Raw genomic sequence first — 122,888 nt, forward strand, 5'->3', positions numbered from 1 at the left:
GTCAACATTTTGTCGAGTTGCACTTGTTTTGTCCAGAAGGAAATCAACTTTTTTTAATACTTTTGATTAATTTATTAATTTTCGTGTACAAATAATGAACTTGGTGATGAATAAAACTTGAAGAACTTTGTCTCTAAACAGTCACATAGCTATTTCTCTAAATTGAAAAAATGCAGCACTTTTATATAAAGAAACTAAATTAGCATTATTTGATTGCAAATGTTTTGTCCAATACTGTATATATATATATATATATATATATATATATATATATATATATATATATATATATATATATATATATATATATATATATATATATATATATTACATTTTTTATAATAATGAATACAAATTCTTTATTTTTTGTCTGACTGAATAATCAGTATTTGTTTGTACACATTATTATATTATAGAAATTTAATCTGAAATGTATTAATTTCATTTGTTTTATAAAATTATCTACTGGAATGTTTTTAGAATAAAATATTATGATAATTTTACTGAATAAATTGTTTTATTTAGTTGTCTAAAAGAATTCAATAACGATTAACTAAATGATTTTTGTTGGGTCTGATCACCCAGAGGCCGAAAAAACGATGACTGCTTTTACAAATTTAGTTTAATGCCTTAAATTTTAAATGAATTTTTTTTTACTCGGACGGTCATGAAAAATTCCAATTTTTTGATTTTTCTTGACAGGAAGGTGTGTAGAATATTCTCTCCGAAGGGTTTTTCTGGTCTTGAAAATCATTATTTTCAATTCCGGACAAGTATAATCACTATGCTAAAAGAGTAGTGCAACTTCTGCAATTGCAGTGCAATTTCTACGAAAAAATAACAAATACCTTAAAATGTAAAATTATCACGACGCGACAATCGATTTCCCCTTTCTTAACTTTGAAAGCAAAAAAGTTGTATACAACGTTCACATCTTCGATGTGAACGTTGCGCGCTTTAAATATAAAACGGGCTTAGTAATACCAGAATAATTTAAAGAGAATACAGTTTTGTTGTTGAAAGTTAAATCTTTCCCACTTTCGAAAAATGCGCGTTTTTGAGCAAAGAATTAAATAATTGCTTCTTCTCTACTCTTCTCTAAATATATCATAAGAAACAACGAAAAATGCGTCTAAACTCTGGTATTGTTTAGAAACTTGGTCTCAAACATTCAACTGCTTTTACTAAAGCGAACTGTTAACGAGTTTTTTACAAAACTAGTCCAGGTAAACCTGCAAGAAAAAAGAGGCTCATGGGAACCATCACTCTTTATTACGAAAAAAAAGACTCATGGGAACTAAGCACTCTTTAATTAGAAAAAAGGAAAAATACAAGAAAGATTGAAAAATTACTGACCAAGTTCACTACTCTACAATTTTAAATGAAAAATGTGTAACTTTTTTATACGTATAAAACTTTCCTATAAATTATGGATGGACATAAAAAAAACTGGCAAGGAATTACAACTCGAAGATTTATCGAAAAATACAACATCCTAAAAAAAACAGAGCATTTTTTTATTATAAAAAGCAAAATTGATGAAAAAGAAGCTAATAGATGTAAACGAGTTTACTCAACTCTATTTGATAAAATTGACCCACAAAGTTATCTTACTGAACCCAAGTTCGATTACCACTTTTTCAATTAAATTAACAGTTAAGACGTTAAGACTTACATGATTACAATCCAGGTCCTGATAATGATTTATCCATAAATCTTCGCTTAACAAAACACATCCACCACTAAAATACAGATTTAAAAATTGGTAGAAAGTTTAAAAATTTTCAACTTGTGAAAGGATTATCAAATTGTAAATTAAAAAACAAACAACCTTTGATGGACGATTTGTCGCAGGATCGTAAACCTTTTCAACCAATCTTTGACCAAGTTCTTGTCGTAGTTGAGTAAAATATGCCCGAACTTGATCTATACATAAAATACAAAACAAAATTTTCAGAAAAATAAAGCAGCGGACGACCTTTATTTCATGTATATTTTTTATCGATGAGTAACCCCTTCCCCAGAATACACCATTAGTTGTTATTTTTTATCAATGAATAATCCCTTCCCCAGAATTCACCATTTTAATTATTTTTAATCAATAAAAAATCCTTTCACCAGAATTCTGTTAAGTAAAAGCAAAAATTTATAAGAACTTGCATGAAATAGAATATAAAATATGAATAATAACAACAACAAAAACCTTTAATTTTCCAGAAGTCTACTTTTACATTGGGACAATAAAAGGTTAAAAGTGGTTTGTGATTTTAGATAAACATTTTATTTAAGCTTATTTTTCTGAAATCAAACAAGAAATCTATGCAAACAGAAAATTACAACATTTTCTACTCTGTAATTGTTTATGCACTTTTTTTAAAAGAATGTGTCTTGAGTTGTATGTTACTATGCCTCAAAAAGAGCTAGGTTATAGATTCTGACAAATAAAAACTTTGAACCCATTTGGATTATTCTAAGTGTAGAATGGCTTCTACGAAGACTGAGTTAACTGCACAGTGAGGGAAAGATAACCCACTTTCTTCTTCAAATATAAACTTGCTAACTTCTTATTAAAAACACTAAAAGTATTGATAGTTTTTCATATCTAGAAATTCAAATTCAGGCAAATCTATCTAAATTGGTTTATTTACTCCATCCTGGTTATTTGCTTATTTTTTTTTATCTTTGCTTATTTTTTTTTAAGTGACTGAGTCTTTTATCTTTGGTTTTATGGCTCCTCATTACAATTAACTAAATTTCTTTTTCAGTAATACTCTTTTCTCTCATCAAAATCAATATATTAAATATTAAAGCTTTCTTCTCAAAAGTATTGCCTTTCAAATCTTATTCAAACAACTTTTGACACTTGCAGCTTTTAAAGATACTTAGAGCTTTAATACCCTTGTGTATTACTAAGGCTACAAGTATATTTAATGCTATAAAACTAATTATCATAGAAAAAAATTAAAAAAAAATAATTGGTTTTAATGCATAAATATGTGGAGTTACTTTCTAATTTTTATCAAGTTAATCCATTAAGTTTTCTTGCCTTGTTATAGTGCAGGGGTATGAAAATCTTGACTCAATTTCATTTTGACACCTTTTGCATATTTTTTTAAGCCCATGGCATATTAACAGTTCTGAAGTGGATTTTTAACCTATTTTTACTACAACTCATCCTGGAGTAATATTACTATTTGCAGTGTTACTAACATTACATACAAAAAAGTTAGTTTCTAGCCATCAGATGAATGTTTCCTAAAATATCAGATGCCAGTGCTAGTGTGTTCATTAGGTCATAGATAAAATAGATGTTTGCACTAGAAGATCTTGAAAATAAAATTACAGAGAAGATTCTGCTAGCACATTCAGCAACTTGACATATCTCTGAATTAGAAATATGTCAAGTTGCTAGATATATTAGCAGAACCTCTCATACTACCAAAATTTAAAACCTACCAACAAATAATGAAACAAATCATGGAACAAAATTTTAAATGTTTCAAAATCAATTCAGAATTTTATAGGTGCAAATCAACATGATTCAATAGTTAAAAAAATCAATGATACATCATTGCAAATATTTGAAATAGATATCAAAAAAGGATTTTATCCCAAATTATTACATACTACTCTAAAATTTTAAACCATTTTTTTTAATTCAATAGAATATGTTGTAGAACTTATAATTCCTGCTAAACTTGTAATGAGGCAAATCATCCATCTATCCATTCATACATACATACATACTTTATTCTGATAAATACAACCTTATTCTGAATTTAGTAGCAAAATTATACTTTGAAATGATTAATTGGACACAATGTACTGTTACACCTTTGCCACTGTCGACCAATCAATTATACTATCTCATATACCAACTTAATTATGACCAGCAACTTGTACTATTTCATATACTGTGCCATTTACAAGTTGTAGAAAGGGCAATTAAAAACATCCTAAATGTTATATGGACATATAAATAACCCTTGATGAAATGCATGCGGTTTTAAGATACCATCTAAAAATAAGCTTCATAACTTAATTTCATGGAATGACACATAAACTAAGAACCTGATTACCTGATTCATTTTTATCCTGAGGTTTTCCATATAATGCATTTAAAGGAAATTTAGCATCACCAGGGATATCAAAGTTCAAAATTGCTAATGTTGCCATTTCTTTTTTGGCCTCTTCTTTTGTTGCAATCTAAGAAATTTTTGAGTTTTCAGTATGATATAGATAATCATAATCAAAGTATTTTGTAGATTGGTAAATAAATTAAAAATTGATGTTATTAAAAAATGAAAAACCTTTTAAAAAGTAATAATAAATTTAAAAAAATAAAGACTATTCACTTTTTGAAACAGTAGTTTTAATTCTAAAAAAGACATTAAATATATTATTTTTTAAAATGATCTCATTTTGAAACTGTTAAACATTTTATAACCTTTTTCAGAATTTAGAATTATGAAAGTAAGTTAAAAACCATTGTGGCTTAATACCATTCATCAATAAAAACTTATGTATTTATACAAATTTTTTGTAAATAATTTTAATAACACACCTTCTGTAACTTCTTTAGACATTCAGTGACGTACAAGGTAAGGTAGATTAAAATTCGATCAGCAGGTGTCTAAAGACATATAAAACAAATTTATATTCCAAATATACCAGTGTATAAGTCAAGAATTTAAACTACTTAAAATAGGTCAAAGAAGTTAGTAGAAAAGTAGACAAAAATATTAGTATATGGAAAATATACCTCATTGATGTATTTATTGTAAAACATTAAACAACTATTTTTTGATAAAATACAAGATTGACTTACACACTGGGTCAAATTATGCACTGTTTTATAAAGTATGTAATTAAAAAATCCCATATGATGCATATTGCAAAAAACATAACTCTCTCACACCCACACACAACTAATGACACCAACAGGTTCACTAGATAATTACTTTTTTATGAATTTGTCAGTTTAAGTCCACATTAAAAGAAATTACCAGAAAATGTTTTTAAAAGGTGCACAATTTTTTTGATATCAGGTAAACTGTTGAGAAGCTTAGTCACAGTCAAGATTTTTTTTAAAAAAAGATTTTCAGAAGATCTAAAATTTGAAGATCTGAGTCAAAAAACATCATTTATGAAGGATGGCTCTAGGATCAGCAACAAGAAAAGAGCAGTTGTGTCACAAATACTTTGAAAACATTTTAAAAAAACAGGTGACTTCAAACGTCATCCAGGATCTGGTAGATTAAAAAAGTATAGATTGTAAGAACAATATTTTATTTTTTCAACCCAAGGTTAAGTTATTATGAACTAAAACCATAAACATGTGTTTAGAAGCACAATTACAAACATTTTACTCAAGATAAAGATTGTTCTTTATACAGTCATTAGAAAATTAATGATGACAGCTCACAGGATTAAGGTGGTGTAAAGAATGAACTGCTTGGTCTATGTAAAAGTGGAAGCAAGTAATTTTCAGTGAGTATACTAGCTTTAAAATTTTTGTTACAAGATTTAAATCTGAAAACAATATCAACCACTTTGTCATACCAAAAATGAGTGCTGATATTTGGGACTGCTTTAACTCTAATGGATTAGGTTTGTGTTATATCAACACAAGTCTAATCAACCAACAAACTTACAGAGAGACATTAAGAGAACTGTATGGTTCTATCACCAGGTATGCTGATTAATCAAAACAAAGATATGGGTCATATTGGACAAGCAATTTGTCTAAGCAGCCTAAAACAAGAACTAGATACCATTTAGAGAAGAGTTCAAACAGAAACTTATAATAATCTTGTTAAATTAATTCAAAAGAGATTCATAGCTTGCAGAAAGAAAAAAAAGGAATTTTAAATTCTAGTTTTGATATTTATTATTGTTGTGTCAATTTTGATCTTTTTTTTATTGATAATATTAAAAAATACAATTATATATTTAAGTAAAACATTGATGCAAAATTTAAGATTTATTTTTTCTTGAAATCAAAATAAAAATCAGTTCAATATCTACCTTCTATCTAAACATATTTTCAGCTAAACTATTTATGGTAATCTAAAATTACGCATATTCAGCAAAAAAATTGGTAATCTACATTCAAACCTTAATTTCATAGTTTTTGAAGAATACATTTGCTTTGAAGTACTGTAGAGTTTCTTCAATTATGTCTGCAGCTCCATTGCCTAAACAAATTTAGGTAAACAAAACGACACATAGTAGAAGTTGTACATCTTTTATAAACATGTTTTGTAATTGTGTTCATTAAACTTTTGTAAGAATTTAATTTCCAACAGATTATAGATTCCTCTTACTATAAATATAATTTCTTTAATCAAATGTAAAAACTTAATCATATATTGACACAAAAATATTAAGAATTAAATTATTAGCTACTGAAGATTGTTATGTTACAATTATTATTATTTTTCAATACAAATGTTTAGTTATTCTTAGTAAGAATATTTAATTTTGCATTTTAAATAGAAAATCTTTAGTTCTTTTTAACAACCAAGTGACTCTCTTCTTGAAGGCAAAAATCAAACTATTCTTCAAATCATTCTTTGACTAGAAAATTGATTTGAAGAACTGCTTGAAAATATAGGTAAGAATTTACTGTTAACTTTAAGTAGGTAAGAATGCATAAATTTCAAAAATATCTTTAATATCAAAAAATGAAAGTTATATTCTTGGCATGATTAAATAAATATTTTAAGTCAATAACTCTATATAAATAAAATTTAATTTAAATAACTCTATACAAATTTATATAAATAGCAATAACTCTATATAAATAAAATTCAAATTAAGTTACCTGGCGGTGCAGGACCCTTAAACTTAGTATTTAGAGGAAGAAGTGCCATCTTACATATTATTGTAGGAGAATCCAAACTAGAATGATATGCCTAAAAAAAAGGTAAACAAGTGCATTAAAAATATATATTTATTCAATTAAAAATCCTAAGTGTTTAAAAAATAACCCAAATGTTTATTAAGTTAAAGAATTCATGTATAATTTTGGAGCATAATTTTTCCAATACTAACAAACCTTAAAAAATAAACCATAAAAGCCAATCTTTTCAGAAAGTTTTAATATTTGATTAACCAAGAAAGTTGATACTATCAAAAATTGTTCTAGCAAAATAGCATGTTTTTTTATATTACTGAACAAATTTTTAGAATTATCTTTTGAAAAAGAGGGTAGGTTAACTTAAAAATCATTTTAAACTTTTAGAGTTTAAAAAAATTATTTTGTTAGCATAGAATGAGTGTAATAGGGCTAGTTTAGATTAAGAAAGACTCTTTGTGTGTGTGATATGTGTTTTTAAGAAAGAGACAGAGACAGAGACAGAGACAGAGACAGAGAGAGACAGAGAGACAGACAAAAACAGAGACAAAAAATTATGAAACAGTAACAAAACCTAGTGACATCATCAAAAAATAAGAAGCATATCAAATCATATTTAGTCATGATACTGGTGATTAAACTCAAGCTAAGTGCTTAATTTATCAAAATTTTGAAAAATGTGAGAATTTTTTTCAGCTTAAATAATGATTTATTTTATGATATTAAAGTGAAATTGTAACTTCTCAACAGTGATAAAATTAAAATTGAGATGAATTATTCAAATGAAACAATGAGGTATTTTGAGGAAACTCACCGGCATTTTAACAACTTGTTCTCAATTAGCAATCAGTAATTAGTTAAAACTTGACATTAATACTCAATACTTCTTGTAACTATTAGTAACACTCAGGACCAATTCTGATGTCGCCCTTCCTACTCCGCGAAATACCTTTTTAGTCGACTATTTACAAATAAGTTGTAAACCAAGTTGGACGTTTATAACACATTTTTTAAAATCTCTTTAACTTGATTATGTTCACTACCCTTGTTGTTCTTACTGAGAAAATAGAGCAGAAGAATCTTTTAGAAGTAGCAAAGAGTTTAATGTAATTGAAACTTTATTCAATGTCATGCGGAATAACAGTACGATGTATTGAAGATTTTAGGGATTGTTCCCATGTTTCCTCTATTTTTGCATAGAAAATTTCCATTAAAAAGCCAAGGAATTCTCCATATATAAGACGATGACACAATCTCTTCTCGTCATCCTCAGTTTTCTGTTTGTACAGTTTGGGAAGACCATAAGCTAATAATAAAAGGGGCAAATTGACTCTTCTTAATTGGAGCCATATTTTATTTGTTAAAGGTGTAAACATAAACAAACTAACAATTGTTTATAAAAAAATTATAGAGATGTTGAAGGGTTAAAAGCTCTGTGTAAAATCCTTAAAACCATAGATTTTTTCATTTTCTTTTAAAACACTGCTTCTGAATAATTTCTTTTTGACTAAGATATGAAAATCTTTTGATGCGTTGCACTAAGAAGCAAAATTCTAAAAAAAGGTAGCTGAAATTTTTTAGTCATCAAAATTTAAATCAATAAAATGTTAATACATACTTTTAAAATTTGTATTACTTTGTACTGAAGGCATAAAAGTTAAAAAAAAACTTTTCAACTAAAAAAATAAAATAACTAAAACATAAACAAAATTTTTATAACTGTTGAGTAATCAGAAATATACGGGATAATACTATGTACAGTAACTTTGAGAATTACGAATAGCAAAATATTAACAAAAAATTTTCTCATATTATGTAAAATAAATTATTAACTAACTAAAGCGTAAAGGTGTGTTCTTTAAAAATAAGGATAGTTCGTTTTTTTACTAAAAAACTGTCATTTTTTCCAAAAATGATATATTGAATAGGTCACTAACAAAATTTTCGGTCCTTGGTCGCGAAACGTATCCTTTTTTTTATTATTCTGTTAAATGCTTTTAATTAATCATTTGAGTGATTAGCTTTTTTAAATGCAAGTTATGGCTCTATATTTAGTGTACGTTAAAAGTAAAAATAATAAGATAGTAAAAATAATAAAAAAATAATTTCCAAAAAATTCAGCCTCACGGTTTTTTTTTTTTTTTTTTTTATTAAGCAAAAGTCCAAGAGTAAAACATTGCGGGTTTCTCGCGTTGTGAATAATCTGTTTTGATTTACTCTTAAAAACTTGTATTTAAATTTTATGGTCACTCTGTAATAAAATCGTATTATGCCGTTGCTATATACGATATAGCTATGTGGTTAGATATATATACATACATACATACATACATATATATATATATATATATATATATATATATATATATATATATATATATATATATATATATATATATATATATATATATATATATATATATATATATATATATATATATATATATATATATATATATATATATATATAACCACATTATGTTAGCTACGGTATATATAATTTTTTTTTTTGAAATATAGGTATATATAAACTTTTGATTAAGTTAAAAAAATATACAACATAAAATCATGAGACATGGCTGAGTTGATGTTTCCATTTATAAATGAACAAGAAATAAGAGAGAGATTTCCATTACATGTGTGTGTGTGGAATAACTGTACTGATGAGCTTGATAAGTTACTGAAGTCAAAATTGGTGAATTTTTAAAAAATTTTTTCTTTACTTTTATGTTTTACCAATGTGTTTATTTTGCTGTTGTTAACACTTACACTTTTAAATATTATTAGTGAGTTAAGGAAGCATTTATAAATTAGTAAATGTCAATTTAGACATTTCATTAGTTTTAAATTTTTACTTTAATTATGCAATTATAGACCCATAGGTTTTATCTAGCTCTTTTTAAAATGTCAAATTGTTTACATTAACTTCTGTAACCTTAAAGTAACCATATTTGCTTATTAAATTTTACACAAAGTTAGTCATTCATCCTAAGTACATCTTAAAATTCATATCATAGAAACAAAATATAGTACATTATAAGCATATACATCATAGTCATCCTGCACTTTTAGTATTTTACCTTTTGGTACCTTCAGATAAGGTTTTTGTAACTAGTTATGTTTTTTAAAAAAAAGCTTTAGATATTTGTGGTTTAATACATAAAATTAACCCAAAATAATTTTTTAATGCTCAATTTTCTGTATAAAAAATGATTTAAAAAATTGAAAAGTACATCAATTACTCATTTTTCAGTTTTTGTGAAATTTGAGGAAGTTGTGATGAAAATATTTGGGAATGATAGTTGTGCAAGTTTAATCCCCACTATATTGAAAGACAATAAATAATTACTGTTCAATAACTATGCCACCAAACTAAATATATTTGGGACCTTATTTAAAGAAGGTTTTAGCTATCATTAGATTTATGAACTGAATATACACTTTTTTTTTAAATAAGAAACATGTTTATAAGAAAATAATACTAGAAGCCCCAAAATCTTAAGAAACTATTAGTGATAAATTTCTTTTCGATAAGAAACTTTTTTTATAATGAGTTCAAGGACTATTTCCTAATTTGTATTCTGTTCGAGGACAAATCTGGGGATAATATTTTATTAAATGATATTGATGGAATTCAAATAATTTTAGTTGACTAACTGTAAAACATTTTATCTTACTTGTTAACATGTCTTTAAATTGCATTTTATTTACTTTTTCTCTCTTGATAATCTGAAACTTAAGGAACTCTTAAGAAACATTTAGTACTAAAGTTGTAAAAAAGTACCCTTAATATAAGAAACTTTCTAGTACTAGCCCATTTGCTTGGTTTCTTATTTTTAAAAAATGTCTAGTACAAATTGTTAGTAAAAAAATTTTTAGTTATTAAAAAATATTTTTATTAGCTCTAATCTTAACATGGTTTATAATAACATTTTTCCTTTCAATAAAGTTTTTACTCATTTCCTAATATTAATAAACTTTGCAGCACTTTATAATGTTGTGGTTATTATCTTGGTGTTATCTTACTTATTGAATTATTGTCTGTTTGATAATCTTCTATTAAATTGATTTCTTCTGCAAGCTGATATAGCAAGTATTTTTAATTGTTTTAGTTGAATTAAGGGGTACAAATTCAAGAAACATATTGTTACTATTGGAGAAGGAATGTCAGTTTATCAAAGTGAAAAAAAAATTGAACATTCATCAATAATTTTTAGGGTATAAAGAGTTTGAGTTGGTTTTGAAGTGGTGTTGTGTTTCATAATATTACCAGCCAAGTTCAACATGCCATATCATAATTTTTTATTCTTAGTTTTGAAGATTTATGAAATTTGTTGATTGGTTAAGTTTTTTATAACAAGTTTTAGATAACAAATTAATGTATATATATAACATTTTCTTACCAAAAGCATTGCCATTATAAATGCATAATTTGTTAGTATAATATTTGTTTTTAATTGTTAAAAACCAAAAAAATCAAACACTGATGCTAACAGAATACACTTTTTTTTTTTTTTTTTTTTTTTTAATAGTGACTTGATGAAAAATTATTTGGTTTTTCAATTTGTTTTAATGTTGCAGCTAATGGGAAATTGGATGCAACTGTTTTAACCACAAATAAAAGCTTGAAATTTTATGGGATTGATTTAATAAAGAGTGTTCTTTTTTAAATTAATTAATGAACTTCAATTAATAAGAGTTAGCATTGATAATCTCTCTGGATCTGGCCTGATTGTGAGAAAATACTCACTAAATCTTTTTGATTGAGTAGAGATATCTATTTAACTGTTATTGAAACTTTTTTTTACTTTATAGTTTAATGTAATTTCTCTTCTGATTGAAATCATTATTATCTTGAGTCCATAAATGCTCTATTATTATTAAGTTAAGCATAACTTCTTTTAAACAGCTGTCCATTTGGAATTTATAAATTTTTATCTGAACAGTAGCAACTTTTATGCTCGAACCAAACGGTTATTAAGTAACTTTATATAATATGCATTTGTTTTCAATAGCTGTATATGGTTTGTAGTAAATAGTTATAAGATTAGTATCAACTGGTGATATTTGACTTTAGTACATTTGTACTATTTGATTTGATCACTAAATGCACTAAATGGTAAAAGTATTAATAAAAAGGAATTAAGATAAAACACCAAATTTAGGGGGGTTTCTGAAATATTGTGAGAAGCTTTTTATAAATTTTGTGAGTGTCCACCAAAGTTACTGAGGAAATTCCACCAATATATTCAAGGAAGAAACATGCAAGCAAGAAAGATTCAAGCAAGGAACATTCAAGAAAGAAATAATCTTTTTTATCTAGCACAGCAGTAATTCCTTTTGCTCAAAGCTCTGCTTTCCACTTTATCAATGAGGTTATAGCTAATAAACTTATTTTTTTTATTGCACTTTGCTTTGTTTACAGCCCTTTTCACACTTTTAATGTGTTTCTTTATCAGTGTCACAAATTTCTGATGATTCTAAAACTTCTAAAAAATCTGATAATCTGCTTCTAAATGAAGTGAAGAATTCCAAGTGAAGAATTAGTTTCTAAATAATTTCATGCAAGTAACACTTTATGATGTTTCCAGTGGATTTAATACTATGAAAGAAAACCATTGATTTTTAAAAACTTTTGATCGTGCCATCCATAACCCTCTTAAGTGTTAAAAAGAACCTATTTACTACATAAAAAATTTCTCTAGTAAATTTTTTACTTCAATGTTACACAACAAGTACTTGGTATTACTACCTGGTAGATCGATTTTAACAGATTTTTCTGACTCTAATTGAACATTTATTTATTAACTCTGTTTTTTTATTTTTTGAGGGTTTTTTTTTTGGTACGCTGATGTTAGGTAGTTGCATGAAATTTTTTATTTATGGAACAATTATTCAAAACAGTTTTATAGCATAATAAAATAAAGAGAAAGTTCAAATAGTTTGTGCACTTGACTATCAATGAGTTTATATATTGTATATTTAAAAGTGTCTATGTGCAGACTTAAAGCTGATCTTAATGGGCCAAGAAAGCAAACTTTACTTATACACTAAGTCCACTTATACAATAAGCCGACTTAAAAATCCAGTTCACTTTTACATCCAATTTATACAAAGAAACTATATTTTTTAGCATAATCATGAAGCTCCTGACCCACATGGAAGAACACCTCTTTTGCTTGCAATAGCATTAGGGTTTACTGAATCAGTCAAAATTTTACTTAACTATAAATGTGATGCATCTGCTGTTGATAAACAAGGATGGAATGGTAAGATCTTATAACATACGTACTGCTATTTTCATATACAGTTTTCTTTTCATGTACAGTATTATTTTTCTAAATAGTAATTTTTCTTAACTTGAATATAAGCCAATGATTTTTTTAAATACAGCAACTCAAGAAGCTGTTGGAACAGGAGATCCTGAGTTGTTATCTCTCATTATACAACATCGTGAATTTCAGCAGTTTACACATAAGTCAAGTGGAATAAATGATATTCTTGAACTCTTGGAAGAAGTATATTTACTATAATTTGATTTTTAAATTAAGTTTTTTCAGTTGCAAACCATCTTAAAAGTGCATCAACTTTTACAAAGAGTTGGGGGCAATATAGGTCTAGCTTTGGCAGTTAATTTGCTTTTAAGTCTATAAAAATCTATAAACAGAAAAAAGTATGACTGAAATTTTTAAATACCTATCTATACCAAATACCTATCCAAAAAATCACAAATAAATATTAAAAAAAACTGTTTATATGTTCACTCAAATACATGTACACATAATACAGACAGAATCATGTACAGATGTGTTGCTGCAAACCATGTGTGTCAGTTATAGTTTTTACTAACAGGTTATATTTTTACGTTTTCACATAGCAGACATGTTTTATAGCGTGAATAATATTTAAGATCCAATTTTTAATAAAATATTAAAAAAAAAAAAAAACTTTATATTTCTACCAACTGCTTTTTATATATTTCTCCCTAAATTTAAAATTAGCCAAAAAATATGTTTTTAGTGTTATCATCCATTTTGAATTGTAAAATGGCCATCCTGAAACCTTTTTCTTAAAACAGTTTTAATAGCAAAAAAAGGTTCAGTTATTTGTGTTTTCATACCAAAAGTATTTTGTCAAAAAAGATAACCCATCAATCATGCCCAAATTATATCATAGACATACATCACCCCAAACTAGACCCCACCCCCACCCCTCCTATTTATGTTTTAAAACAAAAAATTTATTTAAAAAAAAATTAAAAGATGTTAAGTTATGAATAAAAATCGGTAAGTTACATTGAAATACTGCATCATTTAAATCAATATTTTCATGTTCTTCTTTTCAATGTTTCTTATGACTTTAGGCGGAAGATTTCTATGTTGAAATGAAGTGGGAATTCTCAAGTTGGGGTAAGATTTTTCTATTTTCAGATGCAGTTTTAATGATCAAAATTAAAGTTTGTGATTTTATCTAAATTAGTTTTTTTGTTTTTGTAGTTTAGCATTTCAACTAGTTATGTTTAATTTATTTGGACATATGTTTAATTTATTTGGATATAGCATTTTTAATAATAATTAAGTTATAGAATAGTCTTTTTATATCTGGTATAGGGGATGTTTTATGTAATTTATTCATTTTTAGTTCCATTGATATCAAGGATGTGTCCCAGTGATAGCTATAAGATTTGGAAAAGTGGTTTGTGATTGTTTTCTTTGTTTGGATGTCAAAACACAGATGGAAAGATATTTTAGGCTTTTAAGAGAGATCAATACATAATGATCTGATCTAATCATTACATAATGAGTCAATATTTTCCTAAAATAATCATTACATAATGAGTCTATATTTTCCTAAAATAATCATTACATAATGAGTCTATATTTTCCTAAAATAATCATTACATAATGAGTCTATATTTTCCTAAAATAACTTCTTGCTTAATATTTTGCTCTGGTACTGAGCAAAAAGTTTTGCTCTGGTACTGAGCAAGAAGTTGTTTTAGAGAAATATAGAAAAAGATGAATATTTTTTATAGATTTTAGGAATGCAGTGAAATATATGGTTACCATGGCAATTTATGATTATAAGTGTCTGATGGCAATGAATTTTTTAATATCTTAAAATTATAAAATTATTTATTTGAAAATTAAATGCAGCTTTAATTTAGTTTTTTTAAAACAATTTGTGTGTTAGGAGCATCAGTTCGTGTTGATACAACATTAGTTGGTTTTGATCATATGAGTTGGCAACGTGGAAATAAAAGTTTCATTTTTAAAGGAGGAGGTGGGTGCATACATCTAATTATGCAGTTCCTTTCTCTTTATGTTTTTTATAACTTCTTTAGAAAACGTCTTTTAAGAATGTGAAAAAAAGATTAAGTATTAGTATTGAATTGCTTTTGTTTTTGGTTTTTACGTTCTTATTTAGCTCGTAGCAGTCATTTTTTTGACATTGACCATGATACCAAGTCCTACTGGAAAGAGTCAATAAACATACGGTTATTTTTTTAATTATCAACATTTAAAATGAGTTTTGTCAACTTATGTAAAATGCTTTTAAAAAACATTTTACATAACTTGACTAAATGTTTTAATCAAAATCTTTTCTTTGGGCTTAATTACAAAACTTTTCTTTAGAGATGAATCTATTAAATTATCTTCACTGCACCCCCCTGCATCTGTTATCAGTTCCAGATTAAGTTCAGCAAATGTGACAACTTCTCTTGATCATAACAATATTAGTTTTACAAGGTGAGGGGTTTGTTCTTCATTTAGATTTAAATTGTTTTCTTGACTTAAATTATCCTTTTTATTTATCTGGAGTAATTTCATTTGAAATCAAAACTAAAGAACTTATTACTGGTCTATTAACCAACATGAAAAGTTAAGAAAGACTTCAGACTTAATATAAACATTAGTGTTTATATTTTTAGCTATGCTACTCCACAAAAAAATTAATGCATAATATTTTTTCTCACAGTTTAAAAATAAAAAAAAAGTTAACTAGAAAAAAAGGTTTTTCTATTAACAGCCTTTTAGAAAAACTATTTTAAAAAGGTGTTAATTTTTTATATGTAAATCTCTTGATAATAGTAGGAAGGCTATTGTATGTCAATAAGTTAATTATAACTGAAGAGTGATTTGGTATAAACAGTCATTACAATAAAACAAAATAATCAAAGTAACAATAAAAGTTTAAGTGGTTTTAGCCAAATAGGTTGGTGCAAGTTGAAAATGAGTGAATATTTACAAAAATTTTGAGAATTTTTTCTAAGTGTAAAATGTTTTATATTTTCAAAAAATCAGCCATGTTTGCTTCCTTATGAACCAAACAGAATGCAAATTAATGCTTCTTTGCAATTTTTTTCAAAGTTTAAAAAGCCTAAAAATACTTATGCATCTTGTTGTTTGATGCATAAATTTTTTTAGATTTTTTTTTCAGTTTTTGAGCTCATTTTTTTAGGTGGAATCTTCTTATAGTGGATTTTAAATTCTTCATGTTTTAAAATAACTAATTTTGATATAGTTATCAAAAATGACAGTTAAAATTGAAATTATACTAACTTTTTGATAACTTTTATTTGGGAAACATTTCTTTTAACAATTCTATATTTGGGATGATCAATATTTTCTTAGGATGATATGAAAATGTAGAAAACTTAATTTTCATAAAATGTTGGATGATTTCATCTGAAATTACCTTAAAATCAAGAATAGGGAATTGTATAAGTCATATATATGTTATTATTTATAATGACTCTTTGGTACACTTAACAATTAACATAATAAACTCTGTGTGTAGAAATGTGTGTTGTTCATAATCCTTTCTGATAGTAAAAGAAGAAAAGAATTTTTGTAATACCTTTGGTTAACTATTTAAGGCAGAAAGGTGGTTTTTTGGGCCTGGGAGGTGATAAGGTAGACACCATCAATGGTTATCAAGCCAAAGTTTTCAGTGTATCAGGTGTAGAATTTGTCACTAGAACTCGTTTAGAGCATCTTACACAAGAAGATATAAATAGAATACAAGGTAGTTTAACAAAATCCAATGTTTTTTATACTATGTAGTAGTAAACAACGATTTGACTTTTTAAATGACTATTTTCAGCATTTAATTTTTTTCTATAATATTGTTATATTTATTGTTTGATATATTTATTATTTCTTCTTAACATTTTCACATTTGATTTTACTGTTTTTACCTGATTTTGTAGAAGAGAGACAACAAGCTGAATCACGTGTACCATCTATGTTAAATTTCATTCACAAAACAGAGATCGAGGAGGTGATTTTTTGTTTATCCACCAAACTATAATTTTTGATTAAGATGGTTTTCATAATTGTAAATGATACTTGGAATTAAAATTTCAAAAAATTTCTTCTTCATTTTATTGATTGCTTTTATTAGTTTAATGTTGATATTTACTGTATTTAGTTATTGTAACTATTTATTTATAGTGCATAAATGCGCCTGATGTTAAAGATGCAGAATCAATGAACCCATATCATTTATCAATAGTTGATTATTTTAATCCGAAATGTCACCCAAATAAAGATGTTGGTAGACTACGAAAAATGACTTTAGTTCGTCAGAAATTCTCTGCTACTCTTGCACTCTCTGATACATTTCCTTTATCTTTGCAAGATCAGGTTCTTCCTGTGATCAACTTAATGGCAAGATGACCTTTTTTTATTTCGTTAGATCATCTTACAAAACCTTTCTAAATTGGATCAATAAAATTCTTTGACTTATTTAACAACATTTAAATTTTAACTTATTTAACAACATAGTTGTATGTAAATATTTTACGTTATGTACAACTATAATGTTATATATTTATCATTCAATATTTTTAGGCACACAGCAGCTCTCATTTTGCTAAGCTTCGAGATTTTATTGCTCTTCAGTTGCCTGCAGGTTTTCCTTTAAAAATAGGTAAAAAAAAAAAAAGTTGTTTTAATGTTTGCTATATGAAATAATCTTTTTCTTTATTTTTTAATTTAAATGATACTTTTTTAATATCACTAAGAACTAACAACACTGACATCTGTTTCACTAACAACTGTCTAAAAAAGTCTTTTTAAGTTGTTTTTAAAATCTAGAAATCCCTTTGTTTCGTGTATTAAATGCACGTGTGACTTTCAACAATTTGAATGGTATAGAGAACTGCCCTGAGGGAGTTCTTATGCTAGATGATCAGTCAACTTATTCCATATCCATCAATTCAGATTCTGTATCTAAATCTCAGTGTGTAATTGACAAGTCAATCTTTGAGATTCATGATAGCTATAGAGATATGGGGATTGATACAGTTTTTCGCGGTTAGTTTTTAGTTCATTAAATGTTATATTGATACTTTTATTGCTCTAATTTATGCTGTCATGTTGTCTCTTAGATTCGTCTGCTCGAGAAGAAGATGATGAGTTGTTGCAATTGGCTATTCAACAAAGTCTTATGACTCTAGGAGAACCAGAGACTGATGTCCGATCTGATCAACTTTTATGGAATGAAGATTATCAAGAGGAGGTTTTGCCGAGGTTTCAAATTTTATTACAAATTACTACTAGTTTTAAGTCATAATCTTCAAGTATCCATGTGTTCAAATATACATATTTTTCCAACATTTTTTTTTTGTATTTCTTAGAACTGAGCAAGTAAACTTGGGTGGTACAAATTCTCTAGACTATTCAGCTGATTATATCAACGAAGAAGAGCAGTTGAGAAGAATTCTTGAGATATCGGCCATGGAAGTTAATTTTGCTGACCAAAGAAGAAAAGAGGAAGAAGATGAGCTCCAGCGAATTCTTGCTCTTTCTTTAGTGGAAAAGTAAAATTAGATACTAGGATCGATCGCTCTCGTGCAGTTTTTAATTTTGACAATCAATGTCTTCTGGCGTGTAAATAGTGTAAGCTTTGTGGTTCTCACATGAACGAAATAACAAATAAATGAAATTTTAAATGTTTTTATAACTATCATTAATTTATATTTAATTTATTTCGCTGTAAGTTTTTTACTTGGAAGAGCGTTGTAATCAATTTTTTCACTGTAATTGAAATCTATATAATTGAGCCCAACGATGGGCCTAAACAACTAAGGCCAATAAATGAATTCTCCAGCTATTTTCTTTAAATAGTTCAATAGTTGAAAACTCTGATTGTTCTGACAATAACTTTCATTAACCACACCCCTTCTAAACTAAAATAAAGTTTTGTTTTTGTAACATAAAAGCGGCATAGTAGGTGTTAAACCAGGGCCTTGGAAAAACCATAAAACATAAAATCAAAAATTTCATCTTGCAGTCTTGAATCTTGCAAAACTCATGCTGCTTAATGATAATTAAATGTGAAAAGAAAATGTCGCGCAACAATAAAAATAAAGTTGATAAATGTTAACAAATAATCTATTTAAGGAATAAATCTTTTTTGCTGCACTGTTTTATATCTGGACTCTCTTTGAATACTCTAACAGTAATCTAAAAGGATTTTTATGAGCTGGCCAAAATCAAAAAAGTTAGGAAAAAAACTGTAAAAAATTTTTTTAAATATCAAAAATAAACTCAAAAGAAAAGTGTCAGAGGATTTTTCAAAATTCTGCTAAAGTTTTTTAAAAGTTTTTTCACGCTTAAATATCGGTTGAACACGATGAAATCCAATACCCTCTAATCATAAATTACTTGAAAACTACTTAACAGATTTTTGTAAATTTTTTACACTATGAAACTAAGGTATTTATTTCAACCATTTTCTACATTTTTAGAGGGTATTTATTTCAACCATTTTCTAGACTTTTAGATAGAAACCGAATATTTTTGCGAGTACTTGACATCATCTCCTGGACTTTGCCTTGAGTTATTTTTTTGATGCTGCTATTTACTTTTTCTTAAACTTTTCTTCATCTGAAGCGAATTTCTTGCTTTTTATTAGGATTCCTCTAATAATTGATTGATAACTTTCAATAACTCGCTGCTTAAGACAATTTGGAGGATTAACTTTCTCAGGTATCCAGCTTGACGCCATTTTGTTCATACCATTTCTAGAGACTTTTTGGAGTAGTAGATTGTAGCCAAATAAGGGGCAAATATTTTGGGTATTTCATACTTAATGAATGGCAAAAGGTGTTTCTTTAAGCATTCTTACATATAAAAAGTCTTCTAAATAAAATTCTATATGAAAATCTGAGTTCAAAATCTTACGTATAATTTATGGTGCACTTTTCAAACCACAGGAGCAGAGCGCTTGCCATATAAAGTACTTGAGAGTAAATTTTTCAGTTTGAATTTTTTTAAAATTTTTCACTTGAATTTGTTGGCAACATATCTACTCATAAAAATATTGCTGACCTGGCGATTATGAAAAGTCCTTTTTGTAATAGGTTTCATTGTCTTCAATTATGCACAAAATTTCTCGACTTAAAAGTTTATATAGCTTTTTTGAACCACGATTTTAGTTTTCGAGTAATTAACGATTTAAGGATGCTGAATTTCGTCGTGCTAAACCGATTGGTGACCCCTGTCACTTCTTTATCTCTGCCTTTTATATCTTTTTTTGAAAACTCTGAACTGTGAGGAAGCTAAATCTAATTAACCAAGATGCTATTCATAACAATCAAAACACCCAAAATCAACCATTAATATTTTACACGCTATCTAACGAAAATGAAAAGACGCCAACGCCCAAAAACAAAGCAACAAATTTAAAAACGAGAAACCCGAAGGGAGAAGTGGAAAAAAAGGGGAGAAAAGAGAAGAGGAGAAAAGTGGAGAGAAGAGGAGAAAGAACTTAAGAGATAGGTTACGAGAAGGTTTTGAGAAAGTTACGAAAATTGTTGAAAGTGGGGAAGACAAGTTATAGTATAAGGGATATACGGGTGGGCATTTCGGGTAGGGAGATTTATAGTTGGTTACATGATAAACGACAAAAGAAGGAATAGAAGAATTAGTAAGAAACAGTTTTTTTATATAGTGTAAAGCGGAGAATATATTATTTGTTAATAACAGCATAAAAAGATTTGTTGTTCATAAAGAAAATATGGAAGAAGAATATCGCGCGCCAAGAAAATTACGCGCGTATTATAACACAAGTCAGAGTGCTACCATTACACCGAACCAAGAGGCATCCATACATCTATACACCCTATCCTCCTAAAATACGAACAAATTAAACCCCATTCCTCGTAAAGAAAACCCCGACTCACAAATATAGAATTGATATTTATTTAAAAGACCCGCCTCATAGAACTATCAGAGTTTTCAAAAAAAGAGATCAAAGGTAGAGATAAGGAAGTGACTGGGGTCACAATCGAAAAAAAAGAGAATAGTTGCTTCTTATTCAAGTTGCCAACGATTTTTCTGAGTTTCACCTACTTCTAAAATTTCGTTTCGCACAATCTGATAAAGTTAACCAATTATTTTAAATATAAAACTTAAGAATTTTCAGTATGTTTTGTAAATAAGTTACTTTATCTTCATAAATATCTGAAGATAATCTGAACACAACTTGACTTCTCGCTCTGCAGCATTTCTGGTAACCTCGAAGGTTTTAGCAAACAACTATCTATAAATAGTTCCATCCTTATCAGTTTCTAAAGAGGAAACTTGAGTTGCTTACAATTATGCTCAAATTGATAGAACAATTCGTTTCCCAATAAATGACAAATGCTCTGTGTTCTCTTTGATAGAACAATTCAATTGATAGAACAATTCTCTTCCCAATAAATGACAAATGTTCTGTGTTCTAATGGATGGAAGATTAAGATTTATTGTTTTAAGCTCTGATCCTCCAAAGAGATAAAATTTTGCAGCTTACTTATAATCATCTTAAGAGTCTGTTTTCTTTTTGAGGAAAGAGATATAAATATCTAAGGAACTTTTTTAATAAAACTGAATGGAAATTTCTCTGAGCAAATCTATTCTTTCTCAAAATCTTTAAAATATATATTTAATTTTTATTTCTTTTTTAAATAAAAAGTTCCAAATTGCTCCCAGGATCAGTTCTAAATAATGATGGTAACCAAGTTGCCAGTCATAGAAGAATTAAAAGATGATGGTAATCAAGTTGCCAGTTAAAAGAATTGCCATTGTTTTGCATTCCTCTTGAATAGTTTCATTTTATACCTTTGCATTACAAGGTCTCGTATCAAAACTTGGGCAAAATGTTAACTTTAAGATCCAATTCCTCTAATCCCTCTAAGACTCAAAGAGTTTCTCATCCCAATACCATTCCTCTAATCCCTCTAAGACTCAAAGAGTTTCTCATCCCAATATCAAATAATCTGATTTAATGTAATTTTTAAATTCTGTTATTATTTTCCTTGTCTTCACTTGCTTTCTTGGTCTTGTTATGGTATTTATAAAAATGTTTACACACTTAGGTTTAACACCCCTCCTGCATAAAATGAAAGTAAAATTTTTGAGAGCTAGAAGCTTTATCTGCATCTATTGCTTGTCTGGTTTTTTTAATGTCATCTTTTAAACTGGGAAAACTAATATTAAAACTGCCATCTAATGAAAGTGAAGCTCTGTTCATGTAAATTACCAAAATAAGTAATTTTTAGAATAAGTTAAATATTGAGATAACTTTCATATTTTAATGAGATAACTCAAATAAAATATTTCAAATGAAATATTTCAAATGAAATATTTCATTTGAAATATCTCATTCATAATAAATATCTCAAATATGCCTATCTTCATGGGCCATGACATGGCGTTAATTGTCCACTTTAGAACTTGTTTGGATCAATTTAGTTTTTTACATTTAGACTCACTAATGACGGATTTTTCAAAGAAGTAGGCAGCATTACACGGTTAATTCTTCTTTTTGTACCAACCTCTAATTGTTCTTTTTTTAAGATGGTCACATTTGCTCCTGCATTTCTTCAGGAAAACCTTGTAAAGAGTTCAGGATGATATTGAAAGCTTTTATAAATTTGCAGTAAATTAAATGTTTTGGAGTGTTGGCCTTAATTTCAACTCCATTAGAAGCACAAGTTTTGAACTGAGGGAACTTTGTTAGATGAACCTGGATGTAACTGGATCACTTCCTGATTATTACAATCTTCTTTAAAAATTAGTATTAGAAAAGTGAATAAGCTTCTTTACATTTTATACAAATATTGCAAAAAGAATCACACATAAACATAAAATATCATTTCAAAAAGTAACTATAAAAAAGAAATTCCAAAATTAAATCCTTGTGGAAACACTTGGGCGAGTATGGTCATCCACCAGAGTGAATATAAAACATCTTAGAAAACGACAAAATTCTTAATGGTTAGAGAGTCAGCTATATCACTGTCAATAAAAACCCGTTTTACAAATTATTATTCATCAATTTTTCAGGTCAATTAAATATATATATATATATATATATATATATATATATATATATATATATATATATATATATATATATATATATATATATATATATATATATATATATATATATATATACATATATATATAATATTCATTCTTTTTTTTTTTTTTTACATTTACATTTACAGACATTTTATTTCTAATGCTTTCTAATCCTTTCTAATGCTTGGACGCATTGTTGGTGGTCATGACATTGGTAACAACAAGATTTACTTCTTAAACTTCTAGATTTAATTGAGTAAGTAAAGTAAGTTTAACAAACTTCTGTATCAAACCTCGCATGTTATCCATATTGTAAATTCAGTACGAATCAGTGAAGGTAAAAAGAGTTGGCTTCCAGAAGTTCTATAAACACTTCCAAAAAAATTCAAAAATATATATTTTTTTGAATTCTCGATTAAACATCGTAATCATTAAAAAAATCTGGAAAAAGAGAATTATTGCGCACGGGCTATCTAAAAAAAAAAAAAAAAAAAAATTGAGAGCTGTTCCAAATGAAAACATGAAAAAGAATAACATTCTAGAGCAAACAGTTTTTTACTGTATAAAAACGTCTGATATTATCCAACTAGGCAATTTTTTTCTGATGTTAATATAAAGTTAAGATATAATAAGTGAAGAAAATCAAAAGTGAAATGCTACTGACTGACAGCGACATTCACAGCAAGTCATTAAATTTTAAGTCATCAATTAATAATGTTATAAAAGAAATTGGAGGCATAAAATGTGAGAATTTGCAACACAAATGGAAGATAAATGAGCTTTTATGCGAAGTTGCAGATCTTAAGTGTAGGAACAGTGAACTAGAAAGAATTGTTGCTGAGTACGAAAAACAGCTCAACGAAGCTCAAGGGTTGCAAAGGTCAGGTTTAGTTAGAGGTACACACACACACAGACACACACACACACACACACATTCATACAAACACACACACACACACACACACACACACACACAAACACACACACACACACACACCTTTATAGGATTGTTTGTATTTATTGAAATACTCGTGTTTATAGGGAAGCTCACATAAAGATCGAAAGGCAAGGCGAGGATATTTCACGACTCTCTGCAAAGGTGACTTGTTTTTTTTTTTGTCCATTTTATCAAAAAAGATGGCAAAACATATAGCTAACTGTAAAGCAAATTCCAAAGGATAATCAACATTAAAATCAAAAGGTAAAAACAATAAACTAAACCAAGTACGAAACGTATGAGATTTATAACGAACTAAACCAAGTATAGAGCGCTAAATCTTACGATATTGAAATACCTTTTACTTTTTACGCAGAATCAGGAGGTTTTGTCTTTTTGGCCACTAAAAGTTAGCGGTTCTGAAAGTTTTAAACTTTTACATTAAAATATGGTTACATGTGGTACAATTAATGTTAAAATATGGTTACATGTGGTACAATTAATGTTAAAAAATGGTTACATGTGGTACAATTAATGTTAAAATATGGCTACATGTGGTACAATTATGGTTATTTTAGTGATTTTCAATTTTACTAAAAAGCTTCTTGAAGCTCATTTTTTGATTCTTTGACGATTTCTTAATCTGTGGACCTACCAAATAAAATTCTTTGTTTGCAATGTCGCTTATTCTTTGGAGTTTGCTTTTCAGGTAGCTATATAATTTGCCATCCTTTTTGATGGTATTTGCAAAAATCTCTATCAATCTTGATTTTATACATTAAGGTAGTGAAAATTATTTTTTAGAAACAATTGCTAGTACTAAATAATTTCAATTCACTAAAACAGTGAAATTTCAAGTATTAAAACAGTGAAATAGCATTTTGCTTCAGAAAAATTTCAGTTTTTATTTAGGGCGGACGCTTTGGTTGAAGCTTTTTGCACTCAATTTAAAAGTGAATCATCTAAATACTTAAAAAAAAACTATTCATAATGAGAACTTTTGATGTGTATACCCGAGTATATATATGAAAAATATATCGGAATCATGGTCTATCATAATGAACCAAGAGAATCTTTTAGTAAAAAATTTTTTTAACAATAAATTCTTAGATTTGTTTACGAGTTAAAAAGTTTTATTTTGCTTTTTTTTCAATTAGTATTCAACATTGCGTGCTAAAAAGAAGAAATTGAACAAGCTGGTAAAACAACAGTTGGAAACGAACTCAATCTTAGAGAAAGTACACGGTTTTTGAATCATTTCAGTTTCAATAATAATTTAAACCTAATGTTTTTATACAAACCTTGATTGTTTATACAAGCCTTGATTGCTGTAGGATGTTGAAGCCTATAAAACTTTAAAGAATCAGATAATTTCAAAGGAAGAAGAGAGTTTGCGATTAGCCATTGAAATTGAACGTAAAAATTCTGAAATAGCAGATGAAAAACGGTACACTCAATCAATTGTAAGTTTTATCTTAGCTGATTGCGGCTCAAATTGAAAGCTCGTTTCCTGCTATGCATTAATTAGTGCAAAATAGTTTTGTTAAGTAGCATAAAGTTATTTTAATAATTGGCACAATATTACTTTATTAAATGGAAAATTCTTTGTTTTTAGCAAAGTGTGTTGCTTGATATGGAAAAGCGAAATTTGAAGATGACGGAGCAATTTAAGCAAATTCAAAAAAACCAAGTAAAAACTCAGTTATTCACATTAAATTGTCCTACCAGCAAATTATATTTTTTAACTTACTATGAAATTTAAATATGGTTTTTTATATTTTAGATAATTTTAAACAAATCGCTTTACGATCTGGAAAATGTTAACAAGACAAAAGAGCAACGCATTAAGGAATTTAAGGAACAAATAAAAAACAAACAGTTTGTTTCAAACGTTTTTCATAACTCATTTGTTTATGAAACTTTATACATCCTTTTTTATACTCCCCGTGTTTCTAAATTGTGGAATAAGCTTTGCTTTTGATTGCACCTTTCAATGCAATTTTGGGATGCGACGATTTTAGTTTTCAACGAGATGACATTTCTTTTGGTTTAGAGAAGCTCTGGACAAATCTACAGCAAAGTACAAATCTTTGTTAAAAGGAATCGGTCAAGATCTTGAAATGACTAGGTAACGATTGTTTATTAAATAGTCGTTCTAATTTTAGTTTGCATCCTGACGCATATTCAAACAATTTTTTACTAATTACTTCGCTGAGGTTCATTATCAAACTAGTTCCAGGCTGGGCTGGATTAAAAGTATAGTTTGCCTGGGGTTGTGCATAACATTGGTCTCTAGATCATAAAAATATAGCCGACCTTTTTTTTTTCTACTGTGTTAAAGCGCTACTATGTCATTATTAAAAATGAGCTCGCTCTTCAGATACGAGGAAAGATGACACATAGTAAATAAAGAACACGCTTTTTTTGTGCAAACTCACTTTTACTGCGCTTTTTGTCCGTAGTATCCTAAACATCGTTCTTGACACACAACAGAGACGGATGTGGTGTTTGAGTTACACGCATGCTTGTCGCATGGTCAAGCGTTAATTTGACATCTTTCTAAATCGAAAAAAAAAACATTCACAACTGCAAGTTACAACATTTGAGACACAAGTAGCACAAGTACGTAGCACTATAAAGATATTAGAGAGTGTTTTTATTTTCATTGAAAAACAATTTCTTTGCATCTCGACCTTTAAATTTTGAGATTAACTTAAAATTTGTAGTGAATTATATCGTCAGATGACATTGGTTCCAAAATCATCAGGATAGTATTTTAAGTAGCAGAGTTATGCAGTCTCCCAAGATCTCTCTTTTAAAATTAAATTATCAATGAAATTTTTTTTTCTCTGTTTGATTTTTATGATCTCTCTACCATACAGTTTTGATGCAAATCCCAATCGTCTACGCATGCGCATCAAGTACATCCGTATCAGCTTTAAGATCCAATTTAGAATTTTTCGATGTCTTTTTTCTTTTGTAGAACAGGCAATTTAACTGAAGTGTAGTCCTCCATACTTGATTATGTAGAACCACACTTCAGTTAAATTGCCATGCCCAACTGTTTTATTAAATTGTTAAGAATATCCAATCACAATGTCCCGATACTGCAACTGAGTTTATTTGTTATATCTAAGACGTTAAACTTGATCTAAACAATTTTGTATAAGAAACCTGTTCACTTTTCGTGCTATTGGTGAATAAGAGAGCCAATCTTTGAATCTCTCTGAAAGCTTAACTTTTTTAACAGTTAACTGTTCTTTGTAAAACGAAATAAATTGTAAAACTTAACCCAAAGAAGTCGCTAATGCTTTGAAATCTTCGAACTTGAAAATGTTCTAAAAAGATTAACCTTAATTTCATTTGAAATCCGCATCAATAACAATCAATGACAATCAACGCCATTTACAAAAAACTTAATTCTTCAAAAATAGTCTGGAACATTGCCATTAGAATTAGCAGCATCAATAACAAGAAATAAATTATTCATTTTTTTGGTAGTTATCAAATTTTGCAAAGTGAAAGCTGAGGAAAGTAACTGGAAGCTATTATTCGGAAAATGATTTAAGCCAGTGATTACAACGTCTCCGCAGATCGGTTCACCATCATTGGCCTATACTCCATAAAAAGTTAAAGAAAACAAAAGTAAACAAAAGAAATTAATAGAAAATAAAAGAAAACGATGAAATATTCAATTCACCAGCAAAAAAATGACTGAGAACAAATTACTTGAAAAAATTGGCCAGGACAAGAAAATGTTAAAATAACGCACGTCTTTCAAATTCAGACCAACGAAAATGCGAAATGGCAGGCTTTCTCATGCAACACTGTTATGCAGCATCTTGGCAACTTCTTGTGAAGGAAAACAATCTTTCTTAACAATTTAAAAGGTAAAAAAATTACTCAACATCAACAATTGGTGAAAAGCTAACAAATCTTGCTCTTTTCTGAATTGAACACGATGATAAATATATGAAGTATGATAAATATAAAGATGTAGATCGCATCGTCAATTGTTTTGTAACTGTGAAACTTTAAAAAAAAAGAAAACATTTTTTTTTTTAAATTGATACAAATACACTTGTTAATTTGTTTTTTCTTTTTTAGCAAATTTCTATTTAGAAAAAGTTTGACAATTTTTACAAAAATTGTTTGGAATATAGACATAGTTTTATTGTTAGTGATGTGTTTATGTTGTAGTTGTTTATGTTGATGTTGTTAGTGATGTGTATATGTACAGTTGTAGTTGTTTATATTAATGTTGTTAGTAATGTGTATATGTACAGTTGTAGTTTGTACTTTTATTGTGTACGTAGTTGAAATTAGAAACTATATTGTTTAATTCTTGAAAAGATACGAGTTGGTTGAACGCCGTCGAGAAGTTTTGCAACTTAAACAAGAAAACCTGCTGAAAGATTTTACATTTCAAGAGACCACTCATACGTTGATAAAAATTGGAGTTGGTCTTAAAACAAAAGAGAACGGAGAGGAGAATTCGAGATTATAGAAGCAAAAAGTTTAAACAAATTCTTCTTTTTACAAAGAAATATAAACTTGAAAGAAAGGTTTTAGTTTATAAATTGTTTAGCAGATGTTTAATTTTATCCTTTTTTTGTTATATCATTAAAAAATATCGAGGATAAAAAAAGTTATAAAGGTATTGTTTTAGATGTTTAATGTTTTGCTATTGTTTTCGTTCAACATCAAATTTGTTGGTTAAGTAAAAAAGTTATAAAGTCACAAGGAGTTGATTGGATGCAGCAACTAAATGGCAACAAATAAATAGAAGTGAGCATCGATTACACTTCGTAGCAAATGTTAATGAAATTTTTGTTTGGGTTAATTTTTTAGTGTTTCTAGGTGAAATCGGGCTGGTTTCAAAAATGCAATCAGTTTTAGTGTAGTATTTACAGTTACGCTAGAAAATATGAAAAACGAGTAAAAAGCAAACGTCATTGATGCATCAGCAAAGCCAATATAAATACAAACAAATGAAATAGAAATGAACGCAATGTTTCCTTGACAACCACATCAACTGTATTAAAGATGTAAGAGCTTACTGTTCAACATAACAAATAGAAGTAGAAAATCCATATCAAATCATCAAAAATAGTATGAAACTGTGACTAAAAGTGACTAAAAGTGAAGCGCAGAACGTGGTTTTCTCCTGTAACTAGACCATCGTTATAAAGTAAATTCCATGCACAGCCCCCCATCATCATATCATTCCATCTGCCCTGATAGCGTTTTTCCATTTCTCACATATCTTTGTGAAACTGCTCATTGTGTTCTTCACTAGCTGCACCAAGATTCGACCTAAAGAAATTTAAATTAGAACGCAGTAAGTGTTGCGGTAATCAAATCGTCATAAAACAATTAATGTCCCCCTGGTTAATATGTATAAATAGCGTGATCTTCGAAACCTCGCTCTCTTGAAGTTACAACAACGGACTCGGGCAACTCTTGTACCACTAACTGTGATATACGATCTCTTCTTTGTATTTATCGCCTATTTGTATAACAATACTCATATAATATATTAATAAATTGAACTCGTTTTACAATACGACTCTTACGTAAAACAACAGTTAGTGCATCTTAATCGACATTTTGCATGGAAGCTCTCAGCTCTGTTGTTGCTAAGGAAACCAATATTTTTCCGCAAAGCATTCCAAGCTCTTTTCTCTTGACTAGTTTTAGTATTATACAGTTCACAAAATTCTTATCACGCAATTCTTTAGAGGAGCAAGATGTTTTTATAAAAAATGAGCTCGTACTTAATATTGTATGCTCCAGCTGTAGATTTTATTGCTCGTACTTAATATTGTATGCTCCAGCTGTAGATTTTATTGCAATAGCCATTCTTGTTTGATGAAAAATATTTAATTCAGTCAAATGCAGACAACAAGAATATAATAATCAAAGATATAGTATTATTAAACTAAACATTTATTTCAAACTTAAACATGAAAAACCGTTGAAGAAATTAATAACAGTTTATATTCTATGATAGGTAAATGTGAATTTTTTAAATGACTGGAGGACCCCCTAAACATAAGTAAGTAATATTTCATATTATACCATTTAGGCCCAAAAGGAAACTTTTTTAAATGGGTACAAGGATATTTAAAAACCTTGGGGCGTTTGATGTACCCTATGTATACATGCTCAATAAAAACTAGCAATAAACTCTTCAAATAACACCACGTCACAAAATTTTATTTGGCTGGATATTTCCAGGTTTCTTACAAAATTTGAGGTTGCTTACTTTAGTGGTGTGTTTAGTTTTTTACATGGCTATAATACTTTAATTTTTCGTCATTTGCGGATTATCAGCATTAAGATGTCATTTTAGTCAATCTATTTTTCTATACTTCGGATTTCAGAACTTTTATGTGTAAACTTTTATTTTTATTTTAAAACAAATATTAATTTGACATGTAAAAGTTAGTTATGCCAAGTAGAGTTGAGATTGCAAGTAAGATGGCAAGTTATCACCAGATTAGTTTTTTTATGTTTGTGGCGCCGAAACAAGTGAAGGCAAACTTCACGCCTAATAATTAGTATTTCACGCCTAGTAATTAGTACTTCACTGCCTATAAAGCATACTTTGAAATGAGAATGGGTTATCAAGATAAATCATGGACTCCACATATCGTTTTTAAATGCTTCAGGTCAACACTGGTATTTTATGACAAAGCAAATACTGCAATGATTTCATTACTAAAAGCTTGTGAACGCATCATACAACTGCTAAAGGAAAATGCTAAACTTAGCGCGATACCAAATTAACCCAGGTCAAATGCATCAGTTGTAAGCAGGATAAATGCTATGGAAGCTTCACTATGTGAAACTTTTCCACTCTGGCCAGCTGATGTAGAAAAGCTAATTGCAAATGCTGAAGATACGGCATTTCTCCACTCTATGAAAACTAACAGAACTGCAACTTTTGGATCAAAAGATAACATATTAGTCAAAAAGATTCAACAAAGTAATGTGCAAAAGCAATTGGCACAGAGAAGAGCTGGTAAAGAGAAGCAAAGAGCAGATAAAGAAGGAGAAGAAACAGCAACTCGAAGCCTATTAGATAAAGATATTAGCGATGAAGGTGAATGTGACATGAATTTTGAGACTCTGAAGACAAGTAAAAGATGCCATCACCGTTCCTCACACACTGGGACATTTGCATTTATTCCTCATGATATATTGAAATGTCCCAGACTTGTTGCTTTAGCAACATGCTTGAATATGTCTGCAGCTCAACAAGCAACATTTACAGCAGCTTTGATTGAAGAGTCACAAGGCAACAGTTCTAATGTGTCTACTTCTTATGCTACTGCAGACAGATCACGGAGAAATGTTGTTTAGCAATTGGCAGAAGACCATAAAGTACAATGGGTTGCACCAGACTTGGCAATTCGTCATTGGGACTCAAAATTGATGACTTCTTTAACTGATAAGAACGCGTCTGAAGAATGGCTTTGTGTAGTGGTTGGACACTTGATCTGTTAAATTCCTGGCATTGTACAGAGCCAATTGTCAACATGACATTTGACACAACCGCCTCAAACACAGGACACGTTTCTGCAGCATGTGTGACAATCCAACAAAGATTTGGTAAAGTCTTGCTATGGTCTGGCTGTCGCCATCATATTGGGGAAGTTGTGCTTTCACATGTATTTGAAGATCTTAAAATTGAGACTTCCAGATCACCTGATGTAGTTCTTTTTTCAAAATTCCGAAAGAACTTTTATCTTATAGGAAAAACGTTTAAGAAATCGTCTCTAACACGCTTTGACTCAACGAAGTCTTACAGTCAAGAAGCCAAAACTTTTCTTTCCTCATGCAGCTCTTAAGTCCTAAGGGCTACTCAAGCTGAGCTTAAACTGAGACGTGATGATTACAAGAAGTTTATTTATCTATGCAGAGACAGAGGATACAGAAGACAGTTTTATCGCCTTTAACGAACCGGGTACATTACACAAGAAAAGATAGACGGCCAAACTAATCTATTCTACCAAAATATGCCTGTTGCAATAGCATATTAACGATCTTCCTCGAGGGAGTATTACAACCGCCCACCGAGTGCAAAAAATATATGATTTTATTGTATTTGTGACACATGTCTACAGCACATGGTGGATGACGTGCTCATCAGTTGCAGATGCTCCTTGGAACGATCTTCAGCTCTTTCGCAAACTTTTGCAATATGAAGCAGTAAATGCTAATATTGCAAAGAATGCCATACGTGCATTTCAGCGCCATTTGTGGTATCTAACTGCAGAAATTGTGCCTCTGGCTCTATTTAACCATTTTACACCATGCGCTGAGAAATGTCTGCTGGCTGACCGGTTGCTTGAAATTCAACCAGCCGCACCTGTTACATTCCCAAGAGGTCGATATAGGACAAGTTTTGAAAAACCACAGTTCCCTTCTAAAAAAGTTATCACATTATCAACTAAACTGGCAGATTTTGTTCTATTAGATTCATGGTTTACGTTTTACGCACTAAAACTGCAGCCAAGCTTCTTAAATGAAGACGTTTCTCGCTGGCCTGATTCTGGAGCATATCAACCTTCAATCACTAATATTCATGCAATAAATGTCATTAATGACTGTGCAGAAAGAGGGATTAAGCTTAGCTGCGACGTTTAAATAGATGCCAAGAATGAAGCAGTGTACCAAAACAAATTGCAAGTGATCGAAAAAGATTGTCAAAGGCAACCAGATTTAAGAAAATCAAGCTAAAGTTTATATAAGCAACTAACTATGCACTGTAAACTTTTACTACTGTATTTTTAACTTTACTGACAATAAATAAGCACTAAATAGCGTAATAAAAGCTAATAATATAATGTTTTCCAGCTGTTTTTCTTGTTATAATTGTCGCGTAATACATTATTCGCTATGTTAATCTATATACAAGATTTTGCATTAATGGAGGATCCCTTAAACATTGACTTAGAAAATTGAAAATTCACACAAAAGCTTAAAACAATATTTGGAAAAAAATTAACTTAGGTACAGCCAAAATTTTTAATGTTTACAAAGACATGGGGCGTTTGATGCACCCTAATGTATACCAGAGATTATTATGGTGCATAATATCAGAAGAGATGATTATGGTGCATAATTTTAGAAGAGCAGTGTTAAAACCGAAGTAATAGGACCACCTTTTATGAACTAAAACTTAACGAAGTTCAAATGGAAATAAGATGACGTAAAAGGTTTAAACAGGAAATGCATTTTAAAAAAGCAAGAACGATGAAGTTATGCTAAAATAAAAATTTATGCATCAAAAAAGTACAGAGAAGTTTTGAGGATAATAGCTGGTGGTGGTGGATAGTGGTGGTAGCTTTAGCTAAATTGATTAAGAAAACTGATTTGACAATTCAATTTCTTGAGGTTATCGAGCATGAGTAGTTCTACACAAATGAGGTTTTCAAAAAAAGGATGCATATGCAGGGATTTGGTTAATGTCCCTAATACTTCCTAAAATATCAGTCGCATATTGTTGCATTTTAATACTGATTTACTTTTATATCTAAGTTTGTCGATGCCACATCTGCTAACTGTTTATGGAATGCAAATAAAATTAAACAATAAACCCGTGTCACATGATAGAGCCGAAAATATTTATCCTCGAAAATATCACCGAAATATTTCATAACCGAACAATTTAGAAAGGAAAAGTATACTTTCATTGCAGGAACGAATTACAAAATCCTCCTTGCGCCGAAAGTTTTAGAACCGAATTTTACAACCGAAAAAATTGGGGTCGAATTACAAAATCCTTTCTTTTTTTAACTTAATTTAATCTTGTGAAAATCAATTTCTAATAAAAACTTTATTAGAAATTGATTTTCACAATATTCGAAAGTTTACTGGCTATGAAGTTAAATGTGTTGATTTAAATTAGTTTTAGTTAACACTAAAACTAATTTTAGTTAACACTAAATCAACACATTTAACTTCATAGACAGTAAACTTTCGATTGTAAACCTTTTCAATGATTTTCGGTTCTAAAATCATTTATGACTTTCGATCGAAAATTCAATCGAAATTTTTTCGGTTCTAAAATTATTTATGACATTTCGATTAATGATTCGATCGAATTTTTTTCGGTTCTAAATACATTTATGACATTTCGATCGAAAATTCGATTGAAATTATTTCGGTTCTAATTTTTTTCGTGAATATTTTCGGTCGTGTAATAAATTTCTCATATTCGGTTCTAAATTGAAATTTAAGATTCGGTTGAATCATAGGACGCCCAATAAACCGCATTAAGTGTCTCTCGCAATTTAACTAATTGATTGAAATTTTTACATTTTACTCATCGTTGAAATTTTACTTTTCGTTTGCTTGCAACGAAAGAGAAACAGAACTTTACATTTTACTCATCGTCTCCTTGCAACGAAAAAGAACTTTAAATGGTTTTTTGTCATAATTTAACCGTTGGGAGTAAGATACAAGTATTGTAAGAAAATGGGGGAAAAAATTTCTTTATTGTAAAATACCATTAAGTTATTCCCAGCATAATACACTGCGATATCGTACGTGAGAGCGTTTTTGTAATAAGCAGATTTCGTGTTATTTTCAAAACTTTGCGTAGATTTAAGTTAACAAAGACCGCCAAAATAATTCTGCTCTATTTGAGAAATTATGTCAGACTTACTCTAAAGCTAAAGAACTTAAATTATATCATATTTTTTTTAGTGATAAATTAAATGCTTAAAAATATCCTCGAAATTGGCTCATTTAATCAACATCAACCACTATTTTGTGTGCAAACTTTTTCCTAATAAATCTTCGCCACCTCGATTTGGATCGAAAGAATTTTTTTACTAGAAAAACCGTGTTTTTAAATTAAACATCATAAAGATTGCTCCACTCATCAACTCTCACAGTTAACATATTTGTATCGAAGTCAGGTGAAGGTTTAACACAGCTGTTAGAGGAGCAAATTAAGAGAAAAAGTGAAAACATGTTTTTCAACGTTTTTCTATGATTACGAATTGGACAGCAGAACGTCTTTTTTCTCTCTCAGAACAACACTTGGTCATGATAAACTTGAATCTCTAGTCCTACTTTATCCGACATATTCGCAAAGACATTTTAGTTAAAATACTGAAAGAATTCGCCATGCATTCAGTAAATTGATCTGTTTGTGTTCACTTTATTTGTGTCATTGTTTGACAGTGTACATTGCCAGAATTTTTCCCAAGAGGGTTGGATTATTTAATCTACGAATACTAATATTTTATCAAATCTGTCTTTGTACTTTTAAGAATTTAAATTATAAAACAATAATTTATTGGCAATTTACAACTTCATTTTGTTTATTTCTTAATCTTAACAGTTTCATACTCATTTTATTCTGTATGTAACTCAGTTCAAGCACAGTATTAGTACTCTGTATCATTAGGTAGGTAGGTAGCCAACACAGTTATAGTACTGTGTTGGCTACCTACCTACATACTAAAAACTTTGATTCATTAACAAATTAGATGAACTAAAGTACTCATAATTTTTTTTTAATGATTATTTACTTACTTTAAAATATTATTAAAATGTATGTTATAGTTATTTAAGGATTCAAGGGGAGTTAGACCTCTTAAAACTTTTTGCACCTAGCGCTCCAATTGGACATAATTTGGGCATGGTTATCGTCTCTATTACAGTTTTCTTATGAAGATCACATTATGTAACACATATTGCCCAATAGAATTTTATGTAATACATATTGCGCAATTAAATATTAGAGATGGATGCAGCAAGAAAAATCTTAAGGATGCAAGCAAGGAAAAATGGATGCAGCAAGAAAAATCTTCAAAGTTTTGATTTTTAATGTAAAAAAAAACAAAAAAAAAACATTTGTTAAAAATGAATCCTAATGAAGAAACTAGTTGTTTGGTTGTTACCTTTATTGAATATTTATAAAATAACTTATAACAAATAAATGGCTGGACCCAAAAGAAGATATGTCTTGGTCTCATCACCAAGACCCGTTTATGATTTACGTAATTAAAGTTGTTTTTGAATATTCAGAATCGTAAAAACCAAGAGTATTAAGTTTACAAAAAGATAAAGTTTATGGAAAATGTTAAAAAGCTAAATTTCATTTGGAATTCTAAAAAAAGACGTATTTCAATGCCTAAAAATCTTTTATCGACGAAAAGCTTTTAAATTCAGTTTTGAATTGTTAAGCTTGTTATATTATATAATCTCCTTTATATTACATTATATCTCCTATATATTGTATAATCTCCTTTGTTTTCCATTTAAATAGACTGCATTAAACTAATACTTCATTTTGTATTATTGGTCAAAAACTTCAACATGACTAATGTTAATGCGGCAGAAGTTTACATGTTGTGTGCTCCAAATATAATTGTAAAATCTCGAGGATTGAAAACTGATCGTTTGGAGAGACTATGTATTTAAACTAGTACAAATACAAGAGTGTCTATGCTGCTACACCAACAGAATATATAATAAAAAAGAGGTCTGTGGAGAGTACATACCAATAAATTAACCATTAATAATAATAACAATAATTAGGTTACAAATGCCACATTCAACAATACCCACTTACAATAATTAAATAATAAATATCACTTTCAACATGCTCCTTTATAATTATTACATTATTACTGTCACTTTTAACAATAATCTTGTAAACACTTTTTTTGTTTACTGTGTCATTTGTTGTTTTGTGATGATTAGAACACAGGTTGTGTGATGATTTTGTGTAATTAGAATACAGACCATATAGAAAGTTAAGTTAAGCATAAATTATGATTCCGAGACGCAGAGGTTTAGCACATAATAGTAAAAATATAATATGAACTTTGTACTTCAATCTTTGAAATAAAATTCAAGAAAAAAAATTTTTTTTTTCTTTCGATTTTTAAAGGTGTACCACCATTTAAACGATAACAACCAACTGTAAGAAACGATACATAGACCCTAAACTTGAACAATTTTCTTTCACATTTGCATTCTTAAAATCAACCCAGAGAAAACACCGATGCCACCCAATAAAGTTAGAGAGACGAGTATCCGAACAAAAAAATTTATTTATGGAAAACTTTGGCGAATTCTTTTCAGAAAAAAAAAAAAAGTTTTTTGATGTGAACATTAGTAAGGCTTTTAGAGTGATAAATAAAAGATTTTTAAGCAATAATTCAAAGTATTTTGTCATCATATGAATAACCACTAATAAACGACTGATTTTTTTAAAGCAATTTGACTTGTCACCGATATCATTAAGAGAAGGAGTTAAAAACAAGAAAAATTCAGATGAATACAAGAAACGAAATGCCATTAAGAGCCATCAGCCGCTGATGATCAGCGAGTTGATTAAAAAGTACAAACATTTAGAAATTTAAAAAATCAGGAGCTAATCGTGAAACAACACATTTGTTGATAAAATCAACAAATTGTCATAATGGTACAGAAAAACCAATTTTTGTCAGCATTAAATCGTCAAACCTTCTTAAACAAAAACTTGAAATTCAAGTGAGGCCGTTTACTATTTGAAACTGATTGAAAGAGAGTGGATTTAAAGCAAGAGTTCCACGCAAGAAACCATTCCTTCCACAAAATTTAGAACGATGACTTGTATTTGCTAAGAAATATGTAAACATGCCATTATCATTCTGGAAGGTTTTGTGGACTGACGAGTCGAAATTTAATCTTGCGAAGTCCGACGGAGCTCAAGATGCATGGAGAAAGGGAGGCGAAGCATTCAAACTCAGTTGCATTCGAGGAACAGTAAAATATGGTGGACTTAAATTGATCCAGACACGACAAAGACGTTAATTAAATCAATGCAAAAATCGACTTGTAGTCATTAAAGTCAATAGACGCCCAACTTGATACTAAAAAGTCACAATTTAATTACTTGAACAAAATATTGATCTCAAAAACTTTGAAACTGAAATTTTGTTAAGTTTGAAGTTTTTGTCACGTTTTTTTAGCAGAGAAAATAAACTGTTGTTATTATTATTATTATTATTATTATTATTATTATTATTATTATTATTATTATTATTATTATTATTATTATTATTATTAGTATTATTATTATTATTATTATTATTATTATTATTATTATTATTATTATTATTATTATTATTATTATTATTATTATTATTATTATTACTATTATTATTATTATTATTGTTATTATTTGCTATCTGAAATCTTAATTAAATTTGCCTTCAGAATAAGCATTAAAGTTATTAAAAACTTATTTTTTTCTGAAATAACTATTTTAAAAAAACTTATTTTTTTCAAAATAAATAATAAGTTTATTTTTCACAATAATTTTTTTGTTTGGACACTTATCTCTCTAACTGTATATGTATGTATGTATGTATGTATGTATGTATGTATGTATGTATGTATGTATGTATGTATGTATGTATGTATGTATGTATGTATGCATGCATGCATGCATGCATGCATGCATGTATGAATGTATGTACTAAAGAGATTCAAGTAGGAAGTAAAAGCAACTTGAAATAAGTCTCGAGGATGAGTACAAATATTATCAAGTGGTTTAAAAATTAAAAGTTATTTGATAAGAAAGCTAATCTTAATGTTTTGTAATTATCACTATATTTGATCAATGTAAAAAAACCTGTATTTCATATACTTTTTATTCAAAAACTGTGAGGAATACATATAAAAAATATAATTTATACAAAATTATAACTTTTTAAGCTATTCACCCAAGTTGCTCCTCCTTTTTCAGCCAATCAGCTGCTGGATTCTCTCGAAATTCCCACACTGAAGAAGATGGCTTATGAACAAAATTAAGAAAATCATCAATTTCCTTTGTAGCAGCAAGAAGTTTGGCCTAAGATAAAGCAATTCAAGATTACCAAATACCATTTTGTTTAAATGTTTCTGTTTGAGCCTAATTCCAACCATGCTTTTTAATGAACAAGTAACAAATTTCAATCAGAAAAAAAATTTTAATTTTAAGTAAAAAGTTTGTTAATTAAATTTTAAAATAAAACATAAGAGTTATTCATAAAATAGGAATTTTTATTCAAAGTTATCAAACAAACCTTTCCTTCAGGTGTTTTATTTATTTTATACCAAAAACATATTTTCATATTTTCTTTTTCTTTATCACATTTTGAAAAATCACCATATTGATAATAACGATGAAATTGAGATGACAAAGCTTAATAAACAAACCAACAATCTATGTATTGAATGATAAACTTTTAAATCAATTCAGTATTCAAGTGAAACAATGGAACTAATGAAACCTTACAACTACACCTTCTCCATATGCTATAAAATTCAAGACAGGGTAGAATCTAAAAAAGATAAACTATTGTTTAGTTTTTTTTAGGGCTATTTCAAACTCAGTACTTCCAAATCATATAAATGAATAAATAATATTTTTTGATAAGGACCAGTCCATATTTATCAACACCTAAAGGCAGCTTGTTAATAGGACTAAAAATATAAATTGTTAAAAATAAATTAACCTGCCTGGCACTATGGCTATACACGTATGGTTGGACCATACCATATGAAAAGTACTATCACTGTACATGTATTTACTTGATAACATACTGAGTTCTTTTAAGCATTATTCTATATGAATCGATGTAAACAAAAACGTTCTAAGTCATAAAAACTATTTAATGACTTAGAACGTTTTTGTTTACATCAATTCATATAATAGTCTCAAAAGAATTCAGTACCATATCAAATACAAGTGGGATTGTACTGTCATTTTACAGTACTTTTCATATGCTATTGTCTTACTACACATGTATAGTCATAGTACCAGACAGGTTAAGAAAAGCAACCAACATTAATGCACAACCTACTTTTCATTCTAGTGACATACCAATAACAAAGTTAAAAACCATCCAGTCAAGCAAGGCATGTAATGTAAGCAATCAACAAAAATATTTTTTTGCCAAGATTGCTTCAATCAGAAGGTTTATATCATGCTTTTCTGGCAAGATAAGCTCACCAAACTTTATCTAGAAACTATTGCTCTCAGTACCTTCCTTATTAAATTTTGGCCAAAAAAAAAGAAAAGATTTCTTTAAGAACAGCCATTAACTTATATGAAAGAGAACCGTAATATTTCTTTTCCTTACATCTAAGACAGTCCAGATATTTTTCTATAGACTTTATTAAAACAAAATACCAAATTAATCAAAAAATAATTGAGAACACTTTGATTGCAGAGACAGGAGCTGAACATAGGCAAATATTTTAGGGACTAAAAACTGTTTTTAAGTTAAAATTATTCATTTTACTTCTGGAACGGGTCACACTTTAGCACACTAAGAAAGCTCAGAAAGACAGTTAAGTGTTTAACACATACTTTATTTTTGAGATCTCTAAAACCTAAGTCTAAAACACCAAAAAAATGAACTGGAGGTTAGTAACTGGAGAGTTAACCAAATGATTAATGGAAGAGTTGACCAAAATACAATGAGTAGATAATTTAGTTGTGAAATTTTTAAGATTTTTTATTGTCAAGATAAATTTAAATAAATATTGACCATAAAAGGATATTAAAAATGAAAAAGTCTAACTTTTTTAAATTCTGCTAGAAAACTTTAATTGTAAATAGACGTTATACTAAAATTGGCATGGCTATGGTGTTGGAGTGATTACGTATCACTCCAACACTATAAGACACTTGATTATCGTCAAACCTTATTTCTTCTATCGTTATATAGAAGACGTTTGAATTTTAAAAAAGTTAATCATATGAAGTAATTTGGCATAGAAAAAGAAAGAGACCTTTTTGTTCTCTTCGCTCTTTTCGTAGACGCTTTCTTCCATTATCTACAATATGAATTTAGTAAAATATTTACATCCGCCTAAATTAACAGTTGAAATACGCGCGTTTACGATGTAAAAAGAAAACCTTAAAGTAGACTCGATATTTAGCATAGGCGTTTGGTTTTACTGTTAATAACGAGTGATAACAAGTTAAGTATAGACTTCTTCATCTTTTAGGAAAAATTGAAATTTCTGTAATTTATCAAAACAGAACTTTTATGCGTTTAAAAAAGTGAATGTTTTTGAAGCGACAAGTTTATTTTCATACAAAACTTGTTATTTTTGAAAAAGAAGCTTGACGGATTTAACCGAATACCAGTTCCGCGCAATATCCCTAAGTAAGTTATGCATCGTAATTTTTCTTTCTGGAATTATTGTCGAAACTTATTGTTGACACATAATCGTTTATCAAAGTTACGAGAATTACTAAGTTTAGAGAAATTCAAGAGTTTTTCTGATTTGCTAATTCGCTAGGCATTATGGTAACCCAAACATTTATTTGTTGTTGTTTTTTTTTAAATATTTCTTTCATAGTTTCTATATGTAAACAATGAAACTTTTTTTGTTTAGCATATAAGAGAGGTTTAGCATATAAGAGAGGTTTAGCATATAGGGGTCATTCAAAATGTAATTAACCCCTTAACTCAATCAGGCATCAAATTTTTCAATGAAATATTTTGATATTTTGATATATGTTGGATTTTTGTCACATTCTATCCACTTGGTTCCATTCAGCCTGTGAACGACATAGGTGGCGGTAAAAAATTTTATCCCTTATAGGACGGCGGGGTATTTTTCTACCTCCCGAAAGGATGTACTTTTACATGCCGCAGACACAAATCGCGTCTATTTGATCTGCAACATTTGAAAGCCTTTTTGTATCATGTAATGAAGTTTTAAATGTAAAAATCTTTTTACTTATAAAATAACAACAATATTTGAAAATTTAAAATTTTGTTACATTAATGACGGCTGGGGTATTTTTCTACCCCAGCATATTTTCTTCTTTTTTAGTTAGCATAGCAATATATAACCTATAAATCACATGAAATTATTTGTTTTATTTTTAGTTGCTTTTTCATTGATATGATGTTTATGAGTAAATTGTAGCATCCGCACACATTGTTTATTTAGTCATAAATGGTAATTCTTATAGAGTGTGGTTATGTCACCTAAGTTATTTGTTATGTAAAAAATATTATATTACTGGCACAAAGTAATACTTATTTATAACATTTGTTATAAATAAGTATTATTTTGAAATCTATTAAAAAATAAAATACAACGTTTTTAGATAATATATATTATAATGAGTTGAGATTATAGAATATTATAATGAGTTGACCAAAAAAGCTGCTTGAAGCTAATAATATTCTTTTTGGTTTAAATGAAATTTCTTCAAGCGATGACTCAATTGATGACTTAGATGATGAAGAAGATTCTATTAATTTTGATGGCAATGATGAAGATGAAGAGTAATAAAGTAATCATGATAATGAAATTTTAGATCAAAATATGATTTTAAAGAATGGTGAGGGTATATGGAGTGCTTTTCCAGTGATAAGTGCTACTTAGCAACGTGCCTAAAATATTATTCCACAACCTACTGGCCCAAGACAGCTTGCAGCTCAAATTTGCGGTATGAGTGTGGATGCTGCCTTAAAACTTTTTATGACACAAGAAATGATAAGACTTATTGTTAACTGCACTAATTCTGAAGCTCGTAAAATTAGACTAAAGAAATTAGTTGAAACAACAGTTAATGAAATTTATGAGTTTATTGACCTGCTTCTACAAGCTGGAGTGATTCATTTTAAAACCCAGAAAAGAGCTTTGGAGTACTACAGAAGACATCCGTATTTTCTCTGCCTCAATACAACGAGATTGATTTATTGATTTGCGACGATGTATTCGATTTGATGAGAGAGAAATTTTGACGACAAATTTACACCTCTTCGAAATATAATGGAAATGTTTAATACTAAAGGTAGAAGCAACTTTAATCCAACTCCATATCTTATCACTGATGAGCAGCTCCAGTTACATTTAGGGGATCTTATTCTTTTTAGATGTTTATATCGTTGTGAATTCTTGTTTTTTCGGTTTTCAATGATTTTCAAATGATTCTACTATTGCTTCTTATGTCCCTAAGAAAAAAAAAAGCTGTCATATTATTATCAACCTTTCATAGCAATAAAGAAATTGTTATTGATTTTTTTTAAACTTATAGAAAAAAGATTGTAAATGTTAAATAAACAATTAACTTTAACAAAAATATAAAGATATTTGCAAAAATTTAGTTTTTGAGTTGGGGTAGTTTAATACCCCAGCCGTCCATAACGTAACTTTTTTTTGTCTCCTTTAAGGGTTAAGGAACAACTTTAAAGTACGACAACTTATCTATATTTCACGATTTGAAAAAATATTGCGACTGCCAAACTTGACCCCCTTTTCAGTGTTATAATTTTGTCTCCACAATAACAAGTGCTTTTCATAAATCTATATAAGTTGCATAGAGGTATGAAAAAGGTACGAAGAAATGAACATAATCAAAGGTAGATGATCCTGAATGCTTAATACTTCTAAATAAGTCACTGTATCATCCATTAGGTCTTTGCTTTTGAAAAACTTCATATCACCAATGGCCGAAATTATTAACTTATGTTTAGGAATCACAACGAAGTCATGGTTAGGTAACTTAACTTGTTATCCCATTTTCATTATCCTATTTCCTCGTTTGCAGCAACTAGTTTAATAAGGACTTTTACTTTAACATCTTCTGAGTGAAACATTTTTTCAGAAAGACCCAGAATTGCAGTTTTTTGAAGCTTACCAGAAGCAGGTGTTATGTGCCTTTTCCTTTCAAATTTAACCTTTCCCTGGATTTTCTGTGATTGATTTTCACTGCACCACAAGCTTTTGTGCTTCAAGTTCTATTTCAATATCGTTTTTCACTTTTTTTTATTTCAAGTCATACCCTCGAACACTCTAACTGAGCCTGTTACCCATTGATACTTACGTGAGTTTGCTAAAAACTTTCTAAATATTTTCAATTAACGTTTGAATGACCCCATAAAAGTATTTATAATATTTTCAATGCATTTATCTGCAAAAAATGAGTTTAATTGTCTTTAGTTTAAACACTTATAAATCATTTAAATATTGCACCAAAGTTTTATTCGCACATACTAAAAAGAAAATCATTTCAGATAATGGTTTTCAAAATTTTAACTGGATGAAAAATTGAGTCGCTGCATTCTCCCATGCTTCTTTCCCGTCCCATTTCTTCTCACCATTTTTAAATTATTTTTATATTACTGATTCTTTTAAATATTTTGCTCTGCAGTCATTTGCGGCTGAAACATTGTGATAACCTTTGATAATAAAATTAATTCCAGTTTTACTTTTCCATTCATGTTTTTGTGGTTGTTAGGATAGTTATTTCCATTCCATGTTTATGGATGGAAACATTAAGACTTTCTGTGACATCTTCTGGTGCTCCTTCACCTCTTTATTCACTGATACCTCTAAAAACGGCAAGTATCTCAGTAACAAGGCATTATATTTGTGAGGGCACCATCCATTCCTTAATACACCATACAACTTATTGGGGATTTGTTATTTGTTCATTTAAAATCAATTTTTTAATTTTTCAGCTTGAGCTTTATTTATTTCGGGGAGTTGGTTTAAATTTTTATATTCTAGTAATTTTTCTGCAATTTGAAAATGTTTTGTAAAGTAGCCGTTATTTAGTGGAATTTCTAAGCTGAGGTTAAAATCTTAACAGAAATACATTTAACAGATTGAAACAGTAAAAAGTGAATCTTATCCCAAAATATCTGACATTAATGGAATAAAATAAAGATGTTGGAATTAATGGAATAAAATATCGAATTGCATCGTTAACCATGTTAACGATGCATTTGATAATTGGAAAAAATGACGGTTAAGAAAAACAATGGTCAAGTAGTTTTACTTATAGGCGTTATATAACAGAGGCTAAAAATATTTAAAAAATCTTCTGAAATTCATATGGGGAACCTCTACAATTGCTTGTATCATTAAATGTTAAAAAATAAGTTCGATTAGTGGCACATTTAATTAAGATTCATCACAAGCTCGTGAGGTTATCCGTTTGGATATATAATTTAAATATATATATCGTGTAAATAAATTAATCAGCTTGAGTTTTCTTTCCTTAAAGATGCTAACAACGCCCATTTCGTGATCATCTCCTTAAATTCATCTTTTAGAAATATATATATGTATAACTATAAAATTCAATTTCAAAAAGTCTCAAATAAGTCACTCAAAGTACTGAAAAATATTTCAATTCAAAAAGTATTTTTAATAACAAGAAAAAACTCGGAGAACAAAAGTTAAATGCCTGGACACGTGGATATGTAACTTAAACGCAGACTGCAAGGGTGAAACCAGCTGTTTGGTTTTTTATTCTAGTATTAATTATATATAAAGCTATTATTTACAACGCTTTTTTAAAGTTATGTAATATATAGTTTCCTGCTATTTGCATTAAATTTATTGTGAAAATTTTTTTGAGAGAGATCATGTCGCTACTAATTTTTCTTCTCGCTGGAGTTTTTTTATTTCCGCTGGAAATAATAGATAAAATTGGAAATAAAAATAATAAGAATTTTTTTTTTACTCTTTTTATTACAAAATATTACCAAAAACTTGCACAATAAAATGCACAAAAATAAACTAAAGTAGGCTGCTATGTAAATTTAGAGGCCGTTTATTTAAAATATGGCAAAATGTGTTTGAACATTAAGTTTATTTCACTTTCGCTAACGTATTATTTTCTTCTTTTATTTCCAAAGCAAAATTTGACGTTTATCAATTTAAAACATCAGAATTAGGGGGTGATGAAGTATTGGGAAAAAATTACTTACATAGCTTAAAGTAATTTTAATTGTTTTTCAAAAAAATTAAATATTATATACATTTTAGTACTACATAAGTATGACAAAAGGTAACATAACTAAACTTTCAAGTCAGAGCGCAAAAAACATGTTTTAACCATTTTATTACTCAATGATGTTCTCAGCTTTGTAATAAAAATTTCCAGTAGTACTAAATTATTTTTTCTTCTTTAACTGATGATGTGGCAAAGACTTTAAAGCACAGTGCAATTTTTCAAGCATTTGCGGACAATCAATTGATCCTTCAAATACAGCTTTTTTTTTCGGTTCAAGCCAAAATATTTAATACTGATTTGATGCCTCTAAATATCTTAAAAGGCCAGCAGTTCCAATATTTCTTCTTTCAGAATTTTTTTTCATCGTTGACTCAAAAAAAAAATCAGATTTTAGTGTATCTTGATCTTTTAATTTTAAGTTTACAAGCTTTTAAGCTCCTAAAAGAGTAATATCTTTTTTACAAAGGACAATAGCACCAGCTTCAAAAAAGTTTTAAACAATCTCCCAAATATATAGTAATTTTAATCTTATTATCAGTTGGTAGCATTTCCAATTCATTAAAATGCTTTAGAGTTTTCCCAACTGCTGGTTCAATTTCAAGAAAACTAGAAATCATTTTAAACATTGAATTCCAACGTGTTTTTGTTGTCAATATTAAAGTCAACTCTTTTCTAAAAATATTAAGACAACAGTGTTAAAGATTATCATTTCTGAGAGGCGATCATCATCAACTTCTTCAGTAGGGGAGGTAGGGGAGCATTGGGCACTTTTTTACATAAACGCTGATAAAACTGTTATTTTTTATCATAATCAAAATTTTATTTCAAATATATCTGGCACACATATTTGGCAGTAATTATTGCTAAGAAGAGTTTTAGTATTATAATTAGTCGCAAAGTTACAAAAGGTTTTTGAACACATGTCCAAAGTGCCCAAACCACTCGGTGGTTGGGAGGTTTGGGAACCCCTGAGGGGAGGTTTGGGCACTGTATTTAATATGCACAATATTGTTTTAATATACTGCTATGATTAGGTGTTATATAGCATTGATATAAAAAATTATAATAAAAACATTTTTTCTTATCATAGACTTTACAAAAAATTAAACAATGTCACTTGGGATCAATACTGCACGATGTTGGGCTTAATAAGACTTATTTTAAATTTGGTATGACCCAAAGAGGCTTATCAAATTTATATTTTAGGCTGCCACGTTTTATCCATGTTGTTAGTGTAGGCAACTTTGTTTTTATATCCTCCAGGGGGACGCTAGCTACGTCCTCGATGTCAGGAAACATAAACGTATTTCTTATGTTACTTGCTCTCATAAATTTTACAGTTGCCATGGAGTGATTAACCTCTTCGACTATTCCAACATAATGATAAACAGTTTTTTTGGTGTTAAATTTAACCAACACAAAGTTATTGACCAGGAAATTTCTATCCATAACAATCACATCGTCTACATCAAAATCTTCTTCCGATGAATCGATTTCAACAAGGGCTTCGTCAGAAACGGAAACATTTTCTATTTCATCATCACTGCTAATCTTCCTGGTTTTCTCGTTTTTATAGCATTTTTGATTTTTGTTGAGCTCTTTGATCTTATTTTTTCTTTGTCTTTCTTTTTCTTCCATTTTAATGAGTCTTTTCTCGGGTGTGTCTGTCAATATTCTAGTTTTTCCTTTCTTCCGTTTCATGGCATCCAATTTCCTGAGGCCGGCTTTCGGGTATGGCCTTACTAAATCAGGTGTTACATTGATAGCGCCCCTAGTCTGGCTTTTAGATAGAGATTCCATTTGAGATGGCCCAGTGACTTCCATATTTGAACTTGTACGATCCTCTAGACTCAGATTTTCTTATGTTGAAGGTTGTTTCATGATAGGTTGGTCGGAAATCAATTTTTCTGTAGCAATATTATTCTCTTCCGGCAAGCAGTGATCAGTTATAGAAGAACAAACAAAATCTTCATCAGAAAAAATGTTTGAATTGAATGGCCAAACGCCAGGTTTTTCAAATCCCTTTTGAATATTTTGCAACTTGAATGCAAGTGGGATGGCTTTTGCTGCTAATTTTGGGATTTCATAAATTGTTAAGGTTTTGCCAGGATTGCTTACCATCCAATCTGTTACAACAGTGTTATAATAAGTTTTAAGTGGTCCATAGACAGTCAGGTATAGGGGTTGCAGTTTTTGGCTGCAGTGCGGTGGGAAAGTCATTAAAACAATGCCTGATTCTTTGCAAAAATCGAGAACTGGTACTGAAATATGGCTCTCGTGATTGTCCAGCAGCAATAGAACTGGTGAGGAAGGCGTTGGTTTTGCGTGTTTTGCGAAATCGTGTATATATTTTAAAAAACATGGTGCTGTCATCCACCCTGAAGGATATGCCGCTCCATCTGAAGCAACAGGTGCATCATTTAGCATATATGTTTTGAAATTAAATCGTGGGAATATGAAAAAGGTTGGTATTGAGTTACCCAATCCATTAATACCACAGCAAACCGTTGCAAGTGTCCCTCTTTCAGCTGACGTTACTTGCCCAACTTGCTTGGTGCCTCTGAGAGCAATCACTTTCTGGGTTCGTTGTACTGTTGATAATCCAGTTTCTTCTATATTGCAAATAGACTCAGGGCCGAAGCGATCCCGTTCATATACAGTTTTAAAATTTTCAAAAAAATCCCCGACATTTTTCTTATTGAAGCTTGTGGCACGTGAGAGACTGGTAGCTTCTGGTGTCCTTATTGAAAGCTGAGGTTGTCTTTTAAAAAATCCCTTAAGCCAATCTTTGGATGCAAGTTTCTTCTCTGTCCAGTTGTCTGGTATTTTTTTTATTAATGGTAGTAGCGTATTCGTAAACCAATTCGCGTGCCTTCAGTTTTGACATTCCATGATTTAGTTTAAACAATGTTACAAGATATTCTGATATTTTTTCTTCTTCATCTTTCGTGAATATTTGGGATGATACAAATTTAGAAGAAATATCTTTCCCAACGCCACCTTGCTTTATGTATCTTTGAAGGTTAGACCTGGGTATATCATATTTAATCGCAGTAGTTTTAATTTTTCCTCCTTTAGAAACCTCTTCCAATGCGCGCAAAATAACATCTTTAGGGATTTCACGTCGTTTATTTTTCTTTTTAAATGAAAACGACATTGTCCTGATAAGAAATGATTAACCATTCAATCCAATGGGCATAGCAAAAAAGCACAAACGTATGACACCAAAACACGCTAAAAAAAGAGGGAGCATTGGGCATGCCCAAACCTCCCTCCTACATGCGTGCCCAATGCTCCCCACAACCTCACTTTTCCAATATATAACTGGCAACACCGCTCATCTATAGTTTTATAACTGGCAACACCGCTCATCAAAAACACTTTTGATGAGTGGTGTTGCCATTTATAAAACTATAGTGCTATGGTAGAAAACAACAAATATCTATAATAGATTGTGAGAAATGAGGGGGTGCCCAAACCTCCCGACTGCCCTATGCTCCCCTACCTCCCTTATCCTCTTCATTGTTGTCACAACAAAAATCTTTATCTTCTACTTAATGTTTGGTCTTAAAAGCTAAAGGTCAACTTACTTAACAATACTTTCATCCCTTTTTCCAAATTTCATAACTTTTTCTTTGAAGGCTTCACTTATTCACTTTCCTTTTTTTTTTTTTTTATTGAAATACTACTAGAAATATATGTAAAACAAAACTAGATAAAAATAATCCATGAGACAAAACTACTAGAAGTAAATCGAAAACAAAAAAGTAAAATTCAATGAAATCGGTAAATAAAAAAAACAAAGCCGAGATATCATCAAAATCTAAACTAAAAAAACATTTCATTTTTCAGGGTGGCTGCATACAAAATTGAAATTCGGATTACTTTTGTACAAATGTTTCTAAAATATTAATTCTCTATTTGTTTAATTTGACAAAAAACTATTTAGTTTTACTTAAGTAATATAAGTTTTCTAAACAATTACTTAAGTACTTATGTTTCATAAAAGTTTTTTTATAAATGGATTATATTAAGTGTCCGTAAAAACTATTTATTTGAATTTTTCTCCGGTCTGATATATTGAGTTCGTCCTAAGGATGCCTCTCCCCCTCCCTCCTGAATTTAACCCTGGTTGTAAGGATAACAACAAGATTTATATTTTCTCCACATTTTTTATGAAATGATAAAAAATATGGTGATGATGTCATAGCAAATTTTATGCCAATGCGCATGCTTCTAAATTAAAATGGTAGCGAAGTAAAAATAAACGGATTCACGGGGTACCTACGTTATTGTATATAAAGGATGTCAGAAAATAAAAGAGGGAACTCAATCTCTCTTTAATTGTTTCTTTAATATTGCATTTATTTATCTAATTTAATATAAACAAAAAGTAATGGCGATAGATCAAGCAAATTTACTTCTCAAGCGGCAGCTCCAAGGTAGGTTTATTAGGTTGTGACGCAGATTGACTCTTAATTAATGTAATTTTATACATTCATTTACAATTGCTGAAAATTTTTTGATAATTCATAATAATTTTTAATTATTTAAAACTTTTTAAAATACCTTTTGTTATGCACCTTGACTAAAAACTAGAATCTAGGTATAAACTAGGGATAGTTTTACAAAATCACCTGAAATGAAAGACAATTTTACAATATCACCTTTTTTTCTTCTTGTAAGCTCTAATTAAATCTTGTTTTCAATAGTTTATGAATTTATTTACTGGCTCTCATTTTAATACTAGTTCTGAACTGAATTTTGTTCTTTACATAAAAATTTAAATTTGTCTTCCTGTAAGAGAATTTTTTTAAAAAAATCTTGTGTTTTCCAAATTGCAAGAAAATTAGGTACAAAAATTATAAGTAATAGTCAAATGATGTGTAAAATGACAGGACCAGCCTCATGTATAAGTAAACCAAACAACTGATTAATTCACTGAGGGACCCCAATTAGGTGTTGTGGTTATTGTTTTTTAAATTAAATGTAAGAATGAGTTGAAAAATATTCCAGTTAATTAAAGATATTCCTATGAATTTGGGATTTAATTCCAAATTTATAGGAATATTTTGAAATAAAATTTTGAAAACAAAAGATCTGAGGACAGTTTATTTGTGTTGAGACAGCATAGTTGCTGTGGATAATGGACCCAAACCAGTTTTTCTAGAATTTCTTATATATTAACCACTAATAAAGCATGAAATTATTTAAAGAATATCTTGTAATCTCAAAAATAACTCATATACATATGTATTCTTACATATGTATGTATGTATGTATGTATGGTATGTATGTATGTATGTATGTATGTATGTATGTATGTATGTATGATTGCTCATTTAATACATATTTACAAATAGTTTATTTGATATGTTTTGCTCCAGCTTATTTATTGTTTTGGTATCTCTTTTATATAGTATTTTTGTTTTTTTCACTACTTCTATTCTACTTTTCTATTCTATTGTGCTATTATATATTCTATTCTACTATATTACGCACCATTATATATTTTATATTACATGCTAACACAAAAGATAGTTATCTAAAATTCATACTTTATTTATAATTTTATCTAGGTTAACAATATCACCAAGTGAAAATTAATATGGGCTAAAATGGGGGATGTCTTATTGGTGGTTTTCCCATTTCCCCCCCACCTTTAAAAAATATAAAAAATTTATTTTTGTGCTTATTGCATTAGTGTCGTTCTCATAATAGTAAACAATATGAATTCTAGCTTCATATAAGTTTACTGAAAAGTTGTTACAATAAAATTGTTAAAAATAAAACTGTCATAGAGATACATGAAAACATTTCTTTGAAAAGAAACATATCAGAGAAAGACTATTTTTAGGGCTTGCAGTGTATCTAACTTGATGTATATACTTATAAAAGTATAAGTTTTTTATTTTTATATATTGAATTCAAGATACAACACTTTTAAAAGAGCTCCTTGGGAGAAAATTCAGAGACTATATCCAGTATTAAAATTTCATGACCAAAGTCTGTCTCAGTAACTCTTGGATATCCTGAAGGAATGAATTTTATAAACCAAAATACAAATTTTTAATCGAATTAAAACTTTGCTTTATTGTGGCTTTGAAAAATGTTTCTTAGCTTTTTGCTATATCCACATAACTTTTCAAAGCCTCAAAAACAGAAACTCCCACATAACTTTTTAAAGCCTTAAAAACAGAAACATTTAAAGGCTTATGAAGGTCAGTTGTATGAGTTGGTAATTTCATTAATGTTGTATTTTGATTCTGAGCTAACTGAATACTACAATACCATGCATGATAGTTCCCCATTGTAAATCAGGAATCCATTTCCCTTCGCCAATCAGGAAATTTGTAAGAATTGTCTTGGGATTAGTTTTTTACCAGCAGTAGAAACCAGTAGTAGTAGTAGTGGTATCAGTCCCATTTTAAAATTTTGTTTGTTTTTTTTGTAATTTATCACTTCTATGGTTTTTCAAAAGAACATGATCAGTTACAAAGTAGTTTCTGTTAAATGGTTTTAAAATTTTGTGAGATTAAAATTTAATTTTCGTTGGTTTAGTTTTCCCACCAACTGTGGTCAGTCAAAAACGTTGGCTGCTCATTCTGTTTTATAGTGTGGCAGCCAATAAAGATCTTTAATTTAATGAAACTTCCAATCCAATATTTTACCTGGAAAAACTAGAGTTGGGCACTTCTAATAGAAGTTCCAATATTTGATATGCTGATAGTATCAGACTATTGAGTTAATATATATGTTAGACTTCAGCTATCAGACTGGGGACATTAGGCTTCTGATATTCAATGGCTATCAGACTAACCAAAAACTAAAATCAATCTAAAAATCAGACTTAAAACAATTATTTGATTTCAATTATTGGGCAGTCCAAATTTTGTATTTCTGTCTTCCTAGTTTTTGGTAAATGTGATAAGTTAATTTTTGTGAACAAGTACAGATTTAAAGTTTGTGACAACAACATTTGAGGCTTCCGGATTTGTTCCCTACCAAACTCAAGAGAGGGTGCCTGATGAGACAGATGAGTGATCTTAGGGATTTTATGTGGCTAATGAGCAATTTTTTCACTGTTATCATTACTGTACCAATTGTATTGTACTTACCTACGGTACTACCACATTATTGGTTATATTACATGTTTATTTATTTTCTCATTTCTTTATATTCAATATTGTCAGTAAGAATTTTTGTTTGCTTACTAGCCTGATTTTTTTATTCTCAAAAAATAAATTTAACTAATTCTTAGCTTTTTTTGTCAAACTTTTGTATGTAAGGAACTATACTTAGTGTAAATCTAAAGCTATTGTTTCAATTTTGAAAAACCTAGTAAAAAATAGGATTTTTTTCAAAATGTGTAAAAGAAACTCAAAATATTGACCTATCAGATATTTTTTTTTTTTTAAATTATCAGATCCCCAGCTCTGGGAATAACCTTACATTAATTTATTATTGAAATATTCTTCTACTTCAAGCTGTCAGTTTCGAGCAAATTATGTTGTTTTGTATGCTAATTTATACATTTTCTAAGGGGAAAATGCTTTAAAACTCTTCCATACTACAGCACTATTTTATACCATTGTTGGTAGGTTAAAGAATCATTTTTTTCTGCTTGCTTTTCCATGTCTCTATTTTATTTAGAGCATTTTTGTTCACATCAGCATTAAAACACATCAATAAATATTGTAAAGATGGTTGCTTGCTTTTGCTATAAATATTGTAAAGATGGTTGCTTGCTTTTGCTAAATAATTTGCTTTTTAGTTGCTGAAAAATTAAGTTTTTAGTTGAATGTTTTTAAGTTGTAACCTATTACTATAGAATGAATGCACTTGTTGGTCCATATAATAGCATTCATGGCATTTTAAAGAGCACACAGAATAAAAAAGGAATAAGTCATGAGCACAATTTAACATTCAGATGTACCTATAGCCTATAGTTGGGTACTGATAACTAGAAAGATTTTTTAAACTTTCTTAAGCTCACTTGACATGCAAAATGATTTTTGTTTAGCGATTGAAATCCCGGGATCCCGGCCTTTTTTATGATCCTAAAATCCCGGGATTGACTAACATCAATCCCAGGATTCCCTATAAGATCGAACAAAACAAAGCGTAATCAAAAAATATATAAAAATACCAACAATTTTGCGTATCAATAAAATAATTTTTATTTAGCATAAATTTGTAAAAAGTATTGTATTTTCGGTTGTACAATAAAATACGATATCGAAAAGGATTGATTTAGAGAAAAACAAAAGTGAAAATCTTTGCATTATGTCATGTTGGTTAACATATACACTATTTAAAAATTGAATACAATCTGATTTAAATAATAGATTTGGAAGCACTGAAAAATATTAACATAATATGCTTGCTTGCGATACTCAGATTTTGTATCATTACATACTGTTTATATTTATTTTATAATAGTTTGTTATATAATACAAGTTTACGTTGTTTCTAAAAAGTTATTTATGTAAACCCTTTAAAAATATTCGCATTAAATTAGTTAGATTTTTTAATACCTTAGTTACTATTGTTAATAATTTTTAATAGCTTATTTACTATTGTCAGTTTTTTCAAATTAAAGAAAAGCACGTTTCATATAAGGTAGAATCTTATAATTAAAAATTAAATCACCATGTTGTATGTGGGTTTTACAATTAAAAGTAACTCAGCTGTTTGGAAATATTTTCTACGGGATGAAAAAGGCCAAACAGCGATGTGTAAATTACCAAACTGCAAGAGAATTTCAAAATTGGTGGTGGCTCAACAAAAGGACTTCATACACATAGGCCTGTATGAATTTGATGCAAATTAGCCAGATTTTAACAATGAATTTTCTGACAGTGATTCATCCGAGAATGAGGACACTGAGGAAGATTTGTTGGACTACAATCATGAAAAGAGAAGACCTAAAATTGAACTAAATGAAGTTCATTATGGGCCAGTCATTAAAAAAGTACGCAAACTAATACTAAAATTTAGACAATCACCTACTAAGAACAACATCTTACAAAAGAATATGTTAAGGCTGAATTTGGAAAACAACTGTCTTTAATAATGGACTGCAAGACATGGTGTAGCAGCCTTCTGTTAATGCTTAAATGATTTTACAAAATAAAAAACTGTATACAAAAATCATGAATTGATATTTACTCAGTGCAAGATAATTCTATAGCTCTGTCACATGATGAAGTGACAATATTATCAGAGATTTTTACAACTTTAGTTCCCATTAAAGCAACGGTTAAAGCAATATAAATCCAGCATGTCAAACTCAACTGATGCTCTAGTAAGAGCATCAGTTGAGTTTGACATGCTGGATTTGAAAAGTAATACTTTAAAGATTGAAGAGGAACTTGATGTTATTAAAGAAGGACAATCACCAATACAAACAATTAGACATGACATATTGTAATCAAAAGTTCAAAAAGAAATGACACTATTTGAAAATGTGGGTACACGTGGCGATTAGTTAGAAAGAGTTTATTCTTTTCTAATGACCGTGAAATCAACAAGTGTCAAGGCTGAGCTGGCTTTTTCTTCTGCTGGACTGTTCAATACAAAAATTTGTAACCGTTTGGGCGATGAAATTTTGGATGCGTTATGCTTCCTGAAATTGAATTTCGAAGCACAAAAAACATAACATATCTCCTAATTTCTAACATAATTTTTTAACATTAATTAACATGTAACATTTAACTAACATGTTAAATTAAATTCATTTAATAAATACATTTTTAGTTAAATGTAATGTTTTTATTCTACTTAATACTATATAGATGTTGTATCTGCTTTTCAATCTCAGGATTAATCCCAGGATTGATGTTTTTCAATCCCGTAATCCTGGGATTGAAAAAAACCTCCGTAATTGCAATCCCTATTTTTGTTGGTATTTTCTTAGCCTTTTTTGCTAATTACATGTCACATAACGGTTATCTTTTGATCTATAGTCAAGTATATCAATTTTATCATTGAATCTTTGTAATTAGTGTTATTAAAGTGACCTTTTGAATAAAAATTGTTAATTTTTTGCTTTTTGTCATTATCCTTTTTAAAGTTCTTACTCTATTAACATTTCCTTCCTCATGCACAAATTTAAAAAAGCCTTAACTGTGGAAATAGTGTGTCAATTTTTGTGGTAAGGTTTAAAGTTAAGTTTTGAGGATAAGGGAATCCATGTGTTAATAAAATTTTGATGAGTTAGCACCAGGCTTTAAGGGGAGAATCAGAAGAATGTGCAAAGTTTGGAAAATTCAATACTGTCACCAAGTCCCTTTAATTACACAACTTTTTTTAAATCTAAGTACAAAGTAGTTTTTCTTTATTCCGGAAAAAATGATTTTAATAAAGTAAAAAAATCTATAATTTTTAAGAATATCAATAAAATATTTGTTACCTTAAAAATTAAAATATCATCTGACAATTTGAATATTTAAAAGAAAAGTTTAAGTGCATATAAAGAAGTTTTTTTGTATTAAAAAGGAAAAAAAGGCTTTTAAGCTTTGATTTTCTCCAGCATTTTCATTAAGACAAGTCATGAAGTGCAAATGTTATTTTTTAATGCATTGATGTATCTATAAGTTTAGTTTTGAAAATCAGTTAATGATATTAAAATTAAATATAACTTTAAAATTACTCATGCAGAATAAATGACTCATAAATATAAATTGTAATTGCTTTATCTCATTCTATAATATTGTAATAAATGATTATATACTTTGAAGTGGTTTGTGGATATGATAGAATTTAAATGTGATAATGCTACCCAACTAACATCATCACATCAAGAAATGCTTTGTTCCAGTCTAAAGATAGTAGGGTGCTAAATTTGAATATACCATGAATTTATGTTATTAACATATTTCATGAAATGTGTTTTATAAAATTCTAAAAAGTTATTTAGATCTAAGATGAGCGTGATGAGAAAATAATGAATTTGAAGATGAGGAAATAATCGTTTAAGTAATCAAAATGAAAGTAACTCATTGTTTTTCAACTGTATTTCATATTTGAAATTTTATTCATCAAAAATAGCCTAATTAGTAAAATTTCCCTAAAATTGTTTTGATACATCATTTAATTTTGTATCCTTTTAATAAAAGTTAAAAAGTTTTTCTTAAAGTGGTGAGCATCCTTACATTTAAATGGCCATCAATAAACAAACTGACCATTGATAAACAAACTGACCATAGATAAAGTGCAGAACTTTAGGGTTATATTTAGGCCTGTCTAACTTACCTTCATTATCCAATAAGGAAAGATTCACTGCAGCGAATACATTTGAGTTTCTCTTTAAATTTTCTTCTTTTTTTACATTTTCCTGCTGTTAAAGTCCAAGAAAAAGTGCCTGACTGTAAATCTATAGTTTTGTTAGGAGTCACCATCTTGCACTACTCATACTAAATAATTTAACATAAAAAAACCTAGAGGATTTATCTTTTCATTGATTAATGATAAGGAAACCACCTGTAACCATAATTCAATTTTGGCAAAAATGAGGCTTTTGAAAAAAAAAGTACTTCAATTAAAACTAGTTAGACTGTTCTATAAAGTAAATATGAAAAAGTCTATAAAACAAACTTTAATTTTTTAGAACTGAATAAGAGGCCTGTTGAAGGCTTTTCTGCTGGTCTTGTTGATGATGATAATCTTTTGTTATGGGAAGTAATGGTCATGGGGCCTCCAGATTCATTCTAGTAAGTATAATTTTCTCAATTTCCTTGTGTAGCATTGACTGTTATAAATTTATTTATTTAGTTTAACAAAACACCTTTAGGCCATTAATTGAAGACTTAATATAATGAAATAAAAGTTTTTCCTATTAATTTTCAGTCAATAACCACATTGTTTTAAAATTATAATATGATGCACAGTATTACATAAGAACTCCACTTATTCAGGTGGTTGATTTTCTTGAATGGACATAATAGTTACAATCAGGATTTGTGGACTTGTTGCCTTTCTGCAGTTTTAGCGATTCAATTCAGTTTTTGTTAGACACAAAAAAATGTTCGTTTCAAATAACACATCATCACTTCTTCTGTTTTAAGAAAAAAAAAAAAAAAAATTATTTTCATGTGAAGTTCGTTTACTAAAAAAAAAAAAATTTTTTTACTTTTTAGCGAAGGTGGATTCTTTAAAGCTCATCTCATCTTTCCAAAGGAGTACCCTCAAAAACCTCCCAAGATGAAGTTTATCAGCGAATTCTGGCATCCTAATGGTATAGATCATTGATTTTTGTTTCAATATCGCCTTTTCTTAAAGAAATACTATTATTGCTTTTGCTTTTGTTAACAATAAAAGGCGCGCGATGTCTGACAAAAACAATATAACTTTTAAACTTTCATATTTTTTCCTGTTCAACGTTTTGATGATGTTTGAGTTTTAAAAAAATGAAACTGTTTAATTCAGTTGCTAAAGATGGAGATGTCTGCATTTCGATCTTACACGAACCAGGTGAAGACAAATTCGGTTATGAACGACCAGAGGAGCGCTGGTTACCGATCCATACTGTTGAAACGATTCTTTTATCTGTAATATCGATGATCAATGAACCTAACGATGAATCGCCAGCTAATGTCGACGCTGCAGTAAGTTTCTAATGTTATGATTTTTTTCGTAATGAGTCTTCTTTCTTGATCGACTAATTCTTTTCCATTTGATATTTAGAAAGAATGGCGTGACCAGTATGAAACTGCATTTAAAAAAAACGTGAGAAGATGTGTTAGAAAAAGTCAAGAATTTCTATGATAGTACTTTCGACTGTTTAATGTATGATAATTTATACCGTATGTACAAAATTATATTGTAAATGGAAGAAAAAAAAATAAAATATTGAGTATTTGCAGTTCTGGGAAAAGTAGTTAAAATATTTTAACAAGATTTTTACGTTCCCTAAAATGATCTGATTGACGCTTTAATGAACTTTTTTTAAGTTCTGTTTTTTGTTTCTATCGGAATTAAGGTTGTAATTGAGATAATTAACGCACGTCATGACAAAGCATCGGTGTTATCACACCGACGGTAAAATGCGTAATTACCGTGGTAAATTTGCGTAAAAATGCGTAATACGCAAATTTACTGCTATTATCACTAACGCTTTTATCACTACCGGTTTTTTCTTGCTGATTACCGATAATACTAAACAAGGATTTTTAAAATTGTTATTTGTATCTCTAATTACTAAATTTTACAGTTTTACAGTTTTAAACAAGTTATTGATAAAGAAAATTAATCATCAGATATTTCATCATCTGTTTCTAATAAAAGAGGCTCTGAGTTTGTTGTCTATTTTGAGTCCCTTTATTCCATTCTTGGTATTTGACTTGGAGAAGCCTTTTTAGGTGTATCTCTCTTTTTAATTTTAGTTTGACTTTGTGTTTGAGTGTTAGTTTTTCCCTGTCTTCGGTGGTGGTATTACATGAGGTAATTTATATGGCTCACCTTCAAAAAATTTTCTCCTAATCTTTGAGGTTAGAAGGAATCCTTGTCTAATTCTGACTAACAAAAAGTAACTTGCTAGTGGTTTTCGGGTTTTATATTATGTTGATGTTGGGTCTTACATATGTTTATGTTTAAAATCTGTAACTGTCCTACCTCCTGAAAACATTCTTTCTAATGAAGTAGAAGTCACAGGTATAACCAAATAACTTGTAGCCTCACCAGCTAGCAAAGGTAACTCATTTTCATTTTGCTTTTGCACCATTCCAAAGCATCCTTTCAGGTAACGCCAGACAATGGTATTTTTCACATTCAAGCATCAAGGGTGGCTTGAACTTTGATTGCCTTGACTGTGAAGTCCCAGAGTGCTACACTGAAACATGCTTCCTGTCTTTCAAAACTAAAAGGTTCACCGGATCCATAGCTTCATCGAAGTCTGATGTCTAGCAAAGAATAATCATCATCTAATGACTCGTAGAACTGGGTTGCGTTGGGTCGTTGTCAACTAATTCCTTGATGGCAGCTTCCCTCCCTTCCTCACTGTTTGCTATACAAGTGTATATCCTCTATAGAATGGGTGAAGAAGTGAACTTTGACTCCAACGCCATTATTGGCGACTTGATGGTGCACCTTGAGGTAGTCTATCAACCTTTTTGGTTTTTATAAGTAAATCCAAATTATCCTCTTATTATGCTGGATTTTATTTTCATTATCAGTTTTTTGCATCTGGTAAAAAGATAGCGGATGGTAGGATCTGAATGTAAACAGTGGATTTATAAACGTTAAAGAGGTACAAATTACAATGTTTCAATAATAGATGGTACAACATTGAGACATCTTAATCACTTTTTTGCATTTACTGCTTAGTAAATCTTGATTTCCTGCCAGAGCCAGAGATCTTATCCTCTTCTCTGTCAAGCTTGGTAAAATAATTGCAGAAAGACATTTTCTTGAAGATGGTTTGGTAATGGTTTTGGTATTATGAGGGTGGTGTTTTTAATGTTTCATTTATTTAATTTAATTTTTTGTTAATGAAGGTAAGGGTAAGGGGAGGTTTAGGTTGCAGAGAGTGGAAAGGTATATGGATGTTGAGATCGAGGTTAGTGGTGTGGGGAGTACTTGGTTAGGAAAGGGCAAGGTTTGGGGATAGTTTGGTTAGCAATGGGCAAGGTTTAATCGTTAAAGGGCTAAGGTTGTGTTTGCCGTCCTCAGTATATTTTATTATGCAATATATTTCTATAAACGTTCTATTCGTGTGTAATGGTTAGCACTCTTATATTTAATAGCTTTTACATAACACAAATAATCTTCTCTTACGCTACTTGAAGTGTTCAATACTGTTTTTATCAATAACTCCTCTTTAGCTCTTCTAGTTATAAACAAATATCTTTCTTCTTTTTTTTTTCTTTACTAAAAGCGGCGAAACTTCTCTTTACTTCTCTTCAAACAATTTTTCTTCTGACTTCTATTTATTTCTTTACTTCTTCTGTTTTATCAACAATTTCAAATTCTTCAATAATAAAAACTCTCTTTCTCTGAAAATTCTTTTTAAAAATCGTTCTTAAAACTCTGACTTCTTCTCTTTTTCGCTTATATAAGAAGAGGACCTTTTTAATCCTTCTTTTTTGTTTACTCGATAAGAAATCCTTCTCATTCTTTTTGTTTATTCAGAAGTCCTTCTTACTTTTTTTTCATTTATTTCCTTCTCTCTCTCTTTTTGTTAATCAAGAAGTCTTTCGTAACTCTATTTTTGAGCTTTTATAGTTCTCCATTATTATTTGTTTCGTTGCTATATCTACTTATCATTAATTTACTAGACAGGTAAATAGGTCTCTGTGTGTACGTCTTTTCTTAATCGCTGTTTTTAATTTTTTTTTCTTCATTACGTTTTATCGTTTATTTATATGACAGGGTGAATAAGTCTCTGCATGTATGTCTTTTCGCTGTTTTTAACTTTTCTCCCTCCTCACAGTATACCAAACAGACCTCTAAAGTAAAAACTTTGAGACTAGTAGTCTTTCTTTTAAATAATCATTGGTCCCATCAATAAGTCAAATTTTGTCGATTGATTAGGAAATGTGATGACCTGCGTTCTTCCAAGAAAAACAACTTTTCACCGAAGACAAAGCAATTTGGAACGAAGTAAAACACATCTAAGATTTTTTTACATTTGTTTGGGAAAAAAAAAACAACAGAAAGCACACGTAAAATGATTCTACCGGTTTTTTTTTGTTGTTGTTGGTTGGTTAAAGACGGCTAAGTAATTTAATGATCATTTAAAATTTTAATGAGACTATGTTGGTTTATGCGACCATGCCAGTTAATGCGTTATAACAGCAAGGCGCTCAATAGATGGCTAGGGAAGACGTTCATTGTTGAACAAAGATTACTTTTTACTAATTTCATTTTTTGAAAACTTTGTTCTGTTGTTACTTATGACACAGATTAATGTTAAAAAAGTTTGTACAAAATATAAAAGCTGTAACTTTGGAGTTGACAATATTGACGAATTCAACGGGCTCCAGATGCTAAGGAGATGATGAGAAAATAAACAATTTTTTAAACAATTTAAAATTTTGTCTCAATACATTTATATTTTGATTTATACTTGCAACAATTTTAAAATCAGCGTCGATGATGTTGTTGATGATTGAATAAAAAACCTTTTGCTATATCAACTGATAATGATGATATGATTTGCATTAATGATCTTTCTGTCAATTAATGGTTTATCTGTCCCAAATTAATGGTCTATCTGTCCCAAATTAATGGTCTATCTGTCCCAAATTAATGATCCATCTGTCCCAAATTAATGGTTCATCTGTCCCAAATGAAAATATTGAAATATCTTTTTCTGATCAACTATACTAAGATCAACAAAGATCTTCTTGATTTGTTAAAAGAGTTTTCTACGGAAATGTCTTTACGCGAGTTATAATTGACAGTAACCTAAAACAGCCCATAATCGATCATGGATTTTGTCGATTAACTGAACCATTTTCTAAAATCCCTGATGACAAATAAAATCTCTAATGACGAAAAATATATATTTTTTAACGACAACGAAAATATTCTAAGAGTATAGTTCTGCTATTTGTTTATTCTGCAAAGTCCCTATGTGAAAGTTGTTGTTATTTGCTGATTGTCCTGATTTACAGTAGCTGGCACTTTTGCAATATTATTCTCAAAGAACTTATTCAAAAATTAATGCATTTAGTTAAATACTGGCAATACAAAATGAATTTATATCTTTAAGAAAAGATTATTTTCCCAGTTCCCATCAACATTTCTCTATTTTTCTTGCTTATTCTTGATACAAACATAATATGAAAATAATATTTTAAAGTAATATTATGGGAATTTTAATGCAATTATAAATATCTTGCAGGTCTAGCAGATGATAATGATTATGGTATTTTTACAATAAAAAACCTGAGAGTACAAATACTGTGGTTAATCATCCAATTGGGGTGGAGGTTCATCACACCAGTTGCTACACGTTTAAAAGCTTCTGGCATTCTGAAAGTGTAATTAAACTTAATATTTGAGACATTATAGAATGTTTGCTTCATTCACAATGAAAATATTCCCGCGGGTGATGTTAAAAAAAGCCCCATGTCCCATGAGGTGGAATTTAAGAGAATGTTTTTCTTGCAGCTTTGAACGACCAATTCAGCAGATAAGGCAATGACACATCCTGCCTTTTGTTTTAAACCTCACTTGTTTTGACTTCAAATCAAACAAAGGGGGAGTGCAACTTCTTTCCCCTCTTGTTTCCTGCGCAAAGTAGTTCTGCACGATTCGTAGTGTACTTGTGGAACACGAGAATCACTGATATTGATCTGGGTCTTATATAGATGGCATTTTTGATCTGCTTGGAAAACAGCAAGCTGTCAAACATTTTTTCAGGCAGAGCAAGCACACAAACTTTCGATTTTCATCATGAATCTATGCTTGTTTTGGCATTGTGTTAATTCACTAAATCTAACTTTATTAAATCAAACTCTGCCTTTTACAAAATTTAACCTAACTTTATATTGGATAACAATCCACTTAACATACTTACAATTATTAGCATACTTATAATTATTTAAATTAGTGATACTTGTTAACAACTATTAATGAAACTTGTTAACAATTACAAATTAACATACATACAGTGAGCAAAAAAATTAATCATGCACCATAGTAAAAACTTTTTAAAACTGAATTTAAACTAAGTTAAAATTTATGATTTTTATTTTAAATAATTAAAATTTATATATAAATTTATCGAAAAAGGAACTAAAAAATTACAAAATAATAATATAAGTTACGAAAAATTACAAAAGAAATAAAAAATCAAAAAACCAATGCAAAAAAATTAAACATGCATAATATAAAAAATTAAACTAAAAATAAAGAAAGTTAATATAAAATTAATAACGTGTAGGTCCACCATTTGATTGAATGACGGCTAAACAACGTCTACGCATTGAATTTACCAAGTCTCTGGTAATATCTGACCTGATTTCCGACCAAAAACTTGAAATTAAGTTTTTCAGATCGGCTTTCTTTGAAATTCGCCGATCTTTTAATTTTTTCTCGACTTGAGCCCAAAGATGCTCGATTGGGTTTAAGTCTGGTAATTGAGCAACCCATTTGAGCATTTTGAACCCTGAAACTTTTAAATATTCGACGACCGAACGAGTCGTATGCTTAGGATCATTGTCGTGTTGAAAGATAAAATTATCTTTCAACCCGACAATTTCTGAAGATGAACTTAAATTATCTTGCAGAATTGATTTATATAAATATTGATCTATTCTCTGATCAATAAACGCCAATTTCCCGACTCCGCTCGCTGCCATACATCCCCAGACCATAATATTACCGCCACCGTGTTTAACTGTGGCATTCAAACACTTCAATTGAAGCTCTTTTCCTGGCTTCCTCCATATCTTTACAGCTCCATCAGAGCCAAATAAATTGAATTTCGACTCGTCAGACCAAATGACTGAGTTCCAGAACTCTTGTGGCTTATCCACGTACTTTTTTGCCCATTCGAGCCGCTTCTTTCTATTGATTGGGTTTATATACGGCTTGTTGCGTGGTGTTCATCCATGTAAATTCGCTTCATGCAAGCGATTTCTAATTGCGGTGTGAGAGACAATCCAAAACTCTCCTCCAACTCTTTTGCTGCTGCTGTTGTTGAAGATCTTGGATTAATTTTGAATCTTTTGATCAGAGATCGATTTTGACGCGCCGTAGTCTTTCGTTTGCATCCTCTTCCAGGTTGATTTTCGAGGTTTCCAACTTTTTAAAACTTTTCCTGGATGGATTGAACGGTTGCAGGCAATATACATAGCGTTTTAGCTATTGATCTTTGGCTTTGACCATCTTGCCATAACGCAATTATTCGTGTACGATCGAATGAGATGTGTAGCTTCTTTTAGATTTTATATTTTCAATGCTGGTCATTGCTGGAAAGTTTATTAATATAAATATATAGTTTAAATTAATATAAATAAGTAATATAATTAAATATAATATAATTTTTGATACTTATCATTCGAATTTTCTTGTTGCATGATTAATTTTTTTGTCAGGAATTTTCAATAAAGTTAGTTCTTTATTTCTTTAAATATAACTAATTCAAATTTTATGTTTTCAAACATATGATTTTTAACGTATTTTTTAAGCGCTATCTTTTGATGAAATTAGTTTTTCAAAAAAAGTTTATACTTTTTGAGAAAAATGCATTTTTATTAATTTCTATTGGCTGCATGATTAATTTTTTTGCTCACTGTATAACTACTTGAATCAATGATACTTGTCACACTTAATGACACTTTAGAAGCGATCTTATTTGATGAGACAGCCCTTTAAACGATTTTTACCGCTCTTCAAAGGACAATTCTGCCCTTCATAACATTTCTCTCTTCAAAAATTATTACACTTTTAGAAACCTTTTGATAGAGATTTTCTCTTTTGTGCCTCTGCAACTATTTTTTTTAAATCTGTAAAGACTGATTTTCCTCAGAGTGGCCCTCCGAACATTTTAGCGGTCAGTTATCTTAGATATCTAAATATTTTAAGTCAACTATCGTATACCCCATTTACACCAAAAATAAAACTTGTTTTAATCGTGGTTATTTAAACTTGTGACGCATTTTTTCCTTTCACACTGCTTTTTAAAACCTTGTTTCAAATAAAAGAGTTAAAAAAAGCGGTAGCTCACACCTGTCCGGAGAGCCTCAAAACATAAAAGTCATGCTCAAAAAGTAAAACCAATTGGGTTTGGTAGCCCATACATTCATGTTTCAAAAAATAAAAAATTTGAAATCATCTGCCTACGTCCTAGGAAAAAAAATGACTTCGATTTTTTAGATTTTTTTGTTCCTTGCTCGACTAATTTTAGTTACGCTAAAAAGTTAGTCGACTAAATTTAGTTACGGTTTTTTTAGTTAAGTTAGTTAAAATTTTTAGTTTTGGTCACAACACTAAAGTAGGGTAAAGTAGGGTAATTTCGGCGTATTAAGCTATTTTGTTGTTTATAGACAATGGTTGCTTTAATAACGTTAAAAAATCATGCATATCGATGTCCTGCAAATATATCTATTAAATAGTAGTTCAAAAATTGTTTCAAACTTACAAAGTTTTATGTAAAATTTGTTTTACAAAATACTCAAAAATAACGAAATTAGCGACCTTGTATGGTAATTTCGGCACAATGATACGGTAAATTCGGCATACTTAAGAAAATAAAGACGTTCGTTGAAAACGCATTAATATAATTAAAATATTATAAACAGCTATAAACCTGCATTGTATAAAGTAATTGTCTCTTAAATGGAATTTGTTACACCTAATTGGCATTTAATTTAAGGGCGTTGCTATTGCAAAGATTCATATTTTTTGAACCACCTATTTTAGTAAAGTATGAATACATCACCCAAAACAGAAACCTTATTAGAAAAATGTGCTTCCAAAGTAAAGTTGTAAATAAAATGATTACTAATTTCTTTGATTTCGATGATTATTTCTAAAATCTGTTTAAATAAGAATTCATATTTACAAGCTCATAAGTAGTTCATAAAATAATATTTTACATAACTTCAATAGTTAAACATAAAAAAATAAAATACAAAATTCAAAAAAAACTTTATAAAAAGAGATTTATTGAAGAAAGTTAAAAAGTAGTTTATCAATATAACTTTTTTTTTAAAGAATCAGTGTTTCATACAGCCATCACAAGTAAATATTTTTTTAGCATAAACACCACATATAGCAGCACATGTTTCATGCCACCATCTACAGCATTTGTGGCATTTATCCCAATTATCCTTTAAATATGGATCGACAGGATCCCCATAACTGTATTGACACATTGCACAAAGTTGTTTATTAATCGCAAGGTGAATAAAATTAGGCAACATATAAATTATAAAAAATTTGAACTATTTTTTTAAGAAACTTTTTTTTAGGTTAATAAAACAACAGAGAAGTTATTATTTTGCTTGATTTAAAAAAAATTACATTTGTATTTTAAATAAATGGCGGAAGATGGTAAAAATAATACATCTTTTGAAATGATTTACCACTCTGAGAAGCAATTACACATTCTGTGACAAAATCAATATGATCTAAATCTTTAGCAGAGTCTAATCCATTGTCGAGTGTAGGGTACATTTCAGAGGTAATATTTGGTTTTGAAATTTTTGATACAATATACAAGTGATTAGTAGTCTTAGCTGCAGCAAAGTCTTCTTCAGTAAACACATTTCTATCAATTGGATATATTCCACATTTTTCCATATTTTACACGTTTTGAACCCATTATATGATGCTAACACACACACACACACATTATTGTATGTAATAAATTATTAATTTTATTATATACATATATATGACATAAATTTAATTTATATTGTGGGGAACTATTATTTCATTAAGTTTCACAGAGACACTTACGAATTCAATTTTTTACTAACTCGTTATTATCTTATTACTATCTGAATTACTAAAATCAACTTCTGGATCTTAGGATAGTTTTGCTGAATGTACAACAATTTTTCAACTTGTTCAGGCTGCAATTTTGTTCTTTTATAAGAGACAATTCCACCACCGGCACTAAAAGCTCTTTCTGAAGATGCTGAGGAAGCAGGTACACATAGCCATTTTTTAGCAGCTTGAGCAAGGAGAGGAAATTTGTATTTATTTGCTCTCCAAAATTCCAGCACGTCCACACAAACAACCCCTGGGAGTTTTTGAAATATTTCCCATTCAGTGAAAATGTCCGACTTTGGAGGTGGAGCCGGACCAGAATAGAAAGTCATAAGTGCAGGAGCTTCTTCCATTCCAACATTATAGAAAGGATCATCTTCTGAAACATGACCTTGGATTTCAGCATGTAACCGTTCATTAAATAATGTTGTTGCAGCAATCCATTCCTGATAAGCATTGGATTGAGTAATCAGTGCCTCATAGGCTTCATCAAATCCACCCAGTTTTTTCAGAGCTCTTCCTTTGTACAAGGGATTAAGCAAGTTGGCAACAGAGTAAAAAAGGTTTTGACAACCAATGTCCGGAAAACGAACATCCAAGTTTTCCACCAGCTTTTGGTGAAACATTTGTGCTGTTGGTGATGCCGCACCAGCCTTGATGAAATCCAGGCATTTGTGCCTCAGTGTGTAAATGTTTGAGATAACGAGGTGAATGCTTACTTCTTTGTCTGCAGAGAAACATTCTGAAATCTCAGTAACTCTCCTCAGAATAGGCAAAATTTTGTCATAAAGATTGAATTCATCTTCTGAAGGAATGACTGGAGCTAGTTTGGTGTCATCTTTTCCAGGAATGTCTCTAATGGAGCTGAAGATACGACGCATTTTTACAATGCTTTCCAACATCATAAAAGTTGAATTCCAGCGTGTTTTCACAGGAGTGATGATTTTCACAAAATTCAACTTATCCTTGCTAACAACATCACTGCCATCAAGCAACAGCTTTAGCTAAAAATTAAAATAGAATTATAAGAAACATAACATAAAAGTTGATTAGTACTATTTATTATAATAAAAATGTTATTAAATGTTAACATTTTATCAGTTGAAAAATTTTGTCACACAAAGTGTACTAAGAAGTTTATATTGCGCTTGTATTGTATTAAACTATAAACTAAATTACTATAAAAGCGAAAAAAGATGTTAAACTAGTTACCTCTTTTTTAATTCTTTGCTCAGACAAAGATGACTTGTGGCATCTTGAACTTAATTCAGTTGCTCTTTGGATTGCTTCGTGAAGATCCAAACTGTCAAAACCTTTTGTTTGTTTGACAGTTGCTTCAACTGCCAAATTCAAAAGATGATCAGCACACAAAAGAGATGCATCTACAAAATTGCACTTGTTAATTGCCGCCTTCATATTAGCGGCTGAATCATGGACACACACAACGGACGAAACTCCATTATTTCCGGCCAACTCTGAGACATTCCTGAAAAGCAAAGTAAAATTAGTTGTTTGCTTTTTGATGTTTTAAAATATAAACTAATACTTTTGTTGTTATTTTAGATATAAATAAAAGTATTAATTTGTGACATTAATTTTAAACTAAATGGCGGATTTTGCTTATCTAAATAATTCAAACGATTAACTTAATTTACAGAAATTTTAACCTAATGAAAATTAAATACTAAAACATACTTATCCAGAAGAAGAGCAATGGCTTCAGCTGTATGTCGTCCGGAAAACGGAGAAACTCCAATCACAAACATCCTTAATTGGAAGTCTTCACTCACATAGTGCAATGTACTGGCTTGGTATGCATCATTGTTTCTACTTTGCCAGAGGTCAGTTGAGATTGCAAATCCAGCGGTCTTTGGCAATTCCTCCTTTAGAATGTCATCCACACAGATTTTCACATTTTTGTACAACAACGGCAACCTAAAATTAAAATAAAAAATTATTGGTATTTCTCGTTACATATCAATATGGTTACCTACTAAGATAACCCAAAAAAAAATTGGTGTGGATTGGTATTAAAAAAGTAGCTAATTTTAGGTTGCAGTTGTTGATTAAAATCGTGTGGATGGAATTATAAAGGAGGCCGCAGTAGAAACAATGGTTGAATAAAAGACAGTACATTGCACCTAAGTGAGTGCAAGACCTTCACATTCATTTTGGGTTGCAGTAGTGAACAAAATCTTTAAAAGCTTCATGTTCAACCAAAGAGAATGGCAAATTTAAACGGGCCAAAAACTTGACAATTTCAATGTCTCCTCTGAGCTGTTCGTTGTCTTGTGGCTTGTATTTGACCCAATGCTTTAGATTTTGGACCTTTTCTGCTGATGGTCCGGAAAGTCTTCCTCGTTTAACTCTACTGCCCAACATTAATGGTGTCTTATCATCTCGGACCTGCTCATAAGCCTCGTCTTCATTGTAGGTCTAAAAATTAATACATTCATCAGCATTTATCAAAAGTTATTGATATTTATCGTTAAATCTTGTTAAATCTTGGTATTGTAATAGTAACAATAACTAACACATATGAAAATAAAAGTTAATATTTAAATTAAAAAAGTAAAAACGTTTGTAAACTTTATTGCACCTGTTTTAACTCATCAAAAGCAACATGGCGATTTTCCTCCAGGGCTGCAAACTGACCAGGATGCTTCCTTGTCAAATGTGATCTCATGCCAGATGTGTTCCTGTCCGCCAACTTGCAAATTGCAAAACAATACTTGCATTTTGCAGTAACAAGTCGCTCTTCATCTAGTACTGACCTCTTCATCAAAGTGATTCCAAATTTCGCTCCTTGACCTTGGCATTCTTCAAAATGTTGTTCAATTACAAATTTAATACTAATTCAAACTAAAATTTTAATATCTTTCCTTATAAAAAAAATTTATTTTAAGAGCCTAATTATGTACATCTAAGTAATTTAAAGAGTATCCCAAAAACTTTTTCCCAGAGAGTTTTTAAAAACGTTTTTATTACAATTAGCTAGTTAATTTCGGTTCAGTAGAACCGTAATTAAAACCGTAACCAAAAACGAAACCGAAGTTTGAGTGAAGCCGAAATCGAAACAATCTGAAACATGAAAGCCAAATCAATATCAAAATAACATGAAATAACTATTTTACTTAACAGTGTCTCATAACTCATTACAAAAACTTATATATTATTCAAATGCATCTATCTATCGATCGATATTGTAGTTTTCTCGCAACACATCGATGAGATGACAACAATATTCTCTTCAAACAAAAACCTATCTTTACAAATTTAGTCCTTTTATACCAGACAATATCCCTCAAAAACGTCATAAAAACCAACAAGATTACGGAATTAATAATTTTGATAGTTGTTACAAACAACTATCAAAATTATTAACATAACGTTCTAACAAATTTCGCAACGGAACAACTTTTCTCTATATATATCTCTATAGAACAATCCAACTGTTTATTTTTTTAAATAAAAACATACCGTTGTGTGACCTAACAAAGTCCTATGCTTTAAGAAAGTCCTAAATTAAAAATTGACAAATTTTGAAGATTTTTGTTATTATTATTAAATATATATATATATATATATATATTTGATAATAATAACAAAAATCTTCAAAAACTCCATAACTATGACATTTTTTTATCATTCAAATTTGTTTGAATAAATAAATATTTGAAAAAATAAAATAGATTTGTTTTTGTAATGATTTATGGGACATAAGGCATTTAAACGATCAGTATGTAACATGATTTGATAAAAAATAGAACATGTGAAAATATTTTAATATTTGATGATCGCTTAAAGAATGATTTGAGAATAGTAACTTGATTCAATTGTCACGTGATTTCAATTAATAATTACTTCAATTTTTGTAATTGATAATTGATTTACCCACAAACGATTAAAACATCAATATAATTAGGAAATCATCATGATCCCACACTAAATAAAAACAAGTTTTCTAAACTTAAAGAAAAAACCTCCCTATAAAAAGTTTTGGTTCATTACAGTAGTAGTTTGAACCGTAATTTTGCCCGAAACAGAATAAGTAAAAGGTTGTCGAAGCAGAAATTTTGAATTCGGTTTCGGCCGAAACCGGTAGCGAAAGTTTCCATTCGCTACAATTAGCGGCAACATTTCAGCTAGACGATATTTTAATCACATAAGTATTTTTTATTATTAAAAAAGCGGTCTTTAATAATGAGTTTTAATCGAATAAGCCACAATTGTTACGAATATTTAAAGAATAACTTTTTCTTTTTTAAAAAAATAAAAATTTTTTGGAGCGCTTACCGTGGTGTGACCTAACAAAGTCCTATGCTTTAAGAAAGTCCTAATTTAAGAAATGACAAGTTTCGTATACATAAAATAAACATTTAAAGAAAAAAATTTAGTCATTTTATCTAACTAGATATCTAGTTTAAACAACAGAATTATTTTCCGCAAATGATTCTTTTATATATACGAAATTTGTCAATTTTTAATTTAGGACTTTCTTAAAGCATAGGACTTTGTTAGGTCACACCACGGTATGTTTTTATTTAAAAAAATAAACAGTTTGATTGTTCTCCTAACTGCTTGTGCCATTTTTAACAACTTAATCTAAAAAACGGCGTTAAAAAATAGGCGATTATTATTTTTTATCAATATTTTAATCAATAAATTGAGAAAATATATTGCAAAATATTTTAACTTAACATTTAGTTAAATCTAATACAAAATATTGTAAAATATCTAATATAAAACAACTTAACATTTAGTTATATCTAATACAAAATTTTGTAAAATATTGAAAAGTTTTGAAAACCAAGCGATATTTTATCGGAACGTATCGTACATATCGAAACTCAAAAATATCGTTATACAATTTTTATCGATAAATTATGCGATATTTATCGCTAAAAGCGATAATGATATCGTGCATATCGAAACCCAAACGATATTTTATCGGAATCATATCGTAACATATCGGATATACCAATTCATATCGAAACCCATTATCGTAAAAAATATCGGTTAGTTTCGATATTTCGATAACGATACGCAGATGCTTACTATATAGAGGCACTAAAAAACGCGGTTGTTGTTTACAACTAAAAGGGAAGTGTGCAAAACTTTTAAACTATTCAAATATTTATTTATTATACATCATTGTAAAGAGCTTTAAATCAGTATTATAATGGTGAAAATTTCATGAAAAACTAATCATTCTACTAAAAGTTATGCCCATTTAAGTGACAAAAATTCATTATAAGGAATGCTTAAAAAAACTGCAACTAACTTAAAAAATTAGCGTTCGGTTTATGGTGGTTTTATAATAGAACTTCGTTGTTTAGTTTTTAACGCATTACTTTGCCTCGGTTATATTTTTATTCAACTATTAACAGAATATGGTTTTGTGTTTGTGTGTGTAAATCATGTTTTGAATATTTTTAAAAAATCACCAATATTTTAAGAAAAGTTTCATTTTTCTAAAAAAACAATTTTTTAATGAATAAAAAATTCAAATATACAAAATGTTCATAATCGTGATCCCCCCCCCCTCCAACCTCTACAACAGAAGAATATTTGGTACTTTTACTGCGTGCAAAAATAGAATATGAGCGTGTCATTATTTTTTAATGAAATTTGGCAGTTACATAGAAAATAAATATATAAAATTGATTCAAAAGTTAGAAAAAAAACCAATCATCTCTTCAATGTCAATTCATTTCCAGAACAGGAATGAAGTTTTCAATAGCAATGAAATCACTAAAAACGTTAGTAACTGCAAAAAAAACAAAAAAAAAAATTGCAATAAACTTACAACACTCTACTTTTAAAATATTATCAAGTCAATATAAAATTCTAAAAAAAAGACGAGAAAAATCCATTCTTACAACACCTACCTCGAGCACGCGATGAAAAAATGGTCACAGATTTTATTATTAAAATCGGTGCCGTAAATCGCAGAAACACACATACCTACAACTTCAAGCACTTTTAAAGTAGCTTTCTATTTGCAGGAATGTAGCTTGTAAAAAGTTTAATATTAAACCTCCTATGAACAAAGGTTTAGTATGATTTTGAAATGTAAAATATCAATCATAGTCTAACCTTAAAGACCAGAAATTTTTTTTTTTAATGTAATAAGTTATTGTAGCAAACCCTACTAGACCCCTAATAGCCCTCCCCAAGAGTATGGCTCCAAAAAACCCTATCAATTTTTTGCTTGTTTTATATTAAACTAGATCAAAGTTCATCGACAGATTTCAAATAACATCAAAAAAAGTTTTTTTTCGTTTAAAAAGTTAAGACCATTTAAAGTTAATTCAGGGGGTAATTGGAGGTAATTTTAAGCTTTGCATGGTTGTAAATCTTAAACGAAAAGAGTTTTTTGATGAAATTTGAAATCTGTTGATGAACTTTGATCTAGTTTATGATAGAACAAAAAGTTTATGATTAAAGGAGACGTAGTTCTAGGAAGGGGGAAGTTAGTGGTCGGGGCGGGGTTGGTTTAGTTCCAATTACCCGAACTTTTTGCAAGTCATCCTCATTCGATACCAGTATCAACATACTATAAACAAAATTTCTTGAACAACAAAATTCCTGCGCACTCCCCTAAGATATGTGATTTCTCCCTAGGCCCCCACAAAAAAAAAGTTGTCGTTCACATTTTTTGAATGAGTAAATGTTTTCTGATGATAATCAAAAAGAAAATTCCTGGGGATGTGTTACAAAGTCTTAGAGCATGTTCCTATAGACCGTGAAAAGTTTGTAACAGTTTCTATAAACTACTTGGCTTCTTTCTATAAAAAGAGACTTAATTATCACATCTTATACTTTTTTTAAAGTTTGCACATTTTTGGTTCAATTTATCATTTTTTATGCATTTTATGAATTTCAATGCATCATATGAGATTTAGATGATTTTAAAAATTTATTTGTATTCACGAGAATATTTGATGAAAGAAAAATAATTTCTCTATGCTTGTTGACTATGACGGGACATCTAAATTTCCTAGATAAAATGTATAATGCAAGCAAATTGCTTCTAAATCATTTCAATAGACTCTTCTTTTATGTTGACTTTAACCAAATCACAAGAACCTTCTTTGATGTTTTCAGTTTTAGATATCAGTTTCCTATCATTTATCTTCAAAAAAAAATCAGTCTTGCGCAAAGGGCCTCTTTTGACTGGAACACCTAACTTAAAGAGAAAAAATGAAGCTGACAACTAAGAAGAGAAGCAGCATACAAATTGATTTTGAAATTGAGTTAAAAGAAATAACAAATAGTGAATTAGGAAGATTATGGCACAAAATAAATGAACTAAAACGCTGAAACAAATCAACTAAAAACGAAAATAAAGTTCAAAATGCTAAAATAAAAGAACAATGAGCTTAAAAAGCTTTGAAAAAATATCAACTTTTTTATTTAAATAAATTTTTTAAAAAAACTATTTACAAAGCACTGTTTAAAAAGCTTTGAAAAAATATCAACTTTTTTATTTAAATAAATTTTTTAAAAAACTATTTACAAAGCACTGTTTATCAGGCCTAATGTGAAATAAATAGAGGAGGTTGTTGTTAATCATTTCAGTTTAAGTTTTGACTAAAATGTTTAAAAAAACTTTCTTTCAATCTGAGTGAGATAATATAGCGGACTTTGATATTTGAAAAATGAGTTTTTTTTTTTTAATAGGAAATGCTGTCATATTTGGAGCACGTATTCTAAGACATGAAAAATTAGAGAGGGTAGAAAAAAAATTTCTCTATCCTACTTTTTTGAGGTACAGCTGTATCTCAAGGATATATATTTTTTTGTAGTCTCAAACTTGTAGACAAGAGACTATCCTTCCTAATAATTACAGCTTGTAATTAACTCAAATTTATTTGATTAACAGTTTTTTTAGTATATTTAGCTTCTATCATTAGTTTTCATTTTACTTTAAATCAATTTAGCTTAATTTTTTAATATCAAATTATTTATCAAAAATTATTGTTGTTTTTCCCCAATAATTAAGGAAAAAGTAAATTTTTTTCCCCCCCCCCCCATAAAAATTGATTTTTTTTCAACTTTCAAATTATATTTTTTCAACTTTTATGTATGTATGTATGTATGTATATATGTATGTATGTATGTATGTATGTATGTATGTATGTATGTATGTATGTATGTATGTATGTATGTATGTATGTATGTATGTATGTATGTATGTATGTATGTATGTATGTATGTATGTATGTATGTATGTATGTTTGTATGTATGTATGTATGTATGTATGTATGTATGTATGTATGTATGTATGTATGTATGTATGTATGTATGTATGTATGTATGTATGTATGTATGTATGTATGTATGTATGTATGTTTGTATGTATGTATGTATGTATGTATGTATGTATGTATGTATGTATGTATGTATGTATGTATGTATGTATGTATGTATGTATGCATGCATGCATGCATGCATGCATGCATGCATGTATGTATGTATGTATGTATGTATGTATGTATGTATGTATGTATGTATGTATGTATGTATGTATGTATGTATGTATGTATGTATGTATGTATGTATGTATGTATGTATGTATGTATGTATGTATGTATGTATGTATGTATGTATGTATGTATGTATGTATGTGTGTGTGTGTGTGTGTATGTATGTATGTATGTATGTATACCCAGCTTACTCTATACAGTTAAAAAAGCCATGCGTACTTTATAATCCGGTTGTTTTGTCATGTTGTTCCTTTTTTTAACTGAATTTATTTTGACATTTTTTACAAATGGAACACGGCCTTTAAAAATTTTTTATGTGCTTATTTACACAAAAAGTTTATTTTTTTTTTTGTGTGTGTTATTATCAACACCTCAATGATACATAATTAGCCAAGCAACTACTTCAAAAAAAGAAATATTTTTCGAACTAGTTTTACAAGTTAATATATGACGTATTAAAAATTTTTTGTACTTTATTATTTTATTGTATTTAAAGTAAGCTTCGTATTTTTTTTTTTTTTTTTCATTTTTTACCAACTGAATATCTATCACAATTAACTCTAATTTCAGTATGCTTATATTTACTTAAATTATATCTGATATATATATATATATATATATATATATATATATATATATATATATATATATATATATATATATATATATATCACAATTAACTCTAATCTCAGTATGTTTATATTTATTTAAATTGTATCTGATATATATATATATATATATATATATATATATATATATATATATATATATATATATATATATATATTATATAATTCATTTATATAAATGACATAATAATATTATAAAATATGGGTGAAAGAGAAGATGATTCGTTTTTTGTAATGGTAAATCACGCTGACTGCAGACCTAGTGGCACAGCATTTAGACATTTAACTTGTGTGAACAATGCTTATGGTTTACGCTTTAACTTACCTTCTTATGGTGAAAATAATTTTTCTAAAGATGAAGAAAAAAATACTCACTCAGAAATGCGGCTTAATCCTTGGGGCATTGCTTCAAATGATTCGGAGTTATTTATTACTGATATTCAGCAAGCATCTGTTAACATATATTCAATTAAAGAATTTACATCCAGCTTTAATCCAAAAAATTGTACACCTAAAAAATACTCTTTCCCATCAGTTACAGATGTCACAGTACACAAAGAAACAAATGCTTTTTTTGTGACTGATCATTTGTCTAAAAAAATTCATATTTGTAACCAAGTATTTACTGATAGATTTCCTAACAATGAAATTTTTTTGCCTTATTCACTAGAATTATCTGGAATATGTGTTACAGATAATGGGAACATTATTGTATCTGACACTAAGGCATGTAATATAACTATATGTGAAAGTCATGGAAAATTATTGCATACCTTTGGAAATAAAAATAAATTTAACTATCCACATTTTTTATGCTGGAGCTCTAAAAGTGAGAGAATTTTTGTGACAGATGCGTGCAGTTCCATAGTTCAAGTTTTTGATATTTATGGACAGCATGACTTCAGCTTTGGATCTCATGTCTTGAACAATGGTTGTTTTATAAATCCTTCTGGCATAGATGTTGATGAATCAGGTCGCATATTTGTTGCAGATGAATCTTTAAACAAAGTTCAGGTTTTTGATAGAAATGGGAAACTTATTGATAATTTTGGAGAATCAGGATTTAAGTGTGGTAATTTTTATTCTCCAAAAGGTCTCACTGCACACAGTGGAAAAGTTTATATAGCTGATAGTTTAAATTATAGAGTTCAAGTTTTTGAAGAACAATAAAAATCAAATTTGAATTTTCAGAGAGTATAATTTTATCACTAGTTGTGGTTTATACATGCTACAGCACATAAACTTAATATTTACATAAGTTTTAATTATTTGCTAATTATTTGATTAATCAGTCTGCATTTTCCAAAATTATTTGATGCAGAAGTACAACAATATGCATAACAAATACTTGACAAATAAAGTTTTCAGTTCAATGTCTAGAAATATTGAAATCATTTAATTTTACTACAATTATCAACAATTAAAATAGTAATTGCTGTCCAATCTGTTTAAAAAGTCTGTCTCTCTGAAACTTAAAAAAAAGCCATACCTTCCATTAGTAATTTAGTAAAGAGGGGGGGGGGGGGGCAGAAATGAAGATAGTTATCAAGAAATCAGGAAAGAAACTATTTGAAATCGAAACAATTAATGTTAATTAAGTATCCCATAAAATTCTTTAAATCTTTTGAAGTTTGAAAGAATGTTTTGAACTTGGAAAATTTTATACGAAGTTCGAAAAGCAGCTTTGGAGAATTTCGATAACTATCAACTTTCGTTTTGAATCGTTTCATTTCAAACGTCATTAACCCATGCTCACTACATCAGTCTCAAACCAAGAGGTAATCATTTCAAACCATAAAAAACTATGCGAAAACTAATAGAGAGGTTTGAGAGGTGATAGAGTCGTTTCCACACCGTGAGTTTAACGATTGTTATGCTATGTTAGACTACTAAAAAAGTACAAGAGCATTAGAAATGAATTTTGCAACCACATATGATATTTTAAGGACTTAAAATTGTTCTCGCCCTAAAACTTAAACTATTGAACAACAAGTTTCCAATTTTATCGTATGTGTTTCACACTTATCGTATATCTTAAAATCTGCTTTTGCGTCTGATTTAAAATGTACTCATGGTTTTAAATGAAAGAATAATAAATTTAAATGAAAGAATAATTTGAACTTGGTGCTAAGCAATGATATATTATATATACTAGATATCTAACTTGCGGGATTTTATTGGGCGAAAAGTGAAGCCGCTTTTTTTGTTTACAAATTGAATCCGCCATTTGTAATAAGGGCAAAAGCTATATCCGACGTGCGAAATAAAAGTTAAAAATACATGTTTTTGCCCGAATTAGAAATGGCTTGCACGGATTCACTTTTCGGATCGAAGTTAGACATCTAGTATATTAATATATCATTGGTGCTAAGTTTCAGATGTCACGATCAAAGGTTGTTTTGACAAACTTAAAACGTTTTCAATTTATATTTACGATTTTTGTTGCTGTTTTTAAACTGAAACATGCTGTTTTTGGCTCTGCTACCGCTGAAACACTATAACCAACTTTTCCACATCGGTTATAATTTACATAATTTCTATATTACAGTATGGTAATTTTCATTATTCTGTTGTACGCCATCAGATAAAATTATGGCTTTACTTGTCTTAGATGAGAGGCTCTTTTTCAAGAATGATAAAGCTGCAGGTATTCAAGGCTATCTTTCTTACCTAAATGATCATCAGCTTTTTTGAAATGCTCTAAAATACTTGGATCAATGCACGATTCAATAAAGATTATGCGAGAAGCTGAAAGTCACATTTGAAAAGTTTTGCTCAAAATAAGTAGTTGGAGCGTCTATTGCATGTGGTACAGCTATTTTTTGAACAATTTTTGTGTTGTCAACGTTATTAGCACCGAATGGAAAAACTCTGGTCTTATTTAAAACCATTTTTGATATTTTTTACCATAAAAGGATTGATTATTAATGAATTTAAAGCTGCTCGCACACTTTCGTTGTTTATATCCTGTCCTTCATGATCGTCATTGTCGACAAAAAGATTTCCACTTTGCTTTCATTGGCCCAAAAACATCAAGATCAAGTGGCTACAAGATATGTGTTGCATTTGGAATAAAGCAATAAGAATTATTTCATTCTTAGAGCAAAACTCGCTGATGTCGATAGAAAAATTTTCCCAACGTCAATCATAACTTTTTTAACAGCATCAATTGCATCGCGTAATTGACTACCTTTACCTTTATACTGAAGTCTTTGTTTTCAGCTACCAGCTTTCGTCTTATTTTTTTGTCTTGCCACTGTAGATACAATATTCATTTTTGTTTTTACAGTAAAAAAAGAATAATCCATAGAATTATCTTTAAAAAACGAAATGGTTTACAAAATCGAACTTACAGGACTTGTTCCACGGCATCATTTATAAAAAAACACTTGAGAACCAATCTTAGGTAAAGAACTTCATTGCAAACCTGACCCAAGAGACGATGTGTACACTTACAACAAATGTACACTGGATGTTTATTAATTTGCAGTAGATGGATATAGTTTAATCGGACGTGCGCCGATTGAGCTATTGAAACTTTTTTCTTATTTTCTAACAACTGGTGAGAAAAGAAAAGATTTGAAAGCAGTAGTTGTTGGTAAAAGAAAGCGAGAAATTGGCCTGGTAGTTCCAGCAAAATACTCACCAGTAAGGATCGACCAAAATTGTATTCAAATTTTTCGGAGTAGCTCGAGAAAAAAAAAAAAAAAATGGTCGACACAAAACATGTTTGAGAGGGTGTTAAAAAACTTTCATTGCAATGGAAAAATATATAGAAACAGACAAGAATTGAAACTAGAAAACTCTATTTCTATTTTTAAAAAATTCAAAAAGTTGTGTATTGAGTATTACAAAAATTATATGATCTAAACAAGAAATCATGCAAAAATTTCAAATGAAATTAAAAGAATTTCGGATATTTATAACATTCATAAGATTTTGTAAGAAAATAAATTAAAAATTACTTTTTTTGGATAATTCAAATGTCTGACAAAAATACAGGTCCTTAGTTTCCATATAAGCGTTAGAAATAACTGAACAGGATCCTTTTCCCCTCTAGAAAATAAGAGTTGGGTTCTATTTCTAAAGAAACCCAATCTCTGGTAGAATTAGGAGTGGAGTACACCGTGTATTGAGGTTTCTGTAATGTTTTTTGTAATAATGAAAATTCGGCGCTATTTTACTTTCGCACCCCCCCCCCCCCTATTTTTATTTCAAGGTCAATAACTGTAACATTTTAGTTATTTTTTAAAATTCTTCATCGCGTTGAAAAAATGGCGAATTTTAGCGTTTTCGTATTAGTTTTTAATTTTTTCAGATTGAAATTAGAGTACGTTAAGTTGGTCTAAAAGTATTGTTTCTTATACGTTTTCTTCGTTTTAAACGAAGATCTTTCATAATCTGTAAAAAGGTAGGGGGTGCGAAAGTAAAATAGCGCCGAAAAATCTGCAAAATTAGTATTTAATTTCAAACAAGTTTTTTTTAATTACAAGTATTTTATAAATTGTAAACTCAAGTCGATCAGTTTTATCAATTCAGGTTTTTTTAAATTTTAATCTTTATTTGTTGATATTAATCTCATTAAATTTATATTGTTTTAAATTTTATTTTTTAGTGAGTTTCATGCGATATAAAAAAACTGTAAAATAAAAAACAAGCATGACGTTTGAAACTTCTGTTATAATTTAAAAAAAAAAAAAGCATAAAAAAAAGCCATAGTAATAAAATGTGTTAAAGGGTTATAAATGGTGATCATCATTTTGGTGTAAGTTTTATCGAGAAAATTGTTGAAAATGGTTTTGTAATAATTGTTGATTGGAAAGGTTTTGTAATAATTGTTGATTGGAAAGGTTTTGTAATAATTGTTGATTGGAAAGGTTTTGTAATAATTGTTGATTGGAAAGGTTTTGTAATAATTGTTGATTGGAAAGGTTTTGAACCACATCACGAGGTTTGCATGAGGTTATGAAAAATCTGGAAATTAGCAATTGTTTTTAAAAAATATATTCCAGTTCCTAACTTTCCTTATTAGGGTAATTCCGAAATGTCTAAAAAAATATTGCCGGTCCTGTAACTGCTATAAATATAAACTATACATAATTAACTTCTAAACAAACAAAAACCTGCCTACACCTACCTAAACCTACCTAAACCTACCTAAACCTGCCTAAACTTGCCCTCGTCAAAATGTTTTAAAATTAAATTAAGTAAAAAAATTTTAAGTGCGTCACAAGAAGCATTTTATTATTTTAAAAAATTCAATCACGGAACTTTCCTCCGTCACTTTTCATTTTCAAAGTGATTTTGAATTTGAAAAAAGTGTAACAGATTAAATACAAGAAATACAGTTTCATAAAATATTTATTGATTATTATTTAATTATTGATTATTATTTAAAGATTACTTATTAAAATGTTTTTTTTTTTTTTTTTTTTTAAACCAAAAAAGGGTCATTCACAAAATACATGCCAAGTTCTTTAAACAATTTAAGACTCGTCAAGCAAAATGTTAAGATTCGTTGCAAAAACTTTCACGTCGTTAAATTATGCTATATCTTTTCCTAACTTGCCGTAATTTTTTAAATTACCCCAAGTTTTTTTTATTTACACAGATTTCTTTAGAAATTAAATTAGAACTTTGAAGTTAAAAATAAAAAATGTATTTAAATTAAAAAAACAACAACTTCTTTTGGTGTATTTTATTGAGGTGGCGCCATCCCTAGACCTCCCTCTTACCCAAAAACAATTATATAATTTTATAATTCAGCTATGTTAGTCTAAATAGATGACTAATACCCCATTCACACCAACAAAACCAACTTTTAATAACGCTCGCTTTTAAAACGGTGTTTTATTTAGCTACCGCTTTTTTAAACTCATTTATTTGAAACAAGCCTTGTTTTTTTTTACTTTAGATGTTACTACCAAAAACGATCTTTTGACCTTCTATCTCCAGTAGCAACTGATATTAGAGATGATTTTTTTCAAGCAACGTTCACACTATTACATTTTTCAAGCAACGTTCACACGATTACATTTAATATTTCGAAAACAATAGAAAAAATCATAAACCACTCATAACACTGATTCAATCAAGTTACCAACTATCACTACTTCATTTAATATAATTTATTTATATTTATATTTAATATTAGAATCTTTTTTCTTACATAACTTATGTAGCAGCAGATTATTCAACACCAATCAATGATTCATAATTCCACAACGAATATGGTGACAGTTGTTTGTTTTTTAAACGAATGAGGCTCTCCAACAGTAAAAACTGATCTAGGTAAAAATAGTGGTTTATGAGGTAAGTGTTATTTAATTAGCCATTAAACGTTGCGTGCAATAAGACGCACCACTAGTATTTAAAAAAATTTATACTTCAAAATATATTAAAAAAAAAAAGATATTTTCACAAAAATATATTTTCATTTTCTTCTATACTATAATATGGAATTTCTTTGTTTGAACATGGTACTACTATCTAACCATTAAGAAAAAAACTTTTGGGGAACATAAATATAAAAATAAAAAAAGAGAAAAAAGATTAGCAACAGGTTTACAATCTGACAGCTGACTGTCAAAAATATTTTCAACTGAATATGCAAGGGCATTCACATTTAAAAGAAATATAGTAAAAAAAATCAATGACGTAAGAAAATCCAATGAAATACACATACGTCATAAACAGTAATTTTCCATTTATAAATCCGGGGCATGACTTTGACAACAAACATGACTTTAACAACTTTTAATGTGCACTTCCACGTAAGGTTTCATACATAAGCAACCTATAAGTCTTTATGTGGAAAAGTTAACACAGATGAGAAAGATATAATAGTATATTGTTTTTAAACTACATCTTTTCTTGATTTCGCTATTTAGCATTTATCGATGGGTGTACATAATGGACAGGTTTATCCATTGCTGGGTCGGGAATCATAAGATATTGACGGATTTATCTAAACTTGTGTTTGATCGTGCAGATTTTTACCTTGAAATTGAGCGATGATAAGTTTAAAAAAATGTTTGCGTTTAAAATAAATATGTAAAGTTCAAGCGATAAAACGAAAGTTGGTTAAAAAATATTTTGTATAGCAATTCCTTGGCATGTGTTTCTTCGTTTGTGTTTAATACCTAGAACATTAATACAGGGTTTCAATGTTTCATAGCTTTTTTTTTAATTTTTTTTTCCGATTTTTATAAATGTAAATATAAAAGCAGATTATTTTTTTAAAATGTGTAAAGAATATTAAATGAATTTCTTGATACGAAAGATCTTTTAAATGACGATCGTTTACTGGTTCGCTAAATTGAGCTCTTTTCTAAAAGATTTTGCTTGACAAATGTTGGTTTTCAGTTAAAGGATAGTTTTTGGCTTACTAATATACATTAGCGGTTTTAAATAGCCTCTTGAAATCAGGAGTGGTCAATGAGGCAAATGCCAGACCAATTAAAAGCGCTTCATGAATTCTGGAAACAATGCGTTTGTTAAAGATTGCTGCGTCAAAGTAATTAAATGGCGATTTTCATAATAAAGTTCAATTTTTTCGGTATATTGATGTCTTGTGTACCTTCCATTTATAAATTCAAAGTTTTATCATACACTGAAATTGTTTTCAAAATAATTAAAAGCCTACAAAAAAATTAAATTTTCAATATACCATGCCGTTCTTTATTCTATATATATCTGCCGTTCTACCTCTTCCTTTCAGTGTGTGTGTGTGTGTGTGTGTGTGTGTTTATATATATATATATATATATATATATATATATATATATATATATATATATATATATATATACATATATATATATATATATATATATATATATATATATATATATATATACATGGCCGCCGAGAGGGGGGGGGGGTGGACGGCCGCCGAGAGGGGGGGGGGGTGGACGGAGCCCCTTGTGTGTACAAATAATTTTTTAAAGTAATTTTTAAAAGATTTAAATAGTTTTGACTTTTAAAAGATTTAATGAACTTTTTATCTTTAATTTTCGATGACCAGAGCACGTTACTTTTGGTCCTGGGTATATAATTAATCATAATGAGGATCCCTTAAGAAAACTTCCCCGGGGCCCGAAATTTCTCTCGGCTGCTATGTATATATATATATATATATATGTATATATGTATATATATATATATATATATATATATATATATATATATATATATATATATATATATATATATATATATATATATATATATATATATATTTATATATTTATATATCTTGTAAAGAGTGCATCTTGAGTCTTGCTTCGTTGTAAAAATAACTTTTTACTGCTAGACATTTTTTTCTAAATAATTACCTCGAAGAAGACCTAACCACGTTCGTTGTAATAGGGCAATACATAAGTGCTTCCACCCAACGCATTCACTTGTAGGGCGGAAGTATTTAAAAGATAAATTTTACGAAACCATTATCTACACCTTTTAAAGTTGATGATAAAAAAAGCATTTTATTAGTGAAAAAAAAAAAAAATAATAATAATAATGATAATAAAAGAAAAAAAAAAAAAAAAGAAAAAGAAAGGGAATTGCGAAACGAAATTAAAAAAATTAACAAGCTTCATTAAAGAATAAACAAAAAATGAACTCGAAAATGTGTTTGGAACGGTGAAATGATTATAACTTTTTTACGCAAATAGGAAAGATAACTTGCATTTTTGTGATTTATATATACTTTTGTCTTTTATATTATAAGTTTTTAACAGCATAATTGTTAAAGCTTGATATTTAAGAGAAAAATATTCAATGCCCAAAGCATTCCACACAGAATTTCGGTTTCCGATATTTACAGACTCTTTTCCACGAAGATCTACTTGCGTGATGTTTGTATTTTCTTAAAATTTATATAGTCTTGGCTGACACTCCACTCTCTTCGTTACATTTTTACGCGAATCCTATTCGTATATATTTCTTGAAACAAAAAAACCCACCTTGAAACTTAAAGGCGCAACAGGTAAGCGAGCTGCTAGATATCTTAAAAATGCTTCTAATGAGGCTGTATTTATAAGGTCTAATTTTATTTCATAAAATTGTTTTTATAAGTTATAAACTTCTCTCTAACGGCCTTCATTAAAATTCCTCTTTTAAAACTACTAGGAAGGCGTGATTTAAAAATTCATTATGTTTATCTTCAAGTCGAATTCTTCAGATGTTGCCGCCTTATTCAACTCTGAATGTTTTGTACCGCCAAGAAAGTAAAAAAGTTTATTCATGTTTAAAGACTTTGAAAGCGTGTGCGTAAAAACAGTTATGAAGTCACTTTTAGTCAGTTTTATGTAATAAACGAGCTACTTTTTAAAGAAATTTTTAGATATTATATAAAGAATATGTATACTAATAATAAATAAACTTATAGAATGGATAATAACATAGAATTAAATGAGTGCAATGAAGAAAATGTAAATAATATCGATGGATTTTTAAAAGAATCGAGACAGACGGCTATGAATCATTTAAAAATTGAGACGGGGGTCATTCAAGCAGCTGTTAAATGTAAGGGTAAAATGGGAATACGTAAAATGAATCCATCTAGAGAAGAAGATAGTGTTGAAGAATTCCTGATAGTAACTTACGCAACACTTGAAGAATTAGAGGTAACTTTTGTTTACTTTATAATACAATATTGTTTGGCTAGAAAAAAAAAATCCCTTTTCTTAATTTCTAGTACTTCTAAGTGTAATTTAGTTATCTGAATATCTAACAAATACAAAAACATATTTTTTGTCTTTGTTGTTAAAAAAATCATTCAAAATCATTTGGGGGTTATGTAGCAACAAATTCTGCTTTAATTGGGCTGATAAGTTTCATGAATATATATGTATATATATATATATATATATATATATATATATATATATATATATATATATATATATATATATATATATATATATGTATATGTATATGTATACATATATATGTATATATGTATATATATATATATACATACATACATACATACATACATACATACATACATACATACATACATACATACATACATATATACATGTATATATATATATATACATACACAGATATATAAATATAAATACACATATACATATATATGCATATAATATATATATATATATATATATATATATATATATATATATATATATATATATATATATATATATGTATATGTGTATTTATATTTATATATCTGTGTATGTATATATATGTATATATATATATATATATATGTGTGTGTGTGTGTGTGTGTGTGTGTTTATATGTATATATTTTGTGTATATGTGTGTATTTTTGTATGGTTTGGTAAGTGGTTATAAATGTACACATGGTCTTTTTTTAGTTTATTAACACTTTTTAGTTTACTTTTTGTGTCTAAAATTAAATAAAAGTAAAATAGGTTTATGTCGTGAAGAATATACTTTTTTAAAGGGGCGTAAGTTTATGTTAACTTGATATTTGCCAACTTTATGTAAATACTAGATTAGCTAATATGATTTAGATTTTATTAACAAGGCGATGGGCTCAGTCAACTTACAGCTTTATAGATAGAATGCGCTTATTAAAATTATCGCTTTTTTTTGTATATCTTAGCTTTAAAAAAATGTTTTAATAATTTTTTTTTTGTCGTAAATATATTTTCAATGAATACTAAGCAAATGACGTGGTTCGGAGACAACTTTTTTTTCACAGGTAGAATTTACGGTGAAGGCGGAATATTTACTTTTCGTGTAAACTATCTCAAGTGATAATTGTAAAACATAACATTGCATTTGCGCCCCTTGAATCGATAACACGAACAGATAATATGAAGATTCTCATATACCAAGAAATATATTAGTTTTTTTTCTTCTCTGTGCGATTTACTAAAATTTATCCCGTTAAGACTATCCGGCCAGAGCTTTGATAAATAAGCCAATATATAATACATGGTGTTGCACTATAGAAAAGTGCGAAAAAAAACGGCGCGTTTTTCTTTTTTCAAGAATAATCTTGCTTGCTTTATTTGTCTTTAAGCTCTACTGACAACTTTTACCTTTCTATCTTCTTTGTAAAGATCCGATACTTTTAATTTCCTCGACGCAAATCATTTTAGGAGTGCGGCGAAACGCCAAGTTTTTATATCTTGATATATTTGACCGTCATAATTGAGGATAATTTTATTGCTATAAATTTTATTAAGGTGAAAATGCTTTGACAAGTTTGTTTTGACTATATGCTTCCACAATTGTTAGGATAATATTAAAATGGTTTTTCCTCTGCTTTACTCTAGTTAAGGTTGGATTTTAAAAGAAATGTTTCTTTGTTTGTCAAATATATGCAAACAAATGCCTTACATTTCAAAAATCGTCGTTTTGATATTTAAACCATGTTTTGACCTTTTTTACGATCGAAAACGCAGCTTTGGTTGTGTTTAATCAGATGCGTTTCGATATAAATAATTAACTGCATATAAAAAGAAACGCGCGACGTTTCACTTAGTTTATTCCTATTTTCGAATCAGATTTTAATTTTTGGTAATATTTTAAGGCGAGATATTTTTTTCTATACTCAAAGTAAAATAAATGCGTGCCTTAAATACTAGATTTTCATTCCCACGAAATTCTTTCTCATTCAAACAACGGTTTAATGATCTTCAGTATTAAACCTGCAAACAAAACTTAAACTTAACCCCCTGAATACTCATACAAAACTTTTTCATAAAAGCCGCACGTTATAACAAGGTTTGATGCGATTATATTTATAATTGCATTCCTATTTTCTTTTCCTCGCTACAATTAATCCGTCTTTCTTACCACCCTGAGTAAAAAAAAACAACGTTTGCGTGACGTCCTTTTTTTTTCTGGCTACAAAAGTAATTCAATAACTCCCGTCACTAAGTAAATTTTGTCAAACAAGCTGAAATAATTCAAAAAATCACTGATTAATTAGACAAATATTACAAGAAAAGTGAAGCGACGAGCACTGATTATTTTAATTTGTTGAGTTTAATGAGCTGCTTTTAATTATATGTTATTAAGAAAAAAATTATTTAACGGAAAGTTTTAATTTTGAACTTAAAGCCTTTTAAAATAATATCGCTATTAATTTTTTTGTAACCCTCGAAAAGACTTTTACTTTTCTAATCTCCAACCACAGAAATAACAAGTTCAACGGGAAACTAAACTTTCGTTTCTCTCTTCCGATTATCAAATATGATCCATTCAAGATAAGATTGATTTATATATATATATATATATATATATATATATATATATATATATATATATATATATATATATATATATATATATATATATATATATATATATATATATATATTAAATACATTTTTTACCATTTTCATTTCAATCACAAGGCCCAGTCTGTAATTTCTTAACTTTTCGAAAATCTCTTGATCATACTCAAAATGTATGTTTTCTGTGCCCAGAAAATTTCTTACAAAATTCGAGAATTGAATTTTTGGTCTGCTGTTAGCTTTTAAATTATAAATATCTGGCATTAATATAATCTGATGTACTTTAACATAATTACCTGAAAAAAATTCTTTTTTTTAAAAAAAAAAAGATTATTTAAAATAATTTCAATAAAATTTTCCAATAAACTTGTATATCAATTTAGTCTGATGGCCCAATTCGTCCTGGTTTGCAAACACCTAAAGGAAAAGCGTCAGCCGGAGTGCCTAAAAGAGCATATGGCCCACGAAAAAATAAAATTAAGTTAGAAACAAAAGAAAAAAAGAACAAGTTAGAGGACAGAGACGAGGAATGGATCTCAAAGAAAAAAAGGGCAGTTAAAAAGAAGTCATACGAGGTAAGTTTCGATTTATATGTAAAATCACATTTCTTTCTAGTATACAAACATTATATTTTTAAATGTCTTAAGCAACTTTTGATTGTTTAGTGTCAGCATGTTGAAGATATCAAAGATTATGATGTTTCAGATGAGCACATCAACACGGTAAGTAATCTTAAAAACACTCTTTAAACATCAGTAATTAAATGAAACCTCATTAAATGTAAAGTTCAAGCAATTAAATTTTTCAGCATTTTAATATCATTTACATTAAATTAATGTTAAAAGTAATGTTAGATAAATTAATATTTGGTTAACTTTATTTGTAGACATCAGTTGGAGAACACAAAACAAGTGATTCTGCAATCGTATCTAATGGTATCATGATTATTGTTTTGTTGTTGTTTTTTGTTGTTATATAAGATTACAATACCGAAAAACAGGTAAGTGTGGCCTATTGAAACTTACTTGACACTGATAACAAAATTGATACAAGCATATGACATTTAAGAATGCATAGTATGGTACAGATAATGTCATCGGGTCCCGTTCTGCCGCACAACGGGTAATTTAAAAAAATTTTTCGGGCCCCGAACCTGTTTCGGTATAGACCCGTTAAATACCCAATAGTCCGATAAACCATCAAACGGTTTAACGAGCAACGATAGCTAAGCAACCGAAACCGATAAATTATCGGGTACCCGTTCGAGTATTAAATTTTTTAATACCCGTAAACCCGAACCCGTTCGGTTTTTGGCTTTATCGCCGTTCGGGTCCCGAAAACAATACTCCATTCATATCAAAAATAAAACTTGTTTTAATCGTGGTTATTTAAACTTGTGACGCATTTTTTCCGTTCACACTGCTTTTTAAAACCTTGTTTCAAATAAAAGAGTTAAAAAAGGCGGTAGCTAAATAAAACACCGTTTTAAAAGCGAGTGTTATTAAAACTCGGTTTTTTTGGTGTGAATGGGGTATTAGTAAAAGACTTTTTAAAAGACTTAAAATTGCAAAAATCGCAAAAATCGCTAAAAGTCACTAAAATTTGCAACGAGTTATTGCTTACAGTGATTTTAGCATCTTTTTGAAATGTATAATCTAAAATTTAAAAAAGGTACTAAATTAAACTTGTTTAAGTTGGGAGTTAATTAAAGAAGTATTTGATTAAACAGATTGAGTCCACAGATAATTAAACAATATGAGTAAGTGAAACAGGTTAAATGATGTGAAAATAAATGAAGTTTAAAATGAAATCTAAACATATTAGTTGCCTAAGTCATCATAGAAATAAAACTCTGGGAAATATAGCATTTTCACCTTTTTATTTTTACCTAATACTGATTACAAAATAAATATTTAAAATTTAGAATATACTGTTTTGCTTTCCTGAATTTCTTAGCATGAAGTAGATTAAAAGAAATCTGAGCCAAGGTTTAAAAAAATCATCTTTGAGAAATTTTTTGTCTTCTTCAATGTCATACATGTCCATAACATAAATTGCATCAACAGAAGCTTCCTCAATGTCATCATCCGGCTGCTCATTTGAATTGATAAAGAGCTTTTAGTTTATAAGCAGAATTTGAGCAACATTTTTCTCTCAAACTGAGAGTGGTTGCTCTTTATAAAGAGCAGTTTTTCAGCTTTCAGAGGGTCCACACGATTTCTTGTCTTCGTGACTGTCAGGATGGAAAGAATGCCTTGGAAAGAATTGGATAGACGTTCCATTTTGTCACCCAGAACTGCATTGACTTTCCCATCTTTGCATAAACTGCTTTAACATTATTTTCATAGGCAAAAAGTTCTCCTTTCAATCCAATAATCCTCTTCTTCTACTTCTTTGGTTGGATAAAGCTCAAAGAGAAGCTTCCAAATTGTGAGTGCCAAAGGCTGTCATTGACAGGGAATGATTCAATCTCAGGGCCTTCTCCACTTTTGCCAATCAAACTTGACAAGCTTTGACAGTTTCTTCAGGCCAAAATCTGGAGATTGAACTTAGTTTCTTTGAACTTGGCTTTCAAGAACTTGGCATATTGATCTGAAAAATATAAAAGAGAATGTAAAAAGTCTGACTTTTATGGGCAAAAAGACTGACTTTAAGGGCAGATAGTCAGACTTATTCATACTTTAACCAATTTTAACTGAGTTTGTGTCCTAATATTTACAACTATTTGTATTTTGGAATTATTTGTAACTATTCCCAATTACTCAAATTTCTTTTAATTATTCGCAAATGATTGCATTAGTTCAGATCATTTGTAACACTTATTTATATTAGCAACTTTAGATGTAACTTTTAACAATTAGCACGTCTAGTAGTGGATTGGGAACTTACACAAAAGTAGACTGCTGCCAGTTGTATTGCAATTTTTGACTAAGAATGTTTTAAAATGATTTTTCACTCACATTTGTAGCAAGGGTCCAAGTAGTTGGCAACCAGCTAGACAACTTGTCTGGAAATCTTTGCAACTTTAAGCAATGCTTGAAGGCAATTAGCACCTGGTGTAAAATATCCAGGCACTAGACAAAGAAATTAAACTAATTGGCAATGTATTATCAGGTTTTTCGGCTTTGCTTTCATGGGGAGGCAGGTCATCTGGATCTGAAGATAGTATTGAATTTTCTTTTTCACAATCACTTCCTTCTTTGTTTTCAGTATCAACATCACCTAGACCTTGTAATGACAGAGCACTTGACTGACTAGCAAACATTTTCAAAATGTTTTGCTCTTTTCAGCACATCTGATTTTAATTATTCCAATTATTATGGTTATATTCCATTTTGGTAACTTTTTTAGAAATATCAATTATTTTTGAACAAAATGGACCTTTTTCACAGAATTCTAAACATAACTGTTTTGGAATTATTTTTTTAATGGGTAATGAGATCAGGAACCAATAGGATAATAACTCTTGGATACTGATAATTTAAAGTTCCTTAAAGATTGAATTGGATTCATACTGAACCCAATTCAATCTTTCCTGATAATTTAAAGTTCCTGAATAAATTAAAGTTCCTGAAATTTGACTGATAAATTAAAGTTCCTGAAATTTGACTGATAATTTAAAGTTCTTGAAAGATTGAATTGGGTTCATACTGAACCCAATTCAATCTTTCAGGAACTTTAAATTATCAGTCAAATTTCAACTACCCAATCTCATCACCATTATCGGGTAATACCCATTTGAGTAATTGGAATCTGATAAAATTATTTTTGGCTTTTATCAGTGTCCGATATCCATTTGGGTCAGGTCTCATTTAGTTCCTATTGGCACCTGGACAATTCCTAGTATGGTATATAGGCATATAACACGATAGTAATTTTATGCATTTATGTTATACATTCTAACATGCCATAACCCTGTAATGCATAATATACTATACAGGCACATGATATGTTAGAATGCATAAAATGTTATATCTATCAAGTGATTTAAATACGTTTAACTAAGTCAATAGCATAGTGACTAAAGGGATGGTTCTCAATTAATTTTAAGTTCAGAAGTGTTCTTTTAATTGATAGTTAAGTACCCTGACAATTTATCTGCATTTTCTTTCCTTTGACCAAACTATTTTATAAGTATTGCAGCTTGGTTTGGTTATCTTTATTAGCCTTCAGACCAAGATATTTTTGCTCAATTCATATATTATAAGCATAATTTTTAAAACTGTTTTGTAGATATTGTGCTTATAATTCTACATCCTTTAACCTGTACAGAAGTTTTGATAACCTCACTCCCATGGGTGAATGGGTCTTGCTTTGCTGGAGCCAAATGTATCAAAGTAATTAATGATATAATTAATTGTTAACCATGGTTCAAAGATTCTTTTAGCATATTTATATTTACTTTTATCATGTTGTTCTAGGAGCCAAATATATCAAAGTAATTAATGATATAATTAATTGTTAACCATGGTTGAAAGACTATTTTAATAGATTTATATTGACTTTTATCATGTTGACTTTTATCTAGTTTCAGGCTTGTGGAGCTGCTATCATTTCTCTCTGGCTTTGACTCTTTATATTGCAGTACTTACTTGAAATTTTTTAAAATTACATTTAAATGGTATTAAGTAGGAAATGCTACTTGAATTAACTAGTGTTAACTAAACATTCAATTTGTTAGAAAATTAAAAAAGGCTTCATCTCGGCTCAACATATCTTTATCAAAATAAGAATTTTAAGTGAAAATGATCTTTTAATTGTGAATTAGAAAAAGCTTGTCTGAACTATTTTGTTAAATCAATCTTCAGTTAAAATAAATGCATGTAATATTTATTTACTAAAACTTGCAAGATTGAAATCTCTCAGAGTACTCATCCTGCAAGGATTTACTATGGCTCAAGTGCTTAATCTGCTAATTTACAATTGCCAATGACAAGAAATTCTTATGTCTATTACATTTCGATTTATTTTAATATGCATTTAATTGGATAAATTTTCAAGGAAAAAAGTGCAAAATACCTATCAGCTAGCTACTGTGATTTGCAAATTTAAAATCTCAGCAGGTGTAACAAAAAATTTAACTATTAGATAATGCTAACAGATTTGCTACATTTTGCTTTGTCTAATTGATTTTACTTAAAAGTGAAACAAAATATTCCATCAGAAATGATGTTACAGTACTTGCAGTGAGTGCTTTCTATTATAAAAACACCAACATTATTAGTTTAATTACATCATACAGCGACAGCCTTTAAATATTAGCATGCACAAAGGTTACAAACATTTCTTAAGATTTAATGTAAAATTTGTTCAATTTATGCAAGGTTTTGAAAGTGACTGTGAGGAATCAGAAAAGTATGACTTCAACAGAACTAGCAGTACTGCTAGTTCTGTTGTTTTTGCTACTTTTGCTACTTAGCAAAAGTAATTCTAGAGATTATAAGAAATAATGCTTTAGTATTAACAGATATGCCAACCACAAAAGTCAGTGTTGATAGACCATTTTCTGCTCTGAAAATGATTTAATGAGATTTAAGGGCTGCCATGAAGGAGGATTTTCCTGCAAAAAAAACTTCTTTATATTTTAGATTGATAACAGTACTTTACTTTATCAAGTTTTAAAGTAAAATTTTTACTGAAACAGTGTTTAACAAAAGGAACTCAGAAAGAATTTTTTAGTTTTTTTACAATAGGAAATTAGAAATAAGAAGTTATTAGAAACTTTTAAAGTTAAAGAAATTTTGAAAATGTATTTTTATTTAATTTGATTCAGGCTAGTATAATCATTAATTTCCTTATCAAGCTTGACAACTACTAGCCTGCCATAATGATAGTTTTACTGTACTAAAGTAGTATGGCAGTAGCACACATTTTTTATATTTTTTTATAACATTTATATTCCCCTTAATTTTCTGTATTTATTCAAAGCTTTTACTTTGTAATGAAAGAAAAATAACTTCTTGATTTAAGAATTAAGATGATTAATGAAAAAACATTTGACCTATCAATAATATAATAGCAAAATCTTTTTTAATGACAAATTCATTTCACATTATAGATAACTATCAGCTGTCTATAATGTGGAATGAATTTGTCATTAATAAAAGTCCACATGTTAGTGTGTTAAGTGACTTAATTCAATTGTCTGTGACAACAGACTGGTTTTATTTTTAATAACAGTTGTGAACAAAGTAATAGAAGTGGGATCAAAATTAACGAAGTAATCTCATTTTATTTAAACAATTACTCTAGATAAAGTTTTAATGCTGAATGATGAACTAAATGTGAGATGTGAGATGATAAATTAATAAGTAGAAAACTTTTAACTTTTGCTTTTTACTTTTTTACGATAATTATATAAGTATAAGTTGGACATAATAATAGTAGTATTGATTTTTTTAATGTAATGTTGTAAATGATTTATTTTATTAACAATAAAATGATATAAAAGTAATTAAACAATAGGAAAAAATTATTATTTAATGCCATGCCCCTCATTTTAGATTGCAGCTTTGCAACTTTTTGGCCTAAAATTAATCAGATTTTGACAATTTTCTAAAGGAATGTTTTTCCAAGCATTCTGGACAACATCCATAACTCTTGCTAATTTTTTCACTATAAACTTAAGCAAAAAATCTAAATATGTTTATATATAAAATTTGGAACATTCCCAAAGTAATTTGAACAGTTTTTCATTATTCAATGTATACATCATTGGCCATAGATTAGAGCTCACTTTTTTTTTTTTATAAAACATTAATTCAAAATAAAATGAATTGAGAACAAAACTCATTTTTTATATTTTGTTTTTTAATATTATAAGTAAAATCTATATACATTATGGAAATCAAAAAAATAAATTTAAACATAATGGTCGTAATACCAAAAAATGAAAAATAATGAAACATGTTATATTATTTTGAAAAAAAGTTTGGACAAAAGTTAAGGTTATATTTCAAATAATATATAAGAACAACAATTTACAAATGGAAAACCATAAAAAAAAGCATTCTAATATTATGTAGAACCTCCTTTCTCATGTAAGCATTGTTTTACTCTCTTTGGCATCGAATTTACAAGATTTTGAGTTATTTCTTTAGGCACATTGTCAAGCAGTTTCCTTATTTCAATTTTTAATTGCTCAACATTTGAAATTTCGATTTTTCCAAGATGATGATCTAATCATGACCATAAATTTTCTGTACAATTTAAGTCAGGGCTGTTAGCAGGCCAAGACATTATCGATATTTGGTTGTCGACAAACCATTGTTTGCATATTTTTGCTGTATGGCATGGTGAACCATCTTGTTGATATATGGTATTACTGTTTTCTTCTTTAAATATATCAATTGAGGGAAGAAGGCAATTATCTAAAATTTCAATATATCTACCAGCATTAAGTCTACCTTCAAATAATTGATAGCATCCAAGTCCTGCATAATTCATGCAGACCCAAATGCCTATACTCCCACTACCTTGCTTAGTTTGTTTTAATGTACAATCCGAATCAAATCTCTCTTTAGGTGATCGCCTTAGCATTACACTGCATTTTCGCATATCTACCTCAACATTCATTTCATCAGAGAATATAACATTTTGCCACTTGCAATCAGGCCAATTTTTATGCTGATTGCACCATGCAATCCTTACTTTTTACTGTTTCTTTGAAAGTCTTGGCTTCTTGCATGCAGATCACTACATATAATTATTTCTATGAAGAATTCTTCTAACAGTTCTTGAACTCACTTTTATTCCAGATGTATGTTTTAGTTTATGGCAGAGAGCGCTTGACAATAATTTTCTGTCATGTTTCATTAAACGAATTAATAAACGTTCATCTCTTTGTGTTGTTACAGGTGGCCGACGAGATCGTTGCCGATCCTTAATGTGACCTGTTTCAGTAAAACGTTTTAAAATACATGCAACAATTGAATATGCAATATTTAACTTATTTGCTATTTGACAATGAGATAGTCCTTGGTTTCGAAGAAAAATTGATTCATAACATGTTTTTTCAGAGATTCTCGACCGTGATTTTGGAGTTTCATGCTGTATTTCTTCGCTCATTTTGTAACTTTTTTTATTATTTAATTTATTCGTGTTTTTATTAGTACTATTTAAAACAAAAAGCAAAAAAATATCAGAAATAATAAATGCAGATGATAATAAAATCAAAATTATTGAAAAAAATCATAAATATATTACTTAAATTTTAAAAATAAAGCAGTTAGCCTTAACTTTTGACCAAGTTAAAAAATATAATTTTTATAGTAGTTGTTATCAAATTATTTATAATTAGGAGTACAAAATAAATTTTAAGGAAACCACATGTCAATTAAACAGTAAACATGATACTAATTATTTAATACTAATAAGATATTGAAAAAGTATAATAGTTTTTAAAATAATTTCAATCAAACAGGATTTAAAAAAAACAAAAATAGTGAGCTCTAATTTATGGCCAATGATGTATATTACTGTATTGTATGTATTATCACAAATAATTATTTTATTAGTCATTACTATCATTTTGTCCACAACTTTATGTACCTCAATCTTCATTGGCTCATAAACAATTAAAAGATAAAAAGTTTCATGTGGTTCTACAGACTATGGTGTATTTCTTTTTATGACTTGTATATGTAAATACTGGTTTGGTTACTAACTTACTATAGGTTACCTGAACATACCTCATTTGAAAAATCGAAGTTTTATTTAGTAAGATATACCATAAATTCTTACATGGGTGAGTTGGAGTCAGAGTTGGGTGTGCAAAAAGGGCAAGTCAGAGTCTGAACTTTTGCTAGGTGACTCCACAACCCTGATATTTTAATACTTGAATCTTTAAAACTTAACAAAATTTTAAAAAGAAAAGTTTGTTAAAAAATGTTTTTGATGAAACTATTCTAAAGTCAATACAGTATTTTCATATAAAATATTTATGATTTTTTAGATTCCTTGACTTCATTCAAAGTATCCACCACTGAAAAAAGTATAGATACAAACAATTCAACTGTTCTCTCCAACTCAAGAACTACACAACTGATCTCTAGTGACATTTTCAAAAAAGCAGAGCTCTTAAGTTCGTCTGCAACGTTTCATCCACTTCATTGTAGAGAAGAGAAAAAAGAGGATACAAGACAATCATTAACAGAAACCTCCAGCAAGCATTTAATTGTGAAAGGTATAATCTAAGTGTGTTTTCTTTTTTGTATTTAAACAATTTTTTATCAGACAAATTTAAATTTTTTGTAATTTAAATTAAAATAATTTTGTTAAACATAAACAGTTTTCCTTATATGTATAAAAGTAAAAAACTTTATAAATACTTTCTCAATTATTTTATCAGTTGATGTTTTTATTGAAATAGATTCAGAAATCTCTACAAATAAAGATGGTAAGCATCATCATGTTGAAACAAGACACGAATCAATCACTATTGAAAGTTCTTCTAAAGAAAGAGAATCAAGACATGTCCACCAGCATCAGCATCAGCATCAACACCAACATCAACACCAACATTTCCATCCTCCTTCATATGCTCAACCTATGCCACATCACATGGTAATTTTTTTATGTTTTCTCTACTCTCTTGCTGAACAAAATATATTTTATAAAAATAAAAAGTTTAAAAAGTTTATGTTATCAAATATTTTAGTATTATCCTAGCATGTCTGTTTACAAAATTCTTCAACATATATTTTAGTATTATCCTGGCATGCCTCCTTACATAATTCCTCATATGCAGCCTCAGTCCTCAACTGTTCTTGTCAAGGTTGGTGGTTTTTGTTTCATCTTTAGAAAAAAAAAACTTTAAAAGAAATTAGAGGTGGAAAAAATGAAACTGATCAAGAAATCAAATATTTGTTTCAATATAAATAAATTTAAAAAAATTTTGTACAAGCAAAAGTTTAAGAAAATTGTATGCAGAAAATATGAGAAAAATACAGTAACAATTTTTATTGCAGATTCTTTCAAAGTAAAAAATTATTAAGTTTAATGTGTATCAATTATAAATCTTTTAGCGTATAAATCTTCAAGTATTAATCTTTAATCAAGTATAAATCTTTAAGCGTAAGAAGCCATAAAAAGAACTTTAGTTTAAAATCTCATTGAAAAAAATTACTAGTGAAAAAAAAAAAAAAAAAAAAAAAACTAAATGTTTTTGTTTTTAAATGATTTTCAAAGTTTCCTCTTATGTCATTATATTTCTGTTTGGCTTTTTAAGATTTGTCGCACTAAAAATATGCTGCTTACAACAACTGTAATTCAGAAGTAGTTGTTGCATTTAAATTTTTGTAAACTAATTTGTATTTCAAAGTTATTATCAATCAATGAAGCAATGTTTTTTAATGTTTCTTCTTTTTTCTTGTCTATTTAAAAGAAAAGCTTTACCTTTACATTCAAAAATATAAAAATCTGAATCACTTTAATCAATCAAAAAATTCAAATCCCCCCCAGGCCACTCTTCTATTAATAATTAAACCCTAAAAAATAAAAAATATTTTTTGCAACCCATTGATTTTATTAGATAGATAAATGGTAGTGCCATATTATTACTATCATTCTCATAATCACTGTAATAGTTTCTTCTATAAGCAAAGTGATTACTTAACGAAACTGTTTTCTACAGCTACAAACTGTAATAATTGACAGAAATATAAGGGAAACCGTTTACCTTCTTGTAAAACAAATTTTCATTTTCTAAAGTCTTATTTAAAAGTTTATATTTGCAAGTTTATGTTGTTTGATTTAATTTTTTTAGCCTCAAAGTGTAGTGCAAAAAAGAAGTTGGTGTTCAATTCATGGATATATTGCTCGATTTATACAGTATAGTCAGCAAAAGGTAGAAATGTTTTTTCAACTTGTTCATTAAACAAGCTGAATGAATTTACACAACACATTGCATTTGTTATAAGAGGTCCTATTTTTTAAATTCTTTTACCCTTTAAAAAAGTTTTATTTCTAACGAATAGTAAAAATGTTCAAATATACTCAACTTATAGACTGAAAAGATTGGTTTTCAGAAGCCTACTCAAGAATTTAATCGTTCCACAAGACCTGGTTTTCATGCTTTTCAAGCTGTTGGGCCTTCTTTTCAGAGCAATCCATCAGTTCCACATGGAAATGTTAATGCTGCACATTTAAAACATTTTTTACCAGATGCTTCCTATCGTAATAGCAATAGTTCTCCACATTTAACAGGTATTTAATAAAGTAACTTAAAAATCAACTGAAGTACTCTCCTGTTTATTTGTAGCTTTTAGAGCTGTTTACATTAAGTATTTAACTAAAAATTTAGGCAGTTACCCTAAATTTCTTTTAGATTTTTACATTACTTTTGATTTTATCTAGTATTTCTTGGTAAAAAACTTCTATTTTCCAGGCTCCAAACCACACATGAAACAAGTTGATTATTTGTTTCAACGTGCTAATCGATCATTGTCACCGATTACCAATGAAGCTCATCTCTATGCAACTAAAATTCCTCACCACCAAACAACTTATTCTGAAATTGACACAAGCTTTGATGTTATCAATTCACCTTATAGAGATCAATTCTTTAAAGGCATGCCAAGTAATTTAAATACAAAACCGTACATCAGGGATATTGAAAGATTTGATAATAAATATCGTATTGATCGATATTCGACATTTAAAGAAGCAGACAGGTTTCGATCAGATTTTCGAAATGCCCCACATGACAGTACACGAAATCCATCTAATACATTATTCTTGGAAACGATGAGGGAGTCAAACAGTTCGTTTTATAATCATGATATGCAATCCTCAAGGAGCCATTTATCACCCCCTCGAGGATTGCTTCGAACAGTTGATCCTGTTTATGAAAAAACATATATGGATATGGACCAAGAAAGTTTGCTACCTAGAAAAGAGAAAGATCCTTTTCGTGCATCACACAACTCATTCCCATCTATATCTGTTACCTCTGCTAGTACAAATCCTTTAGCATCGTTAAGGTGAGAAGCACCAATATTTTCTAAGTTGCTGCTAATTTGAAAATCTGAAGTTTATTATCTTTTTTTTATTAAATTTGCGCTTTGCAATAACTTGCTTACTAACAACACTGTTGTACATTTTTTGCTTGCAATGCTTGCGGCATGTGTCGCAAAAAAACGGTACATTTTTTACGTCCGAAAATCAAATTTTGAGTGTAAGTATTTTTCATTTGGTTTGTTTTCCACATAACATTCAAAAGAAAAGAAGCTTTAAAAAGAAAAGAAGCGAGGTAGCATTCTTAGATTAACTTTTCATAAGATTTAAATAAATGTAAATAATAAATTATTACTCATTCATTACTTCCCAGTCACTTAAATATTTTTAACTTATGAATGTTTAATGGGAAAATATTTTTATTTTTGTGTTGTTTATATAATTTTATATATAGAAAATTCTTAAAAGATATAAATTTAGATTATAAAGGGTTGTTTTTTTTTTAATTTCTTTTGATAAATTTCTATCTAATGAGTGATTTGTTTTTGAAGACTTTTTTTGTTAAACTTGGTTTAACAAAAAAAATCTTCAGGGAGCAGAATTAAAATTTAAGAAATGCCCCAGATGTGTACTTACCCAAAATGTGTGACGTACATAGATATGTAATGTAATATACCTATTTGGTTGGAACCGTGAAGGTGTGTAACTTTAGGTAATGTAATTTATAAAATCGTCCTAGAACGTTATGCGTGATTTTTGAAATGTTATCATTTTTGGATGAAACATTTAAAAATTGTTATGTGTTTGAATGTATTTTACAGTTTAAGAAATTAATCGGTTGTAATTCGTAACAATCATTTAATTTTTTTGACTACAACATACATTTAAACACATGCGACAATAACATACATTTGAAATCGTTAAGGTTATTATTTGCTTATCCGGTAAATGTTATTAACAACCAAAGAACAAGATTGGAGTGAACAATTTTTACGAATCACATAAACCAACCTATATTTTCATGACTAACTTGCTTCTAACCCAAAACCCATCAGTTGATGTATGCACACATAATTTAAGCTACCTTTATTTCAGTTAATAATTTACAAACTGTTGCATAAAATATGTTTCAAAGTTTTTAAAATGTAGCGATAAGACATTTAAGGCACGGTTAGCACGGATCACGATAATGCCAACCTAGCTGTCCTCACTTATATGGGGTGATACCGTACACATCAAGTGTCCTCACTTATATGGGGTGATAGCGTACACATCAAGGTACACTGTGATGCAAATTTTGAAATCATTTTATTTTGTCCGCGGAAAATAACTTCATTTGAATGTTCAAATTGAGTGAAACTTTTACTTAACAGTGCGCCAATAGAAACACCTGTAGAATAAGAACCACTCTATATTACTTGATAAAATTTGGTGCAAATGTTGCCTACAACCACACCAAACTTTGGATAAAATTTCAGTCGGATTGTTTAACGGGTTACGGAATTATAGCAGCTTTAGTTTAAATTTCGTTAGTTTTTTGCTACTTATACCTCAAAACGTTACCGATTACTGTGATACTTGGTCACTATTTTCAAAATTATGGTTACATGAATGTTCTATTATGTAATACCAACAATTTTTATTATAATTGTTTAACTGCTGAACCGTTTTACCATGCACCATTTTCATTTTATAGACTAAAATAATGGTTTGCTATTTAAAGCGTGGTTTGACATGGGCTTATGCATAGCTTGAAAATCTCGGCATTTCCTAAGCTCTAAACAACTGCCAAAATGCATAAAAAAGCTAAAAAATGATGCAAAAGCTTTTCTAAGGATACCTACATAGAAAATAAAAAATATTTATTTCTGTTAAAACAGAAAAACTGTGAAAAAAAACCAAATATTTGTTATGTTGACCACTACCCCATTCACACCAAAAAAACAGAGTTTTAATAACACTCGCTTTTAAAATGGTGTTTTATTTAGCTCACAACTGTCCGGAGAGCCTCAAAACATAAAAGTCATGCTCAAAAAATAAAACTAATTGCGTTTGGTAGCCCATACATCCATGTTTCAAAAAATAAAAAAATTGAAATCATCTGCCTACGTCCAAGGAAAAAAAATGACTTTGAACTTTCTCATATTATTGGCTCCTTTCCTAAAGGCATAAGGAAGTAAAGATGATACTTATTTATGAATAACTATAAAATTTGATAGATAACCACTAGAAAAAAAGAAAATTTGATAAAAAATAATCATATAAAATAAACAAAATGAAACTAGATTGCTTTTATTGCTAATCCATTTTAAATTGCATAACCCTAGGGGTATCTTTACCTGCTAATTCGCTTTCTTTTAAAAGCGAAGTGTTTTAAATGTTTTTTTAAGCCCATATTTTTTGAATAGCTTTGTCCATTTTATTGCTTAGTACTTAATGTTACAGTGTTACATATTCCATTTAATAGTGAAATAAGGAAGCTGTAAAAAAATAAATTTTTTTATTAGTTGCTGACAATAAAATAAGTGCTTTATCAAATAAAAACACAAACAAGTACTTTTTGTAATTTTAACTTTACTTGGACTCTTTCAAAATGCCCAATAGAGCCAAATCTCACGAGGAGTGTAGAAAAACAGTGTGTGTTGTATGTATGAAAAACATCCTTTGGATAATTCTACACCTTCAAATCCCACAAATCCTCTGAAAAGATGTTCAGATTGTTTGTCACCACTAGGAAAAGGCTTACCTCATAAATGCAACTCTACTTCTTTGAATTTAAACCTTAGAGAAATTTCAACAGAAAACAAAAAAGTTTTTGAACAGATAGCCTCTGCAACTATCAAAGGTCAAGAATCATCGTCAGGTGGGACAATCAGGCTGTCAGTGACTGAGGGAGGTCGTCCATTACCTGTTACCCTCGGTAACTTAAATTTTGTATCTTTCCTGTTTTTAATGGTCCCATTTTGTCTGTTCTAAGATTACATTTCATAAAAAGGTTTTTTAAAATTTGTCTTTAGGAGCATCATGTTCAAAATCAACAACTGCAGAAAAGTATAAATTAAGTGCCCAAGACCTGGTGCAAATTCAGCAAGCTGTCTAATATTGGAGTCAAAAAACTTGCAACAACACTAAATTTGGTTTCCAAATCGCCTCTTTTTGAGCCAAACTATCGAGCAAATTTTCATGAAGCAGGGTTGCAACTTACAAATTTTTTTACAAAAACTACAATTGCATCATCAGGCAAAAATATCCCACACAAAGAGTACACAGTTGTTCACTGCAAAAATCTCTCTGACTTTCTAGCAAAAATTTCACTTAAGAGACAACTTCAAGCAGGTCATCTAATAAAAGTTGGGATTGATGGAGGTCGAGGCCTAAAGCTTACAGTAAGTCTTCAAAGAATGAATGATGAAGATGATTCAAGCAGTCCACCTTCAAAAAAAATTGTCACCTCTCGAGCTCTAAAAGACAGTGGAGTTAAAAAGCAATTTCTAATTGCAGTTGCAGAGGATCTACATGAGAATTACAGCAACATCAAAACCTTTATTGAGCTTGTTCAATAAAGGTTTTGATGTAAATCACTTGTTCAAAGCACTAAAAGAAGCATTGCCAGAAGCAGATGAGTGGCCAAAAAGACTCAACATCACAATCCAACCATATCATGGCGGACAATTTGCTGGCAATGATTGCCAAAAACTCCTGAAAAATATTGAAGTGATAGATCAGCTCTTAGAGAACCTAGATTCATCAGTTTTGGCCATCATTGATGCATTCAAAAAATTCAGTGCTGTTGTTATAGCTTGCTTTGGAAACGTCCTTGACAAGGAATATGAAAAAAAAATCGAAGAATTTCGGACATCTTTTTTAAGTCTAGGATTTTTAAGTGTGACCCCAAAAGCGCACATCGTTTTTTTTCACATTGATGATTTTATCAGAATGAAGAAAAAATCCCTTGGTCCTTTCAGTGAACAATCTTTAGAAGCTCTTCATCACGATTTTTCTGTTCAGTGGCAAAGATACAAACATTCAAAATTACATCCACAATATGGAAATTGGCTTGAAAGATGTGTAGTTGAATACAATAGCAAGCAGATTTAGGTAAAATATATCTGTTGCATCTTTAATGAACATTGAAACCTTGCTACTTTAGAATAAGTGTTTGTGACAAAAAAAAATCAACTGAGAAAATACCTATGGATTTATTTAAACTGATTCAAAAATTTATTTATGAGATTAAATCTTTTTAAATATTTATTTGTTTAACCTGCGTGTAATTGTAATTTGTAAAAAAAAACCCACAGTAAATAAAACCTATAATATTTAGAATTTTGAAAAAGCCTTTGCCAAAGTTTAATTAAAGACACTACTTTAATAGTTTTTTTATTTTGCGACAATGTTTTAAGTTTAGAAATGATTCAAATTCAAAGAAAGAATGGTGGTTAAAGTAATGTTTTCCATTAAAAGCAAGGTCAAAATGACTGACAAGTTCAAAGTAACAATGATTTCCTACAGATTGACTGATGGCTTAATTTTTTATTTTTAAACCCTCTATGTATAGACTATGCATATCAATAATAGTAATGTAAGTTTTATTACTTATTTCTTATTTTTTAGTTTGTCTTTTGTGGTTTGAGGCTCTCCGAGCGATAAAGCAAGGAACAAAAAAATCTAAAAAATCGAAGTCATTTTTTTTCCTAGGACCTAGGCAGATGATTTCAAATTTTTTATTTTTTGAAACATGGATGTATGGGCTACCAAACCCAATTGGTTTTACTTTTTGAGCATGACTTTTATGTTTTGAGGCTCTCCGGACAGGTGTGCTCAAAGTAATGGTTTCCCGCTATATACTAGATAAACCGTTATTCTCAAAAATATCTTTAAACTTACTTTAAGAAATTGTATTTTAAAATGTCGAACAATAATACGTTTTCTCCAATTGAATATGCTGCTCCAATATCTGATTTAAAGAAAAGATTGGATAAAAGAAAGACTATAGATGAACAAAACCCTGTAAATCATAACGATAGCGAAACAAGTTCAAGTTTTTCATCCGGTCAAACAGAAATTGAAGTTGATACTCAGTCCATTGAAGAAGAAGCTAAAACTACATACGAATATTACTCAGTCGAGGAGGAAACATCAAAATGGATATGCAATCAATTTAATAATAACAGACCTAAAAAGTACTCATGTAAAACATCAAAGAGTATACTAGATTACCATCTTGAACATGATCACGAAATAATAACGCCGAAAAAAAAACGAACTACGAGTGGCTTGTCAAAAGAAATTAGCGATAAGATTGAGAGAGCTCTTTTATTTTTCATTATTGTATGTTGTCTTCCATTTATGTTGGTAGAAAGTAATGCATTTAAAATATTTGTTTTGTGTTTAAATCCTAAGTATAAAGTGCCTTGCCAAAAAAAGTTAAGATCTCTTTTAACTGATTTATATCGAGAAAAAGTTGAACTTTTGAAGTCAAAATTATTATCAATTAAAGTTTTAACTAGAACAACTGACAGATGGAAGTCCTGTCAAAACTATAGTTACATATCTGCAACTGCACATTTCATTTCTGACAAAACAAAATTCATCAGTTTTTGTTTGGGCTTTGCATACATTAATGGCTGCCATGATGCAGATAATCTAAAAGAGGCTTTGCTAAAAATCGTAGAAAAATTTAAAGTGGATGATAAAATAATGAGTATAGTATCAGACAACGCCAGTAACGTACGCAACTGTCTAAATTCTTTAAAAGTTTTTTTAAACATTCAATCAATAAGATGCATGGGACATATTTTGCAACTAGTTAAAAATGTCATAGTTTTAGTTAAAGAAGGTGAAAAAGATAATTCGTCTAAATTCTTTTTCATTGCAAGAACATTAACTAAGTGCAGGAAAATTGTTACATCTTTCAATCATTCTTCTCAAATTAATGATTTATTAGAAGAAAGTCAAATGCGACAAGGTGTCGAAAGAAATCACATACTTCATTTGATTCAAGATTTGAAAACTCGTTGGCACTCTACGTTTCTTATGGCAGAGCGAATGCTTAAGCTTCACTCCTACGTAAAAGATATCTTTAATTCGAAACAACAAAACAGCAAAAGATATGAGAAAATATTTACTTGATGAAGATCAAATTGTAAACTTAAAAGAAACAGTAAATGCTTTATTAAGCTTTCATCAAATAAGCGTTTTACTATCTGGCGATAGGTATGCAACGTGTTCTTTAATTATTCCAAGTATAAAGTACCTTGAGAAGCAGCTAATTAAGGATAAAAATGAAACTCCTCCTTTAATTGTAATATTGAAATCACATTTGTTAGAATCTTTACAAACTTACAAAGGTTCATATGAATTAGAGAATAATTCCTTTTTATTTTTAAGAAATGTGAAAATAAAATATCTGTATATATCAAACTGTTTGTAATTTGTCAGCGGGCGGACCACTGTCAGCACTTATGCTGTGCCGACGTAGGCCGCCCGCTGCGTTGCCGCGTAGGCTTGCACATCATATTTACATCGGTCCGTAAGCGGAAAGCTGCAGGCGGTTCGGCAGCGGACCGATGGCGGCAAATCGAAAACTTTTGAACAACGGTCCGTCAGCGGCAAACCGATGATAAAGCGATAGCGGAATAGCATAGGACCTATAATAAGTTTTCACTAAGATTTGAATGCATTGATATACATATTATTTTTGTATTTTTGTTTGAATAGAACGCACTTATCGTTAGCAAAATTGTGTATATCTTTCAGCGCAATTTTTACTCATAAAAGAATAGCAAATCCTGCCGATGCCTGGAAGGCACATCAAATACCTTTTGATTTTGTGCATAGGTATATAGCCATTAAATACGAATTTATTATACTAAAATTCTCCTTGCACCAAAAAACACTACCACAACTGTAAATCATTAGGTCATACGTGGTAACGCTTAAGCTCGGTAAACAAAAAGAATAATCAGAAGTTATAATAAAAATCATTTTAAGATTGCAATTTACAATTACAATATGAATATTAAAGTCACATTAATATTTTTTTATTTAAAACAGAATATATAAAATATTTGTATCTATAGGTTATTGCTTAACTTGCGTTTAGCGAACGTTTAAAATATAAAATATAAAATAAATAATTAATTTTAAACATATCTTTAAGTTTAGTTTATTCTCATTTCAATCGAAAAATAAATATACTCGGAAAGCCATAATGTGTTGAAAATCGATTTACGTTGCAGTCTGCAGACTTCTAACTTTTACCTGAAAGCAGACAATGATATATAGTGAAAATATTGAAACAGTTAGAGCTATTACAACAAAGATAATAAACTTACCTTCTCAGCCCTTAAAAACGTTTTTGTTTAAAATAGTCTGATCATCAGTTATTGACAAATAACTCCAGATACTAAGTTTATTTACATTGAATAAATATATACTTAATTTTATTATTTAAGCATAATTTAAAACATAAAAACAACAAAAACATTGCTTATATATATTGCTACATTATCTTAACTAAGGAAACATCTTTAAAAAAAAACTATATAAAAATAAAGTCATATTGCGTGCCTTTTTTCAAAAATAAAACTTCATATACAGTAACCTTAAATACTCTACCTGGTATACCTATTCCTACCAATATGCTTGAGGGGCTAATGAACAATAAAAAAAAATTATTGTTTCATTAAAAAAATTATCTTTAATTTTAATTTTAAGTTAACAAATAAAATAGTATTTAAAAATGATATACTTATATGCCAGGTTGGAAATCAAACTGTGAAACAATCAGCAACTTAAGCGCAATGGTGAACCTTTTGCAAACCATAGGCCTAAGACACAAGTGCAGATCTAAAAAAGAATGAATCAGAAACAGAACACATTAATAAAAATATAATTTGATGAACTAAAATATAGTTTGCACATTTAACATCATAGCACATTTAACAATCATAGCCTGATATAATATACTACAAAAATACCTTGAAAAAATATAAAGAAAGCCAAATAATTGATTGGAATAAAATGGTTTAGTAAATAAGTATATAAGTTTTTCAAACAGTAGACAGACTCCAGAACTTATATTTTGGATTTCTTTCAAAAACAACATTGAAACAAATAACATTAAAATAATAAAACCTATCTTACTTTATTCACTGGTAACATTTAATATCACAATCAATTTAAATTCTCATTAACAATCTCATATACAAGAGATTACAGCAAAAGGGAATGGATATGAAAAACATGGAAACAGTAATATTTATTGCACAAATACTTTACTCCAGTGAGTTTAAAAAATAAAATATTTAAAAATATATTAAATATTGTAAAATAAAGATAACAAATTTGTAAATAAAGATAACAAATTTGTAAATAAAGATGTTTATTTTATTTAAAAATGTTATTCCTCTTCTGAAATAAAAAATGCCTCTTTATTTAATGGCATTGGAAAACTTTATTTAATGGCATTGGAAAAATTGATGCTTGTCCAAAAGCTCATTACTGAAACTTATATAAATTGTTTTATTTACTAAACCTGATATATATTAAAAAATACATATAATTAAACTGCTGGGTATATTTGGACATTAAAAAATAATTTGAAATCAGATGCTGCTAAATTTAAATTAGGAAATAATTGGATATTTCAACAGGATCGAGATCCAAAACACACTGCTTATGTTGTAAAATCATGGTTGCTCTACAATGTTACAAAACAACTGCATTCTCCTCCCCAATCACCAGACTTTGACCAAATAGAGAATGTGTGGGATTATTTAGACAGACAAGTCAGGAAACAGAATAACAAATGTTAATATGCTAAAAGATATCTTACTAGAAGAATGGAATAAAATTCTGTCTTCTTATACTGAAAAATTAGTGTCATTGATGAATAGAAGATTAAAAGCTTGTGTAAATGCCAATGGATGCTCAACAAAATACTAAAGATTTTTTAATTTTTCATATTCTTGTTTTTTTATTACAAGTTTTGTTTAGTGTAGGAAAACTTTTGTGACATATTATAAATTCAAAAATTAAACTTTTTCAGTTTTACAAATAAATATTTTTATTTAGTCAAATATTTTTTATTTCTTGTACAATATATTCTTGTTACTTTGATATAAAATTATTTTTTGGCATTTAAAATGGTTTTTATTAAGTGTTTTCTCTAAATTGTAAGGTGTACGAAAACTTTTGTGACTGACTGTATATATATATATATATATATATATATATATATATATATATATATATATATATATATATATATATATATATATATATATATATATATATATATATATATATATATATATATATTAGGGCTGTTCATGTGAACACAGGAAAAAAATTTTTTTCTCGGATTTGAATGCATAGTTGTTTATTTTGTGCCATTTGACATAGTAATTGACTGTGCAAAAAATCTTTCCAATCAGATAATGTTTAGGGGGTGCTCAATGACCATAAAGTTTTACGAAAAACGTCAAAAACGTGTAAAAAGTTCCAAAGTTCCAAAAATTTCTAGAACCTGGTTAGTTAGATTTTTTCCACTGAAATATTGTCTGATTGCGTGCTATATAGATTAATTAAAGTGCAGCAGATTAACTGTCATCAGGGCACCAGACTAAAAAATGTCTGCTAGTGTTTAAAACAACTGTGTTTATATCATTTTGTTAAAATTTGTATTCATAATTTTAATACTATTATTTAACTCAATTTAGAATTTGTTCAAACAGAATAAAAAGGTTTACAAGTATAAATATTATTTTTATTTGGAATTTCAGTTTGACAACAAATGTATTAATATTTTGATAGTACCTAACCTTAGTAAACTATTACAGAAAACTAGCATGGTAGTCTGGTAGTGTATTGTTTGTTATTAAGTGCAGATAATAATAATTTCTAATTTTAAAATATTTATTTAATTTCTTTAGTAATAATTATTATAATATATTGCTGCAGCTGCATAAACCAACAACTGAATGATAAGTTTGTATAATATGGTATTGAGTTTTAGAACTGTTTGAACTGAATTCTGCGATTTGGACAAACCACCATTAATCGTCCACTGGGATGGCAAACTGATGATAGATCGTACAAATTCTGCAGCCCCTAAAGCAAATGTTGACCGGCTATCTGTAGGTGTGACAGGTCACAATGTTGACAAAATACTTGGAATAGCAAAACTGTCAGATGGAACTGGAGAAGCCCAAGCAAAAGCAGTTATTCATCTGCTTAATTTCTGGGACATAATTGGTGATGTTATTGGAATGAGTTTTGATACTACAGCCTCTAACACTGGCTCCAAAAATGGTGCATGTGTAGTTCTAGAGAAACATATAGGTAGAAATTTGTTATATTTCGCTTGCAGACACCATGTTCATGAGATCATTGTAGCAGGAGTGTTTGGATCACTATTTGGACCATCATCTGGTCCCAACATACCTCTTTTCCAGAGATTTCAGCAATATTGGCCCAAAGTTAATCAAGGAAATTTTAAACCTCTGGATGACATTCGAATGAAAATACCCCTGGTGCAAGAACTACAAAATGAAGTGATTGCATTCCTCAAAGAAAACCTGCATGTTAAAATGCCAAGGGATGACTACAAAGAAATCATGGATCTCTGTCTGTTAATACTTGGAAAACTGCCTGATCAAGAAGAGAAAAATTATCATTTCAAGATCCCTGGTGCTTATCACATGGCTCGCTGGATGGCCAAGGTTATTTATTGTTTTAAGATTTATTTATTTCGTGAAGAGTTCAAGTTGACCACAAAAGAGGAAAAAAATCTCTGTGAATTTTGCTTATTTGCTAGTCTGGTTTATGTAAAATCTTGGATATCATGCACAAATGCCAGCAATGCTCCAGTTAATGACTTGTTTCTGTTTCAGCAACTTAAGCAGTTTGCAGTTGTGAATAAAACGATTTCCGAAGCAGCAGTCAAGAACTTTCAAAACCATTTGTGGTACCTTTCACCAGAATTGGTCCCACTAGCTTTGTTTTCAAACAAACTTCAAACGGAAGAGAAGCGAAAAATGATTTCCAACATGAAATTTCACAGTGAGAACTGGTCTGAAAGGTTGATCAAATTAAAGAACATTGAAAGTCTAGAGAAGAAATCTCTGGACATGCTGGTGACATCAGTTTCAGCAAGTGCGTTGCGGTCAATGAAGGTTGATATTGATTTTCTGTTCAACAACGATCCAGCTACCTGGAATGATTCCCCAGAATACCAAGAAGGAAAAAATTTAGTATATTCATTGAAAGTAGTAAATGATGCTGCCGAACGATCTGTGGCTTTAATGTCGATGTTTAATGAATCAATTACAAGGAATGAATCTGAAATGCAGAGGTTAATTCAGGTGGTTGAGGATCACAGAAAGCGAGTGCCAGATGCCAGAAAGTGTACTCTGAAGAGTTATAATCCTCGCTAGCATTAACATTGCACGAACTATAACATTACGATAATTAAATGTTAATTGCTCATATGTTTTTTTGTTTATAACTCGTATTTTAATCAATGACAAAGAGTTAAAAATCCTAGTGTTTTATTTTGGAAAAATTCTGATATAACAAAAACCGCAGAACTTTAGTCGTATTGCAGTATTTTATTTCATTAATTTCTCTGCTAATAAACCAGTCTAAAGTGGATGTGGATTGTAATTTGTATTCAGAATTTAATATTTAGAGATAATTAAAACTGATCAAATCTGAAAAATCTAATTAACCGGGTTTTAGAAATTTGTGGAACTTTCTTTCACATTTTTCGTAAAACTTTATGGTCATTGAGCACCCCCTAAACATTATCTGATTGGAAAGATTTTTTACACAGTCAATTACTATGTCAAATGGCACAAAATAAACAACTATGCAATCAAATCTGAAAAAAAAAATTTTTTTTGGACAGCCCTAATATATATATATATATATATATATATATATATATATATATATATATATATATATATATATATATATATATAATTAGCCTTTTTAATTTTGAGTCTTATAAATACATATTGAATCTATATCTATACTTTATATCAATATCTAAACTTAATATTATAAAGTATAGCTATAAGTATAGCTATAAGATTATAACAATGTTAAAACCATATAACTTTTAATATTTATAAGCAATAATTATAGCTATATTTTAAATATAGCTAGAATTATTGCTTATATAGATATAGATTCAATATAAATTTATATATATAATTTATATTTTAAGACTAAAAACTAATTTGATTTTTTTTTACATCTTATTTATTTAATACTTACTGTTTTACTTAGTATATAATTTTATCAGAGTTATAAATATTAAGTAAACTATTATTAAAAAATAAATGTAATAACAATTTTAAGCATATATTTAAACACTAATAAGTTATAATCAGTGGATTTTTTATAAAACAGTCACCATATAAAAATCGATCAATTTAAGTCTTACCAAAAGCAGGCATTTCAATTGAAATGCCTGCTTTTGGTGTTATAACGACAGCTTACCGATATCCGAAAGCCAGCTCTGGATTTCACGGTTTGTAGATTTGGGGTCCTAATATCAATTAAATACCCTATGAAAATCCTTTTAAGGGGTGAAAGTGCATGCCTATGGGAGCCCAAAATAAAGGGTTTTGAAATCCCTCATTAACATCCAAAGCATAATTTTGGTCAAGAAGTTTATAAGCTTTTGCATACGATAATGCGAAAATTCTTCAACTGATTCAAACAGACATAGATTTTAGTGATGAAAGAGTGCCTTTGGCTACTTGTTGTTTAATGCAAATCTCAAATTGGAAAAAGTTTTTGACTTCAAGTCAATTTCTATCAAACCTACAACCAGAGTTTTGTCAGTTTGTGAGTGCCTTTTATGCCAAATTGCCAAGATCAAAGGAAAGGAGAAGCATCCGTTTGACAAAGTCAAAAAATCAGAGGAAAAAATTCCAAAGCAAACTTCTTAGAGTTCTGAAAAGCGCTGCACAAAGTGCTTGTCAATTGTTGGCCGAGGACTTCCTCACAACTGCACCATTAGAACTCGCCATGAAAACCTGAGAAGAATGGTCACAGATGATCCCGTAGGTGCAGAGCAAGTGGCTGCAGCAGTCTTAGCATCCAAAAGCGCATCTCCAAATGGCACTATTAGACTCAGTCAGCCTTGTGGAAAACTTTTTGCCATTGAGGAGAGGTAATTACTTCTATTGTCTAGTTAATTATCATAGTATTATTATGCTAAATTAAAGGCACTCAAAATGTTGATTCACAAACATTTAATCTATGACCTGTAATAATTAATTATGAGAAAAAGAAACCAGAATGCTTTTATATTAGTTAAAATGCTAATTGCAACTGCTTTTGTTGAAAATTCATCTCTTAATTAATTACCCTGCTTCAATTTTATTTCATCAACCTAATTTTACTTTAAATCATTCTCATTGCAAGAATTAATTTTTTTTTTCCTAATGGATATTATTTTATTGTTTTTAAAGGTCTGTCATCGGCTCAGCAGCTATTCAAAGAACCACTCACAACAGAAAATATGGTTCAAATTCAGCAAAGTACAGGACTTTCAAACAATGGCATGCGAAAACTAGGTTCAGCACTAAATCAAATCAGCCCAATTAGATTGGTGGAGCCAAGTTTTCCTTTGAAGTTTGCTCAAGCCGGCCAGAAACTTAATGATCAGTTCATGGTCAGCAACATTAGATTGGCAGAGAATGATCAAGCTTGTCAAGTTGTGCTTTGCCAGAGCCTCAGCAATCTCAGTGATGTTTTCAGAGCATCACAAAAACTATCAGAATCTTCCATTTTAAAACTCAGGATTGATGTTGGTGGAGAATTTCTGAAAGTGAGCTTCACTCACATTGTGTTGGAGGAAGATGAGACTCCTCCACACAGTCCAGTACAGAAAACAATCAAGCTGATGGCACCAGCATCAACCAAAAAAACAAGTGTTAAGCAGCAGATGCTGATAGCACTGTCACAAAACACTCCTGAGAGTTACCAGAATGTGAAGGCCGTTTTTGACCTCAAAGAAAAATGCCAAACAGGTTCTTTGGTTGTCTCTTGTGACCTAAAGCTGGCCAACATTCTTTGTGGCATTCAGTCTCACAGTAGCAAACACCACTGTTGTTGGTGTGATGCTACATCTCCAGGTCTTGAAAATTGTGGACAACTTCGGACTTTTGGCCAGATCAGAAGATAGCATTCTGAATACATCCAGACAGGAGGAGATTCAAGAAAGTCGAAGGAATTCAAAAATGTCATTCATGTGCCTTTGATTGAATTTCAAGATGACAAGTTTGTCCTTGAGGCTATTCCACCAATGGAGCTCCACTTATTACTTGGAGTTGTGAACCACATCTTTAAAAATCTTTGCGACCTGTGGCCAAGGGCCAAGGAATGGCCTCCATCACTTCATATCCCTATCCAGCCTTACCATGGGGGCATTTCAATGGGAACGATTGCATGAAGCTTCTAAGAGGTCTGGATACGCTTCAACAGCTTTCAGAAAATGAAGGTTTCAGTCCAGCTCTTGGCTTCATTCAAACACTCACACTATTCAAGACAGTGGTCACTTCGTGCTTTGGAAAAAGCCTGGACCCTGACTATGAATCCAAGATTGAACAGTTCAAACTTAGCTACACCAACCTTCCTATTTCTGTGACTCCCAAAGTGCATGCAGTGTTTTACCACGTGCCACAGTTCATCAAGATGAAACAAATTGGACTCGGCCTCTTCAGTGAGCAGGCAACAGAAGCTCTACATTCCAACTTCAAATCTCACTGGGAGAGATTTAAGAGAGATCCATTGCACCCAAATTATGCAAGTCACCTTTTAAAATGTGTCATTGACTACAACAGCAAGAGAATTTAATTTTTTTTAGAAAAGAAAATTTTCTTCAGAACATGCCTTTTCTCAGTAATCCATTAATGTAAATCCAAGGTTGTAACAGAACTTGAAAACAAACTCACTTAGAAAATAAATTAGTTAAAGAATATTGGTTTGAATTTTACAGGCTAATATGTTGTGTTTTGTAAAAAAAAATGCAAAAAAATTTTTTTTCAACAAACTTTTTGGGCTACTCATAGCCTAAATGTATGGGTTTTTCGTAGTAAAACATTCAAAGCTAAATAAGTCTGTTGGATTTTAATCCAGGATTTTCAAATCACTCATTTTGTGTTCCATATGACATGCACTATCACCCTTTAAAAGGGTTTCCATAGGGTATTTCATTGATATTAGGACACCAAATCTACAAACCGTGATTTGTGTTGGTAAAACTATAATGTATCGCCATGCGTTTACCGAAGCTGGATGCCGATTTATAAACGTATCCACAACGAAGCGTTTTGCCGTTTTTCAGCCAGCGGCGGTAAGCCAACACAAAATCGAGATAACGGTCCATTATCGGTTAGCCAGCAGCGGCAATCCGCATTAGGCATCACAGTGGGCCAGTAGCGGCATACCGGCGGCGGCTTTACGCATCACGGTCCGCTGAAAGCATGTTTGCTGGGTAGTTAAATGCTCATTACTCATAAGTGTCAATTATCACGCATGCAAATTTTTATGAAGATTTAACTGATATTTTTGGTAGGAGAGAATTAGCGAAAAATAGGGTCGAACCCGGACAAAAATGGTATAAAGCTGAAATTTTGCAGAGAGAAAGTAGACAGTGTCTGGATGAGCGTAAAAAAAAGCCCCGTTGATTGCGCTACGGGAACATCCCTTTTGGGGCAATTCGGGGTACAAAAAACGGGCAATTTTGACAGCACCAAAATATCATAAACTTTATATCGTTGGATCGAAAATTTTATGCTGATCAATATTTATGTAAGAACTATTACTTGAAAAAAATTATTTTTTAATTTATTTACGTTTGAAAAGTGTAAAATCGTTAAAATGTTATATTTTTTGTTTTCAAAAAATAATAATATAACTTTTGTCTGTGCGTAATTTTAAATGGGAAAAAATTAGAAAATAATATATTCTTTTAAAATAACTTTAAGACTTGAATGCAAATTTCTTTATAATTAGATGTCCGATATCTTACTTTTCTCAAAACAAATCAAGTAAATTTCTCTCGTTTTCAATTTCATCACTTGAATTTTCTTCAATTTCAAAATCCTAAAAATGCAAAATATTTGTTTTCCAAAAAAAACAAATATATTTAAAGAAGATTATGTGGATATTTAAAAAATAAAATTTACCGTTTTATTACTGCAGTCTTGCCTATGACAGCCACCATACAGACGTGCGTTTTAATACGTTTTTCCTGCAAGAACACATTAGTTCCGCACATACTTCTTGACGAAGTTTTACAATCGCAGCGAATCACTTTTAATATATTGGGTGGTGCCACATCTTTGTCTGTTGGTATTGGAAGAAGGAAACCATTATCTAACTTCCATGCCCATTCTTTAGGATCCAAGTTGAAAGATTCATCTAGCATTTTCCATTCAGCAACTTATAGGTGAACTCTAAGACCATGAAAATAAGCAGCACGGTATGTGGGGGGTATTTTTCTGGCTTAATAATTCCTTCACAAACCATTTGTTTATATTTTAAATACCTAAGAAAAATACTATGAAAATATGACACTTTCTAAATCTAAATGAGTGACTTAAATCCACAAAATTATAACTAAACTTTCAAATAACAACCGCATTTTCCTTAACGAAGTTTCTGCATTTCCACCAAAAAGTTCAATGAAAGCCCTTACTGCAGATTCTCCAACTTCTTTTTTGGTTGCCCAGTAATCCGAAATAGTTTCAGATACTGATTGTATATTATTGGATTTTTGCAGTAATTTTAAAAAACTAGGTTTTCCTTTTCCCAGTATTGAAGATGTCGAGTCACATCCTGACCATGCGTGAACAAATAACAGATGTTCTTTAAAATCCATTACTCGAGATTGAGCGTCTTTAATACTCTAGAGTTTTTTCTTTCTTTCTTGATAAAAAAAAATCTCATTTAATTCATCTTTCCAACGATACATTAGCATAACTGCTATATCAGTATCATCAGCAACAACAATGCATGGTGAAATTTCCTTTGCAACTTCCAACGATTTAGAGACAATTTTCGTGTCAGCATCCCCTTTGCAAATATATACTTCATATCCATCTCGTTTAAGGTAATCTGACAAAAGTAAAATTAATTGTGCCTTGTTGTGTGAATTCGATAGAAAAAAACCTTTTGAGTACGGAACCTGATTATTTTCTCTTATAACAAGATTTTGGGAAGAACCTTTGCATTTTCTTCTGATGTGTTCATTAGATTTAATTGAAGATTTCTTATCATAACCATCAAATATAATATAAGTGGTGGCATAATTTTGTCTTATATAGCTGATGTAGGTCTCAACAATTTCTACAAACCTCATACCTTTGTTCCAAAGAACTCTGTGGAGTAAGGAACCTCCATCAAGCACATATTTGCAAAAACTGACATTTGTACTTGGTTTAATTTCGTCGTCAGGAAGAATCGCTTTGCGCAAAGATGATTTGTTTGCTTTCAGCATTAGGTTATTTTTAAATAATGGGTGTGGGAGATGAGTAAGCTCATAATCAAAATATAGTTCAACGTCATCCTCTCTTTCTGCAATTGCTGCAAGTCTATTAAAAAGGAGTGTTGGATCGACACAACAATCAGTTTGTTTGTCTAGTTTTACGCTATTGGTCAAAACATCTAAAGAAAAAAATGTATTCTTCTTTTTAAACTTTGCTTCATTGAACTTAAGGCCGTTGAGAAATGTTTGTAGACGAACACCTATGTTCTCAGCCTCGTCACAATTGACAAGATCTTCACCATTGACTGATACAAGACCCGTAGATAATGAATTTAGATTTCTATCGACAGTATTGAATGGATTTCTTACAGAAAACCAGTCATAAAACAACTCACAATGTTCATAATCCCATACTAATCTTTTAATACCCATTTTTTATTGCTTTCCGTAACTCCGATGTCAAATCCAGATAATTTATGCATTGCTTCATGAACACTTGCAGAATAACAGATGCTAATTGTCCATAGGTTGCGTACATTTTCATCAAATCCTCTACCTCTAGTTAAACCACCATTGCATTTTATAGACCGCATCAGGGTCTGCTCTATTACAAGATCAGAAGATAGGCCAGTCCAATACCTTTCAGATCGGCGGACTGCGTGACGACCATCTAAAAATTGTTGATGAAACCATGGATTCGTTTCTGAAAGGTATTGCATTTCTTGCAAATAAAACCTGGAGCACTTGGCATAGTTTGAATGATATTTGATGCGGCAAATAAGTTTAGCATTTTTGAGATTGTTTGAAGATGCAAGTACCAGTTTCAAGTTCTCTCTGCAACTAAAAATTCCTTTATGATAGTAATATAGTACATGTACAAGATCCATTATTTTTTTTTTCAAATGTAAAAACTTTTACTACACGTAACGTTTAACTTGTAAGTTTTACTTTTCCATATAATAGTTTCAATATAATAAGACACAACCTTTTTTCGGAGTAAAACTAAATTATCCATTCATACAAAATGTTTCATTGAAAACTTTTTTTATGAAAACAAAAGAAATGATGAAGCTTTTCGCAGTAAAAATTTTCTTTTGAAAACAAAAAATCGAATGAAGTTTTGCGCGGCATTCACTTTTAACACTTTTACACTTTTTAAACGTAGATAACTTAAAAAATAATTGTTTTCAAGTCATAGTTCTTATATAAATATTGATCAGCATAAAATTCTCAATTCAACGATATATAGTTAATGATATTTTGGTGTTGTCAAAATTAGCCTATTTTTTGCCCCAATTTGCCCCAAAAGGGATGTTCCCGTAGCGCAATCAACGGGGCTTTTTTTTACGCTCATCCAGAGACTGTCTACTTCCTCTGTGCAAAGTTTCAGCTTTATACTATTTTTGTCCGGGTCAACTCGCAATTCTCTCCTACTATTTCTATTAACTGAGTCCTTTCGGTAGGTTCCGAAAACCTTTTTTCGAAATGAATCGATCAGCAAGTTTCTTTTCGCTTTTCATTTGAAAATTTTACTTTTCGTATATAGCTTTACTAGCGGCGTGGGCAGGATTTTTTGATTTTTCAGATATGACACTTTTAGGCATTGCGCGAACTCCAAATTCAAGAATGTTGTTAAGTCAAATGAAAATGTTTCTCAAAAAAATCGCGGTGGTTCGTGATCGTGAGAACAAAAATACCCCAACAAGTTCGCTTCCCAATCCCGAGTTAGACATTCAATGAAACTCCGGAATGTTAATTAAACGTCTAAAGGATGCCTTTTTTAGATTCCGTGTCCATTGGGTGTTTATAAACAGTTGCAACAACCGCATTGGTAGTTGTTTCAGAGCTGGGAAAAAATTCTAATAATCAAATTTGATTAAATACGTTACGAATTTGATTTGACTAGCCCCTATGAACCATAATTGGGACATTCAACCGCCACATTAATGTGCCATCGTGTGTGAAAACTTCATGGTATAATTTATTCAGTTTTTAGTACTAAATCTTGTTTTAATCAACTAGTTTTAGTTAGACTAAAAAGTTAGTCGACTAATTTTAGTTAGACTAAAACAAACCTTAACTTCCACCCCTAATCATTACAACAAGTTCTTCAATGTCATAAAACCCTATCATTTTTTTGCTTGTTTTATATTAAACTAGATCAAAATTCATCGACAGATTTCAAATAACATCAAAAAAAGTTTTTTTCGTTTAAAAAGTTAAGACCATTTAAAGTTAATTCAGGGGGTAATTGGAGGTAATTTTAAGCTTTGTATGGTTGTAAATCTTAAACGAAAAGAGTTTTTTGATAAAATTTGAAATCTGTTGATGAACTTTGATCTAGTTTATGATAGAACAAAAAGTTTATGATTAAAGGAGACGTAGTTCTAGGAAGGGGGAAGTTAGTGGTCGGGGCGGGGTTGGTTTAGCTCCAATTACCCGAACTTTTTGCAAGTCATCCTCATTCGATACCAGTATCAACATACTATAAATTTGAGTATACCCCATGCCTCTTAGTTACCTATCTTGAACAACAAAATTCCTGCGCACTCTCCTAAGATATGTGATTTCTCATTAGGCCCCCACAAAAAAAAGTTGTCGTTCACATTTTTTGAATGAGGAAATGATTTCTGATGATAATCAAAAAGAAAATTTCTGGGGATGTGTTACAAGGTCTTAGAGCCATGTTGGAGACCGGCCCAAAAGAACACCTAGAATTGTATTTAGATATTTAGATTAAGAATACATACGATGTTCGCTATAAAAGTGTCGTGATTTTGTTTGTATATTCATGATAGACGTATAATGAAGCCAACAACATCGAATTTTAGCAGATAGAATATTCTTTCAGAAAGCAGCATTTCTCTCACAAGAAGAGCAATTAACTCTTAATTTAACGTACAAGCTAATTAGAGTATATGCTGTGCAAATTGATCTTTATAAATTACTTCTAAAAAATCCGTCTACTTTAAAAAAAAAAATTAAAAAAAAAATAATCACTGTCATAGATTTTGCAAATGACTTAATCAAATTCAAACAGGCCACTTTTACGAAAATTCAAACAGGCCACTTTTTCAAAAAAAGATATTAAAAGTTCGAAAGGTTCGAGTAGCATGTTAATATTCAAATTGTTGAATAAAAATTAATGCAGCAAATTTACTCAATTATACTAAGTTCTTCTTGATCTCTGCTGTCATTTACATGCGACAACACGGAACTCAGAAATCGTTTAAAAGCATTCCGGATGCCATCGGGATCTTCTTCAAAGTTCGTATTTGCGACGGAAACACGCCCTAAACTTCCGCCTAGAAAATCATTTTCAAATAAAAACTTTAAAAAAAAGTTTAACAGTCCTAACAGCGCAGTTATTTATAAATTGTATTAAAAATGTTTCATAAACCATAATAATTGTAACTATATTAGTAACCATTATAACACTATCAGGTTGTACAACCTGATGACTTTAAATAAGCTTCATAAAACTAAACACTTCCCAGCAAGCACACAACGTTGAAACAACGTTGATCAACGTTGATCAACGTTATTTCAACGTTGTATGCCTGCTGGGTTTATTCTAAATAACCTTTTTAGTATAAACTATAGGCCGCTTAGAAACGGCCTCTAAAAGTAACAATAGAGCTGTGTAACAAAATAGGCCATAAATAGTACCCTTTAAAAAGCTTATTAGATAGTTCAGGAAGTGAAAAATTTTATGTTAAAATACGATTTGAGATTCGATTTGATATAGAACCACTTGATGCGCAGAGATCTAGATGATAAGTTGCATAAAGATTTCGGGCGGCAAAACTAATATAATTGAAAAAATGATCTTTCATGCTACACAAGGAAAGTTGATTTCTGAATTAAAAGAAAAGTGCTTTTTAATAGCTTTTGACTAAAACAGAGGAGATTATAATGAAGTAGTTTGGCGATAACTGTACGAGCGACATGGTCTGATTGAGACGAAAAATACTAAAATGTTTTTAAGAATGGATACTGCCGACATGATCAATTAATCTGTTAAAAAGTTAAAAAAAAAAAGAGTTTCAAACAATGTTTTAACCTTAAAAGAAGCAGTGATGTGAACTTTAAGGACAAACTTGTCAGCATTATAATGACAAGTACTACAATAATTACTACATACTGCACGACGCAGAGATCAGACTAGTCAACATATCTTTTAAATTAAACCTAACTTTTCATTGGTGTGGTTTTTTAAAAATAATCCTTGCAATATGGAAGTTCAATAATGGATACTTTGATGTTTCAAGCCTCTATATGGATTAAGTTGTTTCAAACGCTCTACAGAGAGCAGAGGTGATTTTGTTAGGAATGATACATCAGTGTTTCACAGTTCAAATTTCTTAAAATCCGTCACACTGTCGTTCATGTTATTTACCAATAAGAGGAAAAGCACTATTTTTTGTCTATTTCATTTAGGTTCGAACTATTTGAAGTACTAACTTAAAAAAAAAATCCGGTTTAGAATCGCTAATACTGCATCTTTGTCATGGCTCTGCACTAAAAACGGTGAAAACCTTACATACTACTGATCAAATGAGAGTTTATTTGTGTCTAGTTTAAAAGTTTGATAGATCAGTTCTTTATTTGTGACTCTCTATTTAACTAACCAAGTCAATCCAAAAATGGATTGACTTGGTTAG

General features: G+C 29.4%; 9 protein-coding genes, 2 long non-coding RNA genes and 2 pseudogenes across 17 annotated transcripts in view; 7 read left to right on the plus strand and 6 right to left on the minus strand.

The window, feature by feature from the left end:
* Positions 1–1,293: 1,293 nt before the first annotated feature.
* LOC145184663 (actin-related protein 2/3 complex subunit 3-like) lies at positions 1,294–8,906 on the minus strand. The gene is made up of 8 exons (XM_090094437.1): positions 7,674–8,906; positions 6,827–6,917; positions 6,118–6,197; positions 4,565–4,633; positions 4,080–4,206; positions 1,832–1,926; positions 1,676–1,742; positions 1,294–1,495 (listed from the first exon to the last, which is right to left on the minus strand). Exons 1-7 carry the CDS (start codon positions 7,677–7,679, stop codon positions 1,680–1,682), a joined length of 531 nt encoding a protein of 176 aa, XP_089950563.1. The 5' UTR covers positions 7,680–8,906; the 3' UTR covers positions 1,294–1,495; positions 1,676–1,679.
* A 466-nt stretch (positions 8,907–9,372) lies between these two features.
* On the plus strand, positions 9,373–18,968 carry LOC145184196 (ankyrin repeat domain-containing protein 13D-like). The gene is made up of 15 exons (XM_090094438.1): positions 9,373–9,554; positions 12,993–13,128; positions 13,253–13,377; positions 14,223–14,268; positions 14,501–14,554; positions 15,053–15,142; positions 15,287–15,356; positions 15,496–15,609; positions 16,740–16,888; positions 17,073–17,143; positions 17,317–17,532; positions 17,716–17,794; positions 17,962–18,180; positions 18,255–18,396; positions 18,504–18,968. Exons 1-15 carry the CDS (start codon positions 9,435–9,437, stop codon positions 18,688–18,690), a joined length of 1,818 nt encoding a protein of 605 aa, XP_089950564.1. The 5' UTR covers positions 9,373–9,434; the 3' UTR covers positions 18,691–18,968.
* A 4,517-nt stretch (positions 18,969–23,485) lies between these two features.
* LOC149886119 (uncharacterized) lies at positions 23,486–29,716 on the plus strand. Of its 3 annotated transcripts, XR_016454393.1 has the most exons (10): positions 23,486–24,100; positions 24,262–24,319; positions 25,315–25,395; positions 25,492–25,620; positions 25,773–25,847; positions 25,941–26,035; positions 26,211–26,285; positions 28,511–28,722; positions 28,827–28,945; positions 29,018–29,716. XR_016454393.1 is itself a non-coding variant. In XM_090093723.1 (8 exons), the coding sequence occupies exons 1-8, from the start codon at positions 23,874–23,876 to the stop codon at positions 28,662–28,664; spliced, it is 894 nt and encodes a 297-aa protein (XP_089949849.1). In that variant the 5' UTR covers positions 23,486–23,873; the 3' UTR covers positions 28,665–29,716. The 3 variants fall into 3 exon arrangements, 1 of the variants encoding a protein (XP_089949849.1); XR_016454394.1 differs by having other exon boundaries at positions 25,492–25,604; positions 28,511–29,716; XM_090093723.1 differs by having other exon boundaries at positions 28,511–29,716.
* Positions 26,037–28,512, minus strand: LOC149886120 (uncharacterized). The gene is made up of 2 exons (XR_016454395.1): positions 27,887–28,512; positions 26,037–27,770 (listed from the first exon to the last, which is right to left on the minus strand). It is a non-coding gene; the product is annotated as an uncharacterized LOC149886120 (long non-coding RNA).
* Positions 29,717–38,810: 9,094 nt separating the features above from the next.
* LOC149886121 (synaptic plasticity regulator PANTS-like) lies at positions 38,811–41,209 on the minus strand. 2 transcript variants are annotated; one of them, XM_090094076.1, is made up of 4 exons: positions 40,955–41,209; positions 39,453–39,498; positions 39,241–39,359; positions 38,811–39,026 (listed from the first exon to the last, which is right to left on the minus strand). In XM_090094076.1, the coding sequence occupies exons 1-4, from the start codon at positions 40,994–40,996 to the stop codon at positions 38,895–38,897; spliced, it is 339 nt and encodes a 112-aa protein (XP_089950202.1). In that variant the 5' UTR covers positions 40,997–41,209; the 3' UTR covers positions 38,811–38,894. The 2 variants fall into 2 exon arrangements, with proteins under 2 accessions (XP_089950202.1, XP_089950203.1); XM_090094077.1 differs by lacking the exon at positions 40,955–41,209 and adding an exon at positions 40,021–40,359.
* Positions 41,210–47,090: 5,881 nt separating this feature from the next.
* Positions 47,091–48,362, minus strand: LOC149886122 (uncharacterized; annotated as a pseudogene).
* Positions 48,363–50,187: 1,825 nt separating this feature from the next.
* On the plus strand, positions 50,188–58,785 carry LOC145184533 (ubiquitin-conjugating enzyme E2 G1-like). The gene is made up of 5 exons (XM_080060230.2): positions 50,188–50,377; positions 57,547–57,649; positions 58,076–58,173; positions 58,365–58,543; positions 58,623–58,785. Exons 1-5 carry the CDS (start codon positions 50,332–50,334, stop codon positions 58,701–58,703), a joined length of 507 nt encoding a protein of 168 aa, XP_079916356.1. The 5' UTR covers positions 50,188–50,331; the 3' UTR covers positions 58,704–58,785.
* A 17,882-nt stretch (positions 58,786–76,667) lies between these two features.
* LOC145184183 (uncharacterized) lies at positions 76,668–77,887 on the plus strand. Its single transcript, XM_080059800.2, has one exon. It carries the CDS (start codon positions 76,706–76,708, stop codon positions 77,672–77,674), a length of 969 nt encoding a protein of 322 aa, XP_079915926.2. The 5' UTR covers positions 76,668–76,705; the 3' UTR covers positions 77,675–77,887.
* Positions 77,888–85,772: 7,885 nt separating this feature from the next.
* Positions 85,773–100,978, plus strand: LOC145184651 (uncharacterized). Its single transcript, XM_090093226.1, has 10 exons — positions 85,773–86,133; positions 89,138–89,329; positions 89,420–89,476; positions 89,641–89,689; positions 97,708–97,938; positions 98,125–98,318; positions 98,461–98,529; positions 99,520–99,600; positions 99,761–99,959; positions 100,141–100,978. The coding sequence occupies exons 1-10, from the start codon at positions 85,897–85,899 to the stop codon at positions 100,737–100,739; spliced, it is 1,908 nt and encodes a 635-aa protein (XP_089949352.1). The 5' UTR covers positions 85,773–85,896; the 3' UTR covers positions 100,740–100,978.
* A 6,689-nt stretch (positions 100,979–107,667) lies between these two features.
* LOC149886123 (uncharacterized) lies at positions 107,668–116,046 on the minus strand. Of its 2 annotated transcripts, XR_016454490.1 has the most exons (4): positions 113,223–116,046; positions 108,463–108,560; positions 108,047–108,364; positions 107,668–107,972 (listed from the first exon to the last, which is right to left on the minus strand). It is a non-coding gene; the product is annotated as an uncharacterized LOC149886123 (long non-coding RNA). The 2 variants fall into 2 exon arrangements; XR_016454489.1 differs by lacking the exon at positions 113,223–116,046 and having other exon boundaries at positions 108,463–109,900.
* Positions 110,701–112,150, plus strand: LOC145200917 (uncharacterized). The gene is made up of 2 exons (XM_080074590.2): positions 110,701–111,436; positions 111,608–112,150. Exons 1-2 carry the CDS (start codon positions 110,798–110,800, stop codon positions 112,148–112,150), a joined length of 1,182 nt encoding a protein of 393 aa, XP_079930716.2. The 5' UTR covers positions 110,701–110,797.
* Positions 113,759–115,619, plus strand: LOC149886124 (uncharacterized; annotated as a pseudogene).
* A 5,003-nt stretch (positions 116,047–121,049) lies between the features above and the next one.
* The window catches only part of LOC145184517 (intraflagellar transport protein 22 homolog), a 10,856-nt gene continuing 9,017 nt past the window's right edge, over positions 121,050–122,888 (minus strand). For 2 of the 3 annotated variants that reach the window (XM_090093896.1, XM_090093897.1), the window contains one exon: positions 121,050–121,529. In XM_090093896.1, the coding sequence (XP_089950022.1) occupies positions 121,381–121,529 (149 nt within the window). In that variant the 3' untranslated portion in view covers positions 121,050–121,380. Of the gene's footprint in view, positions 122,851–122,888 lie in introns of all 3 variants that reach the window. The other variant, XR_016454442.1, reaches the window with a different exon arrangement.

This window comes from Hydra viridissima, unplaced genomic scaffold (assembly GCF_058129835.1).
Source record: "Hydra viridissima isolate aposymbiotic clone 2 unplaced genomic scaffold, HvirCarnegie_v1 scaffold_7, whole genome shotgun sequence".
NCBI lineage: Eukaryota > Metazoa > Cnidaria > Hydrozoa > Anthoathecata > Hydridae > Hydra > Hydra viridissima.

Bases quoted from the DNA above. Each gene is read 5' to 3' on its own strand.
- LOC145184663 (XM_090094437.1), bottom strand. The intron at 6,198-6,826 runs GTAACTTAATTT...AAATTTGTTTAG, and splicing joins TAAGGGTCCTGCACCGCCAG to GCAATGGAGCTGCAGACATA. The intron at 1,927-4,079 runs GTAATCAGGTTC...TTTTATGTATAG, and splicing joins TCAGGATAAAAATGAATCAG to ATCAAGTTCGGGCATATTTT.
- LOC145184196 (XM_090094438.1), top strand. From the start codon at position 9,435: ATGGCTGAGTTGATGTTTCCATTTATAAATGAACAAGAAATAAGAGAG. The intron at 16,889-17,072 runs GTAGTTTAACAA...CTGATTTTGTAG, and splicing joins AGATATAAATAGAATACAAG to AAGAGAGACAACAAGCTGAA. The intron at 18,397-18,503 runs GTTTCAAATTTT...TGTATTTCTTAG, and splicing joins CAAGAGGAGGTTTTGCCGAG to AACTGAGCAAGTAAACTTGG.
- LOC149886119 (XM_090093723.1), top strand. From the start codon at position 23,874: ATGCTACTGACTGACAGCGACATTCACAGCAAGTCATTAAATTTTAAG. The intron at 25,621-25,772 runs GTAAGTTTTATC...CTTTGTTTTTAG, and splicing joins AACGGTACACTCAATCAATT to CAAAGTGTGTTGCTTGATAT. The intron at 26,286-28,510 runs GTAACGATTGTT...ATTCTTGAAAAG, and splicing joins CAAGATCTTGAAATGACTAG to ATACGAGTTGGTTGAACGCC.
- LOC149886121 (XM_090094076.1), bottom strand. From the start codon at position 40,996: ATGGAAGAAAGCGTCTACGAAAAGAGCGAAGAGAACAAAAAG. The intron at 39,499-40,954 runs GTCTCTTTCTTT...TATCTTTTTTAG, and splicing joins AGAGCGAAGAGAACAAAAAG to ATTCTACCCTGTCTTGAATT. The intron at 39,360-39,452 runs GTAAGGTTTCAT...TTGTTTATTAAG, and splicing joins CATATGGAGAAGGTGTAGTT to CTTTGTCATCTCAATTTCAT.
- LOC145184533 (XM_080060230.2), top strand. From the start codon at position 50,332: ATGGCGATAGATCAAGCAAATTTACTTCTCAAGCGGCAGCTCCAAG. The intron at 57,650-58,075 runs GTAAGTATAATT...TTTACTTTTTAG, and splicing joins GGGCCTCCAGATTCATTCTA to CGAAGGTGGATTCTTTAAAG. The intron at 58,544-58,622 runs GTAAGTTTCTAA...TTTGATATTTAG, and splicing joins CAGCTAATGTCGACGCTGCA to AAAGAATGGCGTGACCAGTA.
- LOC145184183 (XM_080059800.2), top strand. From the start codon at position 76,706: ATGGGTGAAAGAGAAGATGATTCGTTTTTTGTAATGGTAAATCACGCT.
- LOC145184651 (XM_090093226.1), top strand. From the start codon at position 85,897: ATGGATAATAACATAGAATTAAATGAGTGCAATGAAGAAAATGTAAAT. The intron at 89,330-89,419 runs GTAAGTTTCGAT...TTGATTGTTTAG, and splicing joins TTAAAAAGAAGTCATACGAG to TGTCAGCATGTTGAAGATAT. The intron at 89,477-89,640 runs GTAAGTAATCTT...CTTTATTTGTAG, and splicing joins CAGATGAGCACATCAACACG to ACATCAGTTGGAGAACACAA.
- LOC145200917 (XM_080074590.2), top strand. From the start codon at position 110,798: ATGATAGATCGTACAAATTCTGCAGCCCCTAAAGCAAATGTTGACCGG. The intron at 111,437-111,607 runs GTTATTTATTGT...TTTCTGTTTCAG, and splicing joins TGGCTCGCTGGATGGCCAAG to CAACTTAAGCAGTTTGCAGT.